The 102,720-nt window shown below is 39.9% G+C and overlaps 4 protein-coding genes and 1 pseudogene across 8 annotated transcripts; 3 read left to right on the forward strand and 2 right to left on the reverse strand.

Moving 5' to 3' along the window:
* Positions 1-744: 744 nt before the first annotated feature.
* Positions 745-51,585, reverse strand: SAMD8 (sterile alpha motif domain containing 8). Its single transcript, XM_072628094.1, has 6 exons — positions 51,157-51,585; positions 19,506-20,089; positions 12,728-12,823; positions 9,141-9,258; positions 5,839-5,989; positions 745-5,650 (listed from the first exon to the last, which is right to left on the reverse strand). Exons 1-6 carry the CDS (start codon positions 51,565-51,567, stop codon positions 5,346-5,348), a joined length of 1,665 nt encoding a protein of 554 aa, XP_072484195.1. The 5' UTR covers positions 51,568-51,585; the 3' UTR covers positions 745-5,345.
* On the reverse strand, positions 9,265-12,721 carry LOC140517148 (trafficking protein particle complex subunit 2-like protein; annotated as a pseudogene).
* A 2,310-nt stretch (positions 51,586-53,895) lies between the features above and the next one.
* DUSP13A (dual specificity phosphatase 13A) lies at positions 53,896-56,620 on the forward strand. The gene is made up of 3 exons (XM_072628102.1): positions 53,896-54,064; positions 54,993-55,210; positions 56,209-56,620. The coding sequence occupies exons 1-3, from the start codon at positions 53,904-53,906 to the stop codon at positions 56,415-56,417; spliced, it is 588 nt and encodes a 195-aa protein (XP_072484203.1). The 5' UTR covers positions 53,896-53,903; the 3' UTR covers positions 56,418-56,620.
* Positions 56,621-61,029: 4,409 nt separating this feature from the next.
* On the forward strand, positions 61,030-62,510 carry LOC140517147 (dual specificity protein phosphatase 13B-like). Its single transcript, XM_072628103.1, has 3 exons — positions 61,030-61,151; positions 61,574-61,794; positions 62,269-62,510. The coding sequence occupies exons 1-3, from the start codon at positions 61,030-61,032 to the stop codon at positions 62,505-62,507; spliced, it is 582 nt and encodes a 193-aa protein (XP_072484204.1). The 3' UTR covers positions 62,508-62,510.
* A 1,349-nt stretch (positions 62,511-63,859) lies between these two features.
* On the forward strand, positions 63,860-76,227 carry LOC140517144 (dual specificity protein phosphatase 13B-like). 5 transcript variants are annotated; one of them, XM_072628100.1, is made up of 4 exons: positions 63,860-63,932; positions 69,354-69,542; positions 70,683-70,900; positions 75,769-76,227. In XM_072628100.1, the coding sequence occupies exons 2-4, from the start codon at positions 69,355-69,357 to the stop codon at positions 75,969-75,971; spliced, it is 609 nt and encodes a 202-aa protein (XP_072484201.1). In that variant the 5' UTR covers positions 63,860-63,932; position 69,354; the 3' UTR covers positions 75,972-76,227. The 5 variants fall into 5 exon arrangements, with proteins under 5 accessions (XP_072484201.1, XP_072484199.1, XP_072484197.1 ...); XM_072628098.1 differs by lacking the exon at positions 63,860-63,932 and adding an exon at positions 66,491-66,580; XM_072628096.1 differs by lacking the exon at positions 63,860-63,932 and adding an exon at positions 66,492-66,580 and having other exon boundaries at positions 69,309-69,542.
* The last annotated feature ends 26,493 nt before the right edge of the window (positions 76,228-102,720 follow it).

Raw genomic sequence — 102,720 nt, forward strand, 5'->3', positions numbered from 1 at the left:
CTGAACAAATTGTAGCATATGATTATGATGGAATACTATTATGCACTAAGAAATGAAGAGTAGGATGGTTTTAGAAAAATCTGGAAAGTACTATATGAATGATGCAAAATACAGCATGAAGAACAAGGAAAACATTGCACACAGTCACAGCAAATTATAACAATAATCATCTGTGAAAGACTTAGCTACTGTGATCAAAACAATAACCCATGACAATTCCAAAGGATTCATGATGAAAACTGCTCTCTACCTCCAGAGAGAGAGAACTGATAAACTTTCAGTGCAAATTAAAGCATTTTTTCCCACTTCATTTTTCTTCTTTTTGCAACATGGTTAATGTGGAAATTTATTTTGCATGATTTTATATGTATAATGGGAATAATATTTCTTGCCTTCTCGATTGGTGGGGGAGGAGGTGGAAGGAGGGAGAGAAGTTGGAACTGAAAGTAACTTTTTAAAAAAATTTTTTTAAAATTAAATGGAATCTAAGGCAGTTTTCCTCCCTCTTTTTGAGTCCTTCCCATTTCCCCCTCCCCCTATCCAAACTGCTTCAACAGCCTTATGAAATACTCTTTCTATAAAACAGAAAGGAAAGATGCAGAAAGCGGTTTGTTCCCTATTAAGACAAGGACATACAGCATGAATTATTCGCCAGGACTCTTAACTTCCCTGGCTGTACTCTGCTTTGTCAGCACAATAACTAATTTTTATAATAATCAAAAAAATCTTTAAATGAGACTTCAATGCAGCTTTCAAATGTTTTATTTTTTAGTTCTTTTAAATATGTTTTGATACAACAAAGATATAAAATAATATATTAATGAAATCTGGATTTAAATTTTGAATCAAGACAATATTTACTTATTTACAATACTGTGCTTTAAGGTACGGCTGCCACAGGGACTCACACCTTCAAGTAACACTAGTTTCTTTGTGGAACAGGGAGATATTTGGGAACAACCCTCAAAAGGAAAACGTGCTTATTTCAGTGTGAGTTGGCATTGGTTCCCCCAAAGCATAAAGTACCAGTTTCCATGTTTTTTGCTATCCAACTGAAGTACTCCATAGCCCCAAAAGACCATTCAAAATAAAAATGACTTTCAATGAAACAATAGGGTGATATTACTAATTTATCAATGGATTAACTGATCATGTGGCTAACTGTATTTCATTCTTCAGTCAACTCAGCAGTTTAGACTTTTCATAGAGATTTAGAAAAAAAATTACCTTGACTTCTGCATAAAACATGCCTTTTCACAATATTCTTCCCACCTTCAGGGATCAAGCTAAATTATGTTGAAATGTGGAGTGCTTTGAATAAGGAGCTGCAATGTCCTTCAGTTAGTTTGGGGAAGAAAGCCTAATTAAACAAAAAAAGCAGCCCTTGGTGACTGAATTATAGTTTATAGATTTAGTCAAGGCTACCACTGGATTTACTACAAAAAAGAATAAATCAAATTTTAATCATTATAAACTGATAGTAGGTTGGGGTGAGTTATGACAAATTTTTCTTCCCATACTAATTACAGGCTTTTCAAATCTGTTCAAACGCATCTGGGGAAAAAATTTGGTTTTGTTAATTACTTGCTAATTTGTTAATTAACAGTTTGGCCTTAGTTTGGCCTTAGATATCATTGACAAATCCACCCCCTTTGCAGACACAAAGTCTAAGGTTTGTCAAAAACAAGCTCCTTAACCTGCTAAGCAAAGTTGGATACTAATTAGCATACCTCAGTTGGCTTTGAAAGCATCCAAATGAAACTGATACTGTTTTAAAAGCAACTGAACTATTCTAACAGTCCATTTTTATTCCTCTTAAGTAACTGAACACTCCTACTAGACTTAGCTATGACTAAGTTATAATTTATTAGTGATATTTGAAGTCTATAAAAAAAGACCATAAAAATTAAGTTTACTAAAATTAGCAAGTTTAAAACAAGAATTTGGTTAGAGTATTCATTTTGTAATTTTAACAAAAAAGGTTCTTGTAAAATTAGTGATATTTATTTTTTGCTGAATGCAAACAGCAGGTTAGTGTTAGGTATTTCAGTAACATTAAACTACTTTTTTCTAAACAGATCCCCTTGAAAACTAAATATAGATGCCATCTCTTATTCTCTTTTTGTATTTGTTGGCTTTCTGGAGTTCCATGAAACAACATACAGGCAAAAAGAAAGAAGAATACTCATAATGTTATTCTTAAAATTCCATTTTGGAAATATCAACTTTCTAGTCAGTGAACTTTGTCTTGGAACAACTCATACTCATTCAAGTCCCTATCTCCAAACTGATTTCTTCCTTCAAAAAAACCAAAAGACCATAAGATGTAAAAAGATCGAGACTCCAAATTTTTGCAGTTTTTACAAAGATGGCTGTGGTTTTGCTCTGTTTGGCCACGTGAGACTAGAGAGACGGAGAAAAAGAGGAACTAGGAATGCAGTAGAACAGTAGGGCCAGAAGAAGAATTAGGAATGCAGTAGAACAGTAGGGCCAGTTATTTGTCACATCAATGGTAGACTTCCCTTTTTCAAACCTCATCCTGTCTCACTGTACTTCAGTAGTGACTTAAAATTGCAACCCTCCCTAGCCTAAAGAATGGAACCCTAGAACCCCAGAACCCCAACAACTACATCAGAACCAGAAGGAAAACTACCTACTTTTGCTTGCCAAATTCAAACCCTTGTCTTTCCTTCCACACATGACTCCACAGCACCTTCAAAATGGGGAACCTTAAACCCTGATTTCTTGGTGATGTTAGTGCCTCACTAGGGGTAGAACCATAATGATGTAGATCTAGCGTGTGGAGCTTTTCTACCCAAACACATGGAGCCCAAAATGTAAACATAAATGTTATCATCACTATGGCTTGGTTTTTAAGAAGAAAAAAAAAGATTTGAAGGTAAAATCAGAAATTTATGGACAAAAAATTTACAAGAAGATATACATATGTGTATATATTTCACATTTAAAAAACTGCAAAGAACTTTGTCTCAAAGTCTTTCAGGAAAGAGCCTTTGAGATGATCACTTTAGTTTATGTAAACACTGTCTTAAAATAGCTACAATAATAAATTACAAACCTCTACTTTTTGCTTCAACAATAGATACAAGTAAATGCCAGGTTAAAAAGTTATTTTTAAGTCCTGACAGCTAATGAAGCTCGAAAGCAGCCAACGGCGAGGTGCTCTCAATGTCAGTATCTCTGAAAATGTAATCGCATTATTCTTTTTGTGTCTTAAAAATTGAATGAAGAAAAGACTAAAGATGGAAAAATTGATCATTAAATAGGTATTTAATATATTTGAATTAATGTTACAGCATATTCTGCAAAGTTTCTCTAGAAGCAATTATCTGACCTTCTCTAGCTAAGCTATACTGTTATCTGAGTTCAAAAGAGGATGCTCAATTCTTTTTGCCACTCAGAAAATAATCAGTTAACACTGGCCATCTCTTGACCTCAAGGGGGAGGGGGAAGAGCAGTTTAATATTAACTACTCTGAGGCATAGAAACAATCATCTTTCAAGACAGTGTAATTTCCTTGGATGAAATGTCAGCATTTTTGCTGGGGGAGGGGCCCTCCCAGCCCCCAATATAACAAGATTGATGATTTAAAGTGTTAGAAGAGTTATAAGTTAGAAGAGTTAGGGGCTACAGAAAATAACAAAACTTAAATTAGCCTTGTTCCACACTTGGTATCTCCTATAGACATTCAGGAGTGAACTTAAAGGTAAAGTTCAAAGCTAACACAAATTGAGGTCACCTAGTACCAAAGTGAGTCTTGCTAGGATAATAATACTTTCCCTTGTAATCCATCCTGGATCCTCTGCAGCTAATGGCCAGGAGATTAATTAAAGTGCCAAAAGAAAAGGCAAAGAAGGAGCAGGATGTTACTAGGTTGGCCTCATTTAGGACCTCAAGGTAAATGCTTTGAATCCAAGCATTTTCTCCAACTTCCTATGTATAAAAAGTAATGCTAAGACTGCACAAATGAAGCTTTCAAGTGGCTAAACTCACTCACAGGATTTTCAGAGGATGGGCACACTACATATGCCTACTAAAGATTTCAAAACTCCAGTTTTATAACTATTCTTTAGTCACAACCACAAAACAGAATCATTCGCAAAAAACTAACCAATGGTATCTTAGAAGCTAAATTATTCAGTATACTTAACTTCTAGTACTGTAAACAAGCAGCTAATGTTATGTGCTGGCTGCTGAAATAAGACTTTATAAAAAAGAATGTATTTACAAGTTTGTGTTAAAAAAAAAAAATCTCTCTGAGTCTCTAGATCTATTTGCCCATTTTTCAATGAACTGGAACCAGAAACTTCAAAAATCAAAAACAGAAGGGAAAACATTCTGAAATTTGCTATTAAGCTTTTTTTCAGAAGTTAAAATGATCACATGCTTATTTTCCTTATTTACAGGGCATAAAAATCTTGTTCAATATCTAGAAAACACTCCCATTTCTCTTATTAAATAATTTATTTTTAAAAAGTACAAGTTTGTTCAAGGTGATGTCACTAAAACAAAACCAAAGTTATTTGTCAATGAATGTGGTCACCTCTTCCTACCAACTGAAGGCTAAACTGAGGCCCCCAAGAGGAAATAAAACATTTTAAATTGTTTGCTCCTGTAGTCACACATGCAGTAGGACCAGTGACTTGCATCTGCTTTACTATCAGCACTCTGTCCACCCCATCGAATGCCCCTTTAATTTTTTCTCTTAGTTTCAGGCATCTTGGTGTAACACAGTATCTTCTCAAAGATGGCAGACTCAGAAGGCAGTTATTAGCCAATAAAACTTATTCATTCTTCAGAATTACACTTTCTGAACATATATATGCATATGTGTTTGTGTGAGGGAGGGAGAGAGGGAGGGGGAGAGAGAGAGAGAGAGAGAGAGAGAGAGAGAGAGAGAGAGAGAAAGATCTGCTTAAATGACAAGTATTGCTCATGGATTTTCTTTGAAGATAACTGGAAGCAGCTTCCACAAACTATAATTTTTTTAATATAATCATGCCATAATCAGAAGAAATCTTCTCAACAAGAAATACACCTATCTCAAAATACTAATACAAAATCTGTACTTTCCCTCCCTGCCTCTCCCCTAAAAGGAAAAAGATTATTTGAGCTTTCCCTTCAAATACTTACTTAAGTACTCTTGACTACTCAAGGCTTACTTTTTACAACTATAACCTTGCTAAGCACAAAAAGTCCCACTCTCAACTAAACAAACCAAGTAACAAGGCATTCAGAAACACAAAGGGGGAAAAAATAAAGTTATCAGTTTTTGAAACCATTTCTGTATATTTGCTCATGAACCCTTTACCAAGACACATTCTTCAACCAATTAATCTTTTCATTACTTCAGGTTTTGCAAAAGGCCAACAATACTCATTAGGTACTGTACCATTAACATTGCATTCAAAAAAAGAAAACATGGGAAACCAGATCCTTGCCCTCCTACTCTGCTGATATGCTCTGGTATTGGCCAAAGTATGGTAATACAAAAAGAGTCTTGTGGTGATATAAAAGGCAATAAACACATCAATAGAGTAATGTTCATGTGCAGCCAGAATGAAGAAGATTCCAAAGAGATTGAGGACCCAGGACAGAGTATGCAAGAAGTTCCAGCTTCTTGGTGTATCTGGAAAAAAAACATTTTAATTTAATTAAAATCACAAGCAAATCTTCATTACGTATTCCATGAATCAGCTTATAAAACACACATTCTGCTCAGAAAAGACATTGACATATGAAATAAGCCCCCCTAACCTTTACTAAGGACTCTAAGAATAAAGTCATGATGATAAATTGATGGATACTTATACTTACATTCTGTAACAAAGAAATTCAGCATAGTCAGGACAACTGTGTGGCCACTGAACATATAATCTCCACAAGTATGTACTCCAGTCAAAGTCATACCAAAGCCGCTCCATATGGCGAAGGCTCGGTGCAGTTTTTCCCAAACATTGCCATACAGCTACGATCAGGAAAACAGTAGATTAGCATTTAAAATGCTCAGAAAGATGACTTAAGGCTTCCAACATGAAATTCTCAGCAAAATTCAAATGCTGAAGGATTCAGAATGATTCACTAGATGAATGATGCCTAAGTAAAAATGACTGAATTCAGTCTGATTCCAATCAAACCTAAGAATTCACACTAAGTGAACTATGCTTGATTTATTAAATTCAAACATGCACAAAGTCAATCATCAGCTCAAGTCACTCACTATATAGGTCAGGTTCTTTTACTCAAGTTCACTACAAATGAAATTTTCTTTTTTTTTGGAGGCAACCAGAGTTAACCGTCTTACCCAGGGTCTCACAGCTAGTAAATATCTGAGGCTGGATTTGAACTTAGGTCCTCCTGACACCAGGGCAGGTGCTGTCTCCACAGTGCCACCTAGCCCCCCCAACTAAAGTATTTTCAAGGCCTGGCCACAGGCACAGTGAGAACACATATATTCTGTTAACAAAAGAAAATTCTAAGAGACATCCTAATCCATCCTAAGGAAGGGTCATAGTTACTTTCTAAAGAAAAGGTATCTGATGAGAGGGTTATATCAGCAAGGCTAGCATATCTCTTGTCAGTAGTTTTTATTGAGTAACAATGCCTATTGGAAGTGTTATTTTGTTTCCTCAGTACTGGATGACCATCACTAAAGCCTTTTTTGAATTCCACCTTTATAGGTGATACCCAAGTACTTATGGGGAAGAAGGTTAATTTAAGTTTTATTATATCTTCTAATCACTGGCACTCTCAATTCCCATAATATTGCTAACTCACTTTCTAGCTTTCAATTTCAATGTTCATGTCTTCTATCTTATTTTGAAGCCAGGGAGGCAGCAGCATTTAGTTTGGGGAAAGGAAGTGAAATCAATGGAAAAAGTTGGCTAGCCAAAGACAGGAAGCAAGTGATGACAGCTAAAAAGCAGTAATTAATCTCTACTGTGGCCATCTTCTTGCCTTCAGGTCTGTCTGTCACTGCACCTTTAGAGTACTGAACCATGCCAACCTTCCTGACTTCATTCTCCTAAGGGACTTGACCCTCTTAGCTCCAGAACTCACACTTGAGGGCCTATGCTGTTCTGCTCACTGTATTTATCCAGCCCAGGCCAGGCATGCTTCACATTCCATTCCAGTCATCTTCCTTCCTACCCTTGATTATGAAACCATAATCAAATTAATAACTGCCATTGCACTGTTAAGGGAATGTAAATCAACTACCCTCTGGTTCTACTCACTATCCATGGTGATGTCCTAATTCCAAACACCATCCCTGCTCACCACTGCCTCCAGGTGTTGTCTCCCTGTATTAGAATGTAAACTCCATAAGGACTTTGTTTTTATTTTTGTATGGCCAGTGTTCAGGCACTGTGCCTGGCACACAGAAAGTATTTTAATACATATTTTTTCATTCATTCATTCCCCTTATCTCTTTTCACCTTAAACATCCCAACTGCCCTTGCCCAGAAAAGTAAACCAAAATCATTCATGTTATACTACAAACAATAGGAAGCATGGAAAAAGACAGGTATAGGCATCTGCTTTAGGGTTTTCTTTCCTGTGTTTGGAGCAATCTCTGGTGACTAATTCACTGCCTAGCTTCTTTCAGAGAAACAATTCTGCTTTCTCCCTATTCCCCATAGGCTAAGGACATTATTTCTGGTTCTCTAGCTTCATGGTTAGTTAACTGAATTATTCCCAATGACACAGACTGGTAACTCGTTTGTAATAGTGTGAAGGAGTTATCTGGGGACAATGAAAGGCTAAATTCCTACTGTTACCCAGCTGTGTTTCAGAAGAAGGACATGAACCCCCGTCTTCCTCATCCTGAGCTAGCCCTTTTCTTTGCCCTTTATTCACTATATGAGGCTCCCATGTGGTAATATACTTAAAAATGGCCCAGGGGAGGGGGTGGGTGGTGGGTGGGATGGAGGGTTTGTTGTAATGAGATGTGATCTAGATGCCTTCTCAATTACCCATTTTTAAAATACCACAAATAATATAGGTCAAAAAGTAGGTTATAGAAAAACTCAGAGCAATTAACAGTATCAAGGATGGATTAAAATAGAAGTTTCCATATATAACAAACTAGCAACAAATCACTGGCATTAGACAGAAAAGAAACCTGCTTCTGCTGGTAGTTTAGTTACTATATCTTTGGAATATGCACTGTAGTATTTTGTACTACCACCCATTCCCTTAAGAATCACCCCCTTCCAAAAGCAACAGGTTCTCATTATATTTGGAATATCTTTTAAATTTCTCATAGTTAGTCTAGTAAGATCTTAAATTTTTCTCTCTTTTCCTTGGTAATTAAACCTTCCGAATACACATAGAAATCTACTACCAATTCTAATTCTGCACTGCTTGAACTGTTATAATTAGGACTCATACCACGATTCACTTGAAGAAAAAACTTCATGACAATCAGAGCTGTCTAAAAATGAGATGTTAAGTACTAAAATTCCCATTATTGTAAGTATTTAAGGAATATCATAGAGGGGATACCTGCATTTATTTGGTGGGATGTTGTTCAAACTCGAACAAATTATATTTACTCTCTTGGGTACAGACAGTTTCTGAACATTTAGTCTCTATATAGTTATGGACAAGTCACTTAATTTCCACTTGATGCTCCTCATTTATAAAGTAAGGGGGTTGGACCCTATATAACCTCTGAAGTTCCTGTCCCTTTCAGCACATTATACCTATGATCTTGTGACCTAAACCTGGGAGCCTTAGTCCTGAAAAAGAGATTCAAAGGAGCAATGAGTCTTCATTTTATATAACAAGTCACTCACAGTATTTAATTAGCTAGGAGGATAAGTAGACCTTTAGTACTAACTATGAACTACTTTTCAAAGCCACAATAAATGGGAAAATAGTTTTTACAATTCTTATATTGATATCCCTTGACAAACAAAAATTTGCATGGATCCAAAGATATTTGCTTTGTATCACCCACCTGGATGTTTACAACATACACTGCAAATAATGAAAAGCATACTTTATTAATATATAACATACAGTTAGAAATAACTAGTTAGAAATGTTCCAAACAATGCAATCATGCCAACAACTCTATAATAAAACAAAGAGAGGGTAAAAATGCAGCCAGTTACCTTTCCAGAACATTGGAGGTGCTGTCCTGGCACAGAGAGGGAAGTAACAAACATGGTAAAGCAGCGAAGCAAGAATACGGTGCCCATCAGGCTACAGAGTCTTCGCAAGAGTATTGACCTGTAAATAGCATTTCCAAAAGGAAAAAAAAAATAACACAAAGGGAGTTTGAATGTTTATTTAAAAAGAATAATAAGAGAAAAACCACAGACTCTCAGAAATAGAAGAGACCTCCCACATGTACAAAAATATTTATAGCAACTCTTTATGTGGTGGTCAACAACTGGAAATCAAGAGGATGCCCATTAATTGTGGAATGGTTAAACAAGTTGTGGTATATGAATGTAATGGAATACTATTGTGCTATAAGAAATGACAAATAGGTGGACTTCAGAAAAACCTAGATAGACTTATATGCACTGATGCTGAGTGAAGTGAGCAGAACCAGGTGAATATCATACACAGTAACAGCCACAGTAGGCAGGGGCTGTTTTTGACACTTAGTACTTCACAGCAATGCAAGGACCTAAAACATTTCCAAAGGACTCATGATGCAAAATACCATCCACATCCAGAGAAAGAACTATGGAGTAAGAACGCAGAATGAAGCAGACTCCTTTCTCTTTTGTTATGTTTGGTTTTGTTTAGTTTTACTCATGCTTTCTTCCATTCGTTTTCATTCTTCTATGCAACATGACTAATGTGAAAACATTTTAATAAGAATGTATGTACAGAGCCTATATTGCATGCCATCTTGGTGAGGGAGGGGGAGAATATTTAAAATTTACAGAAGCGATTGCTGAAAATTGAAAACAAATAAATTTGGAGGAAAAAAAAGAAATGGAAGAAACCTTAGAGGTCATATGGTCCAGCCCCCTCATTTTCTTTTTTTTTTCTTTTTTTTAACTTTATTTATTTACTTATTTAAAAGTCACTTTACACAAGTTTTTGGACATGCAAAGAGAGTGGTTTTCATATCATATATAAGAGGAGGGCATTATATACACACATCTGTATGATATAGTCTTTCAGAAATAACTATAAACTATACTCTCTCTCTCAACAAACCTGCACCATCATGGAAGTCACCATGGTATCAAAGGCCCTAGAATGAATACGGTCCCCAGGGTTATAGAAGGGGTTGCACATGACATCTGTGTAGGAATTACGTAGTTTTCTAAACATGCTGTGGATCTCGTTCTCTCAAAGTGCTGTGTTGGAGGAATCCACCACCATAACAAACTTCACCTTGGAATTCATCACATAGCCATATACTTTGTAGTCTTCAGTGGGGTACAGGAGTCCCAGGTGGAGCTCTCTCTGATCCACGAGGGCCTTTCCCATAGCAGAGACCTTCTTGTCTAACACATCGAGAGACGTGTGCACTGTGTAGTGGAACTTCAGCTCATGCTCTGCAGGGATGCTCTGGATGTAGAGTGGGTAATTCTCTTTGGCGATCACCCCAATACACACCGCCATCTTGGGAGGGAAGGGAGAGCCCAGCCCCCTCATTTTCAATACGAGGTTAGAATGTAACAACAGAGCAGACTCCAGGACTCAGGTCTTTCTATTGATCTTTGCACCATGCCAGGTTCTAACAGAATATTCCCCCCATTAGCAAGTACCTGTGTATCTAGCAATGACAGGTGTGTGACTATCTAACCCTGTGAAATAGTTGATTCAAATGAATATTTCATTAAGCACTTAGGAGACTGAAAGTTTTGTGCTTGGTAACTGGAATACAAAAGTAAACTGCACACAAGTCTTGCTCTCAAGGAACTTCTAACCTCAGAGGAAAAGCTGTCTCTTCACAACCACCCATGATGAACGCAGTGTTAAGTAATGTTATCTCCCTTTTATAGAGCAGAAGACAGGACCAGTGAAAGTCACACAGATATTAAGGGTCATTGCCAGGACTCAGTCTCAAGCCTCCAGCCTCTCATGCCTCACTGGTGGTGGCCCAATAAAATCTAATTCCTAATGTTTTCTCTGTTTGGAAAACTAGATTGAATGTCACTCATTTAGTTCAAATCAAGTACTGTTTTGTAACAGTGATTATAACCACTCCTGGGCTGCCACTTTTCACTGTTATACCTTTTCCCCTATACTTCATGGACAAGGGAGCTCCTTAAGGGTTAGGCCTGTATTCTCAAAGGACCCCACCATCCTTGAATCCTTTTTATTGTAGCAGTATCTGGATTTGGGTCTAATATGGCGGTGGGTTACCTGAAGTTTCCTATAGAGTCAACTCTTTTGATGGGTATTTTTTAAAAAGTCCACGAAGATTCTATGGAATAGCAGTGTCTACTGGAAAGCAGTAATGATGTATGTGTACATACTAACACCTGCCCCAAGCAACACGCAGAGGAAGACATCCAGACTTTCAAAATGGGACAGAACTATATTCAAAGTTGACATGACCAGAATGGATAGTTACAGAATAAAAGGATTTTATAAATTAATTTTTTATTCTGAACTTAACATAAAAAAAAAGCCATTTCCACATACATAGTAAAACGAAAAAGAGAACTGTACATGAAACTGAGACTGTCGATTAAGAACTGCTTGCTTTCCTAAAATCATAGAGTTTAGAGCTGAAAGGATTTAGAGATCTAGGCAATCCCTTTATTTTACTGACAAGCAAATTATGGCCCAGATAGTAGAGATATTTGCCCAAAATCACAAAGCTATCTTACCACCAAATTCAATCTCTTTACCACTATATTGCCCATCAACAGTCTTAAAAGAATCAAAAGAACTGCTACCTCAGACCCAAAGCATATCAATAAATAACCTTAAGTGAGGGAGACTGTCAAAGATTGTTAATTAATTCATCCAAATGTTCCAAAGTTATACAGACAGCAAAATATCAATGCTTATACCATTTTTCCCTTTTAAGCCCAAAAAAAAGGGGATTCCTCCCTCCTCTAATTCCCTAAATTAGAAAAGGAGACTCACATTTCTTCTCTGTTGAGAGATTTTTAGAGAGCCAAAGAGAAATAAACATACAGTATTTACGAGCTTTTCATTTGCTATAACAGTGGACAGCTACATTGTGGTGCTGTGTTTAGTTATATTAAATACATTGAATGTGACTTCAAAAACTCAATAACCAAAGAGTAATATGTACTTCAATATGTCACCTCATAGTAAGGAACAGTGTGTTTTTTGAAAAACTAAATTAATGCCTTTGAAGGGGACCACTCTTAAGAAACACTGTTTGCTGTCAAAAATGAACAAGAGACTGGCCAGGTAATGACTTATTCACTTATCCTGTAGCTGTCTAGTCTTTATCCACCTCACTCCTCCAACTCCCTATTCAAACGTGACCCAGAACCCCAAGGATGTAAACTTCCAAATATGAAGGCGGCAATATTTCATTTTAATCTAAACCTTATAATAGCTCCCACCCAAATTATGTTCCTCTTAATTGCCATCACACTGTGATCATCTTTTTTTTAATTTGGGAAGAAATAAACTTCAAGAAAGTAAAATAGGCTTATTAACAACCAGGTTACAATAAGGTGTCCAGACAGTCTCTAAAAAAGTCAAAACATTAAACTACTTGCAGCCAAGAGTAAAGAAGTACCTGTGCTTGTGAAGGAGAAGCACCAGCAGCCAGATGTAACAGAGAATGACACCACATACTTCTGTCATGGCAAAAGCCCACGGAATCCTAGGGACACTGAAACGAGAATGGGGAAGGGTCAGAATGCATAGAGGAACGTGGAGGATGAATTTTAAAGAGGTCTTTAAAAGTGGACATATGCACGTGCACACACATACACACACATCACTTTCTGTTAGGAAGAAGGCCCATTTTTGGTATTCAAAGGAGAAAATCCACAGGCTTAGAAAAGAGTCTCATATATAGGACATATTTCCTATGTCTTCAGTCTTCACAAACCAGAAAAAGTACTCAAAATTATCTTGAGAAACATTCAGAATTCTTGAAAACTTCTAAAACCCCAAAAGGAATTTCAATAGTCTTTAAAAAATAACTATCTGCATAATTTTTGAACTTTTAAGTTTAAGTTTTAATTTAAGCTTCCCAATAAAAAAAGGACTATGATACAGTGGTAACTACTACCATAGCTGCCACACTATCAAGAGTTGTGGTTGCCAGTTAAAGTGTAATGTCTGTATAAATGAGATATTACCATCTAGTATTTGTAAATATAACTGTACCTTAGAATACTTTGGGATTTCATGATTTCAAATGGGTTGGAAATCAGTTATTTCCTAAGTATGTCAAACTTGACAGAAAAAACTGAGTAACTATCCTAAGTTATATTTATTTCCATTTTTTTGTTCTTCAAAAAAAGTATTAGTAAAATAAAACCTTAAAATATTCTTATTTTTAATATTTTCAACTGATAAATTCCAATAACCAGTATTTTCAATGCTTTTTAAAGAACCATCAGACCTTAAGAGCTGCCTACTTCCATTCTTCTGCCTCCAGACTAGACCACACCCAAGCCATTAGGAATTGTGATTAAACTGCTCATTAACATTATTAAACTGCTCTCCCACTGCTTCCCAGGATGCTTGCTGATGGTGAACTACAGAATCTTAGAACTAAAAAGGATTTCAAAGGTCATCGTTTAATTTCCACCTAAAATCATGAATATCATTCACAATCTCCAGGTAAGTAATCCTTCAGCTTCTACTTATAAGCTTCAAGGGTGGGGAAGTCATAACCTCTTTCAAGGTATTTCTTGACTATTCAAATTATTAAAATGGTTTTGTTTTTTTTTTTTTAATGCTGAACTGGGATCTGCCTTCATCTAACTTCTACCATCAGTCCTAGCGTTCTTCTTTTCTTTGGATACTACCCCAAAAGAATAAATCTGATTTTATATGGCAATCCTATAAATATCTGAAGATTATTATTGTATCCCTCCTAAATCTTCTTACCTCCAGGCTAAAATATTCCTCAGTTTCTTCAACTGATCCTTATATGCATGGTTCTTGAGAACTCTCTTCCCTTGATATCTTGGTTACCCTCCTCTGAAGAGTCTCTACTTTGTCAATTCAACAAATCTTAGTAAGTTCCTACTACATGCATGGTACTATGAACTGTTCAAGAAATACAAAGGTGAGAAGATGAGACAGTTTCTACTCTCAAGAAACTTATATTCTGAGGCCTTCAAGATGGCGGAGTAGAAAGACGTACATACACATAGCTCCGAACCCACAACCCGTAGAACATCTGTAAATAGCAACTCACTGCGAATTCTGCAGGACCAGAGGCCACAGAACATTGGAGCGAAGGAGATTTCTGTTCCAGAGGGACCTGCAAACCTCTAGCAAAAGGTCCTTTGCGCCGCGGACTGGGAGCCAAGTACAGCCCTGCCGCGGCCGCGGCACCGAGAGGAGCAGATCCGAGCAGGCTTCAGGGATGGAGTCTCCAGCAGCCTCGCGGGTCCCTCCACCCACAGGTGATGGGGGTCGGTGAGAGGGTCTCTTTGGCGGGTGGAGAGGGGAGTGGGGTGCCCCCATAACTCAGGCCCCCTCGGGAGGCAGAAGCGAAGGTGGGAGCAGACAGGGGCTCCCAAAGCAGGCAGGAGCCTGGATCCATTGTGGAAGGTCTCTGAATAAATCCACTGAGGGAACTGAGCCTGAGAGGCAGCCCTGCCCCTACCTGACCACCTGAACTTAATCTCACACTGAATAGCAGCCCTGCCCCCGCCAAAAGCCCTGAGGCTGGAAGCAGCATTTGAATCTCAGACCCCAAATGCTGGCTGGGAGGATCAGGAGGCGAGGTGGGTGTGAGGAGAATATTCAGAGGTCAAGTCACTGGCTGGGAAAATGCCCAGAAAAGGGAAAAGAAATAAGACTATAGAAGGTTACTTTCTTGGTGAACAGGCATTTCCTCCCTTCCTTTCTGATGAGGAAGAACAATGCTTACCATCAGGCAAAGACACAGAAGTCAAGGCTTCTATATCCCAGCCCACTCAATGGGCTCAGGCCATGGAAGAGCTCAAAAAGGATTTTGAAAATCAAGTTAGAGAGGTACAGGAAAAACTGGGAAGAGAAATGAGAGACATGCAGTCAAAGCATGAACAGCACGTCAGCACGCTGCTAAAGGAGACCCAAAAAAATGCTGAAGAAAATAACACCTTGAAAAATAGGCTAACTCAATTGGCAAAAGAGGTTCAAAAAGCCAATGAGGAGAAGAATGCTTTCAAAAGCAGAATTAGCTAAGTGGAAAAGGAGGTTCAAAAGCTCACTGAAGAAAATAGTTCTTTCAAAATTAGAATGGAACAGATGGAGACTAATGACTTTATGAGAAACCAAGAAATCACAAAACAAAACCAAAAGAATGAAAAAATGGAAGAGAATGTGAAATATCTCATTGGAAAAACAACTGACCTGGAAAATAGATCCAGGAGAGACAATTTAAAAATTATGGGACTACCTGAAAGCCATGATCAAAAAAAGAGCCTAGACATCATCTTTCATGAAATTATCAAGGAAAACTGCCCTGAGATTCTAGAACCAGAGGGCAAAATAAATATTCAAGGAATCCACAGAACACCGCCTGAAAGAGATCCAAAAAGAGAAACTCCTAGGAACATTGTGGCCAAATTCCAGAGTTCCCAGGTCAAGGAGAAAATATTGCAAGCAGCTAGAAAGAAACAATTCAAGTATTGTGGAAATACAATCAGGATAACACAAGATCTAGCAGCTTCTACATTAAGGGATCGAAGGGCATGGAACAGGATATTCCAGAAGTCAAAGGAACTAGGACTAAAACCAAGAATCACCTACCCAGCAAAACTGAGTATAATACTTCAGGGGACAAATTGGTCTTTCAATGAAATAGAGGACTTTCAAGCATTCTTGATGAAAAGACCAGAGCTGGAAAGAAAATTTGACTTTCAAACACAAGAATGAAGAGAAGCATGAAAAGGTGAACAGCAAAGAGAAGTCATAAGGGACTTACTATAGTTGAACTGTTTACATTCCTACATGGAAAGACAATATTTGTAACTCTTGAAACTTTTCAGTATCTGGGTACTGGGTGGGATTACACACACACACATGCACACACGCACACACACACAGAGACAGAGTGCACAGAGGGAACTGAAGAGGATGGGCTCATATCTTAAAAAAATGAAATCAAGCAGTGAAAGAGAAATATATTGGGAGGAGAAAGGGAGAAATGGAATGGGGCAAATTATCTCTCATAAAAGAGACAAGCAAAAGACTTATTAGTGGAAGGATAAAGAGAGGAGGTGAGAGAAAAACATGAAGCTTACTCTCATCACATTCCACTAAAGGAAGGAATAAAATGCACACTCATTTTGGTATGAAAACCTATCTTACAATACAGGAAAATGGGGGATAAGGGGATAAGCAGGGTGGGGGGGATGATGGATGGGGGGACATGGGGAGGAGGGAGCAATTTGAGGTCGACACTCATGGGGAGGGACAGGATCAAAAGAGAATAGAAGTAATGGGGGACAGGATAGGATGGAGGGAAATATAGTTAGTCTTATACAACACAACTATTATGGAAGTCATTTGCAAAACTACACAGATTTGGCCTATATTGAATTGCTTGCCTTCCAAAGGAAAGGGGTGGGGAGGGAGGGAAGTAAAGAAGTTGGAACTCAAAATGTTAGGAACAACTGTCGAGTAATGTTCTTGCCACTAGGAAATAAGAAATACAGGTAAAGGGGTACAGAAAGTTATCTGGCCCTACAAGACAAAAGAGAAGATGGAGACAAGGGCAGAGAGGGATGATAGAAGAGAGAGCAGATTGGTCATAGGGGCAATTAGAATGCTTGGTGTTTGGGGGGGGAGGGGACAAAAGGGGAGAAAATTTGGAACCCAAAATTTTGTTAAAATGAATGTTAAAAGTTAAATAAATAAATTAAAAAAAAAAAAGAAACATATTCTACTAGAAGGAGGTAATATGTAAAACTAGAAAGAAGGAAAGGAAGAAGGAAAGGCGAGCAGGCAGGGACAGTCAGTAAATGAAAGAAAGAAAAGGAGAATAGACTCAAGAATTAACTGAGTTCAAGTCCAGTCTCAGACACTTGGAAGCTACGTATGTGACTCGGGACAAGTCATTTAACTTCTATCTGCTTTACGTTCCTAATCTGTAAAATGGGGATGATAACAGCACCTACCTTCCAGGACTGATGTGAGGTGTTAAAGCATTATGTAATTTGCCAGGTGGTAAGAAGGTATGGGGCTGGTGGTGGTAACATAGAAGAATGGATTAAGACCCAACCTAGAAATCAGGAAGACCTGATTCCTGCCCCCTGTCCCCCCAAAATACTGGCTATCTGATATATAAATACTAGCTATTCTGTAAACTCTAAACAAACCACTAGTTATCATTTTAGTGCTCTAGGCAACTATAAGACTAAATTTTAGGGAAGGTGTCAAGCAACATTGGTAGAGGGAGCTTCTGTATCCTAAAGTTCCCTGTAATAATCACAGAGAACTTTAACATTTGCATTTTACATGTTAATTCATTTAATCATTACAACAAATCCATGAGGTAGATGCTTTTATTATTCCCATTTTATAGGTAAGGAAACTGAGGCACAAAGGTGACTTGCCTAGCATCACCCATCTAGTTAAGCATCTGATGCAGAATTTAAACACAAATTTTCTAAGTCCAAGTCATAGTCTCTATCCGCTGCATGACCATCATAGTTACAGTCCCTCTCAATGTGAATAAGCATAATATAGGTAATTAAAGAAGGAAAGAAGACAAACAACTGGAAGAGTATTATGGAATCTTCACACAGGAGGGAAACCTGAACTGAAGGAGGAGAGGCTGAAACAAAAAGGAAGCACATCTGAGGTATAGGGGGTAACATGCATGAAGGCACAGATGTTGGCTATGGTAGTCAAACTCATTGAGAACATCTGTTGAACTGGGATGTAGGACTGGTAAAATGGAGTAGTATAAAATAAAGCTGAAAAGGGAGGTGGGAGCAAGACTGAGAATAACTGAAAACTCTCTACTATCAATCAACATTTATTAAGCATCTACTATTGTCCTAGGCCTGGTGCTAAGTGCTGAAGATTTCTGAGCAAGGGACAGTCATGGACAGACCTATGCCTCAAAATACCTATTTTGGCTGTATAAAGGATACACTGAAGAGAAGAGACTGGAAGAAAGCATGAACAGCAAATAAACAGCTATTTATAACATTTTGGTCAAAAGGTTATGAGGACTTTGACCTAGAGTAGCTGGCTGGTGGTTCTGTGAATAGAAAGAAAGGACAGGATGACAGGGATGTTGTAAAGACAGAATAGACAAGATTTATCAAGTGACCAGTTAAATATGAGGAAGAAGAAGGAAAAGTGAAGGCTGGTTCTAAATTTATGAATTTAAATGACTGAGAGGATGGTAATTACCCTCAACAGAAATAGGAAAGTCTGGGTGAAGAGTATGTTTATGAGGGATTATAAACAATTATATAACAATGTCTTTCTAAAAATGGAGTAGCGAATATCTGGCTCAGATGCTACTTAAGTATAGTAACCTAATTTCTCTGGGTCTCAACTGTAAAATGAAGGGATTGGACTAGATGACTAAGATACTTTCCAACTCCAAATCCAATGAACTTTAAAAATAAAGATAAGGCATATAGTTCTTGTACAAATGGAAAATAATTTTTAACAAAACTAGTAAGAAGTTGCTATAACTTCAAAATGGTTCAGAACTTCTGTTCTTAAAATTTAGTTAACTATCACTGAACAAGTATTTCTGTTGGTGGCGATTCTAGTAACCAGCTATATCTACTTCATTTAACGTAACCTCCAAAGATTATTTGAAATGCAGAAGAACTGTTAGCCAAAATCATAGAAACATGGATTTAGATCTGGAAGGTCCCCTCAGAAGTCTAACATGACTCCCTCATTTTTCATCGCCAAAATGCTTATCACATTGTCAGAACACACTTTCACACTGAAATATGCTTAAACAACCCTTCCATAACTTAGTAGATGGTTTTTGAGAGTGGGTGTGTCCAGAAAACTTCTCAATTTGTGGATAATGACAAGACTCTCAGAACTTATAAAGGCTGAGCTGGCTGGTCCTTAAACAACAGAGTTCAATACTAAGGAGATACACTTGTAGGAAAATGAATTATTAGTATTCTTTTTCCAGTCATCTGGGCTAAAGGTCTAAGTCACTGGCTAAGTAATTAACTAAGTCTTTAAAAGTATACTTTAATACACTAATGCTAAATAAAACAAATTGTGTATACCACCCAATGAGATGTAATACTAATTACCCCAGACATTTTGTTCTAGACTGTTGCTTATTTAGTTTTTAAAACCACGTTAAAATGACTTTCTAATTAATATGTTAACAATGAACAAATACTTACCTATCCAGGAATATATCTGGTAGTGGTGGATAAGTCTGCATGTCAGGCACTCGTTCATGGACTATAACCATGATGAAGGATGTAAACCCAAATACTATGAACACATATACGCAACTCAATATGGTCTTCCAGTATTCTGGATCTAATCTTCGAGCCATGTGTTTGTTCTTCCCATTCATGTACTGGTACTGATCTGAATTCAAGTCAGTGATAAGTCCATCACAGTCATGTGGTAGTTCCCCATTACAAAGCCACTCCGGACCTTGCAGAACACTGATGTAAGGTGACATGGGGCTAAGGAAACTGTCACTGTTGTAACCCATCTCTTCTAAAACATCAGTATGTACTTTTTGCAGTTTACGTATTGATAACATTAGCCTTTTGATGTCTCCCAAGACTTTAATTTCCAGAGGAGGTGATCGTAGGTCATATTCAGTCAATGTTAGCAGTGTGAGTCCATCAAGTCGATGTTTATTGCATAAGATGTCCACATACTCAAAAAAACCTTCATCTTTAAGCCATATAGCAACATGCTTAGTAGTCCAACGACGAATGCAGAGTTGGTTATGTGATGCCATTGTCTCCTAGAAGAAAAAGAGAACAAACTAAGCATGAACTGAAAAGGTTCTACATCAAAACCTATATAGATATGTATGTATATATGTATTCTAGAAAAAACAACTCCCCCACATAGCTATACTTCCTTCCAAGAGGGGTTAAAAGTAAAATTAAATTTAGAGAGTACTTGTACATTTACAAAATGTTTTTCAATGACTCATTATTCATTATACATTCATTATACATATTTGTATTTCAACATATTTATGATTGTAGTCCCAAAATGGGGGGGAGGAGGTATCTCAAAAGTAGGAAAGCCTGTCGTACATTTTTATGAGATTGATTTTTTTTTTAAACGTAAAGCATATGCTACTGAAATAGATCTGTGATCACATCAAAGCAAGTGTTCCTTCTAAGGTACAGATGACAATCTGTGTTTTCCTATAAGTTTGGCATAGGGGTTAAATCCAATGTGCTGGGATATTCTAACTATAATTAAATTAGAGAGATCCTCTGATTGGAATCAATTTTAGAGACTCACACTTAGGCTATTAGCAAAAGAATGAGACATACAGGAGACTCAGATATAAAGAACATCAAATTTCTCCAACATGCTCCTAAAAGAAAGTTCTGTAGGTAGCTCCATTGGTTTCTGGAAGCTCTTTAGAGTTGTCTTTTATCTTCAAAGTGAACAATCATATGGACGCCAAAGTTTTGAAAGAAGGTATAAATTGGAGAAAAAGTTAGGTAACTTTTATACTTTGAATATTCCGTCAGAAAGCTGACATGCCTATAATCCCTGTTATCAGGGAAACTGAGGCTGCTGGATCTCTTGAGCTCTGGAGTTCTGATCTGCTATGGGTTCCCAGGATATAACCTGCAGCCTCAGGGTCACATGTGGCTCTCTAGGTCCTCAAGTGCCACCCTTTAACTGATTCCAAACCTCACAGAACAAATCCCATTAACAGGATTTGTTCTGTAAAATTTGGACTCAGTCAAAAGGCTGCACCCAAGGACAAAGAAGGCCACATGTGGCCTCGAGGTCACAGATTCCCCATCCCTGATAGCCAATCATATATCTGAACTAAGTTTGGAATTGATATAGTGTGACCCTGTGACTACCAGCTTGCCTAAAGGAAAGGATGAATTGGCATAGGTCAGGAACAAGAGCAGATCAGAGCTCCTGTGCTGATCAGGTTGGGACCAAGGCCATGAGGAGCACCTACACTTCTGACCTGGGTGAGATAGGGAAACTTAGTCTAAAAGAATCCCCAAACCCTCTATTGGGCAATCTATCTTCAAAATTGTGATCATAGAGTACTTGGTGAACTAAAATTCAAAAGTTTTAATATCATCTGAAAGTAATAAAATATTATTTAAAGATTTAAGTTTAAGGGATCAGACTTTAAATGAATATTTTGAAAGTTTTAAAACTTTAAGCATTTTACATTTTTCACTGCTTTGATTTTATATTTCTCCCCTCATATTCTTTTGAGACTTAACATTTTTTGTTACTGCGATTTTTGCCACTTTTTAAAATAAAAATAATAGCTGACATTATATATGCTTTAAAGTTTACAAATACTTTACATACATTATCTTTTTTGACACTTAAAAAAATCTTGTGAGAGAAGAATTAAAGATCTATTATTTACAGAAGAGGAAAGAGAGATTCAGAAATGAAATCATTTGTTCATGGTCACATAACACTCGTGTCAGAGGAAGAATTAAACTCGGGTCTTAATTGATTCCAAGTCTACAATCTTTTCCACAGTAATATACACTGACTCCCAAATCATAACCTGAAAGCCAAAGGTGTATGCACACACTAACACATACACATACATAGATATCTATATTTAAAATATCTGGTTAGAAGGGACCTCAGAGGCCATCTAGTTCAAGTTATAAATGAGACTCTCTCTCTCTCTCTCCCTAAAGTTTTATGTCATACTTCCCCAAATTCACAGGGACAAATGAGGCCACACATTTATTTGTATCCCAATGAATTTCTAGCTCATGAAAAGCCTTCTATTCCCTATACAACAGGGAGCTTTCCCAAATATCAAGAGATATTTGTTGACAAAGGCAAACAAACATTACCTGTTGTCACTGAGGTTGCAAAGCAGAAAGCAGATTATTCATATATAAATTTATATATGTATATATACACACACACATGCATTTTTAAATGCCCACACTAAATACTACCTTCCAATACTTAAGTACTTAAAAAGAACTTATGGATTTCAAAGGACCTATATAATTCTCTACCACAGGTATTTATGGGGTTCTCTCTGCCAAACTTTAAAAACAAGCGTTTAAAGGAAAAAAAAAAATTTCCCAATTACATGCAAAAGTAATTTAATTTGTTCTATTCTTTTAAAAAAATTTCTCTCTCTTGCCTCACATTGAGAAGGCAAGCAATTTGACACAGGTTATACAACAGCAGTCATACAAAAACATTTCCATATTAGTCATGTTGTGAAAGAAAACACCAACAAAAAAAACCCACAAAAAGAGAAAGTAAACAAAAAGTATGCTTCAATCTATGTTTAGACAATATCACTTCTTTCTCTGGAGGCAGACATTATTTTTCATCATAAGTTTGTTTTAAGTATCATTGTATTGCTGAGAACAACAGCTAAGTAAGTCACTCACATTTGATCATCATACAGTATTGCTATCACTGTGTAAACTGTTCTGGTTCTGCTCACTTCACTATGCATCAGCTCATGTAACTCCAGGTTTTTCTGAAAGCATTCTGTTCATCATTTCTTATACCATAATAGTATTCCATTATAATTATATACCACAACTTGTTTATCCATTCCTCAACTAATGGGTATTCCCTTCTCAATTTTCATTTTTTTTTTTTTGCCAGAATAAAAAGAGCTGGTAAAAATATTTTTGGATATATAAGTTCTTTTTAAAAAAATCTCTTTAGGATACAGACCTAGCAGTAATATTTCTTGGTCAAGGGGTATGGAGAATTTTATAATCTTTTGGGGACAGTTCTAAACTGTTTTCCAGAATAGTTGGATCAGTTCGCTACTCTACCAATAGCGCATTAGTGTCCCAATTTTCCCACATCCCCTCTAGCACTTGTCATTTTATGTCATGTTAAGCCAGTCTGATGTGTTTCAATCTGAGCTGTTTTAATTTGTTTCTTTAATTGACAGTGATTTAGACCATTTTTATATATAAGTAGAGATGTCTCTTATTTGGTCATAAATTCTTCTTATCCATAAATCCGCCAGGTAAAGTATTACATGCTCCCCTAATTTGCTTGTGGTATCATCCTTTACATGTCTAAATCATGTAATCCATCCTGCTATCCATTTTCATATTATGGATGGGTCCATCTCATTCACATTCATAGTTATGATGACTGTGTATTTCCCTCCATTCGACTTTTTCTTTATTTATCATTCCATCTCTGTTTCCTTTCACCCTGTCCTGCATTAAAAGTGTTTTATTTCTAACCACTGCTTCCCCAAATCCACCCTCTTATCAGCCCCCCCAACCCTATCCCCTTCTCCTTCCTTCCTGAAGGGTAAAACAGATTTCTATATGCAACTGAGTGCCTGTTATTCCCTCTGAACCAATTTTGATGAGAGAAACTTAAACTTTAGTTCAAGTGTTACCCACCATCACCTCCATCTTCTCCTCTAAGCTCTTTTATCTGAGACAATTTACCCCATTCTCTCTCTCCTTTCCTCCTTTCCCAGTACATTCCTCTTTCTCACCCTTTAAATTTATTTTTTGGGATATCATCCCATTATAGTCAATTCACACCCATCCCCTTTATGTATATTCCTTCTAACTGCCCTAATAATGAGAAAGTTCTTAGGAGTTACAAGTATTATCTTCCTATAGAGGAATGTAAACAATTTAACCTTACTGACTTCCTAATGATTTCACTTTCCTGTTCACCTTTTCATGCTTCTCTTGAGTCGTGTATTTGAAAATAAAATTTCCTATTCAGTTCTGGTCTTTTCATCAGAAATGCTTGGAAGTCCTCTATTTCACTAAATATCCATTTTTTTCCCCTTGAAGGATCACACTCACTTTTGCTGAGTAGGTGATTCTTGGTAGTAAGCCTAGCTCCTTTTTCCCTCTGGAATATCATATTCTAAGGCCTCTAAGTGCTTTAATGTAGAAGCTGTTAAATCTTGGTTAATTCCAATTGTGGCTCTACTGTATGTGAACTATTTCTCTCTAGCTGTTTGCAATATTTTCTCCTTGACTTACAAGCTCTAGAATTTGGCTATAATATTCCTGGGAGTTTTCATTTTGGGATCTCTTTCAAAAGATGGATCCTTTCAATTTCTCTCTTTCAAAAGATGGATCCTTTCAAAGCAGTTTTCCTTGATAATTTCTGGAAAGATGATATCTAGGTTTTGTTTTTTTTTTAATGGCTTTTAGGTAGTTCTTAAAATTATTTCTTCTGGATCTATTTTTCTGGTTAGTTGTTTTTTTCAATGAGATATTTCACATTTTCTTCTAGTTTTCTTTCTTTTGAGTTTGTTTTCTTGTTTCTTGATATCTCATGAAGTCATTGGCTTCCAGTTGCCCAACTATAATTTTTAAGGAATGATTTTCTTTAGGCCAATTTAGTCAATTCTGTTTTTTAGGGAGTCTCTTCTCTTCCATGGATTTTTATGCTCCACTTGGCCTATTCTGTTTTTTAAGGTGCTATTTTCTTCAGAAATTTTGGTGACTCCTTCACCAAGTTTTTGATTGTTTTTACATGGTTTTCTTGCATCACTGTCATTCTTTTCCCAGTTTTTCCTCCAACTGTTATGTGCTTTTCAAAATAATTTCTGAGCTCTTTTAGAAATTCTTTTTGGGCCAATTCACATCTTCTTTAAGGCTTTGGATGTAGCAGTTCTGACTCTGATGTCTTCTGAGTTTGTATTTTGATATCCTATATCCATGGTAACTTTCTATGGTCTAGTTCTTTTGCTGTTATTGTTTTTGCATTTTTCCAGCCTATTTCCTGACTTTTTAAAAACTTATGTAAAAGTTGGGCTCTACTCCTGGGATGAAGGGGGTGCTGTACCAAGCTTCAGGATTTTTGTGTTATTTTCAGAGCTAGATCTGGGGGTCCATAGGTTTTCAGTTCTCCAAGGAGATCTTATCTAAGGAGAGGTTTGGTCATTGCTTTCCTGGCCTGTGTTCTGGTCTGAGAGTAATTACAAGCATTCTTTTCTGCTCTGGAATTGTGTCCAGGGTCCCTGCTCCTGCTAGTGTTCTTCCTTGCCCTCTATGACCCGGAACTGCACATGGACAACGCAACAGAGTTATTTTTGTAGTGATAGTAAAGGGTCCCCTGTAATCTCCTGACCAGTTGTTTGACATCAGCCTCTTCCCTCCCCCAATTTACTATCTGTGGGTTGAGGGCTCCAGAAAATGCCATCATCAATTCAGCTGTCCCTTAAGACCTGCAGATGGCTTGCTGAGAGATGGTCTGTGTTGGACTACACTCCACTCTCACTGCCCAGTGAGCTTACTTTAAAGTACACTGAGAATATCACATCTGACCCTCCCCAAACCTTCCTCTCCTCATGCACCCTGGCTTGGTTATTTCAGACTTGAGAACCACAAGCACATGTTTCAAAGGGTGCAGTAGTTCTATGTAGACAAATGCCTATACTATATATAAAGGTCCAATTTCATCTTTCATTTTTTTCCCTATTTAGCCATCTTCCTTCTAGTAAAGACAGAATAGTTTACCACAAATGTGTTTCAAGTCACTCTCATCCTTTTTCAGCATTATTAAGATTGTTCTCCAGTTCAGTTTACATAATTTTCTTTCTTACATTTTTGCCAAATAACCTTTAGTCTTTTAAACATTTTGTTCTGACTTGATTCACTAAGTTTTTCTTTCCACCAACACACTGCTAACAAAGAACCTTTGATGTTTCCTATCTGGCTATTAAAAGCTATGACAGAACACACAGAAACCTCCTTTGAGCCTGGTACTACTGTAACATGAAAACATGACACATCTTGTAGTTGCCTATTATGATGTTTCAGGTGAGAACATGTTCTATAATTATATCATTCTATGATCTTAGGATTGTATTTTATGCCACAGAAGCAACCAGTGTTGATCCAAATTGTTCAAAAGGAAGTTCACAGTATGCTCTTGTCTTCCTCTTCTATATCTCACCCATTAAATTTTTTTCCAAATTAGTTCAATACATTCAGATAGTATTATTGAGGTTATTTATAGTTTTGCTAAAGAACAACTCGTGAACAGACTTACATAATGTATATTATAGCATTATGTAAACTATAAGATGTAATAAATTATATCAGGGATCCAGAGATGAAATTCCTCACCTAGTATACATCTAAGTGGTTTACATATTTGGGATGTGCGTGATCATCTTTCATTGCCGAAGAAGAAAGACCATGCCATCAGAGAAATGATGACATGACTTGGATTTGACTTTGTTTTGAGTGAGGGAGGGCCGTGCAGCTCACCAGCCTCACTTCTCCAGAGCCATCTGAATCCAGTGACCAGATATTCCTCAGGATGACTGGAGATGACCCAGGATGAGGCAGTTGGGGTTAAGTGACTTGCCCAAGGTCACACAGCTAGTGAGTGTCAAGTGTCTGAGGTGAGACTTGAACTCAGGTCCTCCTGACTCCTGCACTGGTGCTCTATCCACTGCACCACCTAGCTGCCCACATATTTGAGATAATTTTTCTTTTTCCCTACACATTTAACTTAGCAAGTATTTACTGAATATGCTCGACTCAGAATTGTACCAGGTACTGAGGGTACACGGTAGGTACCAAAACAAAAACTTATAATCCTAATGGGGAGACATTACAGACATAGAATGGCTGAGGAAGGCTTCATAGAAGCAGCATTGTAGTATCTACCTTCATTTTGAAAGGAAACTGGCTGGGTATACATACTTAAAGTACAAGTCTCTAAATGAAAAGCAGTCAACCCTCAACTTTCTGCTTATCTACTTTAGGGATTATTGGTGGAAAAGTCTTAATATTGATTTTCCTATTAGGTGCCAAAAATGCTTCTGGACTGCTTACCATAACATTGGTTGCTATGTACACAGGAAACATTTAAGAAAATAGAATTGGAAAAGTGGCATTACTAACAAATCTGTATAGCATTTTCACACACTTTATTCATATTTGTTCTTCACTATTAATGCGGTGAGGTAGGCAGGGGTTTATTATCCCTATTTTACCCATAAGAAAACTGAGGCTCACAGATTTTATGTGATTTGCCCAAGCAAACAGAAACAAAAAGCGGCAGTCCCAGTACTAGAACCCAAATCATCTAGTTCCTAATCCAGTTCTTTTTTCCATCACACCACAGCCATTCCCTAAATGATAAATATCTTTTAAAAATCACTTACAGCATGTCAACCAAAGTAACATTTACTTGCAAGATTTTACCCTTAATATTTTTACTACAGAACAAGGAGGAGGCAGCTCAGTTCTTAATAAGGACCTTGATTATTCCTTGAGAATCCAATTCAATAAACATTTATCAGGTGCATAATATATATGAGGTACTAGAAATACAAAGATTAAAAGAAAAGAATCCCTGACCTCAAAGAGCTTACAATCTAATAGGGGGGTTAATATATATACACAAATAAGTAAGACATAATATAAGAAATATGACAATGGCAATGGAGAGATCCAAACAAAAATATTTACAGTAGCTCTTTGTGTGATGATAAATACCTGGAAATGAAGGGGGAGTACCTACCAATTGAAGAATAACTGAACAAATGATATGTGAATGTACTGGAATAATATTATGCTATAAGAAATAACGAAAGGAATAATTGCAGAGAATCCTGGGAAGACTTCTATGAACTGATGCTGATTAAATTGAGCAAAACCAGGAGAACAATTTACAAAATTTTAACACTGTAAAAACAAACAACTTTGAAAGATTTAGGAACTTTGGTAAATACAATGATTAACCACAATTCTAAAGGACCTAGTATGAATCCTGATACCCACATCTTCAGAGAGAGAGAGAGAGGATGACTTGGTACAGATTAAGATGTGTATTTTTTTGGACAAAGAAGGAATTTGTTTTGTCTGACCATGCATATTTCATACAAGGCTTTGTTTTGTTATTTTTTTCCCTCCAATGGGGGAGCAAACTTAAGATTTTTGTTTACTGAAAAAAACTGGATCTAAAATTACAAAGTTTAGGATGTAAAAAGTTGTTTAGGTTTATTGTATACGTCAATAAAAGCAATTATTTGATTTTGTCTCAGTCAGTTCACATGTTATTATGCTACCTGTGCAATCTTGGACAAATTCTGTTTCTTCATTTGTAAAAAGAAAGGGCTGGACTTGATGGCCTTTAAGCTTAAGGTCCCTTCCTCCTCCCACATTCCATCCAGACAAACAGAGCTTCTCTCTGTTCTTCCAAGACACTTTCCCCTTCTCCCAGCCTTTGTACTGGTCTAACTCCTGTGATTGTAATGCACTCCCTCCTTACCTCCCCAGCCTCAGAATCTCTCTCTTCCTTTCCCATTTTTGCATGAAGCCTTTCCTGTCTCCCCAACTGTTAGTGCCCTCCGTCTCAAACTTGCCTTGTATTTAACTATTCTGAATATATTTGTATTTATTGAACTTTATGCTGTACATATATATATTTTATATATACTTGTCCTCCATAGTAGAAATGTAAGAACTTTTTGAGTATGACTTGTTTGGTTTTTTGTACATGCATATCCAGTGTCAAGCACATGCCAAGTGCCTAACATACAGTAGGTGTTTGTTTAACAGATGATTCATAGACCTGTGATCCTGCAAGGGCTAGAATGAAAGGTATATGTAGGGCCAATGCAAAGAGGAAAGTCATGTTATCTTCTGACACTGGAAGAAAAGGAAAAGAGCTGGATAAAAGAAGTACAGAGAAGGTGAGAAAAGAGACTTCAAAGACAGGTATCAATCTTAGAAAGGTTGAAGGCAATAATAAGTGGGTAGAAGTGAATTCACAGGTTTAGAGAGAAGGTTTGAAAAAGCCACCATAGGGAACAAGAAAGAGCAGCAATCAGAGGGGAACGAAAAAACTGTACAGATAACAGATAACAATCTGTAAGGGCCAAGAAGAAGTTGAGTAGAATGAACTTGTAGTAGACTCACTCAATAAAGTTCCATGCCTTCCTGCAGCAGTAGTACTTGGAAGCACAATAACAGAATAGGACACAAAGGTTAAGGACAATACATTGTTGAAATAGTTGACTATAATGTTAAGACTATCATAAAGAAGGTGACCAAGAGGAGAAGGGCACTGGAAAGGTATCTGATCAGAGAAGAGAATATCACAAAATTCAAGATCTTGGAGATGAAACCATAGGGAAGAAAAAGGCAGCTACACAGACATAGAGAAATAAGTGCTAATTTGCTCTTCTTGTTATTCCAATCAGTGGCAAGAAACTAGGTATTCCTTTAATTTAACCTTTCATTTCCTCTGCAAAGAAAGCACAATCCACTTAAGCTTTTGATGGTTCCAGTGGTTGCTATTTCAAAGTAGAAAAAAAAAAGAAATGTAGAAAGAATAATTTCCTTCTCAAGAAAATAAAAGGATAGAATAATTAAGTAAATGTTCTCAACATTTTAAAAAATTATCTGTCCTACTACTTTGACAGAGAACAGAGATAGAAAGTACATTAAAGACCTTAGCACAAATTAAAAACAAAGTTTGTACCCTTATATAATATATATCAATATTTTTCTTTGAAAATATAGAAATCTCAGAGCAATTATATAAATTACAAATGTCTCACAATTCTATAAACCAATATACCTCTAGCTAAATGATGAACTTGAGTCCCATAGTTATTGCTTCTATAGGATAAGTTATCAAGAGGTTTCACAATATTTTCAGGTAGTCCCATAATTTTTAAATTGTCTCTCCTGGATCTATTTTCCAGGTCTGTTGCTTTTCCAATGAGATATTTCACATTATCTTCCATTTTTCCATTCTTCTCTCTTTGTTCTGTGATTTCTTGGTTTTGCATAAAGTCATTAGCCTCCATCTGTGCCATTCTAATTTTGAAAGAACTATTTTCTTCAGTGAGCTTTTGAATCTCCTTTTCCATTTGGCTAATTCTGCTTTTGAAAGCACTCTTCTCCTCACTGGCTTTTTGAACCTCTTTTGCCAATTGAGTTAGGCTAGTTTTCAAGGTGTTAATTTCTTCAACATTTTTTTGGGTCTCCTTTAGCAGGGAGCTGATCTGCTGTTCATGCTTTGACTTCATGTCTCTCATTTCTCTTCCCAGCTTTTCCTCTACCTCTCTAACTTGATTTTCAAAATTCTTTTTGAGGTCTTCCATGGCCTGAGCCCATTGGGTGGGCTGGGACACAGAAGCCTTGATTTCTGTGTCTTTGCCTGATGGTAAGCATTGTTCTTCCTCATTAGAAAGGAAGGGAGGAAATGCCTGTTCACCAAGAAAGTAACCTTCTATAGTCTTATTTCTTTTCCCTTTTCTGGGCATTTTCCCAGTCAGTGACTTGACCTCTGAATATTCTCCTCACACCCACCTCGCCTCCTGATCCTCCCAGCCAGCATTTGGGGTCTGAGATTCAAATGCTGCTTCCAGCCTTAGGACTTTTGGCAGGGGCAGGGCTGCTATTCAGTGTGAGATTAAGTTCAGGTGGTCAGGTAGGGGCAGGGCCGCCTCTCAGGCTCAGTTCCCTCAGGGGGTTTATGCAGAGACCTTCCACAATGGATCCAGGCTCCTGCCCCCTTGGGGAGCCCCGGTCTGCAGCCGCCTCTCAGCTTCTACCTCCCGGGGGGGGGGGGGCCTGAGTTATGGGGGCACCCCACTCCCCTCTCGACCTGCCAAAGAGACTCTCTCACCGACCCCCGTCACCTGTGGGTGGAGGGACTTGTGCGGCCGCTGGAGATCCTGTTCCTGAAGCCTGCTCGGATCTGCTCCTCTTGGTGCCGCGGCCGCGGCAGGGCTGCACTCAGCTCCCAGTCCCGGCGCCCAGTCTGCAGTGCGAAGGACCCCCCGCGAGAGGTTTGCAGGTCTCTCTGGAACAGAAATCTCCCTCGCTCCAATGTTCCGTGGCCTCTGGGTGCAGAATTCGCCGTGAGTCACTTCCCTGTAGCCGTTCTATGGGTTGTGGGTTCGGAGCTATGTGTATGTGCGTCTTTCTACTCCGCCATCTTGGCTCCGCCCCACAATATTTTCATAAATAACATTCAAAAGAAAGTATAAAAATCCTGTGTTAAATATTCCTGGTTCTGTCACAACTTACACCATGATTTTATGTTACTTTTATTTTATTGGTTTTTAATCTGTAAAATGGGAACAACACTATCTATCTTTTAATTAGTTATAATGACTATACACATACCAGATTTTCCGCTATAGTTAGGAAAATAAGTGTACTTCTAAAAAGTCTTTACCAAAGGAATTTCCTTTATTAGAACATGTGCCCCAATTTTTGGTTTAGAAAAACATGACTATTATATAAGCATATCACACAGAGTGTTCAGAACCAAATAGGATAAAAACACTTGGGATTCCCCAGAGATAAAAGACATATTACAAAGGAAGAAATGAATCTTATTAAGGTTATCTACAGTAAGTCACAGATAATATTTGTGCACAAATATCTGTGAAATACTAATAAATATTTCATGTCATTAAAGAAGCTAAATTTTGGACCTGACTGTTATAATTATAACACTTGATATTACAGTGTTTCACAGCTACAAGGTTTATATATGTACCCTCAATGCTGGTTGTTAAAAAAAATCATCAAAGGATTCAACAAAACGTTTATCAATCCTACTTCTTCACCCAGTTTTATCTCTTTTAGATTTCATTTGTATTATCCCTAATGCTTAGCACAGTGCCTGGACCATAGAAAGCACTGAAATTAATGCATACTGACTTGACTTGAACAACAACACAAGCACAATATGGAATATTACGTAAGTGCATTATTGAGTTACCAAAAAAAAAAAAGTGCTATGTGAGGATTAAAGTAGTTTACCAACCAAGCAAGGCATCCTGCTGGGTTGCACAGGACAGATCCAAAAGGCAAAGTGGGGGAGTAGAGGGGATTCCACGGATAGGGAAGAGGATGTGCAAAGGCACGGAGGAATGAGAGTAAAAGCAATGCTTATCCAATTTTGGCTGAAGTGCAGAGAAGGTAGGGATATGAGATTAAGTTGGAAAGACTGGTAAATCAGATTATGGAAGGCCTTTAAAGTCAAAGCAGAAGAGTTTTAACTCTACTGAGTAGGTCTTGGGAAACCACTGAAGATTTTTTCAGCAAAAGACATGTCAACCTAGACAAACAAGATTATCCCCCAAACTGTATTTTTTTCCATGTTTACCTACAAAAAAGACCTCAAACAGCAAGAATATCACACTAGTTTGACTAGAAATATCTATGTATAGATAGATACTATAGTACATGTTATACATATCTCTCCTCTACTTCATTCTATCTGACCCTGAGCAAGTCATTTATTGGTTCCTCAGACAGTTTTCTAAAGCTTTAGTTGTAAAGAAGGTACCAACCTGCATTAACTGAGAGATAAGGAAATTTCTTACTAGGAGCTTTTTACATGAATGAAATCAGAGGTCCGCTCTCTATCACCTATCTCACACACACAGACATACATACACACACACACACGTATAAATATACACATACCTATATCAAAATCATTATTCTCTACTTTCTACTTTTAACATATACTCAAATATTTATAGTAGACATTTTGCTTAGTAAAATATACTGGAAACAAAGTAGATGCCATTTTATTGAAGAATGGCTAAACAAATTGTGGCACCTTAATGTAATGAATATCACTACACTGTAAGAAATGAAGAATATGAGGTTTACAAATAGGCATGGAAAGACATGACTGCTACAGAGTAACAGAACCAAGACTGTAATGATGTGACTATAATAATATAAACAAGATAAGAGCAAGAACAAAAATAAACTTGTAAGTACAATGCTCAAACTTAGCACTGCAGAGATTCCTTGAAGAGCTGCAGGACTATGGAAGTGGAACACTACATACGTGATAGGTCTTGAATGATGGGTTTCTTAGTTTTGAATTTAACCTTTTTCTCCCATTTTTTGATCTCTGATATGGAAGATGGACCTGTGTTTGAGGCAAATATCATTAATTTGTGTTTATTTAATAAAGTTTACCTCATGTTTGGATACTACCAGAAAAACTGCTGCATTTTCTTCCACCTTATTAACGGTCACATTTCTCTCACCTGAGATTATTTAAAAATGTCTTCTCCCCAAATTAAATGCAACCAAAAGCTATTAAGTATCAAAGGTCAACACTATATTGTTAAGAAAAGAGAACAGCCAGCACCTAAAGAGCTGGCTGTCAGCAGATAGTGGCGTACTCATAGTTCCAAGTACAAGAGAAAAGCACACATAGATGATAACAATTCTTTTGTACTGTGTAGAACTCTGGACAATATTTTAACTAGAAGTTCTCGATTAAGATGCAATTTCTCAAAATATCAGTTCTCTACTAGTACAATTTTTTTCCTTCAAGTAATTTAATGCAACTACGATTAACCATCCAAACCACTAAAAACTAAAAAAATAACTTTCGATTATGGTATTATTTTCATGTTTGATAAGAGGAAGAAATCTGATAATGAACATAGAAAAATTATATTAAAACCTTGATTTTCTTTACTCACTTAACATATCAGAAACTACCCAAAAGGTCCCTAATCCATTCTATAATACATATTTTGACTTAATTTTTGTGAATAATTCTGTCCTCCATTCTGTCAATGAGAAATATTAAAAGTAATTAAGATTATACTTACAAAAGAGGTAATAACTATCAAGAAACCACCTCAGCCCTTCTCCCTTTTTTTGATGTTATTGGAGTTCTGTCTGGTGTGCCCCTTTCCAACACAGGCACATAAGCCAAATGATACTTCATCTAGTCACTATCAGGAATGATTTAGATATGAATGACTAAGAGGGGCAATACTATTTATGAGTCAAAAGTGACTCAGTATCCCAGGGAAGGCTGGGATTTAGTAATCTTTCAGAGACAAAATATTGATGACTTAAGGTTCATTTCTCTGTCATTTATTACTACCAGTATGACCTTAGACAAGTACCATCAACAAGTCTGTCAGTATATGAAATGTTCTATACCCATAGTACCCCACTTCTGAAAAGAAGCGAAGGAGGTAGGTATATTGTATCACCTCTTCTGGCCATTCTAATTACATCAGTATTCAGTTTCTTCTTTTTTGTTCTTTAAAATATTTATAGCCTTTTGTTTCCCTAGTTTGCTTCTTTATACTGGGTTGTTGTCAACAGAACACAAGACTTGAAAAATTCCACAATTAGATGAACCCAGTGCCCACTCCATATAGATTGCTACAAGATTACTTGCCTAAGTAGCCTCTCTGCACTCCAAGTTCTTAATAGTTAACAAGTATGGCACAACATTCTCACACTCAAGTCAACATTCTTGTAAATTTCACTCTGACAATTCACATGTAAGTTTCATGCTTTTCGTCCTCCTCCCAATCTGGTGAAACCTTACTCTGCTGATTGTTGACTGCTTGACAAATCATTATTTGAGGGCAGAGTTCCAGACTTCTCATCACAAAACTGCCTTGTTCCGAGCAAGAAGAACTAGGAACTCATCAGGTACATGCCCCCATCCCCCAACTAACTTTACTTTCCAGGTCCCCTTTGTGTGCTGTCTTCCCCTATTATGCAAGTTCCCTGGGGACAGGGCTATCTTACTAGGTTGAATCTGTTTCCCTGGGGCTTAGCATATTGCCTTGGCACATAATAGTAAATATTTAATAAATGCTCTACTGATTTATCTAGATAATAATAATAATAGTTACCATTTATATAGCTCTTTAATGTTTGCAAAGTGCTTTACCAGCATATTATTTTATCTTTACAACAACCCTGGAAAGTAGATGCTATTATTATTCCTATCTTACAGAAGAAACTGAGGCAGTTAGTGGTTAAACAACTTGCCCAGGGTCACAAAGCTTCCAAGTATCTGAGACTGGATTTAAACTCAGGTCTTCCTAACTTTATCTGTTTCATCCCATCAGTTCTAATTCTTCTTTACCAACGTATGAAAATGTTTAATATGAAAATATACGTAGAGCCTACATCAGACTGCATGTTGTCTTGGGGAGGGAAAAGGAAGGGAGGTGGAGAAAATTTGAAACTTTAATTTAAAAATTTAAATTTATTTCAAAATTAAAAACTCAAAAATTCAAAAGTTTGTGGAACTGAATGTTGAAAACTAAAAATAAATTTTTTGAAAAAGAAAAAAATTATATCAGTGTTAGAGACACACTTGACACTAATAAGGTATCAAGGAAAATTTATTGAAGCAGAGTTCAGCGGAATTGAACAGCTTTGGCCAAAAGCAGGCTCAACCCTCCCCTTAGGAAGAACACTGAATATAGAAGTAAGATGAGCTATATACTTTTAGTTCAAGACAGATCCTCCCATCAGGAAATGGATTGGTCCATTCTCCATTAAGTCACCATCTTCTCTACATGCCCATTATGTAATCACCCTTGGTGTGATGCTCCTCCCAAACATGCTTTAACATACGATCCATGATCAGAAAATAGAGGGATAATTTATGCGAGGTGTGTCTACTTACATGCATGAGGTTCGTTAAGCAAGCTAAGGGAAGAAAAGCTTTCTCCAGGTCATTCTAGGTCATTATTCTTGACTGGCTCAGGTTGGTTTCAGGCCTGGACTTTCTTATAAAAAATTTTGTGACTTTCTGAAGGCCATTGTCTGTCTCCTGATTGGTTGAGTCCACCTGCAATCTGCTGGCTTTCTTATTATTTATACTCAATGACTTCATCAACTAATCACTTTTGTAAACTTAACTTTTGCTGTCTCTCATAATAGTACAACCTACCTGCCTAGTAACTGTTTCTCTTATACCCAGGAACCCTGAGGGTCTTCTCTTCCTAGTTTGATTTTTTTTTTCTATTATTAAAAGGGGCCATCCCTTGAGTAACTACTTAAAGAGGACTGACTATTCATTGAATGGGTGTATCTCACTCAAAGTGAGAATGTGATAAGACCTTAGCCTAAAATGGCCAGGATCTCACATTGCTTTCTGGGTCATCTCCAGTTGGCCTGATGAATTGATATTCATCAATTGGGCCACAGGACCCAGATGGCTCTGGAGGAGAAAGTGAGGCTGGTGATCTTGCATATAGCCCTCCCTCACTCAAATCAAAGTCAACTGCAAGTCATGTCATCATCTTGAGGTCATGGTCCTCTTTGAGAACAAAGGACAAACACAAGCTACTTCATTACATTCATGTACCAATATCTGTTAAGCCATCATTCCCCTACTGGTAGGCTGCTACTTTACTTCTAATTCTTATTTTTCATAAGGGCTTCTATAACTATTTTGGTGTATGTAGGATACTTGTTTATATCTTTCACTTCCTTTGATCAGAAGGATCTTTGGGTATAGACATGTTCGAATTTTTTATTTTTAATTTTTAAATTAATTTAAAATTAATTTAAATTAAATTAAATTAAAATTAATTAAAATTTAAATATTAATAATTTATTATTATTTCCTGAATGACAATCAATTCACAGGTCTACCAACAGGGTATTTGTTATTGTATCAGTCTTTCCACAGTCCCTCAATTCCACCTTTCAGCATCTTTGCCAATTTGCTGGGAATAAAGTAAAGATTTGAAATTGTGTTGAATTTCGTTTACAAGTAATCTGGAACAATCTTTAATATGGTTATTGATAATTTGCTATTCTTTTAAGATGTTTCTATCATCTGTCCACTTGTTCGCTGGGGAATGGTTCTTGGTTTTCTTTATATATTTGTGTTAGATCCCTATATACCTGAGAAATCAGTGCTTTTATAAAAAATGTGATGTGAATATTTTCCTCCCAATTAAGTTTCCTGTCTTGTCCTAGCTCCAATGACTTTATGTAAAAAGTTTTCAATTTCATATGATCAAAACTACCTATTTTATTTTTTGTGATCACCATTATCCCTTGTTTGGTTAAGCAATAACTCCCTACTTGTGAAAGGTACTTCACCTTGATTCTCTTCTGATTTGTTTATGATTTAATCATTAATACTCAGATCTCATTTTCATTTTGAAGTTAAACTGGATACAGTTTTCTCCTTTCTTTCCCATTAAATCTGTCTAATATTGCCATATATTTTAAATCAACACTGAATTCTACCCCAAAAAACTACATATTTATTTTTCTCAATCAAGTATTTCTTTAATATTAGTAAAGAAATGCTTGACAGGTAAAAGAGTTCATTATACATTTAAACAAGAGAGACAAAGGCACTGGCAGTTTTCCTAAAAAGGCATACCAAAGTATATACAAGGAGTGAGAGGTGAGACAAAATTAAGAGTATCCTGAAAAGTAAAGGCTAAAAAATATTAAATGCATATATTACCATTTTGTCTAGGTTTCAGGGCATGAGTACAATCCAGTTTAAAGTGGGAAAAAACAAGGACATGAGACTTCTAGTAAAAGTACACACAGACTTGGAGCTAGAAGAGAACTGAGACATTATCCACTCCATTTCCTTCATGTTAGAGTAGGGAGCTGAGGCCCAGAGATACTAAGCGATTTTCCTACGGTAATTAAATAGTACAGCTAGACTTTGAATTCAAATTCTGATTTCAAATTCTGCCCTTGTTCTACTGAACTATGCTACAGAAACATACAGCAATAAAACGTCTTTAAAAGAAAAAAACCCTGAATTTTATTCTTTTGTTTAATTTGATCAATTCTTTGATGAGTATTCTAATATAAACATAAGTTGATGATACTGTTACATGCAAAATTCTATTATTAAATGTAGCAATGATTTTTTGGGGAAACATCAACAATATTTATGAAATTTATGAAACCAAATTAATAAAATGGTAAGATTTCAGGCTTAAGTAAAAATATACTTTAAAACTGTACAATTTACATTATTTTATCATAAAAATTAGAATTTGGATTTAGGCACATGAGTGCATATATAAGTATTTTGAACTAATCCAGCAAATCAGTAACCATTGTCAAAGAAACTGAGTACTCTCTTCTGCAGAAAATAATGTGAAAATAAATCACTCTTCAAATAATTTCTTGCTAAAGCTCAATATCTACTATACATTTAAAAAAAAAGTAACACAAAATCCAGGCATTAAGCTATACAATTTCATCACCAAATCATTACAGATAGTTCCAGATTTGTCTGCCTTCTTTACCACTGAAGAGTCAAACTAGGCTGCTTGACTCAAGATAATGTATATGATTACACCTGGATTTTTACTGTCAAGAATTTCTCACAAAGGACTTCACCAATAAGATTTTTGGTTTTCTTCAGAGTTTCTAGCTTTACAAATCAAGAACTCTTTAAGAGCTACAAACAAAATCCAGCTATTCTATCAGATTTATACAGTTCCCCTCGAAATGAAACCAAAGAACTTGGAATTTTTAGTGTCCTACTAGGATTTAGTTTTTTATTCTAAGCCTTCCTTTTTATATGTAGCTAGTAAAAATCCTGATCAATAATTGTACAAACGTAATCTATCTCTGATAACATTTCTTTTTAATGAACACTTACCTCACACAGAAAACCTTTCAAATACTGCAAGTACTCTTAACCTGAGTACACAGAAATAATTAACTTACTGTCAACAATTGTTTGCCAGAAGTAATTTGCAACCTCAAAGATGAAGAGAAGATAAGAAGGAATCTCTTAAGTGGCTTTCAGCATTTCTGAGTAGGAGAGATACCTTAGTCAACGTAACAGAATGTTACTACAACCCAAGTCAACTAAAAAAACAATTGAATATCCTCATTCTTCAAAATGAAGAATGAAAAAGCATTCATTAAAACTTGTTATGTGTCAAGCACTGTGCTAAGGGCTGGGGATACAAATGCAAAAGCAAAAATAGTTCTTATCCCATGGAGCTAACACAGGTGGCCAGAGAGGGGTACTCCGGTTTTTAAAACGACTGAGGCTGTGGGGAAGTAGAATTACTCCACTGGGAAGTGGGGGGGGAGAGAATGGCAGAACTATTTAGATCATTGTTCCAGTACTAGCGGGTTGGGATGAGGAGTAGAAATGATATATATATGGCATCAGGTAAGACTATTGAGAAGATAAGACAGCAGGGAGTGCAGAAATAATGTAATATGCTAGGAGAGGCAATCATTAATCAGGATAAAGAAAGAGTGGTAAATTGATAACATCCAACAAATGAGCACTTTCACTAGCTGTCCCCAATGACTGGAATCCTCTCCATCCTCACCTCTGCCTTGTGGTTTCCCTGGCTTTTTTCAAGTTCCAAGTAAAATCTCACCTCCTAAAAGAAGCCTTTCTAGATCTCCCTTAATTCTAGTGTCTTCCCGCTACCGATTATTTTTAATTTAGCCTGTATAAAACTCATTTGTTCACAGTCATTTGCATGTTTGCACTGTGAGCTCCTTAAGGGCAGGAACTGTCTATTATCTTTGTATTCCCAGAATTTAGGACAGTGCCTGGCAGCATTTATCAGATATTTACTAACTACTAACGGACACCACTGGGGTCTATTAATGTCAAAATATGATACCCAGAAAACGAAAAACTCATTCTTGCTACACTAAATATTATATGTTACATATAATATTTATATATAAATAACACATTAATGATAAAATTATCATTAATTCATATTTTGGGAATCAATATTAAATCAAATACATAAATGAAAAAACAATAAGAACACAGAAAATTCCTACCTAAAAAAGTCTAACCCCTAATTTTCAGCCTTCCTGACATTCTTAGAAAACCATGGAACCTTCCTGTTTGATCTAGTCTGCTTGGCTTCCTTATCTTCTACATTCAGCTAGATGTGTCTGCTTCCTAGGTCCATTCTTTTCATTGTTGATCATTAAGACCCCCAACTACAGTAGAGAACACCAAGTTCAACGTTAATCCAAATTTCTGGAAATAAATTTGATTAAATTCTCGCCCTATAATCTGTATATGTTCTTTCCATTAACAGGTAGTGGTACTTCTTAAAAATTCCCTTCCTCACTGATGGTAGTATGAACAAAATATAACAAATGCAAACAATACCTTCAATGATAAGATGTGAATTACTGGCTAAATGAACTTACAAATTTAAAGAAATCTTTAAAACAACAATAACAACAAATCTTTTCTAACATATGCAGAACTAAAGCTACATTTGTAATCACATTTTTACAACATTCATTATACATATGATTTGGAGATCAAAGAACAAAATGGTGTTTTTTGTTAGAAAGTTCCTTACCACTGACAGGTTGTTACAGAGATGGAAATCTTACCCATTTTTTCTTGAATGTTTACCCTGAAAGCTGGACATGCTCAGATGTATACTTTTAACACTGCTATTCTGACAACTGTTTCACTGGCAATTTTCAATTTCTCCTCTACTCCATTTTAATATTGATGTCAAAATAGACTGCACTATTTACATAAGTAAATTTATGCAGTAAATTTACATAAGCAAATAAGTAAATAGTAAATTTCTAAAAATGGATTAAATAAGGTACTGAAGATTATTTTTCCAAAAGTTGTTAAAGGCCAAAAATAAAATATAAAAAAAGTGGAATCACTATCAAATTTGTCAATAAAAGCATATATTCCATGTAGGGAGGAATGAAAAGTCAACTAAATAAAAACACAACATAAACTGTTCATTAGGAGAAATGCCCTTAAGATAGCTGGGTTGAAATGTTAATAGCAACATCATAATTATTTCACTATAAGAGCACACACCAAAGTGCCCACCATCATTGTTAAATATATAGCTAGTGCCAGTTGCTGGAATATAGATAGCTACCATGCATAGAATAAAGGGCACCAGGCACTGCAAATGGCATAAGAGGTTGAATCACAGAAACAGAGTATTTGAACTGGAAGATACTTCAGAAATCATGTAGTTCAACATCCTCATTTTACATAAGAACTCTGAGGACCAGAGAAGTTAAAATAGGCAACTTTGAAAACTGGAAAGAATACTGTAGTGTGAATCAGGGTACAGGACTTTGAATCTTACCTCAAGCACCTACTTACTGTGTGACTCTGCTTTCAACACAGTGAAAACTTAATAATGATGACAATCCCTATTCACAATTACTACAACAAAAATAGTATAAGATCTCTGAATTACTAAGGCAGTTAGTAACATTAAATAATTTTAGAGCTTAAGAAGATCTTAAAAGATAATATAGGCCAGGGATTCTCAACCTGAGGCTTGTCAACTTTTAAAAATTATTATTACTGACACAAATTAACTAGTCAGGAAAAATTCAATCTTTGAAGGGTTCTTAAAAGATATCTTTAATTGGATAGGAAAAGAGTATATTTTAAAATGACTTTATATTTCAAATATTAGCCATTTAAGACTTTTGTATAATCTTTCCAACAAGCACATCTTTCAAAAAAACAAGATAATTTAACATTATAAACTAAATGAACAACACAGTCATATTATGGTAATTCTGATTAAATGATGCAGAAAACTTGCATATTAGTTATGAATGAGTTTCAAAAGGTGTTTTCTATAGGAAAGGCTTAGCAAATTTTAACCAGATTCAAATTTAAGAGGAAAAAGACCCTATATTCTAATCACCCACCATCACAAAAGAAAACAAAAACTGAAAGAGGAAGGGAACAAGCATTTATTAAGCACCTACTACTGAAATCAAGAACTGTCTTAAGCAAATTGCAATGATTATCTTATTACCAACAAAGTCATGTTGATTTTACTGATTGTTGATGGCTCAAAAGCCAACTTTGGGCTATCAATTAGATAACATTTGTTGAACATCTGTTTTGTACATAACCTGGTAAGGATACAAAAATAAGCTAGACTGGGCAGGGTCCCTAACCCCAAGACTTATGAGTCACAAGGTACAGGTTGAAGTCCAAGCTCGGATATTTTCTGTGACTCAGTAAATCAACTCTGAGTTACAATTTCCTCATATATAAAATGGGAATACTTCAACTTGATAGGGGTATTGTAAACAAAGTGTTTTGTAAAAGGAAAAGTGCCATAGGTATAATTAGGAGAAAGACACATGCACAAACATAATGCAAAGTAGGGTGTACTGTAAGTTGTATAAGAAACAGAAGTACTAGGAAGGTTCAGAGTAGAGATCTCTTCCATCTAAGGATAATTTGGGGGTGTCAGGGAAAGTTTCATTGAGAAGATGACACTTGGAGCCAGGCCTTCAAGTCTTCAATTCCATTTCAATTCACCATTTATTAAACACATATTATGAGAAAAGTCCTATACTGGTGTGGGGAGACACAATATTCAGGTAAGACATAGTTCCTATCTTCATGGAGCTCAGAGTCTTAAGGATTTCAGACTGAAAGAAAGAGATAAAAGTAAGAAAGGCACTCCAGTATAAGAAACAGTGTTGGAGGTGGGAAAAATATTGGACAGTTCAGGGACTTGATAAGTAATCTAGTTTGTCTGCTGCCTTGGAAACTGTGGAAAAGTTACAATGAAGTCAAGTTACAGAGGATCCTAAATGGTACTCTATGGGGTCCAAGTTTTATTTAATTGACAAAGATTTTTTCTTTTCAGGGAAAATGAATGACATAATGAGAGTTTGGGAAGATTAACCAGCTGGCAAAGGGGAAGACACCAGAGGTAAGGAAATCGGTAAGGAAGCTACTATGAGATATTCTAGGTATTAGGTAACAATGGTCCAAAATAGTACAGTAGAAGTGAAAAGAAGAGGACTGGATTATAAGTGAGGTATTATAAAGACAGAAATGCCATCTTGGCTAATAACAAATGGACAGAGTTGACGGAGACTGCAAAATCAAATAATTTTGTGACTAGTTACAAAACTGTTTAAAGTGACAACTAAGGCACTAATAGCTAAGAGATACGGACAATTCCCATTTTGGTTAATTAGACCAACCACATGAGAGACAACAAAATACTTCTCAGTACATCATTAGGCAGTCTTTATAATGCAGAGGATATAATTAAAGTGAAGCAGCTATTTGCGTAATAAATAAGATATAAAGAGTGTAAAAATCACCTTATAGACACTCAAATTATTTTCATTATATAGCATACCTATCTGCAACAGGTTCTTTAATCTTTGCATTTAAATGCACAAGAAGAAAAAATACACATAACTGAATCAAAAGGCTACAAGGGACTATACTCCAATCCTCTCATTTAACAGATATGGAAACTAAGGAACAGAAAGGTTAAGTAGTTAAGAGATTTGCCTTGATAAAATGTGGTGCACTACCTAAATCAGGGGTGGGGAACCTATGGCCTCGAGGCCATATGTGGCCCTTTAGGTCCTCGGGTGCAGCCTTTTGACTGAGTCCAAGTTTTACAGAACAAATCCTTTTATTAAGAAGATTTTGTTCTGTGAAGTTTGGAGTCAGTCAAAGGGCTGCACTTGAGAACCTAGAGGGTCCCCACCCCTGAAAACCCAGGGCCACTGACTACCAAGTTCAGTCCTTTTTCTACCAAGCACTGTCACCTAAAGATTACTTTAAGTGCAGTGCTGAGATCAACAAAGAATTATCTGTTCCCAGAAACTTTTCTAAAAACATCTGATAAAATATGATTCATTAATATCTAGATAGTGAGAAAGTAACAATGGTCCTAGGAACCCTGCTTATTTGGTATACATAAAAAACTAAATAAGAAAAAGGAAAACATAATTATGTAAAAATTAATATGGTTAGTATTTTCCTAAAAGGAAACCATACGGTTATAGTGCTTCAGCAGATTTTGTAAGTCACCTAATTTTTCAAGTCTACTAAATAAAGTTTACTGAATAAGCATGTGGTAGGCAGTTAATTCTAGCAGTTTACAGATAAATGAAGTACATGATAACATACAGTTCTAACTGAGAACAGAAAGTCTGACTATATTGTAGGGCACTGATAGTAACATGTCAAGGGATTAATCATGTTGTTCATGGTCAGTGTTCATGACCAATAATGAGTGTAGTTTAGCTTACTCTCATGAGTGTATCCAGGCTTGTTTTTCTTCACATCATTCTTCTTTATATGAGAATAAGGGTTCTGAAACTTTTTTTTTTGCATCATGGATCCCTCTTTTAGCAATGGTGAAGCCTATGTCTCAGAATCATGTTTTTAAATGCATAAAAATAAGATATGCAATATTACAAAGGAAACCAATTACACTAAAATTCAGCTGTAATTTTTTTAGTTTACAAACCCCACCACGTTAAGAACTCTCAGCTTACAGTCAAGATTTTCTGATGGATAAATCTTTCCTGTAGGTTAAGTATTATATGTGCTCTTCTAATATTACACTTTTGCTTTTAAAACCATTCTCCAAATAGGCACTTTACTTTCTTATTTTGAACTCAAAGTATGGTTTACATTTACTATACTTATTAAAAAATACTTCCAGAAAAAAAAAGCCAAGAATTAAATAGGGAACAGAAGATTAGCAGAACTTTGAATACAACTCCCTATCCTTGAAGAGCCATCCACCCACTCATTCCTAAAACATTAATGAAGACAAATAACTGGCATCAATTATCAGGTATTTATATCATGAAATTAACATTTGGAGACTGGAGGTTAGGTAAATTGATCAAGGAAATCATTATTCTTAAATATGCTACAAGCAAAAATCAACCAGGAGTTAATGGAGAATGAAAAGCTGACTCAAAATGGCAGATTCTATTATGAAACTTTGAAAATATTGTATTGGACTTCAATCCAGTTTTAATGTATAGTTCTGACAATCTTTGTCTTTCGTGCCAATGCTATTATTAACAAAACTGATGTGGACTTAATTAAATTTCAATGACAAGACCTATTTAGCTGACTCAATGGTATTTCCAAATCTTCAAGTAGCTACACAGTTAATAATGTTTTTAAAGAGTTTGGATTTTGAGTACAGTTAGTGCACAGGAAGATTCCAAATCAACAGAATCCACAGCTCTCATCCCTCATCCCTGTGTCCCAAGAATTTTTTAACTGGAAAAATATACAAGAGAGAAGAAAAGTGGTCACTCAAAACACACTAAAATTATTTTTTCTCAATATCCTGCAAATTTAAAACTACAACTCAAAGCTATCATGTGAGTAGAATTTAAAACATAAGCAAGCACATTACATTGGGACCCTCATATGATATTGTCTTTGGGGTCCCTGTCAATGAAAATTGCCGTAACAAAGTTCTCCTGGTATTTCAAATAAGTAAACTTCCTAGTCAGGATCAAAGACCCATACTGTCCCAAATTGAATTCTGCATTGCAACAGTTATGTGGGCACTTTCAGCTGTAAATTATAAACTCACTCTTACCCTAGAAGTTAGGAAGAAAATCTGCTTTTCAAAATTCATCAAGTGAGCTAAAGCTCCAGAGGCACGCTAGCAAGGATCAAGGGTTAGAGAAAGAAATTAAAAGGGAGATCAATACACATTATCAACCCATCACAGAACCATCCACACCAAAGCACTAAATATAAAGATGGACTATTAGATAGAAACTAAAGTTATATATGCACAAGTGCCTTCTTCATAAATGCCTGACCCATATTTTCCTATTTTCAACTAACTTCCTGATCTCTCAAGGTCAGGAGTGTCACAGGACTTTTAACAAAATAAGATATCAGTCATGCTGAAATCTCTGATGAAGTGACTATGTTCCTGTCCTTAACTATGTTACTCCTTAACATGTTACATCATACTCTTAGAGAAAAGCAAGGTTTCAAAAAAAAAAAAATCAAAGTTTTCAAAGAACAAAAAACTGAATTCAACCAAAAATGATAAAAATTTAGCAAATACAATAATCTTATGTGTGAGAAGAAGAAAAAATAGCTTAAATTGTTTTAAAAATCAACTGTTTTGGAGACAAGCCAAAACAATTATCTAACACTTCAACTACTAAAGGAATTTAAATCCCTTGAGTTATTATCCTTTATCAAAGTGGCAGCTCCTTTCAAAAATTGCCTAAGAATTCTTGATACAATGTTTTGGTACAATATTAACTTGCATTTGTATCATATATTCATAACTGTTGGTCAACATCAATGAAGATGTTGAACTACAGAAACTATATGTTGTAGAAGAAAATTCAGTTAAATATACATGAAGAAGACGAATGAGCTAGATTACAAACCCTACTGTAACCATCAACACCAAACTACCACTCACCCCAGTTCTGGCTTGGAGAAAAATCTTGGTAGAAAAACTAAGAAACTTTGACTTTGTTAATCTATGACTTCTCGTATAAAACTAACGAAATCCCATCATAATATCTCTATTAAACAGTTTCTTTAAAAAAAAAAAAAGGTGGTTAATATTCCTATCCCTAAAAAATTCTGTAGAAAATTATCACCTGTTATCAACTATGATTGTTTTGAAAAGTACTGAGGATTTCTAACCACTGTCACAATGTAACAGCTTAAAAAGATCTATTGTGTTAAATATTAGTCTTTATTAGTCTAAAGTTTACTTCCTCTACAACTAAGTGGCTCTGAAATCTGGCAATAGTAAATAAAAGGAGTTGGATAATTGGGTACACTGATAGTATATTAACATCAATGATGCTTCCTGGCTTTTTTTAAGTCTCACCTAAAATCCTACCTTCTATAGGAAGGCTTTCCAGATACCTCTTAATTCTAATGCTTTCTCTATGTTCATTACTTCCCAGTCTTATATATAGCATTTCTGTATGTATTTATTTGCATGTTGCCTCTCCCCTTAGATTGTCAGCTCAAGGGCAAGAATTATCTTTTGCCTTTCTTTGTGTCCCTAGCCTGTTAACACAGTACCTAAACTAAGTCTTGTTTTCCATTTTCAAAGAAGACTAATGACATCATGAGTGTGATGTCTCTGGTTTGAAATGGATATAAGTGAGGCAGAGTTGCACAAAGTCATTGGTCTTACTCTCTCTTCAGAGTCCTAAAGTCCAGTGGCAAGACAAAAGTCAGTGGCCTGGGATGCAATGGATAACCTTAGCATCTTCGATGCCTGATCAAGCTCTAAGCTCTCCATGGCACCTGCTTCAGTCACCTTTGTGCCAGTTGGAACAAATTGTTTTCATCTACCCATTCTGCCAGGGAAGTCTTCATGCCTGAGGTAGACATCTCCCCAACTCACTGACAGTTTGAGGCCTGTGGGTTACCCTCAACCTGGTTTAGCCCAACGGTTCTACTACACTGTGGTTACTATGCATGCCACAGCTTCCTAGAATCACAGGTAACAGTTGAGTGATTTTGATGGACACCAAAGGTGGATGGGCAGCCCTGAAATGAACCTGGAAAGCCCTCACACCAGAGGTGCTAGTCCTCCTCAATACCCCATACACCCTGGAATAATTTCTTCATGTAATTTCTTCATGAAAGATTAAAAATGAACTTGGAAACTCATAACTGTTTCTATTTAAAATAACATTTGTAATAAAATGATGCTTATTTCAGCAATTAAGAAGACATTTGACTAAGCACATACAACTTATCTCTGATATGAAAAATTAGAAATTCCTCATATTAAGAATTAAGAGAAGAAGGTTTGGGAGACAGCATTTCTAAAAATCTTATCTATATGGAAGATCAAGCTCAAAATAAACTGTCCATAAAATCATCAGTCACCAAAAGCATGTTCTGAAATTCTAAGTAATGCTTATTGGACACTTTAAAAATCAAACCATGAAGCCAATTTTATAAGACAGCAATATAATAGGTACTTAACAGAGCTCTTGGTAACATTAACATGCTACCCATGTAAGAAAGCTCTTACACTTATACTTTTAAAATGAAAAGATTTTCCTTATGAGTTTCATAAATAAAAACAAACAAGATGATAAAATGTTGAATCAATTAATTTTGACTTTATAAAATGGTTGTTGGCTAAGTGATCTGAGTATCCAAGGACAAACCCAAACAGTGTCTACCCAACAACTAGTTTATTTAAAAAATTAGAAACTTTCCTATATCATTGTTTCTTAGTATTTAAAAATTCTTCTAAATCAATAAGCTATTTTCTTGTCATTTTGAGCAGGGATCCCAGTCTCTGGCAGAATGTGCTCAATACATGGATTAAAAAAAAGAAAACCAATAAGATATCCAGTACCGAACACAATCAGAACAAAAGTAACATAGAATAAATGTGACTTTTGACCTTTACAATAAAAGGCTGAATGAAGCACTGACATTATCATTTTACAGGCAGAAAACCTGTGAAAGATTACTATTCATTTCCTACCAGGATGTCTCCCTGAATCATTTTTTTTTTTTTGGCCCAAGTACAATATCTTGGTATTATGCTGTTTCTCCTATAAAAAAATTTCAAGGTGCCCACCTGTCTTTGGTAACAGCAAACTTAAAATAGCTTCTTTTTTTTTTTTTAAATCCTTTTTCGGTTGTGTCTGACTCTTTGTGAATCCATTTGGGATTTTCTCGGCAAAGATACTGGAGTGGTTTGCCATTTCCTTTTCCAGCTCATCTTGCAGATGAGGAAACTGAGGCAAACAAGGTTCAATGACTTGTCCAAGGTCACACAGCTAGTAAGTGTCAGAGGACGCATTTGAACTCAGGAAGATGAATCTTCCTGACTCCAGAACCAGTGCTCTTTGCACCACAAATTTTATCAAAACAACCTCAATTGCTTGAGAATCAGCACTAGCCTGTGGCCTTGAAGGTCTTATGATCCAGAGAGAACATGGGAAGCTCCCACTTTTCATATTTGAATTTCTCATAAAGTTACCGGCCTACCACTTCAATCCATGTAAACCTTACTGAGATCTGTACTGATTAAACTCTTACACTGTGATAAATTCAGTGAGTTAAAACGAAGTATTTGTAAAAACCTAAAGCCCTCAGGTACTTCAGATAAACAATTCAAAGAGCAAGGAAACAGTTACAGAAAAAAGAAATTGTAAAGACAACTTTCTCTTCAAGATTTACTACTACTCCAGAATTTCTTATAAGGTGTCAAGACAGACTCCAGGGGGTCAGGGGGAAAATCACTTACCCACTCACCCCTCTCAATTTTTTAAACTAACCACTTCTCTACAAATAGAAATGAAAGGCCTCATTTCTTGAGAGGAAAAAAGCATGAAAATCCCTCAACATGAGCAAAATGTTGTCTGATCATACATTTCATCCAACATTTTATTAGGTACGTTCTACATGGAAGGAAGGTGGGGGGGAGAGGGGGAGGTGGCAGAGGTATCAAGGGCCGAGGGGCGCCAGGGCTCGGGAAAAGGTCGCCTGGGGCTGGACCGTCCCCCCAGGGGCAATTAGAGCACCTGCACACACCTCAGACACCAACACACGAAATACACTAGCCACACACTCGTGCATGCACAACACTGCCAACACACAATGGATGACATACGACACATCACACTCACAGACACGCACACACAGACGCACACACAGACACACACACAGATACACACACAGACACACACACAGACACACACAGATACAGACACAGACACACAGACAGACACACACACAGACACACACACAGACGCACACAGATACACACACAGACGCGCGCACAGACACACACAGACACACACACAGACACACACATATACACCTGACAAGACACACTCCTGCCAGCACGCCCCCCCGATGCACACCCACACAGACACACACACAGACACACACAGACACATACACACACAGACACACACACAGACACACACAGATACAGACACAGACACACAGACACACACACACAGACACACACAGACGCACACAGATACACACACAGACACGCGCACAGACACACAGACACACACATATACACCTGACAAGACACACTCCTGCCAGCACGCCCCCCCCCATGCACACCCACACAGACACACCCACACAGACACACACACACACAGATACATACACAGACACACACACAGTCACACACACAGATACACACACAGACACACACACACACACACCTAACAAGACACACTCCTGCCAGCACGCCCCCCCGACGCACAGACACACACACACACACACACACACAGACACATACACACACACACACCTGACAAGACACACTCCTGCCAGCACGTCCCCCCGACGCACACCCACACACACACACAGATACACACACACAGACACACACAGACACACACACACACACACACCTGACAAGACACACTCCTGCCAGCACGCCCCCCCGACGCACAGACACACACACACAGATACACACACAGAGACACACACACAGACACACACACACACACCTGACAAGACACACTCCTGCCAGCACGCCCCCCCCCCCGACGCACACCCACACAGACACACACACAGATACACACAGACACACAGACATACACACAGAGACACACAGACACACACACACACCTGACAAGACACACTCCTGCCAGCACGCCCCCCCCGACGCACACCCACACAGACACACACACAGATACACACAGACAGACACACACACACACACACACCTGACAAGACACACTCCTGCCAGCACGTCCTCCCGACGCACACCCACACAGACACACACACAGATACACACAGACAGACACACACACACACACACACCTGACAAGACACACTCCTGCCAGCACGCCCCCCCCGACGCACACCCACACAGACACACACACACAGATACACACACAGAGACACACACACAGACACACACACACACACCTGACAAGACACACTCCTGCCAGCACGCCACCCCCCCCCCGGCGCACACCCACACAGCCCACCACACAGACGCACCCAGACACAACACAATCACGTCTGCACACACCTCAGACACTGACACACCAGACGTTCCCAAGCACACACCTCACACACACAGCACCCTCCTGGACACTAACACCCCGCCTCCCCGCCTCCATACCAGCCATCCCGGACCGACACACACACGCACGCCCCCGTCTCCTGCCCAGGCCCGGACCCTTGCCCCCGTCCCCGGCGGTGCTCGGGGAGGTGAGGGGTGGGGCCGGAGAGGCTCGCCCCGGGACCTGCACCTCCTGCTCCCCTCCCCTCAGGCTCGGGTCCGAACCTCACCTGGGCCCGGCCCGCCGAGCTCCTCCGACACTCGGGGCAGGAGCCCTTCTCCTTCTCCTTCTCCTTCTCCTTCTCCTTCTTCTTCTCCACCTCCTCCTCCTCCGAGTAGCTGCGGCTGCCCTCGCGTTGGCGGCCCGGGCTGCCCCTCGGGGCAGAGTCGGGGCCGGGGGCCGAGGGCGGGGGCGGGGACGAGGGCGGAGCTGGCGACGAGGGGCGGCTGAGTGTGAGCATCACACTGGGGCCTGGGGCACCGCAGCCGCCCGCGGCAGCGCCCGCGGCAGCGCCCGCCCGAACCGGAACTGCTTCGTGGGGTGTGGCCTCGGCTGGTGTCGAGGCGGGGCCAAGCCCGGAAAGGGCGCGAGAATGGAGGGAGGGGGAGCGAACGGGGAACGCGGGGGCGAGAGTGCGCATGAGCCGGGGCTGGAGACGGCCCTAGCCGAGGAGGGGGATAAGGGTGGGGAAATAAAGGAGAGGAGGGGCCAATGAGAGTGGCGGGGCGGGGCTACGACCAAGGGGCGGGGCGAGTGGACGGAGCTTTCCCAGCGCTGCAGCTTCTCTGTCCCCGAAAACAACTGACAGTGGGGGGGATGGGAGGTCACCTCTGCAGCCCCTCCCCAAGACCGTGGACCGTGAAGGCTAGACCCGGCTGGGTCCGAATGACTTGGGTTCGAATCCCACCTCCGATGCTAGCCGTGGGACCAGGGCAAGTCACGCAACCTTTTGGAGCCTCAGTTTCTTCATCTGTAAAACGGGGATAATGATACCGAGGGCACGCGGTGTTGACTCAGACGAAATACTATATGAGGACACGTTGAGAACTCTACAGAGTAAATGTCAGATATTATTATCCACAGCCCGGCCCCAGCTGCATAGTTGGGGGTGGGGGGAAGGGAAGGAAGTCAGCATCGACATAAAGCCAGTGTGAGCTTACCAAATATTACTTTATGTCAGGGATGAGGACCCTACGGCCTCGAGACTCTCCAGTGCAGTCCTCTGGCTGCAATCAGTGGAAGGGCCGCACTTGAGGACCAAGAGAACCCCGTGTGGCCTCGAGGCCGCAGAGTCCCCACCTCTTGTCTTAGGTGGATCCTTGGTTGAGGCAGGCGCTGTCAATATCCTCACCTTGGCGCGTAGCCCAGGGTCCCACAGCCAGGGGTCCAAGGGCACATTTGAACCCCGCTCCTAGTGACTCGAGGCCCAGCATCTCCTCCCCTTCCACACCTAGCTGCCTCCAAGTCAGGAGGTATGACTGAGGAGAATGGTGTAGACCAAATTCCTTCCAGTGCACCAACTAGACACGTCCCTAAAGACAGGTAATCTGGGACCTCAAGCTCTCTTAAGTTTTCCTCCCCAGCTCTGACACTGTATGATTCAGAGCAGGAAACAGCTGAGAAACTGCTCCCACCAGAGCTCAGTCATCACCTCTTCACATCCAGCACAGGACAAAAAAAATCACAGAAACCTGCTGGGGGAGTCTATCAGAGCAACCCTGCCTCCAAGTCATTCATGGCAAATGGGGTTGTAGGAGTCCAAGGACAGATCTACCCTTTCCTGTGCTCATAAATCCTCAGACCAGATTATGTGTTGAGTCATCTCTCCCTCAAACTCTCCAATTCTGTTGCCAGATCCGTAGCATCTCATTAGATTTCAAACTGGAAGGAACCTTAGAGACTAATTCAAATCCCTCATTTTACTGATTAAATAAAAACAAAATAAACCAAAACTGAGGAACAGAGACTATTTTATTCACAAGTCCTTTGCTCAACCCTCTGACCACTTGGGATGTTCTTTTCCATTACCTTTGCCAGAATCTGTCCATTTACATGATTTTCAGCATTCAAAAACTCTGCCCAATCCCCACAACTTGGCTGTTTATGTGATTAGAGTGCCTGAGTGAAGCCTGTGGTTCATTGGAACTTTAGGAACCTTCTCCAGTTCTATTCCAAGGCAGACATGTCCCATGTGTCTGATCTCTTATCCAGCCTGGGCCACTAAGGCAATGTATGATAGAGTTTTATAATCTATGATGATGATCAGCTTGTGTTATGTTTCTCCAGTGTCCCCCCTCCCCCATAGTGTCTTGCAAAGGACTGGACCCTCAAGATCTCTCAAGAGTTAATGGGTTTCATTTATCCTTTCAAAGGACAGCAGACCTAAGGTCTGTCTAGTAGCTTGGCCTTCTCAGGATGGCCTAGATGATTGATGAGAGTATCTGCCTGGTTTGGATTGGAACATGAAACAGGATATTTTACCTTCCTGAATCTGTCTCTTCATTCCCTTCACTCACATCTCCAAATCTGGGCCTAGAATTAGGTTCCAAGAGGAAGGCACTGTTGAATACGCTGGCCTACGATCAGAGTTTCACCCCTAATGCACCCTGGTCACAGTTGTTAATCTCTCCCAATTCTCAGTTCAAGTGCTCTCTAGGAGCAGGTACAGATGTTGGAAGGGGTCTAAAAAAGGAGAAGAGAAAAGCTGATGGATGTTGAGATTTGGGGGAAGGGAAACACTGGAGTTAATCAGCAAGGAAAAGTGACTTTTCTGTCTGGAGGCCACTGTGCCTTGCTGAGTCACTCACTGCTGTCCCACCTGTCCCTGCCAGTCTCTGGAAAGGAAAAATGATACCTGAGTGAGAGAAGGCACAAGGTCTAGGAGGGAGCTGTTACCCCCTCCACTCTGCCCCACCCCACCAGCATACCCATACCCTGGGTTTCTCCAACATAGAGAGGGTAAGGTCTCTCCTGCTGATGTCTGGGGAAAAGGAGTCCCCAAGGGAGATCAAAGCTGAGACAGATCATACTAATGCTTCCTGCCCTAGTGTCTCTGAAGTAGAGCAGCTCCTCAGGACAGGGAAAGTCTCCTGCAGCCATGTGGATGAAGTCTGGCCCAATCTCTTCATAGGAGATGCGTGAGTGTTGATTTGGGGATAAGAAAATGCAACTGGGAAATCAGGATGAGGGAGAAAAGAGAGGAAACCTGTTCTTTCAGGAAGTTTTTACAGCAAGGGTTGGAAGGAGATATATTGTGTCTATAATCAGAATTGGCATGACCATGGTGGGAGAGGGAAAGGGAGAACCTAGGGACAACCATAAGGTGGGACAGTGAGAGCACCCAACATTCCTAGAGAAAAAAAAATACTGGACCTAGAAGCTAGAAGTTTTGTGTAGATTCCAGAAGTCTCCCAGAAACTTGAAACAATTGACAAGCCTGCAGTAGGGCAGGCTTAGGGCATAGAAGAAAGAGAGGGTTACAGGGATTTGGGTGAAAGACAAGAAATGGGCAATGCCTTGGCAATTCCTAGAACCTCTAACTGGCTCATCTCAGGTTAGCCCATTCCCTCCCTCCTCTTGGGACAGGAAGAATCCCTAAAGCTTCAGACCCAAAAGGTAATTTATAGATATGATGAAAGAGGGCATCCAGGAAGGTATATGTGGTATGGGATTGGACAGGGACATCTGAGAATCTTCCTTCTTTCTTCTCTACCCAAGGTTTGGGCCCAGTGAAACTGAAAACCCCAGGTAGCAAAGGGGATCACCCAAACCTGGTTCCACACTACCCACAAGGAGAAATATGTGTTGGGATGAAAGGGGAAGGCTCAGGGGCTAGGAACAGAGAAGAGTTAGGAAGGGGCTGAGCAGGCTTGGGCTTGGTGGGTGTTATTTCCTTTAGATTACTGTGCTCTTCCTCAGTACCTGCTCAGTACCAGAAGCCTGGGGATTTGTGCTTGTCTGCATGACCAACCAAAGTTTCCATTCAGATGTTTCCCACCATCACTCCTAAGGTAGCCAGCTTGAATCAATCCATCAACCACCCTATCTGTCCTTGTCTTCCTCTAGAGCCACAGCAAACAATCGCTTTGAACTGTGGAAACTAGGCATTACTCATGTGCTGAACGCAGCCCACGGGGGGCTTTACTGCCAGGGGGGACCTGACTTCTATGGCAGCTGTGTGAGCTACCTGGGGGTGCCTGCCCATGACCTCCCTGACTTCAACATCAGTGCCTACTTTTCTTCTGCTGCTGATTTTATCCACAATGCCCTCCTCACACCTGGGGGTACGAAACAGGGGTTGGGAATGGATGGGTGGACTTTTTTGTTCTCCCTGGTTTAAGCCCATCTCTGAACGTGTACGTTCTCCAACTGAGGAATATTAAGCTTGATGAATCCCCCACTGTGATGAGAGGGCTCCAGAGCAACTCAGGATTCAACCCAGATGTCCACTGATTTCCATTTTTGCCCTAAAATATATTCCCCATGAGGAAACTGGTGTGGGAGAAAGGAGGGGAAAGTCAGAGGAAGAGCCTGGAGAAGCCAAGAAGACAACTTAGAAAGGGCTGGGAGCAGTTTCCACACCTTCTGCAATTGATAATTCACTCAGCTAGCCAGCCCCAACTCTCTTTTCTTCATGTATGACTCTAGACGAGGGAGCATCATTTTCTAGGCCTCAGTTTCCTTATCTGTACAGTGAAATTGAGGATAATGATGGCTTGATGTATGGCCCCTTATACTCTTTACAGCATTTTCACATATAATTATCTAGCCCCTCCTCATAAGTATAATGTAGGGCAAGTTAAGTCATTCTACTGTTTTCAGAGATAAGGACAAGAAAGAACAGACTGGTAAAGGGAAGTGTAAACAATCACACAAGTGATCTTTGCAACAGTTGGGACAAGGATCATCTCAGGGTCTTCCAAGACTTTTATACTATGTCACTGTACTGGAAAATGGTGAAAGACCAACTAGATCTGAAGTCAGGAGGCCTGGGTTCAAGGCAGGTTCCTCACTGTGGTTTAAGGTCTATTCCTGACATGTTAGTTGTATGGCTGTGGGGGATTCACTCTATTTCCTTATCTGTAAAAATACTAGTATCTTATGCCTCACAGAGTTATTGTAAGGAAATCTATAGAAGTGCGATCTGTTACTATTGCTCCCAGGGGTGCAGTTCTGGAGCCCCTGTGAGAGTAGTGAGTGATTAATTTTCTAGTGGGAGTGGGAGGAACTTGCCTCCCCTGCAGCCTCTCACCACCCTTCTCCCTCTTGCTTATTCCTCCAGCCAAGGTCCTAGTTCACTGTGTGGTGGGGGTCAGTCGATCAGCCACTCTGGTCTTAGCTTACCTCATGCTGAGGCAAGGGCTAACTCTGCGGCAGGCTGTGAGTTCTGTGAAGCAACACCGTTGGATCTTCCCCAACTCTGGTTTCCTCAAGCAGCTGTGCCAGCTGGACGGGCAGCTTCAGGGAGCAGGGGGAGCACCAAGGGACTGAGAGAGCAGCCCCTCATCACTTCCAGGCCTCATCTATTAAGGTGACATCCTAACCTTCATGCTGCCTTTCAAAAGATAATAGGACAGAAGAAGCCTCACCAAAAAGCAGATTTCCGTCTTTGCAAGACCAGGGCTAGTTTGGGGTGGAGGAGGATTAGGAGCATCTTCTGTCTTTTGCCAGGATTGGCCTCTCATCCAGGACAAGTGAGTATGGCTCCTGGTGCTGCTGCCCTAGGGAGCTAGGTGATTTGAATATGCCTACTCTTCCTTGCCAACATGGGAATGGGAGGGGAATGGAAAGGTTCCCTACTCTAGTAACACACCTTTGGAAAATAGTTGGATCTCCTGGGCATAGGAGTAAGGAATGTTTAGGGGCCTACAGTCTACTCTCTCCCATTCACTAATTCCTCAAGTTTCTTATGTTTCTCAGCCTGAGGATACCGCCACACTAGTCATCCCCTTTGGAAGCTACTGGTTTTCCACTCCTATGTAGAGGGCTATATGAAGTTTGGTGGGAGGAAAGAAGAGAGAAGGAAGAGAGAACACAAGATAGAATGGGTGGGGGGAGATGATGAGCAAAGGTATGTGTGTGGGTAGGAGGTGTGGATAGGGAAACTCGTTAATTGCCTAACTTTGTCTTTTGGGCCAGGCTCTACTTCCTTCCCCTGAAGGCAACAAAGGGTTAGCGATGAGAAAGGGCCTGAGGAAACCACCTGCCATCTCTCTGTGGTCATCAAATCCTAACTGGTACCATCACCTTCTCCCCAACTTCTACCAAGCCATACACAAGACCCATCAAACCAAGAGCTCATACTCAATCCCAGGCCCTCTGCCACCATTTTGACTACCCATCTAACCTACCAACAGTGCCCTGGTTACCCATGCTGGAAGTTTCAGGAGTATGTGTTTATGCAGGGAAGGAGGTAGGACTGTGTCCAACTTTCCTAAATTGGAGGAGCAAGATGGATTCCAGTGCTTGGGGGAGAGGGGAGGCAAGTCTTCTTCACCCTCATCCCCCTGCCTCCAGTGGATCCCTCTACCTAAGATCTTCCAACTTCACACATATCTCCACAAACTTCTCCAGGCTCCCAATCCCCCCATCAGTTTTCCCCTATTCCCTTCTCTTTTCAGCATTCTTTTACTCCTCCCACCCCACTCACCACACACTTTGAGGGAACCCAGGCTATGCCCCTTTGGGCAGGGACTTTAGGCTAAATTGTCTCCTGTCCCAGCTACTCAGGCAGAAATGGAGAAAGGAAGCTGCATGTTATGATGAGCCTGACTCTAATATCCTTATTTCCCTGGCCCAGAGGATAGGGTAGACTTTCTTGAGGTCCTCCTTTATAGCCAAGCCTCTTTTCTCTGCCAGACTACTCCCAGCCTAGACCAGGAGGATCTTGTCTCTTCTGAGATCTCCGGAGAAGGACATGTCACCATTTCCCACTTCTAGTTGTTCATACTCCCTTTGGTTGGTCACCAGATTCATCCATAATTCTATCCTGAGTCCTGAGTCAGTTAAATCCTTATCTTCTTCTTCTGTCTATAATAGAGACAGAAAATGACCCATATTCCTGTTACCTGTGATACAGAAAGAAGTTTTTCTGCCCTTTCTGATGACTACCCTTCTGAAGTCGTTCCACAGAACTTTAGTGATGAACTCTGGGATTTGCTTTCATCTCCAGCTGCTAAATTGAAGGGGATAGATTCTCCTGGTGACTGCAGCACACTAAATGGATTGGTATGGTGGCAGAAATTGAGAGGGAATATAAACTGCCCTATAAGTGATATCAGAGAGGCAGACCAGTAGATTATAATTAGAATCAGGAAGAGCTGGGTTTGAATTCTGCCTAGACACTCATTAGCTGTGAACCTTTGTACATGATGAACCTCTGTACCTCAGTTTCCTCAAAACTGAAGGGGTTTAATTTGATGATGTCTATGATACCTTCTAGCTCAAAATGTATGTTCCTATGAGTTAGGGAAATGACTCTCAAAGCCAATTAATAGACACTAAAGCCTGAACTTTAAACTCCTCTGCCCTGCTCAGGGAGCCTGTGCAGCCTCCAGGTCTCCAATTTGGGAAAATTCCAGAGTGAATCACTAAAGATACGGCTATTGAACCTCTTGAATGGCAATAGATGATTGTAAAAATCCGGAGTCACTTTATCAAGAACAGGTCAAGCCAGACCAACCTCGTTTCCTCTTTTGACAGGATTATTAAACTAGTATGTGAGGGGAATGTTGTAGTTACAGCTTATCTAGGTTTTAGCAGAATTTTTGATGTTTCTTCCTAGTCTTATTCAGAAGATAAAGAGATCTGGATTAACTGATAATATAGACTGATTCACAGCTGGTTGGCTGGCTGGATTCTGAGAGCAGTTGTTAATGGCTCAGTGTCAACGTGCCAAGAGGCCTCTATATACCCTGGGGATGTGTGCTTGGCCTTGTCCTTTTTAATATTTTTAAATTATGACTTGCATCTTCAATGGCTCACTAAATTTGCTGAAGCACAAAGCTGGGAGAGCCAGACAATAGACTGATTGATGAGTCAGGATCAATAAAGATGAAATTCCATCAGGATAAATCACTCCTCTGGGTACCAAATGTCAACTTCACAAGCACAAAATGGGAGAGGCACATGCTTAGACAGCACTTCTGAAAAAGATCTAGGGGTTTTAGTGGACTGCAAGTTCCACATGAGGATGATGCAGCAACCAAAAAAAAAACCAAATACAATCTTGGGTTGCATTAAAAGGGGCACAGCTTCCAGAAATAGGGGGCTGATAGGGCCACTGGACTTTGCTCTTATCAATTGTCATCGGATATATCACGTTCAGTTCTGGATGCCATACTTTAAGAAGAATGTTGGCAAGTTAAAGAGTGTCCAGAAGAAGACAGTCGTAGCAACCAAGTATGGCAAAAAGTCATGAATCTGTGTCCTAGGAGGGCGGGCTAAAGAAACTGGGGAAGGACATTTAGCCTGCAGAAGATGTAAGAACATGATATGTGCTTTCAAAGGTTTACAGGCCTGTTTTGAGGAGGAAGAATTAGATTTATTCTGTTTGACCCCAAAGGGCAAGAGGCCAATTTAGGCTTGATGTCAGAAAGAATTTCCTAAGAATGAAATCTGTCCCAAAATGGAATGGGGAAGTTCAAGGGGAGTAGATTTTCCCTCCCTGTAGGCCTTCAAGAGGAGTCTAGATGACCATTTGGGTAAATTATAGTCCATGTAAATTATAACTCATGTTGGGATTAAAATAGATGACTAATGAAGTCCCTTCCAACCACCCCTCAAATTCCATGATTCTAAGATCTTGGGGTGTCCTAAGTCTCCTTCTTAAGGAAGTCACCCAGACATAGGTCTCTGGGAGTGACTTTCCTTAGAGGTCACCAAATTCAATCCCTTCTTTTCACAAAAGAGGAAACTGAGGCCCAGAGAAGTTAAATGACTGACCCAAAGCCATACGACTAGTCAGTAGCAAAGCTAGGTCTAGAACTCATATTTCTTGACTCCTAGTACAAACTTCTTTCTATCATGCTATATGCTAGTAAATAAGCTAGAAACTTAAACTTTCCTGACTGTGCTGGAGGTCACTGAATCAAGCAAACAAGGAAGTCAGGAAGTAAGTCACCAGGAATATTCTCTCCCTTGGGCTTTCCCTTAACTTATGACTAAATCCACTTGGACTTTGGTAATAAAATCCAGAATGACTTGACTATGTATCAAGTGGCTATTTAGTAACTTCAACCCTTTTTTCTTTTTTTTCCAGAAAAAAAAGGTTACTAGAGGTAGGTGACCTACAAACAGAGTTTTGCTTTTATGTCACATTCCTTTCTGAACATGCCTTACCCCCTTTTCCTACCCTTGTAACAACAACAACAAAATCCCCAAACACAAAGTTTAATAAAACAAACCGATGTATCGACTGTGGTTGACAACATAAGGCAACATTCTACATCCTGTGTTTTCTACTTCTTCAGTGAAAGTAAGGAGTTTAAGCTTATTTCCCATTGTTCAAATTTAGGACTCAAGATATGAAGGCAGTCTAGTCTGAAGTGCTTCTCAGGCAGCCAGATCTTTGGATCCCTTGATGAGGAATCGATCAGGGCCTAAAGTGACATTTTGAATGAAAATGAAGCTTAAAAATGAGTCTCCTCTACAAAGAAAAGGTTAGGAAGAGAGAAGGGAAGAGGAAAGAGAAAAGAAACAGGCAGAGAAGAAAGCTGGCTAAGGTAAGGTATCTGAAGCCAAAGACATAGGCCCAGGGTCTTGAAGAACTAGGATCCCTTCCTGCATCAATTACATCTTTGTGAAAGTGAGGAATTCTTGTTCTACCATCAGCCCACTAAAATCCAACAACTCAGAGATGAGAACTTCAAGAAGTGTATTCAGTCTATCCTCCCAATATCCCTCCCCCTTGGCAGTACTCACACTATCATGTAAGTGGACTGGTGTTTCCATAGGGAAAGCAAGAACCCCAACAACCTTTTCTTTTGTTGTCTCTATTTCCTCTGCACTTATTTCCCTCCTACCCGTGCCATTTTACGTCAAGGTTCCTTTGGATTTCACCCTGACTTGAGTACGCCCCATTGGGGGTGAGGCAGGTGGGAAGATGTTTCACAAGGTCAGAGATAAGACACCAGAGCTAGATGACCTGCAGCGACTCCTCTGGACTCAAAGGGGGCCTGGGAACCACATGGATGAAGTCTGGCCTAACATCTACATAGGAGATTTGTAAGATATCTCTGTTCATTGTCCCTCCCTGATTTCCTATCCTTTCCCAAATTATACATCCTAGGATCCAAACTGGGGCTGTCCCCAGAGAGGCCAAGGGGGAGGGAATATTAAATTAGTTGGATGTCTCTACCATCCTGATCTCTAGAGAATGAGCTATGGGACTGGAGAAGGAGGGCTGGATTGGCAGGGTTAGGGCTAGAATTAGGTTTTGGGTAAGACTTGAGATATTGGGGCTTGGGAAGTATGTTTTAGGGTTTCGATTACGATTAGGAGGTTTCAGTTTTGGATGTGGGTTAGGCTAAGAATTGGGTTTGGGGATTGTTGAGGTTGAAGTTGGGTCAGGATCCCAGTTATTGGAGGCCCATTGCCATCTGACCTGTAGCAACTTCATGTCTCTTGGAATTCCTTCCTCACCATAGATGGGCTGCCAGGAATCTCACAATGTTGCAGAACCAAGGAATCACTCATATCCTCAATGCTGCCCATGGGGGGTTGGGTGTATCTACAGGATCCAGTTATTATTGCCACTTACCTGTGACCTACCATGGGATACAGGCTTTTGATGACCCTGCCTTTGACCTCAGTGTCTTCTTCCATGAGGCAGCAAACTTCATCCAGGGAGCACTGGAGACCTCAGAAGGTAAGAGGGCAGGCTAGTGGGAAGCCCAGATCATATAAGCACTTCCCTCCACTCCATTTCTCAGGATCATGCAAAGATGATCAAGAACAGGAGTCAGGCTAGACTTCAAGGACCCTAGGGCCTGGGGTTTGGTGGGATTTAAGACCTATAGCTGCCCCAGCTTTTCTGTTACATTGGGCTGTAGGTTCCCAGTCTGTAAAATGGATCAAGGACTCTTCTTTCTTGTCCTTCCCTTTATACCCACTTGAGGCTGTTCTCAATTCCCCATCTTCATGGCTTGGTTTATTGAATTTGGTATCAAGAAAACCTGAGTTCAAATCCAGCTTTAGATACCTACTAGTTGTGTGACCCTGGGCAAGTCACTTAATATCTGTTGGCCTCAGTTCCTCATTTGTAAAAGAAGAGAATTGTACTTGATGGCCTCTAATTTCTAAATCTCCATTTCTAAATCTCTGATGCTCTGATTCTTTCCAGGGAAGGTGCTTGTTCACTGTGCCATGGGGCTCAGCCGCTCTGCTACTCTGGTCCTTGCCTTCCTGATGCTCAGGAAACAGCTGACCCTGGTAGAAGCCCTGAGGACAGTAAGTGTCCATCGAAACATCTGCCCCAATCGGGGGTTTCTTTCCCAGCTGCGTGACCTGGACCTCCAACTTAGCCAGGAACAGCAAAAAGGGAGCAGAGAGAAACTGATGCCACCCACCCCTCTGCCCTGAAAATAAAATGACTGTTTTTAAAAAATATCAAAGGTTTACTGACATTTCACTAGGTTCAAAGGGTCTACCAATGGGGTTATCTTCCCTTAAGAATGTATTGGAAGGGTGCAGATCTGAGAGCTAGGACTTTTTTTCATTTAGAACTGTGCACATGTGTACCTGTGAAGACTGAAGTTGGCAGGGATCAAAATGGTGGAGAGACACTGTGAGGTGAGATAGGAGAACTTTGCCAAGGTTCCCTTTGAGATATTTTGAGAGATTTTTCAAAGGTTCTAATGGGTTGGAGATGTGAAGACCTCTGAGCAGGTTCTGGTCACAAACTGAATTTCTGTTCAGGGTCCAGGAAATATACGATAGTCATTCCTCTGTATAACCTTTCCCAAAAGCCACTTCTCTGAACTCTAGGCTGCAAACAGTGGCCCATCCTTCACCTGGACAGAATTATGGGTCAGATTCTTACAGAAAGGACATCTAGCTTTTGCAAAGCATAGGCCAAGGAACTGGACTTCATTTCCTGGCAAAATCCTCCCAGGCTCCTTGCTATTTTCACCTGTGATGTGGCATCCTGAGGGTGAACACAGTCAACTCAGTGAAGATAGAGGGCATAATAAGCATTGACATAGCACCTACTATGTGCTAGGCACCATGCTTTACAAATATTATCTCATTTGAATAGCATTCAAGCTTCTCTCTTTCCACACTTTTCTTAGCTTTGCTCTCTGCTCATCTTTCTTTGTGGTACAACCAAGGGTAGAGGGGGCAGGGGAAAGGAGAGAAGGTGTAACAGACCAGGAAGGGACTGGACATCCAGGTGGCCAAGAACAGGTGGTCTGTTGGTGAGCCCAGTTTCCTTTCTCCATCACACCTCCAGTCCTAAGTGGTACAAGACCATAATCATGAGCCTTGTTCCATTTTGTTTTCTACCCTCTATTTCTACATACTAATAAAGACTTGAAAAGAATACCCACACATTTTTAAATCCCCTTGGCCAGAGATTAGCTGCTTACAGCCTTCTCCTGCATTCCTCCCACCCCCAGCTCCCAACAATCATTGACACATACCATATATATAGCTGAGGCTGTGGCTAGACTTGCCGTATCCTCAGTGTGCAGAGTTCTGATTATGGGTCAGAGGGGGTGGTGGCAGGTGGCAGGTGCCAGGACTGCCAGACAGGGCTCAGTCTCACACCCTTGCCATGCCATCATCTCTGCAACTTCCCCTCCTGGGAATGAACGGGACTGATTGCCCCGGGTAGGGTGGGTAGTAAGAAGAGGAGGGCGGAAGGGGGGGAAGCAGATCATGGTTTATAATTAAACACAAATCCAAAATAGAAGCAGCCTCAACAGAGCAGAGACAGGCAGCTGGGAACCTGCCTATTGGGAGACTATAGCCATCGGCTGGAACCAGGCTAGGCCCCCTCCACAGGTGAGTGCCTCCCCCTCCTCACCCCATTCTAGGCATGCCTCGAAGGGCACAGCCCCTTGGTAGCATGTGCTTGGGGGTGGCAGGGACACACGTGGGTTGTGGTAGCTGGCTGTGTGGGGAGAGTTAGAGCCACCTGACCCACACAGACAAATAGATAGGAGTCAGAGACAGAGGAAAACTGATAGTTAACAGTGTGACCCATCACCCTTCTCTTCTCAGCACAGACAAGACAATCCTGAGCTGTGTAATTATATGAGGATGGCAAAGGAACAATTAATTACACCTGAGAGGTAACCTGATAGTGTGGTATAGTGATTAGGGAGCCAGTATGGTATAAGGGAAAGCACACTATGTCTGTAGTTTGAAGTAGTGGGTTCAAATCCTAAGTCTGTCACTATCTTTAAATTATTTAAATTCTTCTAGGCCTCAGTTTCTTCATCTGTAAAATAGGGAGAGGCATTCATAGCATATCAGCTAGAGAACTGATCTTGAAGTCAGGACAACTTGGGTTTAAGTCCTTGGCCACGTGACCCCGGATAAGTCACTTAAACTCTTCCTGCACCAGGTGACTCCCTGAGACTGACTTATTGAGTTTTCTCACCTGAGAAAAACCTTTACCAAAGAAATCACCAGCTCAGTCCTCATCCTCCTCCCTCACCCAAAATCAAGAGAGAAGACTAGACCACTAAGGTCCCTTCCACCTCTGAATCTATAGTCTTCTAAGTGTGGGACTTGAGATAGGAAAGATCTGGAGTGGAATTGTTTCTTCTTAAGCGAGTGATCCTGGGCCAGTCAATTACCTCCCTTGAGTCTCAATGTCTTAAGTTAATAATGGATGACCCATGGGTTCCTCTGTTCTCAGATTTTTAGGGATCCGTGGGGGAAGGGAGGGAGCTTCTCAGATGAAAGATGGAGACAAGGGATGGGATTGAGGGTAAGAGAAAGGGAGCTGCCCAGGAGTGGCTGACCCTGGATGGAAGGCAGCATTTCTTTCTACCTGTGAGAGAGAAGGTTGTAAGAGCCCTCATGATTTCACTTTTTTATATCAGGGGTTCTTAACCCTTTGTATGTGCGTGTTTCCTGGACTGCTTTGGAAGGATCTAATGAAGCCTGTAAACTCCTCAGAATGTTTTTAAATGCAGAAAATAAAATACATAGGATTATAATACTTATGCATAGGATTAAAATATATAAGATTCAATACTTATCAAACTATTAAAAAAAAATCACTGACTTCAGGTTAAGAATCTCAGAATAAATTTTCTCTTTTGAAGCTCTTTACAATTTTATCCTCCCCTAGGCTAGATTGGATTATTTTCTATAAGCACAAATCCTGACCCTTCAGCTCCCCCAGACCAAAAATCCCAACAGAAATGACTTGGATCTGGTCTTAAGACAAGGCAGAGGCTAGGAGCAGGCCAAAAGCAGCCCAGGGCAAACAGCAACCAGTGTAGAGATCTGCCTCTGTATTTGTTTGCCCCTGGAAATCCAGAGCCTCAGTGCCAACAGGGTAGAGGGGGTGGGTGGGTGGGGAAATATCCCTTGGAAGAATAAGGATTCCCCTGTTATCCTCATCCCTTCTCACCCTGATCAGGGTAGTCCCTGGAAAGGATCCCTAGGATCCTTGATTTGTAATTAAAAGGAACCTTACAGGCCAGAATTAGGGATCTTGAACAAGAAAGGACTTCAGTAGCCATTTTACAGATGCTGAACTGAGAAAGTGACTTGCCCAAGGTCTTACAGGCCACAAAAATTAGAGACCAATTTGAATCCTCTGTTTCCCTGGGCTAGGTTAAAATGATTTCTCTGGTGAGAAATGGGGAGGGCCTCTGAAGCTGTCCAGGATTTCTCTGCTCAAAAATCCTTTCTGCAGCGAAAGGTGCTAAGCTGTTGGTTGAAGTGAGTGTCCCAGGGGAAGGAGGGTTGTTGTATTGTTTAAAGGTCTTCTTGGGTCTGAGATATTGGGGTTTCCATGCAGTTGGGCTGCAGAGCATGGGGTTGGCCACGGGAGGGTAGTCTTACCCTATGTTTGATTCTGGGAGGCCAGAGAAAGGCTTGGCAAAGGGAGAGTTGGGTGGGACCAGGTCTCTCCATCAGAATTATAGCAGGGAGACAGAGTGTCTGGATTCAGGGGGCAAGAGCTTCCTGAAAGCAGCCCCCAGACTCAACCTGATCAGAATCAAGGCTGCAAGAGCCCTGGGATGACCAAGCCTGGCCAATTGGCGGGGCCAGTCCCTGGTTACCTCCTGTTGTTGGTGGTTTGTTATTGGCACCCACTGTAACCTCCCTTCTTTCCTGCCAACACCCCTTCTCCGGGGCCCCTTTAAATGACATCATATGAGGCCGCTTACTCTGCAATCTGTCCTGGACTAGCTGATGAGTACATCGATGCCTTGAGACAGCTTGATGAAGCTGTAGCTCAAGACGGGCTCCTCTTCTGGGCAGGGATAGCTCAGGGCCTCCCTCCTCCCTCCTGCTCCCCCCTCCCCCCCCAGAAACTTCCATGTCAACCAGCTGGAATTCTAGACGCTTCACAGCATCTGTGTTCTCAGATGGAACCTCCACCCCCTGTTCTGATCCCTACTGTTGAGTCCAGCACTGCCCTGGCCCCCAGAGCCTCCAGACTCAAGCCCTAGACCATGCTCTAGGTAGGTGGGGTCATATATAGGTAAGATGCCCATTATTGGGGAAGGGTTGGAGGTCTCTTCCAGGGTCAGGCAGTACTTCCGTGGGCTTGAGCTTAGTTCCGATTTTAACCTGTGAAATCTGCAGAACCCCACAGTCAGTGTTTCCTGGGAGTTCAACTCTCTGGGTCAACAACCATTTCTACCATCAGCTGGCTGTAGGAGTTTGGACAGGTCATTCAGGTTCTATAGGTTTCTCTTTACCCCTGCTGCCAGGTTTTAAGCTGAGATTATAGGCCTTTATCCCATCAAGTGGAAGATTTCCTCTTATGTTGTCCCATATGTGATTACCCTGAATGGGGGGGGTGGGGTGCTCTGAGAAAGAATGCACCACCTCCAACCTCCATCCCACATGGACTAGCCACAGTATGCAGGATGGGAGGTCAAAGCCAGAGGGACACCAGACCCTGATATATATGACCCCATAGCTTTATAAGCTCCAACTTCCTTAGGATTTCTTTGTATAGCTAGCTATCCAGATAACCCACTTTCCTGGACAAGATACAGCCAGTGTCCCCATTTCTGTGCCCACTAGGGCCCTGGAAACATACTCTGTCACCCCAGAATAATGGTTCTGGATACAGTTCAGGAATTTAAAGAAGGAGAGAAGGAAAGTTAAGGCTATGTCTAACCTTTCCTCTATCAGATGGGAAGGTTCACTGCTATCAGAGGTCAGGGTCTCAATGGGGAATTGAAGGATGGGAAGTTTATGACTATTTTCACCAGGAGTCCCAGGGGCAGAGTCAGCAAAGAACACCTGATACTGGGAGAGGAACCTGTAGAGTCCTGTGGTTACATCAGCCACACTCTTGGGTACGGCCCAGGTGGCAGACAGAGAATAGAATAGGACATTACTGTCCCTGCTCCAGGTAGAAGTCACTTCAGTTCCTAGCTGCTTCAGCCTCATGTGAGTGTGGTCCCCAAGCTTACCTGGGAAAATTGTGAGAAGGATTTGGATTCCCTTGCCTACCCCCTACACCCAGGGCCAGGTGCCCCTTGGGTCTAGGGACTTACATGCAAGTACTGTATCCACTATGTACTATGAAAAGAAGCCCAGGAGACAGCAAGCCTTCCATGTTTACTGAACTCTTCCAGCCTGGCTTATTTCCAACATGAGGTGGTGGACCTGGCCCAGGTAAAATTGGTTCTTGTTAAAATTGTGAAGTCACATCATTTTCTTTTAGACACCTTTCACTCAGCTTGTATCCTATCCTCTGAGTCTTGTCCAACTCATCAGCTAGTTGTCATAAAGGTTTAGAATGACAGCCTTAAGGTATCACCCCTCTCCAAGGCAGCAGACAAGGCTGCTACTTGGGAAAAGACTAGTACGTATTCCTACAAATAACAAATTATATACCCCCTTAATTTCCAAATTGTTCCTTGAACTCATTTCCCTTTATCTCCTAAATCAGGAGCAGCCTAACAATCAGAACAAGAACCCTGGTGTAATAGAAGTTACAAAGGAAGCTTATAGCTTTCCTTGACTGGTAGACCTTTTTTTTTCTTTTTTCTTTTAATAAAACAATACTTTGAAGTTCAGTTAATGGAAGACAGTATATATTCCATAGTAGTAATAATAACAATAATAAATTAAAAAAGTCATAGAATCACAGAATTTTCAAGAGGGAAGGGTCACATACTTAACCCTTTTCCCCAGGATGCTTATAGATCATGTCCATCCATTAAAATGAAGGAAAAACAATTCAAACTCCAAGCTAGTCCATTCCAATCTGACTCTCAGGGAGTTGGGACAAGGAAGTTGATTAGGATGGGAGGGACTGAGGTCCCTCCTTACTTCCAGATTTCTGGTCCTGTTTTGCTGAGGAAAGGGAAGTGGGTTTTGCTGAGGAGTACATTAGGGGAAAAATCACCTGTTCAATTTAATTCAGTACCTACTATGTGCCAAGTCCTGGGCAATCCAAGAATGATATTGTCCCTTGTCACCACTGCACTCTGCTATCCATGAGTAGGACTCTGGAAAAGGTCTAGAAAAGGTTAGCTTGACCTGTTTAGGCCCCAGACAAGTATGTGGCTAAATTCTGTAGCCAATGGGCCACAGTACTGAGATCCTGGGTGGCCTCTACTGGGTGTTAATGGGCAAGGAGGTGCTAGTCTATGAGAAGAAAGAATGGAAATCTAGCTTCCCTTGAAACAAACTGAGAGCCCTGAGGGGCAAGGGATGACATAAGCCCTGCAAGGGTCCCTTATCTCCTCTGTCTCATGGCTAAGCCCAAGCAAAAAACGCTGGGGAGGCATTGGGCAAGACCCATAGCCTTGCCTCTGTCTTCCTGATCCTAGCAAAATGATCTCTATTTGCCACCCAGGAAAGGCAGAGGTGAAGGAAAGAAAGTTGGTATGGAATTACATAATGGGAGAGAATTTTAAAGATCACCCAGTCCAACCCCCTTTTATACTCAGAGCCCCATTCAATTAACTAAACTCCCAACACCCATTCATTTTTCCCAAAGCCATTTCCCAACTCCCCTTCCATGGTTGATTATATAAAAGTCTCTCTTCTCTCATCTCTTCACTGCTAAGAGAGACAGATGTCTCTCACTCCCTCTATAAAAACACAAACAAAACAAAAAACCAGGTATCTTTCCTCGTGGTGATGGGAGAGACAGCTTTTCCTGGATTCTGGGACTTATTCCTCCTCCCCCCTTCCCTTCCACTTCCCTCCTCCCTCCCCCAGGGCCTGCACAAGGACAACAATGGGATGCCCTCCCCTGTTTTCCAGGATGGACTCACTGCAGAGACAGGACCTGCGGAGGCCCAAGATCCATGGGGCAAGCCGAGTTAGCACGCAGAACCTTGTCCCCTACCAGACACCCACCCTGGCCTACCTGCAGCGCCTGCTGTGGATTCGAAGGGCCTCCTCGATGAGTCACATCAATGAGGTCTGGCCTAACCTCTACCTGGGAGACGCGTAAGCCCACCTTCCCCAACTTAACAATGATGGGAGGGAGACACACCTCTGAGGAAGCAGTGATGGGCTTCTCAGGGATGACTTTTTCCTGAGGAATCGTTGAAAGGCTCAGCCCCTAGGTACCTCTCCCTGGTAGCAAAGGAAAGAAGGGGGCAAAGTGGGGGACATGGCTCCCCAAGAGTCCATCTCCTTTCTACCTTAAAACTGAAGCCCTCAGTGCATCTCTCTGCTCCTGATAGAGGGCCCCAGTTTTGGAAAGAGCCATTTTGGTGAATTCTCCAGGCTGGTTCACACAGATAATCCCCTCCCCTTAGAGGGGGTTCTCAGTGCAGGGGTTGGTCTGAATGCCAAGAACCCCATCGATGCCTGGGCATGGGGACCAGAGAGATGACTTCAGTTAGGTGCTGGATATAACAAAGACAAAAATGACTCAGTTCTTACACTCAAATCCTATGCCTTCTACTATTCATCTTGGTGTAGTGGATAGAGAGCAAGCCTCAGAGTCAGAAAAACCTGGTTGGGTGACCCTGAGCAAGTCACTTAACCTCTGCTCCCCCTAAGCAACCCTCTTAGACAAAGGGAAGGTGATAATTTGCATAGTTGGGAATTTCCTCGTCTTCTACCAGTGAAGTCACAGATTTAGTCTCTGTCCCATCCCATTTTATAGATGGTGAAACTGAGGCTCAGAGCAGGTAACTGATTTACCTAAAAGTAGCTAGGGGGCATAGTGGATAGAGTGCCAGATCTGAGTTCAGATCCAGTCTCAGACACTTACCAGCTGTGTGGTCCTAGGCAAGTCACTTAACCCTCTGCCTGTCTCAGTTTCCTCAACTGTAAAATGGGAGTTCACCTCCCAGCATTATTGGAAGAATTGAATGAAATAACATTTGTAAAATGCTTAAATGATACTTGCTCTCTTTCCTCCTTGTCTATGGTCACACAGCCAGCTCTGAGCCAGGCTAAAAGCTCATGTCCAAGTCCCCATGGGACAGTGCCCTGTGCTCTGCACTTCCCTGACTTGGAGGAGGCCTTGGCTCTTCTGTCACCCTGCCAAGTCACCTCACCCAGCCCAGGCTAGGCACTGACATTCTGCAGCAGTACCATCCATTTCATGCCTTTGCTTCCTTCTTCATCCTCCAGATATGCAGCACGCGATAAGAGTAAGCTGTGTCAGCTGGGCATCACCCACATTGTGAACGTGGCCGCTGGCAGGTTCCACGTTGATACCGGCACCAAATTCTACCGAGGGATGCCTGTGGAATATTACGGGATTGAGGCTGATGACAATCCCTTCTTTGACCTCAGCATTTACTTCCTGCCTGCATCAAGATACATAAGAACTGCTCTCAGCAACCAAGGTGAACCTTCTCTTCTCCTCTTCCTCCTTTTCCTCCTCATCTTCTTTTATTTCTTTTCTTTTTTCATCTCAGCCTCCTCTTCCTTTCCCAGTGATGGTGTTATATTTGAGAGATGGGTAGAAGAGATCAAGGGAGGAACCCAGGAGCCAAATGGGACAAATGGGTCTCAAGATTTAGAGTAAGACATTTCCAGAAGAGCCAGCTGGGACCATTCTGGGAGGGTAAAATTCTCAGAGGTTCCGGCTACCTTCCCCCCCTTCTCTGCTCCACCCCAGAAAAGCACAAATACTCAGAAATCTCCCATTTGGGAAAGATTAGAGCGAGAATTATAGACTTGGAGCTGGAAGGGGCCTCAAGGTCATCTGGCCAAATCCCTTCCATGGACAGCTGAAGAAACCACAGCCCAGAGGGTTTCTGTGTCCTGCCCAGCACCCATGCCCAGCACCCATGCCCAGCGCCATGCAAGCTGAAGGTCCTCTGTCTCCAAATGACTGTTTTTTTCCTTTGGCCCATGCTCCCTCTAGCTCCCTCACTTCTTCATTTGAAGAAACTGAGGCCCAGAGTCATTTACTCCCAGGTCTCATAGCTATGATCATATATTCATAGTGGCAGAGACCTTAGAGGTCATGGAATCCAACCCCACTCATTTTACAAATACACAAACTGAGGACCTTAAATGACGTACCCAAGGTCATACATGGAGTGTCAGAGATGGGATTTGAACCTCGGCTTTCTGACTCCAAAACCAGAGCTCTTTCCACTGTGCCACTCTTGGTAAGTCAGCTCCCTCCACCAGTGCAAATCAGGGCCTGTTGTACAACTTGCAATCTGAAAAAGTTGCTTGGGGCCCTGAGAGGTTAAATGATTTTGCCCAGTGTCTCACAATAGGAATGTGTCCGAGGCAGGACGTCTTTCTGACTCTGAGCCTAAAGCTTTACCCATTATACTATATTCCCTGTGGGTAATAAAGAATTATTATTTCTATTTTTCAGAGCAGGAAACTGAGACTCCCTTAAGTGAAAAATGAAAATGACCTTCCCTGGGAAGGACTTTTAACATCACTTTCTTTTCTCTCCCTCAGATATATTCATATATCTGAGGTGAAATATACTGAGGTGAAATCTGTATTTAGGAGGCATTTAATCAGGAAATAAGGGAGCAAGCATCCTTAAAGGAGTTCCACTCTACTGCTCATCCACATATCTCTGCCCAATTGGAACAGGTGACAGGGATATAGACCCCTGAAGCATTGTTTAGAGCCTTCAATAGGGTCACTAAGTCACTAAGAGAAAACTGAGACTAGCCTGAAAAGGCTGGTGACTGGGTTTTCTAGAAGTCTCTGGAGGAAAGCTTGATCAACAATTGGGGTACCAGATGATAGGCCCTGAAATTGTCATGAAGGGCCAGTTCCACATAGAAGGGTCCAGGATCTCTTGGTCCCAGCAGGGCTTTGCCCAGCTGGCAAGGCCATCTCTGTAAGGGACAAGGTTGGTAGATACATACCTTGTAGATCTCTCTGCAAACATCTGCACACAGGTGACCATCAAGTTATAATGGACATAAAGCATAACTCTGAAAGAGAGAAGGATTCATTCACAAATGGGCAACCCAAGGGTGAAAGGAGGGAGGAGCAGTCCACTTTTGCAGTGGGATGTACTATGTACTGACTATCTGTGTTTGAATTTCAGGTTTTTGGTTTTGGTTGTTTTTTTTTTAATGCCAGTTGTTTAGGCCATCTCCTTGGGAAACAGCATGGAGCAGTAGAAAAAGCACTGTATTTGGCATCAGAGGAGATAAATTCAAATCCCACCTCCGACATTTACTATTTATGATACCTCAAATGACTCGCTTAACCTCTCAGGGTCTAAATTTCCTCTTCTGTAGTGTGAGGGCATTTATCTAGATCAGGAGTTGGGAACCTGTAGTCTTGGAGCCACATGTGGCCCTCTAGGTTCTCAAGTGCAGTCCTTTGAATCCAAACTTGGCAGAACAAATCCTCTTAATAAAAGGATTTGTTCTGTAAAACTTGCACTCAGTCTAAAGGCCTCACCCAAGGACCTAGAAGGTCACATATGGCCTCAAGGCTTCGGTCTAGATGACTTCTGAGGTGCCTTCTATCACTTGATATTAACTACTGGGCTCAGGACAGTTTGCCAGAGACTGATATGATGCTCCTCCCCCTTCCCCCACACTTCCCCAATCACTGCCTTATCATGGTGGAAGGGCTTGCGTAGTTGAATGAAACTATGAGCTATCCCATTCAGGGTTACCCAAGACAGACAAGAAAAGATAAGATAAGAAAAAGATAAGAAAGGTTTTTTAAATGAGCTATGTAAAGAAATAGAAGAAAACAAAAGAATAAGAAAGATAAGAGATCTCTTCAAGAAATTAGAGATATCAAGGAAAAGTTTCATGCAAAAATGGGCATGATAAAAGACAAAAATGGCAGGAATTTTTAACAGAAGCAGAAGAGATTTAGAAGATATGCCAAGAATACACAAAAGAATTTTGAAAGACCTTCACATTACCAATAACCACTATGGTGCTTCTAGAGTCATGAAGTCAAGTGGGCCTTAGGAAGCATTACTAACAATAAAGCTAATGGAGGTGATGAAATTCCAGCTGAACTATTTAAAACCCTAAAAGATGATGCTGTTAAAATGCTGCACTCAATATGCCTGCAAATTTGGAAAACGACAGTGGCCACTGGATTGAAATGATCAGTTTGCATCCCAATCCTAAAGAAGGGCAATGCCAAGGAATGTATAAATTATTGAACAATTCTGCTTATTTCACATGCCAGCAAGGTAATGCTTAAGATTCTGCAAGCTAGGCTTCAGTAATATGTGAACTGAGAATTACTAGAAAGTTTTTGAAGAGGCAGAGGAACTAAAAAAATTATTGCCAACATTCGCTGGATTATGAAGAAAGTAAAGACATTCTGTAAAAAAAAATCTACTTCTGCTTCCATTGACTACACGAAAGCCTTTGACTACATGGAATGCAACAAAATGTGGCAAGTCTTCAAAGAGAGGAGAGTACCAGGTCATTTTACTTCTCTCCTGAGGAACCAGTATGCAGGTCAAGAAGTATAAGTTAAAGTCCAACATGAACAACTGATTGGTTTAAGATTGGGAAAGAAGAATGACAAAGCTGTATATTATCACTTTATTTAATTTATATGCAGAATGTATCATGTTAAATGCCAGGCTGGATGAATCAAAAGCTGAAATTAATGTTGCTGGGAGAATTATCAATAATCTCAGATACAAAGATGATATGAATCTGAAGGCAGAAAGTGAAGAGGAATTAAGAAGCCTCTTGACAAGGGTGAAAGAGGAGAGTGTAAAAGCTGGCTTGAAGCTTAACATCCCCAAATCCTAAGATCTTGGTCCCTGGCCTCATCACTTTTTGGCACAAAGAGGGAGAAGAAGTAGAAGTGTCAGATTTTATATTCTTGGGCTCAAAGATCGCTGCAGATGTGACTGCAGTCATAAAATTAAAAGGCCCTTGTTCCTTGGAAGGAAAGCTCTGGCAAATCTGAATAGTACACTGAAAAACAGAGATATCGCCTTTCCAACAAAAGTCTCTTTAGTCAAAGCAATGGTTTTTCCAGTAGCAATGTATGCTTGTGAAAGTTGCACTATAGGGAAAGCTGATCACCACGGAATCATACTTTCAAATTGTGGTGATAAAGACTTCTGAGAATCCCTTGGACAGCAAGGAGATCAAATCAGTTGATATTTAAAGGAATTAATTCAGGCTGTTCACTGGAAGGTCAAATACTGAAGCTGAAGCTTAAGTACTTTGGTTACTTAATGAGAAGATGAGATTGATTGGAAAAGACCCTGATGTTGGGAAAGATTGAAGGTAAAAGGAAAAGGGGATGGTAGAGGATGAGATGGACAGATGGGGTCATGGAAACAACGAACATGTACTTGGACAGACTTCGAGAGCTAGAGGAGGATACAAGGGTCTGATGTGCTGTGTGGTCTGTGGAGTCACAGAGTTGGACACAACTGAATGCTGCACAACAACAAGATATGATCCTGATTCTTTGTCTTCCACCAGGTAGATCCCAGATTTGGATCAAGAAGTGAACCTAGAGGTCATCTTATCTAATTTACCCATTTTGAGGAAGAAGAAACTCCCTGGTTCATGGGAGGACCCTCCCCTCCCCTCACCCAATCCTTCACCCCTGACCTCAGTTGATTTCATAATTCATTCTACCTTAGGGTCAACTCTAGGGGCTGCCCATTCACACCCTATGAGAATGATGCCTGCCCAGGAACCAATGAACTCAAGATTGGGGCACCCTTCCATTGCAGCTCACTCTAGACAGGATTCTCTTTTCCTTAGCTTTCCACTGCTTAACCATTGACATGCCATGTATCATTGGGACTATTTATAGTCATGCAGTCTAAATCAATTTCTACTCCTTACTGGATACCAGGACCCTGGAAATGATGGGTTGAGCAAAGAGAAAGTTCCCAGCTAGTAGGCACTTGACCAGTTCTCTCAGGGCCTGAGCATTCCCAAGCAGAAGGGCCTGGGGCTTCTCTCAGACTTTTGCCAGCTCCTTAGAAGCCTTGAGAGAAGAGGGAGTGTGTCTTTCCTTGGAATCTCTCTAAGAATCCTCCTGGAGTCTGGACATGAGGAAGACTCTATTTGAAGTCCCTGACTGACAGGGGTTAGCATCCTTTAAATTTCAGAGCCCAGGAGCAAAGCTCCAGTTTTTCATGTTAGTTAACATCTTTGCCTCTCATCTCTAGGAGACTTTGATGGGGCCATATCAACTGAGCAGTCAACTCTTAGTTCTTCTGTGGTTGTGGCTGTGGTCATAATTTGTATTTTGTCTCTATCTGCAGGCCGCGTATTTGTGCACTGTGCCATGGGGGTCAGCCGGTCTGCCACACTTGTCCTGGCATTCCTCATGATCTGTGAAAATATGACCCTGGTGGAGGCCATTCAGACGGTGCAGGCCCACCGAGACATTTGCCCCAACTCGGGTTTCCTCAGGCAGCTCCAGGTCCTGGACAGTCGGCTGGGGCGGGAGATGGGGAGGCTCTGACTGAGAAGGTAGCTGGGAATAGACCCCTTAGGGGCCTCCCCTCCCCACCTGCCACGCAGAAGACTGGCAGCCCCCACTGTTTACAAAATGGACCCTGACGTGTAAATATCAAGCATCAGGATGGCAGGGGTGGGAAAGGTTGAGAGTTGATGTTTTAACAGGTGAATTTGCTCAACTTGTTTTAAAAAAAAGATTCTTTATGCATAGAAGAGTTGGTCTCAAGCTATAATAAAGAATTAATTCATCAGACCAAAAATGGACTTGTTCTTTGTGCTTGTACAGCCCAATCAAACATGTAAGAAAGTCTTAAACTTGTCCCGTTCTCTTGGTTCTCCATCTCGTCTTTATTGCCCTCCTCTCCCCCGTGAAGGCTTACATAAAGCTGGAAATCTAGCCCAGCTTAGTAGATTTTGGACCAGGCTTAGATTTCCAGTGCTTTGCTCTTCTATACATTATCAAATTTTGCCACTTTTCTTTGTATAACACCATTTAGCTCCCTCCTTCCTTCTGTGTGGCCCTTGCTAAGTTCCTGGCTCATCTTTTGCTTGGACTCTCATAAACTCTTCCTATTGGTTCTCTGTCCCCAGCTATGGCTTTATTTCCTATCTCATATGCCCTTGCCCCCTATCTATTGTCATGGTTGGCAACCCATGTCCATAGGGTCATTAACACAAGGACTTGAAGAGGGATTGGGGTTTGAGAGGTTGTGAGAATAGTGGTACCATGAGAAGAATTGGGGTTATCAGGTAGAGTTGAGCCATTTTCTAATAAATGGTATTTTTCCTAAAGGAAAAGATTAGATCTTCTCCTTCCTTATTACATCCTATTGATATCCAGGGTTCCATGGGCTGCAGTCAGGCCCTCCGCTTACTGGCTGGTGCCTTCCTATATTTACAGAATGTCCAGCATGCTATGACCCAGACTGCTGTTCTAAGAAGCCAATGAGGCAAACATAAATTGCCTTGCTCTGGGATTGCCACAGGGCTGGCTTTTTACTCTGTGTATACAGGATGTAATGTGACCATCTGCTTACTCTAGGTGGAATGACCTCTCGTTATTACTGGAAGGTAGGACAAAGCTAGAACCTAGACCTGCGGTTTCACTAATATAGGGAACTCCCAGATGAGGAAGTTCCCTTTACCAATGTAGACCCTCTTTGTAAATTTGTATTAGTTGCCTAAAGATGATAAAAGATCATGTAGGTCCAAGTTCACCCAGCCAGTACTGTTGGAACTTTTAACTGGTTTTCCTTGCTCCAGGGAAGCTCTCTATCCTCTACACCATTCTGCCTTTCTGTCAATAGGTCAAGTGATTTTTATAATATAAGACTATAGTGATAAAATTGTGGATCATCACATTCTTGGGGGCACCTAAGGGATAAATCATGGAGGTGAAGTAGAGGAATCGGGCAGAGATGGTAACCTGAGCTTGCAACACTTACTAACTTCATTGAGCATCTCTGTTCTATAAATGAAGAAGCAGAGAATGAGAGGTTCCTTTCAGACTGGAAGCTTGAATTTGGAGGGCAATCTACAAGGAGGCTACGTTTTAAAATCAGACACAAGAAGTGCACATTTTAGCCATTAGAGGGAGCTGACATGATGCAGATGTCCTCTAGGGAAAGAAGATGCCCACAGGCCAGGCAGAGGAACTAACCCCAGAAGTCAGCTGGGAAGGAGCATTCTCAGAGCTAAAAATCATTAGGTACCAATTTCACAGAATTCTAGCTCTTTTTTCTCTAATGTGGTGAAGATAATTTTTGGCCTCCCACCCTGGGCTTTTCATCTCTCCCTGCTTCCTACTCACACCTAAACCCCACCTCAAGGCACCAGACCTGGATTTCACTAGCTCCTGAGCCAATCTGTTTCTTTGGCATTGGTGATCCTTTGTACCCAAACCCTCTTGATCTGTTCCTTTCCCTCCATGATTACCACTGCACTGGGCCAGTTCCGCATTCTCCATCCCCCTTTTCCCTTCTGTGTCTCTGACAGCTTCCTGGGCAGATGAATTTTTGTATGTGGTGCCAGAGGCAGAAAAAAGTGGGGGTGGAAAGGAGACAGAGATCCTGGAACTCCCAATGTAAGAGGCAGGGAAGGAGCTCCCCTTTTCAGATCACTAGGTGGCTTATAATCCAATCTAATAAGCATTTATTAACAATAATAATAACCCATATTTAAATTGCTCTTTAAGGTTTACAAAGGCTTTTACATATTACCTCATTGGATTGTCATGACAGCCCTAGGAGTGAGGTGTTATTACTACCCTATTTTACAGATGACAAAACTCAGACACAGAGTTTAAAAAAAATTGTTAAATTTTTAAAAATTAATTAAAAAATTGATTAAAACATGTTTTTTGAGTAAAGAAACAAGTCTTAACCCTTAACCCTTCCACAATGCCAAAGTCCTAGGCCAATTCCGATCCTCCTCAATAGCCCCAAGGATTTCTCCCTTTCAATAGATAGGGAGGAAATTGTCCAGTAGGGATTATCAGTTTATCATTTTTTAGAGCTAGAAAGACTTTTGAGGTCATTGTGTTCAACACCTTTATTTTACAGATATGAAATCTGACAGAGACTAAGTGACTTTCAGGGTCGCGCAGCTAGCAAGTGCCTGGTGTGGGATTCTGACTCAATGACCGTCAAGGAGGCATCCCCTCCTGGCACCCAGGGAGACATGGCCAGCAGTATGGGATTACACTTCCAGGCCTCCTTTCAGGTTCATTAAGATACAGAGACGTGAGGGAGAGGGAGAAGGAGACAAAGGGATGACTCAATGTTCTAGACCGCTCCTCCCCACCCAGGCCTTCCATCACCACATCTGTGGACCACAACTCACAATCTTCCGAATTCTTCTGACACAGTGTTCCAAGGGACATCTGTTTTCACTCGGGCTGCCTTTTACCACTCCACTATAGGTACTACAGCTTGTTTTCATTCTGGCTCTTCCTACATCCTTCTAACAAAGAGGAGAGTGTGGCAGCAGGATGCTGTGGTCACCATTTGTGATTTTAGTCTTATCAGTCTATTTTTAGCCCGTGATTGGTATTCCAGGAGACCTAAGCCTTTCAGCTGGTCCATTCCAACCATTCCATGACAAACAGGGACCCACCAAGACCGGAAGACTTTTTTTCCCCTGCTACTTGGGGTCCAGCTTTTGTGGTCCTAAGTTGTGGGAAAAGAATACTTAGGTTAATGTATGAGAATACTTAGGATAATGTAATGAACCCTTCCTGGGCTATTGATATTTCAATTACTATTTTAGGCTGCCCTTAGGGTAAACAGTCAGAGTCTCAGGAAAAGAAAAAACCTTCAAAAATGTAGACAGAGCCATCTCCGAAAGATCTCATCCCAGAATCAGCCCAGGACTCCAGACACTGGGTCCAGACACACATCTTGGCCTTTAGCTGCCTCCTTTCTTACTGGCACACTGAAGAAGGATTGTAGAGACATTTCATGGCAAATACCAAGCAGGAAACACACAGCAGTAGCCTTCCCAAGTCTCAGAGGCTCACCTGGGTCAGATTCAAATGATAAACAATCCAGACTCATCTTCCTGAGTTCAAATCTGGCCTCATACATTCACTAGCTCTGTGACTCTGGGCAAATCACCTAACTATTTGCCTCAGTTTCCTCATCTATAAAATAAGCTGGAGAAAAAAATAAGAAACCACTCCAGTATCTTTGTCAAGACAATCCCAAATGGGGTCAAGAAAAATTGGACACGATTGAATAACAATAATAAAGGTATAAATTAATTGAGTAAAAACACATGAAGTTCTCAGTTAACACATCAGCTCTTCAAAAACAAATTGAACTTCCTGTTAGGATTATTCTTGGACATTCTGATGATGTATTTCCCCCTCTCCCCCCTCCTCTCCCACCCCCCAATCTTATATAGCTCCCTTGGCCCTAAGAGTCATAGAACTAATCTATGGTTTATACTTCATAAAGAAGTTAAACTTACACTGGGAAGTTCTGAGCAAGCGTAGGAGACAAACTATACTCTCCATTTTAAGCCAAAATCTGTCAGAGACAATATCACATGTATTTTTTATTTTAATTCTTTTCAATGAACAAAATTTATCCTATCTTCCTCCCACTTTCCTCCCATTAAGAAAAACAGAAAAACAAAATTCTTTCAAGAAATATTCAGAGTCAAGCAAAACAAATCCCTATATTGGCCATGTCCATCATATGATGGTTTCTTCTTGGAGAAAAGTTCAGTTTAACTGAGTTTCCTCTGACCTAAATAGTTTCCAATCAACATTTTAGAGTAATTGTGAAACAAAGATAAAATTCTCTAGCCAAGTTTGAGGGTTTTGTTCTACTTACACAGAACAATGGTGAAGTTAATGAATAGCCTAGGAGAAACTATCTTCCAGAAACCAATTACTCTCTCTAACTGCGGCCGTTTGGATGTGAATAGGCAGTTTTCTAAAGAAGAAATCTAAACTATCAATAGTCATATAAAAACAAAGTTTCAAATCACTAATAATTAAAGAAATGCAAATTAAAATAATCCTGAGCTTCGGCCTCATATACTTCAGATTTGAAAAAAATGGCAAAAAAAAAAGGAAAATGCTGCATATTGGAGGCGGGGGTTGGGGGGGCGGGTGGGGGATGTTGGGGGGGGGGGGGCGGTGAGAGAGAGAGAGACACTCTTCTGGTGGAGCTGTGAATTGGTCCAGCCATTCTGGAAAGCAATTTGAAACTGTGTCCCAAACGTTACTAAACTGCATCCAACTTTGATTCAGCTATTACACTACTAAGCTAAAACCCCAAGAGATTGAAAAAGAGAGAGAGAGAGAAAAAGGACCTAGAGAGAATGAAAACATTTTGGAAGTTATTTCTGTGGTGGCAAAGAATTGGAAACTAAGGGAGTGTCCACCAATTGAGGGAAAGCTAAACAAATTAGGGTACATGGATGTAATTTATTGTGCTGTAAAAAATGATGAAAGGGATCATTTGGGAAAAACCTGAGAAGATTTTATATGAGCTGATGCAGAGTGAAGTGAGCAGAACCCGGAGAACAGCTTATACAATAAGAACAACATTATAAAGAGAAACTATTTTGAAAGGCTTAAGAATTCCGATAAACACAACGATCAATCGTGATTCCAGAGGAACAAAGACGAAGCGTGTTGCCCACTTCTTTACGGAGAGGGTTGGAGTAGAGGAGCAGAAAAAGACAGATTTTTTTTGGACATGGCCAGTGCAAGAATTTATTTTGTTTTGACTATGCACATATGGTACAAAGATTTTCTTTTTCTTCCTAATGGGGAAAGTAGGTTTAAGGGAGAGAAAATACATTTTTCATCACTGAAAAAAATAAAAGAAAAAAAATAAAATAACCACTCCCCTTTGAATCTGATCAAAGCTGAACAAACCTCTCCTAACTGGATTAAACAAAAAGTTTTCCCGCTCTTAGTTTAGTTACCATAAATAAGACTTAACTCTTTTTAGGTTCAGAGACTCAAGATCATTCCCTGGAAATGATTCATTCTTCCATTCAAGGAAGATTGATTAGGTCTTTGATTCAAATAAGACTGTGGACATCAGAGTAGGACACTGTAACAGCATTTCTTAATATGTTAAAATACATTTGAGGCCTTAGTTGCCCATGCTTCTGCACATTACTTTCTCCAGCAGATGTACACCACCCTCTAGCAATGTTTGGAAATGATAAGGGGTTTAAAGGTCCAAGTCTCTTTTGCTCCCTGGTTCCCTCATGATATGGCTCCAGCCCCTCAGCTGTATAAGCCACAACACCAATCTTCTTCCCTCTCCTAGATGCCACTGAGAAATCCTTTCCATTTGGAAGGCTGATGCCTGAGTTAGGAGCAAATCTACAACCTAGAGTCACTGTTGAAGTATCTCCCAAGGCCAGGATTCCTTTCTTGGGCCAAGTGGACACACACAGACACACAGGCACACAGGCACACACACACACATACACACATACCTGTGCCACTTGTCTCTGAAGGGAATCTCCTAATGTTCCAGCTGCCACCCTCTCCTGAGACAGAAAAACAAACTCCATGTAATCTCTTCTCCCAGATGGCACACAAGCATATGTAGTTCCCATGTACCCCTCCCCTAAAAAAGTCACCTGTAACACTGGGGAGAGGATCCTATGCAGTTACATGTTTCTTCTGACCCAGAACACAAATCCATTCTACTCACTGTATGCCAGTACGCCACTTAAACAGGTGACAATTTTGTCTCTGACAGATTTTGACTTAAAATGAAGAGTTTGTCTTCCATGATTGTGCTTTCTTTCTTTTGGATGTCCAAAAAGGCCCAACTGGTCTGGTCAACTTACTTTTATAGAGCAGTGAAGTTTTTCCAAGAGTCCGTCATCTTGAGGCTCAACTAGCCAGTCATCTTGGAGGCAGCCCCAGTCACTTGAAATTAATCAGGAGTTTTTCATCCTTTCATTAAGGTGCCACTGAGCATGCCCACACTTTCCATGAAGAAGTACCCCTCAGATGCCTCTAAATAAAGCTTCATGCACTCTAGTCTCATAAATTTAGTTGGTGAACTCATAATAATCAGAGAAGAGTACACAGGGTACCATATTAAAGCTGGTCAGAGCACAGCATGGTGAGTCCAAGTCTGGGTTACTTGTAGAGAATTCTCCTGTATCAGGAGCCCAGGACTTGAGAATGGAAGCTGTAGTGTTGCATTGCAGGTAGAGGAGGTTGGAGCTAGAAAACAGCTCTTCAAATACATGGAAACAGATATAGTCCCATACGTAGCACATCAGGATCAGATGCCATAGCAGTCAGGATACAGCTACTCCTCAGGGCTTAGTTACAACCTCTGAGCTGAATGGGCTTAGAACTCTCTTGCAACTACAATGTCTCAAAATATTCACTCTGTCTCCAGTCCTCTCCCTCATCTCATCCTCCAGATAGTCACTGAATCTAAGAGTTGGAAGGGATATCAGAAGCAATCTGGCCTGACCTGTACCTAGCTAATCATACCCTCTACAACTTGCTAGTCAAATGGTCTTTCAGGCTTTCTTTGAAGTTCTTAACTATGTGAGAATTCTTTGCTTCCTGTGGTAGCACTTTTGTATAATTCTATTTATTGGGATATTTTCTCTCAAATCAAACCTAAATCTGCTTATCTGTAACTTCTACTCAATGCTCTTAATTCTGCCCTTTTGGGGCCAAGCAGAGCAAAGCTAATCCCTTTTCACATGCAAAACACAGTGATTTAGTTGCATGGTCATACCAACCAAAACTGCCAAATCTCCAGCCACAGGATGCCTTCCTAAATCCTCCTAAGTTCTCATTTAAGTCCTTTTAAAAAGCATTTCAGTAGTATTGCTTCCTTCCAGTCCAGGATAGCTCTGAACATGCGAACCTTATTAACATAAGCTAACAAAGACTAATCTCCCTGATCACAGCCCTACAATGGCTATAGCTGCATTTTGCATGTGATGAAGGTGTGCCCAAATAGCTAGGAATGCTGCCTTAAACGACTTATAACTTTCCATTCCCATTTCAGGGTGGACCCTCCTAATTTTCTTACCAGAAAGACCATCCTCTCTTGATTTGCTACCAAGGTGTGAATCTGAGTATAAAACAAATAGTTAAGACTTGTGTTCGTTCCTACTGCTCTATAAAGATGGAAAATGATAATAGTGTAGCCAGTTCAGGTGGTGAGTGCTGACTGCTGCAGCATTGGGCCCTTAAATAATCTGAGACGTTAGAATCATAGCTTTAGACTAGAAAGGATCTTAGAGGCCATCCAATCCAACTCCCGTATTTCACAGAGAAGGAAACTGAGACCCAGAGAGTTTAAGTGACTTTTCCTAGGTTACGACAGGTGGCAGAAGTAGGGTTTGAACTCAGGATCTCTGCCTCTAAAGTCTATGCTCTGTGCTCTTTCCACTGTACCACCTCATTTGCATTCTCAGTCTGTTTGTCTGACCCCTCTACCCATTCCAGGTTGTTTCCCTGTTGAGTTTGATGTATTTCTACACCAAAGTGTATGTAATTTTTGTGTTCAACACTCTCTTGTTCACTTTGGATAAAAGCGAGGTTTATCTGATTCCCCCCTCCCCTCTCTTTCCTCCGCATTTGTGTATTCTTTTCATGAATTCCAATTACGAGAAGTACCAAGTTCCATACCCTTCTTCCTTTCTACACTAGTATATTCTGCCTTTAGCCTTCTCCTCTCTTTCCCCTCTCCAACTCCTCAAAACAGAACCAATACACTCTCAGGATCTCTTTTTTCCTTACATGGCTCCCACAACACCCCTTGAAAGCATTGAGGTGCAGAAGGGACAGTTTTTTCTGCCCCATTAGAATATTGTGACTATATTATAATGTAGCTCTATCACATTGCTCAAATTAAAGTATTTTTTTAGGGTTCTCCGGACTCTTGGGTTTGCATTTCAAAGTTCTTACTCAGGTCTTTTCATCAGAAATTCTTGAAAGCCCTCAATTCCATTAAAGATCCATATTTTTCCCTATTGGATGATACTCAGCTTTTCAAGATAAATTATTCTTCACTGCAAATCTATCTTTTTTGCTATTTGTAATATTATATTTCAAGCTCTCCTCTGGGTCTTTAGTAGAAGTTAGCAGCTCTTATGCAATCTTGACTGTAGTTCTTTGGTTCTTGAATTACTTCCTTCTGGATGTATCATAGTATATGTTGATTTAGTTTGGAGTTGATTCAATTGGGTTTTAACCAGTACTTCATAGAAATTCTCCCCCTCTTTATCCTCTATAACATGATGTATAAGCTGCAATTATTTTCATAAGTATTTTGCAAATACTTATCATGAATACTGCAATGTACAATGACCAAATGTCACATAACATTTTTTTTTTTGGTTGTTGTTCTCCTTGGGTATACGACAAAACCCAAACTACCAACTTTTTTTTTTTGCATCTCCAAGGGATACCTGTAAACCACCCATCCATTTAACTACAGCTCCTTGACTTCTGGTTTCATTGGAAGTACAAATGTCAAGATGAACATGATTTAACTTCTCCAGTACTTAAGCCCATTTATTATTCATTGGATAAGGATCTCATGATAGCCAAGTAAGTTTATAGATGCTCTAAAAAATAGATTCTTAGTATCATCTGACCCCTCTTCTTCCATTCTGCTACTGTTATTATAGAAGCAGAAATGAGCTGTATGGCATAGAAGGTTATTTTGTATTTTTATTTGCTTCATGATCTGTCAGAGCCAAAGAACTCATTGTCAATTGGCCAGTCCCCTTATGTGCACGCACACACATACACACACACACATTTTATATATGTATGTATATGTACGTATATGAATGCATATACAAATATACATATATCTAGATTTTGCTAAGCAACTTTATATCAGTTTCTAAATTCTATGAGCTCAGCAAGGATGCAAGATTATATCAGGTTATTAGATTTTAGTTACATATGAAGTCTTCCCATGTTCAAATTCACTCCTCCAAATACAGTCATATTTGTTTAATGAAAATTGTGTTGCAGATGCACCAATTTTATAACTCACTTTTCTTCTGAGGTTTTACTTGCAAAAACTGCAGAGAAATATTTAAACCCTTGAAAAACATCCTTCTAAGATTTTTCACTGAAAGCTCTACTATATCCTAGCAAAAATGTAAATAATTTTCTCCTTACACATTCATCTACCTGGGGACCCTCAAGATGTTTCTGAGAAGAATCTGGAGGGCCTCAAATTTTTTTTTTGGCTACAGTTTAATACAAAAGACTTTGTCAAAGTTCTAAGGAAACAATTACTTCATTTGCAGGATAGGGATGAGATTCAATGGAGACTACAGTCTTCAGAGAAGTTTGGTCAGGTACAGTTCCCCATCTGAGGGGGTTCAGGGATGAGAGGTTGCTCCCTTTGGGAACAGAGATCATGATATACTGGTACCCAAAAATAACAGGTGAAAAGGAACCAGATAAAGAGTGAGAGTGACAACCAAATGTTTGTCATAGACCTTTCTTTAGGAGCAGCCTGCCTGGGACCAGGCCCCACACTCTCCTAGGAAAAGGTGACAGTGACAAGAAGTTGACAAGATTAGGTCAGTGACTTTCTTTTAAAAGTTTTAAATCATTGTTCATTTAACATTCCCATCAAATTCTAACAGGCAAAGTATCAAACCAAATATCGAGTAAATCTTTTTTTAAACCCTACCTTAAAATATAAACGATTTTCTAATTAAACAGAAACAATTACGCTATTGGGTATGTTTTTAACAAAATACAAACAAATTGGAAAATTGAGAAATACTTTCGATGATCACAAGCTGTTCCCTGCCATAAAAGACCATCTTTTTAACACCAACATTCTCCCCAGTGATGTTGTTTGACTGTAAATCAGGGAACACTACGATCTCAAAAGAATACAAGTTGTAGGTGATCCAAAGGACAACGGAAAGACACGTGGTGGTTGTAAGTAGGCTGGGGAGCATATTAACCAATGATTACTTGTGCATGTGAAGCTGTGTAAGGACTCACTCCATATGTAAGAGGCTGCTAAGTGGTGCAATGGAATGAATGTTAGATTGAGTTCAGATCCAGCCTAATTGGGCAACCTGGGGTAAGTAATTTCTCAGTCTGTTTCCTCATTTACGAAATGGGGATAATAATAACACCTATTTCTCAGGGTTGTTGTAAAGATCAAGCAAGATAATGTATTTAACAGCCTTATGCAAACCTTCACATGCTATACAAATGCTAGTTGTTATTACTACTACTACTACTACTACTACTACTACTATTACTGCTACATCAAAGGAGATAAACCAAACTTATAAACTAATGGATAATCCAAATCTTGTATTGATATCCACAAAAAATTAAACAGTTTAGAGGAAGGCCTCCCTCTAGTCCACTGGTGAAATCTTCTATGGAAAATCTATTTATTTGACCTATTTTTAAAATTTAATATTTTATTTTTCCCAATTATATATAAAAACATTTTTAACATTCTTTTTTAAATATTAAGTTCTAAATCCTCATTCTCCTTTCCTTCCCTTCCCTCTCATCGAGAAGGCAGACAATTTGATATAGGTTATACATGTGTAGTCATGCAAACCATATTTCCATATTAGTCACATGAAAGAAAACAGATTCTCTCCTTCCCCCCCCCCCAAAAACCTAAGAAAAATAAAATAAAAAAAGTATTCTTTGATTGGCATTCAGACTCCATTAGTTCTTTCTCTGGAGATAGATGGCATTTTTCATCATAAATCCTTAAGAATTGCTTTAGATGACTGTGTTGCTGATAATAAGTTATTCATAGTTGATCATCATACAATATTGGTATTACGGGGTACCTGGTTCTGCTCATTTCACTTTGCACAAGTTCATGTAAGTCTTTCTAGGTTTTCCTGAGAGAATCCTGCCCATCATTTCTTATAGCACAGAAGTATTTCATCATAATCATATAGCACAACTTGTTCAGCCATTCCCCAAATTATGGGCATCCCCTCAATTTCTGATTTTTTTTTACACCACATAAAGAACTGCTATAAATATTTTTGTTCATATAGGCCCTTTTATTTTTGAAAAATATTTTTGAAATACAGACCTACTAGTGGTATTGTTGGGTCAAAGGGTATGAATGGTTTTATAGCCTTTGGGTCATAGTTCCAAATTGCTGTTTAGAATGGTTGACTCAGTTTATAACTCCACCAACAACATATGAGTGCCTAAATTTTCCCACATCTTCTTCAACATTTGTCCTTTTCCTTTTCTGTCATATTGGCCAATCTGATAGATGTGAGGTGGTACCTTAGAGTTGTTTTAATTTGTATTTCTTTATTCAATAGTGATTTGGAGCATTTTTTCCTATGCCTCTAGATAGCATTGATTAGTTCATCTGAAAACTGCCCATTCATATCCTTTGACTATCAATTGGAGAATGGCTCTTATTTTTATATATTTGACTCAGTTCTCTAAATACTTTAGAGATGAGACCTTTATACAAGAAACTTGCTGTAAAATGTTTTTTCACAGTTATGCTCACTGTGCATTTTTCTCTATCCTATTTTCCCCCATTTATCCTACTCTATCTCCTTTCACCCTGTTCATACTCGAAAGTGTTTTGCTTCTGACCACCATCTCCCTGAATGTGCCCTCTCTTCTAACAGCTACTCCCCCTTCTTTATGGTCTTCCCCTCTTACTTCACTGTAGGGTGAGATAGATTTCTATGACCAACTGAGTGTGTATGTTATTCCCTCTTTGAGTCACTCTCAATGAGTAAGGTTCCAAGTAAGGTTCAAGAACTCTCTCCATCCCAAACTCTCATATCTTCTCCTCCACTGTAAAAGCTCTTCTGAGCCACTTTTAAGTGAGATAATTTACCCCATTCTACCCCTCCCTTTCTCTTCTCCCAGTGCACTTCTTTTTCTCACTCCTTAATTTTCTTTTTTTTAGATATCCCATCATAGTCAACTCATACCCATTTTCTTTGGTTATGTACACTGCTTCTAATACCCTAATGAGAAAGCTCTTAGGAGTTACAAGTATCTTCCCATATAGGAATGTAAACAATTTAACATTATTAAATACCTTATGATTATACCTTTCTGTTTACCTTTTTATACTTCTCTTGAGTCTTGTATTCAAAAGTCAGTTTTTCTATTCACTTCTGGTCTTTTCATCAGGAATGTTTAAAAGTCCTCTGTTTCATTTCATTTTTCCCCCTGAAAGATTATACACTGTTTTTCTGGGTAGGTGATTCTTGGTAGTAATCCTAACACATTTGCCCTCCAGAATATCATATCCCCAGCCCTTACATCCTTTAATGTATTATAACCTGTTCAATCTTGGTTTATGCTGACTGTGGCTTCATAATATTTGAATTGGGTTTTTTTTGGTTGCTTATAATATTTTCTCCTTGCCCTGAGAGCTCTGAAATTTGGCTGTAATATTACTGGGAGTTTTCAATTTGGGATCTCTTTCAGGAGGTGATGGGAAGATTCTTTCAAATTCTATTCTTTCAAATTCTGCTTCTAGAACATCAGGGCAATTTTCCCTGACAATTTCTTGAAAGATGATATCTAGGCTTTTTACAATTTATTATGGCTTTCAGATAGTTCTATAATTCTTAAATTATTTCCCCTGGATCTATTTTCCAGGTCAGATTATTTTCCAATGAGATATTTCATATTTTCTTTATTTTTTTCATTCTTTTGATTTTATCTTCTTGTTTCTTGATATCCCATGGAGTCATTAGCTTCTAGTTGCCAAATTCTAATTTTTAAGGAATGAGTTTCTTTAGTGAGGTTTTGTACCTCCTTTTCCATTTGGCTAATTCTACTTTTTAAGGAGTTGTTTTCTTCAGTGGATTTTTGTGTATTTTTTTCCATTTGGCCAATTCTGTTTCTAAGACATTCTTCTTTTCAGTAGGTTTTTGTATCTCATTTACCGTTTGGTCTATTCTGTTTTCTAAGGTGTCATTTTCTTCACTATTTTTGTGTGTGTCCTTTATCAAGCTGTTGACTCTTTTTATATGATTTTCTTGCATCACTGTCATTCCTTTTCTCAATTTTTCCTCCAACTTTATTATTTGATTTTTAAAATTATTTTTGCATTCTTCCAGGAATTCTTTTTGGGCCTAAGACCAACTAACATTTTTCTTTGAGGTTTGGCATATAGCAGTTTTGACTTTGTTGTATTCTTTTGAATTTGTGTTTTGATCTTCCCTGTTATCATAATAACTTTCTATGGTCAGGTCCTTTTTTGATGTTGTTGTTTGTTCATTTTTTATTTTTATTTAATGTTAAAGCTGGTCTTTGCTCCTAGGGCAAAGGAGGCACTATCCCAAGTTTCAGGGTTTTTGTGTAGCTATTTTCAGATCTACTTTTACGGGTTTATAAGTTTACAGTTCTTCCAAAGTGGTATGATTTAAGGAGAAGCGTGTTTACTACTCTCCTGGCCTGTGCCCTCATCTCTTTTCTACTCTAGAACTCTGACCAGGGTCTCCATTCCTTTGTGGCCATAAGCTCTGGTGTGCTAGTGCTCCTCCTTGCCTTGGGCCTGTGACCTACCTCTGTGCCCTAGGTCTGAGTATAAGTAATGCAAAAGAGTCCTGCACTCAGTGCCATCAAAGAGACCCCTGCAATTTCCTTCTGACCTATTGTCCCACCCACCCCACTCCCAGTCTGTAGGCTAAGAGCTCTGGAAGCTGCTGCTGCTGCTGATGATAGAGCTGCACTTGAGGCCTGCTGCTGGTCTACTGGGGCAAGACCTGTGCCAGCACAGTATGGAACAGACTGTGTTCTACTCTCACCCCAGTAAGACAGATGGTTCCTGCTGATCTTTTGAGTTGTCTTGGGCTGGAAAAATGTTTCACCTTGCCCTTTTGAAGGTTTTCTACTCCAGAATTCATTTTGAGGCATCATTTAAAGTTGTTTGGATCAGAATTTGGGAGACCTCAGGTGAGTTCTCCACCTTTTCTCTGATATCTTGGCTCTGTCTCTATGGAAAATTTATAGAAAGACATGGAAGACACTCACACAGGATTAGAAGCTAGGGATGAATTTCAGTCCTCCCCAGTGGAGGAAGAGACTACACTAATGAGATCACAGAACAGGTGAAATTTTAAAAATGAAAACAAGTAATTTGCTCTGTGTGCTCTTATTAATATCTGGTACTTAAAAAGATTCATTGCCCCAATTTTTTATATCTAATTATAGCTAATATATATACTGTTCTGTCTACTTTTAAAAAAGATCATTTTAATAAAAGATTTTTTTGACATAAATGAATGGAGTATCTTAAGGTTTTCTCTATTCCAGGTGATAGTTAAGGACAGTTTTATTTTTTCTCCTTTTTTATGGTGTTTATTATATCAATATTTTCCTGATATTAATCTATCTTTTCTAGGAGGTCATGTAATAATTTGGTTGTCTGATTCAACCAGAGCCCAATGTCATTCATAAATAGGAGTATAGGAATAGATAGTCACAGAGAATTCCTCTTCACCATGGGCTTTGCTCTGGTTGTCATTCATCACAGAAGTGAAGATCTTTGGTGAATATATATCTCCCTTTTTAGGCTTCATTTGGTATGCGTGATCAGAGGTTTATTGAATATGGTTACTTGTTATTATAACTTTCAAGGTCTCTTGAATGATTCTGATGTATGGATGGGAGACACCTGATTGTATAATGCTTTTTAATGTAATTAACAAACAATAAACACAATGGGTTACTAGTGTCTCAATTTTTCAGACAGTTCCTAAATGGAAAAGATTTGGTTCATTATAAAATATTGCTTGTGAAAGCCAACTTGTTCCTTATTAGCACCCTAATATCATTTATTGTCAGTTAATATACAGATGAGTCTCATAGAGATTTTTAAAGCTAGAAGAGTAGACAGATAGATTGGTAGCAGTTGATGTTCTCATGGTAGCATTTTTAAGTATTAATAAGATCTGAGTTTGTGGGGTCTTTTTTCATAGCTTTTGCTATCTTCCCTATTCTTTTGTTCCAATTATAATCCTACTTGATCATAATAGATGTGCTGCTCTATTTATTTTCTTAATATTTTTTGCCCCAATGTTCATTAGTGATAACCTATAATTTTCTTTTTCAGACTTATCAGCTTTCAGACTTGCAGACAAAAATATTTGCCTCACAGAAGTAGACTATTATCTTTTTTATCCAGTCATTACAGTCATGTCTGATTCTGTGATCCCATTTGGGGTTTTCTTGGCAGAAATACTGGAGCAGTTTGTCATTTCCTTCTCCAGCTCATTTTACAGATGAGAAAACTGAGGCAAATAGTATTAAGTGACTTTTTCAGGTCAACCTATCATCTTTATAGTATAGGAATTGGGTTTTTTCTTGATTGTTTGGTTGGGTAGATTCACTTCTGAATCCATCTGGTCTTGGCACTTTTTCTGCCAAATATGTCTTTAATGACTTGCCTAATTTCTTTTGAGATTAATTGATTTACAGTGCCCATGTTATATTTTGTTAATTTTAGTAATTCATATTCATTGAAAAAAATAGGTACGGGGTGGTGGACCCAAGATGGTGGAGTAGAAGCAGGGACCTACTAGAGCTGTTCCCTCAAACCCCTTAAAAAGCCTGTAAAAATGACTCTAAACAAATTCCAGAGCTGTAGAAGTCACAAAATGATGGACTGAAGCAAATTTCCAGCCCAAAACAATCTGGAAGGTCGATGAGAAGGGTCTATCACACCAGGCTGGGAGCAGAGCACAGTTCAATGTGGGCTGTGCCAGCGCAGAGTTAGAGCAGGCTTTATGGGACTGAATCTCTGGCAGCTACTGTGGTTTCTGAACTTCTCAACCCACAAACACCAAAGACAGCTTTGAAGGTCAGTGGAGCATTCCACTTAACAAAGAACTCAAAAGTCAAGTAATTGGCTGGGGAAATTAGCGAATGGGGATAAAAAAACCAGACTGCAGATTCTTACTTTCTCAGTGAAGAGGTATTTTCTTACATCATCATGACAAGGAAGATCAAAACATATAACCAGAAGAAGACAACAAAGTCAAAGCTCCTGCTTCCAAAGCCTCCAGGAAAATCACGAATTGGTCTCAGGCCATGGAAGAGCTCAAAAAAGGATTTTGAAAATCAAATAAGAGTAGAGGAAACAATTGGAAGAGTAATTAGAGTGATGTAAGAAAATAATGAAAAATGAGTTAATAGATTGCTAAAGGAAACCCAAAAAATGCTGAAGAAAGTAACACCTTTATGGCAAAAGAAGTTCAAAAAGCCAATGAGGAGAATAATGTGTTAAAAAGCAGAATAGGTCAAATGGAAAAAGAGGTCCAAGAGCTTACTGAAGAAAATAATCCCTTAAAAAGTAGAACTGAGTAAATGGAAGCTAATGACTTTATGAGAAATCAAGAAATTATAAAACAAAACCAAAAGAATGAAAAGAATAGAAGACAATGTGAAGTATCTCACTGGAAAAACAACTGACCTGGAAAATGGACCCAGGAGAGATAATTTAAAAATTATTGGACTACCTGAAAATCATGATAAAAAAAGAGCCTAGACAACATCTTTAAAGAAATTATCAAGGAAAACTACCCCAATATTCCAGAACCAGAGGGTAAAATAGAAATGTAAGGAATCCACTTACCACTTGCTGAAAGAGATCCCAAAAGAAAAAGTCATAGGAATATTGTAGTCAAATTCCAGAGTGCCCAGGTTAAGGAGAAAATATTACAAGTAGGAAAGAAACAATTCAATTATTGTGGAAACACAATCAGGATAACAAAAGATTTAGCCCTTCTACACTAGAGGATTGGAGGGCTTGAAATACGATATTCCAGAGGTCAAAGGAGACAGGATTAAAACCAAGAATCAGCAAAACTGAGTATACTATTTCAGGGGAAAAAAATGGAACTTCAATGAAACACAAGACTTCCAAGAATTTTTGTTGAAAAGACCAGAACTGAATAGAATATTTGACTTTCAAATACAGAATCAAGAGAAGCATGAAAAAGAAAGAGAAACCATAAGGGACTTTTAAAAGTTGAACTGTTTACATTCCTACATGGAATAGTCTCATAAGACCTTTCTCAGTATTAGGATAGTTGGAGGGAAAATATATATATATATGTATGTGTGTGTGTGTGTGTGTGTGTGTGTGTGTGTGTGTGTGTGTGTGTGTGTGTGTGTATAGATAGATAGATAGAGAGAGAGACAGAGAGACAGAGGGAACAACATAAGCTGAATATGAAGGGATGATATCTAAAAAAAAAATGTGTTGAGAGGAATGTACTAGGAGAAAGAGAAAGGGAGAAGAAGAATGTAGTAAATCATCTCACATAAAAGAGGGAAGAAAGAACTTTTACAATGGAGGGGAAGAAGGGGGAGGTGAAAGGGAATACATGAGCCTTCCTTACATTGAATTTGGCTTCAAGAGGGAATAGCATACACTCAGTTGGGTACAGAAGTTTACCTTACCCTACAGGAAAGCAGCGGAGAAGGGGATAAGAGAGGGAGGACAATAGAAGGGATGGCAGATTGGGGAAAGGGGTAATTGGAAGTAAACACTTTGGTAGAGGGACAGGTCAAAGAAGAGAAAAGACTAAATGGAGGGCAGGACAGGATAGAGGTAGATATAGTTAGTCTTTCACAACGTGACTGTTTTGGAAGTGTTTTACATGACTACACATGTATAACCTATATTGAATTGCTTGCCTTCTCAATGAGGGTGGGTGAGGAGGGGGAAGGGAGAGAATATGGAACTTAAGCTTTAAAAATGAATATTAAAAATTGTTTTTACATGCAATTATGAAATAAGACATATAGGCAATGGGCTATAGAAGTCTATCTTGCCCTACAGGAAAAAAGAAGGGAAGAGGATGGGGTGTGATAGAAGGGAGAACAGATTGGAGGATAGGATAATCAAAATCCATGCTCTCTTGGGGTGGGGGAGGGGAGAGATGGGGAGAAAATTTGAAATTCAACATTTTCTGGAAGGGAATGTTGAAAACTGAAAATAAATAAATTTTTTGAAAAAGAAAAATAGGTACAAGGAAAGGAATGGATCAACAGAACACTAAGACTCAGAATGGATACTTTCCTGGTCCCTATAATATACCCTAGATGTACTTGTGCTTCAGTAACATCAAGAACTTAAGTTTTGATGGTTAGAGAACTTCCTCCTGATACAAATCATAATTTCTAGTTTTAGAAAGATGCCTGAACCTTAGAGGAGGTCATTGACTCAACCATGGCCATGAGGCAAGATTTAAATCCAGGATTCCTATTTCTAAAGCTATTTATTTCTCCTTTCACTACAACATATGGCTTGTTATTTTTTAAAAATCTCAAATTAATTTGTATAGAGGTGTTCATAGGTGTCTCTGTGCTCTCCTTGATTTCCTTTACAATCATCACAATCTTCCCTTTTTTTTTTGTCATTTTGTTAGTCTAAGTTTTCTCTCTCATTTTGTATTACATTGGGAAATTATTTATCCAATTGGTAAATATCTTGCCTTCAAACAGCAGAGTTTTAATAGGCAGCTAGGTGACCTAATGGGTAGAAAGTTGGACTTGGAGTTAGGAAATTATGAGGTCATATGCTGATGCAGATACTTCTGAGCTGTGGGACCTGGGCAAATCATTTGTGCTCAATCAGCCTGTTTTCTCATCTGCAAAATGGAACCTTTCAGAGTTGTCATGAGCCTCAAATGAGATAATGTTTGCAAAGGGATTTGCAAATGTTAGCAAACTACATAAATGTTAGCTATGATTATTAGAAGATTCGGGGTCCATGAGTCACGCTTTTTAATTTTGTATATGGCATATTTTAACTTCTCCAATACTCCATAGTCTACCTGGGAGATTTTTCAATGATCCTAATTGATGTCACTGCGTATGCCATGCTTGTCATTCTACTTGCAGCTCACAAGATTCCTTCCTTGTCATTGAATGATCTAGGGGACTTTATATCATGTGTCTAGGAGGCTTGAATTTCAAGCTTTTTTTCCTTGTTAGTACCTGTGAATTTTTCCTATTTATAATTTGTAGCTTGTTTTTAAAATGATTTGGAAAGGCTTTCTTGACTGACTTCCTGATATATGTGCTCGGATTACTTACTTCTCCTAATCTTCCAGGATTGTTAAGGTGTGACCTATCTTCTAAATTTGTCATTTATATCTGCATGGTTTCCAATTTTATTAACAGTTGAGTTATTTTCTGAGCTTGTTTTCCCACTTCTCTTGTCAGCAGTTTTGTTTCAGCTCTAATAAGTCTATTTTTGGTTGCCTTTCTTGATATCCCCAGGTTTTCCATTATACTCTTCATATTGGTCATTTTTCTTCATTATTTCCTCCTGATTTTTTTTGTGGGTGGCATCTTTTAGCTCTAGCTTGAGTTCCTCTCAGGCTCTTTTAACTGCTATTAGTTTCTCGTTTATATCCTCTCTTGATTTTCTTGCCAGTGTTAATTCTTTAAATGTGTCATTTATCCATTCAAAGATGTCTCCTGGGATATCTTGCTTTGCTTCTTTTCTCATCAGCATTGTCTCTGCTGCTTTTGCCTTTGTTTCACTCACTCGTGGAGTTTTAAAAAAACTGTATCTGAAGCTCTCCCTCACTTTGCTCATGGCTTTTTTTTGGGGGGGAGGGGTAAGTCATTTTCTTATGTGGATTTTTTTTAGATATTTGTCTTCTCTTCAGTATTTCTGTTGGTATGGGGAATTCAATGGAACCCCCAGACTGGAAATTAAGGGGGTGTCTATGTATTGGGGGAACAGCTAAACAAGTAATGGAATATTATTACAGTATAAGAAACGACCAAACAAGTCCAGATCCATGAATTATAACACCCACTTCCTGCCAGAGCAGTAAAGGATGTAAAATCTCTAAAGACACACAAACTTTTGGACATGGCCAGTGTGGAAATTTATTTTGCTGAACTGTGGGTATTTGTTGTAAGGGTTTAAAAAAAATGTTCAAAGGAGGCAGTGGGAGGGGGAGAGATAATGTTTGTTAAAAAAAAAAAATCATAAAAAAAAGAAAGGGAGGAAAAGAGCTGGGTTCAAGTCCTACCCCGACACAAACTAGTTGTACGGCCCTAGACAAGACACTGAGCCTTTCAGGTCTCTAGACACCTCTCTAAGATGATAAATTGCAGAGAAGGTGCTGACATGGAGCAGTAAATAAAGTCCTTCCCAGAAGTTCTCCCACATCGGACAAATTCCCAGGTTTAGTCAAGAAATGGGGCAGCTAGTTGGCCGAGCAGATAGAGAGCTGGGCCTGGATTCAGGAAGACCCATCTTCCCAAGTTCAAATCTGTCCTCAGACATTCACCAGCTGTGTGACCCTGGGCAAGTCACTTAACCCTGTTTGCCTCAGTTTCCTCATCTGCAAAATGAGCTAGAGAAGGAAATGACAAACCACTTCAATATCTTTGCCAAGAAGACCCTAAATGTGTTCATTAAGAGTTGGAAAAGACTGAAAAACAACTGAACAACACTCAAGAAATAAGAATTGAGATTGACATCAAATTTTAAGGTTTATAGTGTGCTCTACACACATCTCATTTAGTCCTTAAATTCTTGTGAGGTAGGTTCATTATCCCCCTTTGATAGAGGAAGTTAGGACTGAGAGACATTATCCAGGATCATACAACTGGTCTTCCTACTATCTCTAAATCCACCACTCCATCGGCCATGTAACATTGAAAACATTCAAAAGGGCACCGTCCTGGATGCCTCATGTCTTCCAGTTGTATAGTAGCATTTTGGGGGCAGCAGAAGCAAAACTGATTTCATTCTGTTTTATTTCCTGTCCTCCTCTTAGGCAAAATAACGAGAGTAACTAAAAATGATTCAGATGGATATGGTGCTTTCAAGTTGACAAAGTACTCTCCATGCACTGACTTATTTGATCCCCACAATAATTCTATATTATGTTATCCCCATTATCCCAAGGCTCTGAGAAATTAAATGAGCTTCTGCCCGTGGCTACAGAGGTAATAAGGGTGCAACTTGAACTCAAAGTCTAGGGTTCTTTCCATTACAAATCTCTCTTAATGCAGCTTCTGTTTCAAATGGAACTGGTCCAAAGTAAGGGTCATAGCTAACGAACTATCTGTGAACGTGTGAAGTGGCTAATGCTCACCAGTGGTCAGCAAAGTGTTAGACTGTGAATAGGCTGTCACTTCTGTTCCCAACCTTTTGGTTGATGGCTGTTGTCCTTAGTAGGGACCCAGCTTTTCAAAAGTATATTCAAACAGCTTTGGGAGCAAAAGAACAGACAAAAGCATTCCTCATCCTTTTGCCAAGCTCAATCAATAACTTTTTGATATGCTGATAGCCTTTCCCTCCTTCTTACCAGGAGAAAGGAACATTAACTTAGTGAAGTTAAGTAAAATTTGTGAAATTAGTAAAAATTAATCTTTAGCTTTGGTGAAATTAACCATTTGGTTCTAGGGCCTGATGAACTGGCAGAAATGAATGTTTGACTCGACATAGCTGGACATTGGCTGGTTTATGGAGTTCAGCTTGATACACCAAGATCAAGGCACAGACAACCACAAAAATCACTTTGGATCAAATCACCCCTAAACACTGAATAATAGCTTGCTGTTGTGAGGTGAGGGCAGAAATGAGGGGGGTAAAGGCAGAGTCTAAGGAAGGGAGACACATGCCAATACCTTTGATCCATATGTCTCTGGAGGTTGAAATAAAGTCCCGAGCAGCAATTTTGACAGGAGAGAGATAGCAGGTGTTCCAATTGTTTTGACAGCCAGGGAAATAAACAGAGATATCTATTTCACTGTAACATCCAAAGCACTCTAGATTTCACTCCAAATACTTTGTCATCACATCGATCAGACATCAAAAAAGCCTGCTCAACATTCCCACAGCCTCCACTCTCATTACCTATTATAAAAGCATCCACTGGAGCACACAATAGATGTGCAGGAGTGTTCTCCACCCCCTCTGTCTTTTAGTGGAACCCAAGTCCCTGGGGATGGTATGTGGGAGCTATCAATGGCCAGCATCTCCCTATACGCAGAAGAAGAGAGAGAAAGGGCCAAATGACATACCAACCACGATACAGCCATCCACGAGGACCTGGCCACTCCCTGATTCTACCTGTCAGACTTTTTTTTTTTTTTAACTTTCCTCTTCTTTGTGAGATAGTTCCCATTCTGATTTTTAACAGAGCTTGTAGGATGGGCCATGTTATTTCACAGTTGAAGTGACTATTGTGTGGGACCTGGGCTAACCACTTAGGCACTTTATTCCAGAACACATCCCGTCTTTGAAAATTTGGTACATCCTGTCCAAAGACGTGGGAGGGGGGGAGTAGGTGGGGAGTAGGCAGGGGTGGCAGCAATTTGGACATGAAGATGATTCTTTTGGCATGGCTACTTGCTCTGGAGTCTGGAAATCCATAACTACCTAGGTCTTCTTTGTTGCAAGTGAGAGACCGGAGTGCTCAGAGTAAACAAAACAGCCAAGTGGCAAATGGCCACTGCCTAGTTTGGATGAGTTATGATCCAGACCAGGTGAGAAGAGAGCAAGGTTGGCTTTTATTCAAAGGACTAGAGAAAGCTGAGACACAGAATGGCAAACACTCTCACTTAAAATAGATAAATAAATAGAGACATAGATGCATGCATTTTGTTTTTGTCAGCTGGTTACAGATAGACTCTTTCCCCTATTCCCAAGACTTCCTTGTAAGGTCAAGCAACAGGCATTTTTTAAGAGCTCACCATGTGCTGGACACATTAGTGATTGTTAGTAAATGTTAGTGGTTATTATTGTTATTATTAGAACTAGAGACAAGAAGTGACTTGTCCAAGGTTGTATAGATGACAAGTAGAAGAACCTTGATTTGTGTTATATTATATGTACTTGTAAGTTGGCTGCCCACTTTCAGCCAGGTGAAGCTCCCATGGTGACTTGCATTTTACCGATGAGGAAACTGAGGCAAACAGGATCAAATGACTCAGCCAGGGTCACACAGCTAGTTAGTGTTTGGAGTCAGATTTGAACTCTTGACTCCAGGCCAGGTGCTCTGTACACTATGGTGTCACCTAGCTGCCTGGAACAGAGGCATAAGATTTCCCCACAACAGCTCAAAGATCACAGTCCCAGGAGAAGGGGAAAAGGAAAAGGAGGAGAATAAACATTAATTAAGTACCTATTGTGTGCAAGGCACTGTACCTAGAATTTTACAAGCATCATTTCACTAGATCCTCACAGCCCTTTGAGGGAAGTGTTATTATTACCATCCCCATTTTACAGTTGAGGAAACTTAGGTAAACAGAGGTTAAGGGACTTGCCTATGGTTATAGAGGTAGCATATATAGGGCTAAATTTGAACTCAGATCTTCCTGACTCCAGGTTCAGTGCTCAAAGACGGACTTAATGCCTGAGTGCTTCTCTGACTGGCTGGCAAAGAGTCTGAATTCTGGGATCTGAGATAGCTACTGAGGCCATGAACTAAAAGAGATGAATCTCCCTAACCCAAAAGTGACAATTCAGTGGAGAACCAAATCATGGGAGCAGCAGAGACCTAACAACTGTTAGTACAATGGAGAGAATAGACCAGAAGACAAAGCATGACATCACCAGACTAGAAGATGACTCACAACTTCGTAGGGAAGAAAACAGCCGTACTGGAGGTAGAAGACAACTTCCCTGGGGATGCAGCCCTGGCATGGATTGTTTAGAATGTATGCTCCTGCACGTGACCTCTCCCATGCATGTTTCTTTGCTGTGTGTCCTTTCCACATGGGTTCCCCATGCTTGTGTCCTATAAACATGTGTTTCCTTGTCATGTGTGCTTTTTATGTGTTTTCTATTCTATCAGTGATACAGGGGTCTGTGGAAGAATGTAACCTTGTGTAGCAACCTTGAAGAACGTAACCTTGGCTAGTGGGAGGTAACTTCATTATATTCAAATGCTCAAATATATTTGTGATCTCATCATCTTTGGAAGTTTCTTCCAACGATGGAGCTTTCAACACATCCACATCTGCCATCCTGTATGTGACTTTTGTCCATGTAAGGTCCCCATGAAGAGTCCACCCATTGCCCTGGAGGACTTCACTTTTTTATCATCATGTGAGAGTACCATGGAGCACTCTGACTCTCCTTCTACCCTGTCATCCTTTGCTTTTGCTACATAATCACACCATCTTCTTTTCCTATCATGTAATAATTATTTGGTGATATTTTTAATTCCTGTTCCTCAGAGTTCTTCATTGGTTCACAACTACCCCATCTCTCTCTCTCTCTCTCTCTCTCTCTCTCTCTCTCTCCACTGTCCTCTTTATGATATTCATTCTTAACTCTTCAGAGATTGTTGAATTCCATGATTCCTGCTATAGAACAACCCTGATAGAATACTGACATTTAAAAGGATGGATCTTTGCTTTTCTGGAAAGTTTAGTGTCATTAAAGGAGTTTTGTAATTTCTTGGAGGCAATCTAACTCATCCTGTTACTCCTATCTGTACTATTCATCTAGATATATACTAATGGATAAGCACTACAGGTGTCCATACAAATCCACTCCATAGACATTTTTCATCCACTTGGACTTTACGGTGTGGATGATCAGACCAAACTTCTGTGAGTGATTATAGATATCTGCCAGTAGGATCTACAATAGTCTGAGGTTTGATACAATTGATACAATGTCATCTACAAGTTGGAATAGCTAGATGATCTCACCATCCAAATTTCTGGTTGATTTGGTAAAAATAATTACCAGTGTCAGCTCATGAGCTATGTCATTTGAGAAGCTGTTGACCCAAATGTGCTTTGAACCTGGGGTAGATCTGTGAGGTCCATGATTGAGGCAGGTGTGGGTTATCATATTCCAATGGATCTATGATACATTGATTCAGAGGTTATCTCCAACAATCCATGCTTATCCATTCTACGTGGCTTTTGTTCATGTTCTCTCAAAAGTTCATCACAGGGATTCACTCAAACCTACCGGGAGGTTTTTTTTTTATTTGTTTACTTAATACCAAAGGAGTAACAAAATTCTTTTGAAAGCTAATTAATTCAAGGATTTAATTTGTTTGTTTTCTTTGCTATTTTAGGTAGGCATCTTTCTGATCTCAGCAGAATTAGAGGCATTAAATTGTCTCTCAAAGTTCTTGCCTGGGTAAAATCATATTAAGTGCTACTGGCCCAGGACAGCAGTCCTGAGTGGGAGCAGAGGTTATGGCAGTTGATTACTATAAAATGCCTAGAAGAACTGAGTTCAGTGTTGATGCCGGAGGCAGCTGTTCAAGGTGACCAGGTCAAAGAGAGATGCTGCTCTGGTCATGTGCTTAGCATGACCAGGAGCAGCCCCAGCTCGGGACAAGCAGGAAGCCAAAGGACAGCAGAGGCAGAAAGGGATCATTCTGAACTAGTGGCTTCCACCAAGTATGTAGGGCTAGGCAGATTGGCAGCAGCAGGGCTGAGGCAACTGGAATATTGTTCTGTATATCTGAGAAGGTCAGCCTGTGCAGAATGCTGCCACCCAGAGACTTCAGAGCTGGGATCTGGAGAGACTGGCAAGATGGCAGTGATGGTGCAGGTGACAAAGAAAGAGATGGGAGAGGGCTTCAGCCCCTCAGGGCATTCTGGAATGAGGTGGAGCTGTGTGAGGGAGGAGACGACCCCCAGGGTCATGGGGACAGGCTTCCCCCAATCCCTGCTCCTCTGGCACTAAGGGCAATTTAGCTCATCTATCATAACTCATGTTGTTAAGCCCTCAGGACAAAGTGTTACATGACTGGGGCATGTCTTCTCTGCTGGTGCTATGAGAATCTCAATGGGAAGGGCTTATTTTTTAAACTAGAGAACATTCTGGAAACACAAATGACAATGCAAGAAGCATTTATTAATCACCTACTAGGAACAGAGCACCTGCTGACTCCTCAACATATAACACAAAAGCAAAAACAGACACCACCCTCAAAGACCTTCCTTTCTATTAAAAGAACTGGGAAACACCTTCTTCACAACCATCCTGGGAAGTAGGTATTATTATCCCCATTTTTAAAATGAGAAAATGGAGATGGAGAAGTCTGAGGGACTTGTCTATGATGACATAGTCTGATGTGGGATTTGAAAGAGGGTCTCTCAGTGTTGTTTGGTGTTGTACCCACTTTGCCTGGCTGATCTATCAGACCCAAACTTAAACCCAACTCTTCATGGAGTGGTGGTTAGATGTATAGAAAACATAAATATGGTCGTTGATTTTTAAAAATTTGTTTTGTTTTCAGGTCCCTGCTCTTTCCCTTCC

This window comes from Notamacropus eugenii, chromosome 1 (genome assembly GCF_028372415.1).
Source record: "Notamacropus eugenii isolate mMacEug1 chromosome 1, mMacEug1.pri_v2, whole genome shotgun sequence".
NCBI classification, from domain to species: Eukaryota; Metazoa; Chordata; class Mammalia; order Diprotodontia; family Macropodidae; genus Notamacropus; species Notamacropus eugenii.

Excerpts from the sequence above, each read along its gene's own strand:
- SAMD8 (XM_072628094.1), bottom strand. The coding sequence starts at position 51,567 with ATGCGCACTCTCGCCCCCGCGTTCCCCGTTCGCTCCCCCTCCCTCCAT. Across the intron at positions 20,090-51,156 it reads GCTCGGCGGGCCGGGCCCAG|GAGACAATGGCATCACATAA; the intron begins GTGAGGTTCGGA and ends TTTTTCTTCTAG. Across the intron at positions 5,651-5,838 it reads GAATTTCTTTGTTACAGAAT|ATACACCAAGAAGCTGGAAC; the intron begins GTAAGTATAAGT and ends TTTTTTTTCCAG.
- DUSP13A (XM_072628102.1), top strand. The coding sequence starts at position 53,904 with ATGTCTGGGGAAAAGGAGTCCCCAAGGGAGATCAAAGCTGAGACAGAT. Across the intron at positions 54,065-54,992 it reads AATCTCTTCATAGGAGATGC|AGCCACAGCAAACAATCGCT; the intron begins GTGAGTGTTGAT and ends GTCTTCCTCTAG. Across the intron at positions 55,211-56,208 it reads TGCCCTCCTCACACCTGGGG|CCAAGGTCCTAGTTCACTGT; the intron begins GTACGAAACAGG and ends TTATTCCTCCAG.
- LOC140517147 (XM_072628103.1), top strand. The coding sequence starts at position 61,030 with ATGTTTCACAAGGTCAGAGATAAGACACCAGAGCTAGATGACCTGCAG. Across the intron at positions 61,152-61,573 it reads AACATCTACATAGGAGATTT|ATGGGCTGCCAGGAATCTCA; the intron begins GTAAGATATCTC and ends TCCTCACCATAG. Across the intron at positions 61,795-62,268 it reads AGCACTGGAGACCTCAGAAG|GGAAGGTGCTTGTTCACTGT; the intron begins GTAAGAGGGCAG and ends GATTCTTTCCAG.
- LOC140517144 (XM_072628096.1), top strand. The coding sequence starts at position 69,328 with ATGGGATGCCCTCCCCTGTTTTCCAGGATGGACTCACTGCAGAGACAG. Across the intron at positions 69,543-70,682 it reads AACCTCTACCTGGGAGACGC|ATATGCAGCACGCGATAAGA; the intron begins GTAAGCCCACCT and ends TTCATCCTCCAG. Across the intron at positions 70,901-75,768 it reads AACTGCTCTCAGCAACCAAG|GCCGCGTATTTGTGCACTGT; the intron begins GTGAACCTTCTC and ends CTCTATCTGCAG.